The sequence below is a fragment of the Sapajus apella genome, unplaced genomic scaffold (genome assembly GCF_009761245.1).
Source record: "Sapajus apella isolate SASKATOON/1434 unplaced genomic scaffold, GSC_monkey_1.0 scaffold2, whole genome shotgun sequence".
Classification (NCBI taxonomy): Eukaryota; Metazoa; Chordata; class Mammalia; order Primates; family Cebidae; genus Sapajus; species Sapajus apella.
In genome coordinates, this window is record NW_022436942.1 from 16495198 (window position 1) to 16639376 (window position 144179).

The following is a 144179-nucleotide window of genomic DNA, read 5'->3' on the forward strand; positions in this document are numbered from 1 at the left end:
AATTCAAGCACCTTGCTTCCTCTATGCATTATTCATTGCAAATCAATAAACATCTGCCATAGCCACCCAAATGCAGGTGCCAGGCCCCCAGTGAACATAATGGACCAGAATTTAGATATTCACTTTTTCTAATATTTGATGAAATTCATGATGACCATGCTTCTGGCAGCAACCTTTTGTTTAATGCATGTATACTGTGTAACGCCATATTTTATTACGTTTTGTTTCCACAGAAATGTTTCTTCTATGTTGTTTGAAGCAAAAATAAAATTAGAAATATTTTTGATATGAACATTAATGAGCGATAATGTAATTTTTTATGGAATTGTTTTAGTTCCATTCTACTCATAAAGGTAGAGAATTGAATTCAAATATGTTTTCTAAACATTGAGAAGCTGACTCTATTATATACGAAGTATAAATTTATAGAGTGAAGCCTAAGAGTGACACTACCACATTGTTCACGTAAGGTTTTATTCATAAACTTTATACATACATAAATCACATACATGCAATGCATACATTTTAATAAGAATAGTGTAATATTCAGTTAGAATTTTTTTTCTACAGATTTTCACTGAAAAGAGTTAGCTATTAACTTTTCTTTTGATGAGACGTCAAAAATAGATCTATGCAATTTCCACAAGTTAACATAAATGCCTACAATGAAAGTGTCACATTAGAGCTTTTAAAGTTGACACTATCTCTTGTTAGTTTAAGTAAATAAGGTTAACAGAATCAAGGATTCTGTTGCATAATCCCAATTCTGACCTTGCTGAAAGAAAGGCAAAGCTTTCCTTTCAGAGGAACAGTGATTCAATTTCCTTTTTCTGAAATCCAAAGAACTATTTCAACTGAGTATAAAAACTAGAATATAATCTTGCAATCATCCAAAGAAACTAACAATGTGCATGTTATCCAGAAATTTGAAACAATAATTTGTCCTAATAATCACATTATATACTGACTACCAAGAAATGGGCTGTGCCAAGTTAAGATGAAAACTTCATGTTTCTAACTTACAGAAGGAAAACATAAAATTTCGGGCAGGTGATAATGGATAATTTTTTCCTAAGGATCTTATCCAACTTAGCAATGTCTGTTAAACAATAAATATATTCTGTTATTTATATATTTTTACATAAATGTATAAAAATACTACCAAGGGACTGTGTTAAGTAAAAAAACTTCTCTTCCTGGGTCCACAAGGGGCGTGGTTTCAAAGGCAGGAGCTTCCCAGTGCCAAGCCTCTATCCATGCCCCCTTCTGGAACATAAGGTTCTTTGTCTAACCTTCCCGCAGGCTAGGTGGAATACCCTGGTGAGCGTCTTTGCTCAAAAAGCTCTCCAAGCTCTGGGAGGCGGGGGCCCTGCTGGGGACCAACTAGCCAGTCTGGTATCAAAGTCAAAGATCAAGCACTCCAGAGGAAGTGTGAAAGAACTCCTCTCATTGGACAAGAACATGAATGGGGAGGGAATAACTTCAGGGTTAAAACCTCAATGCTCCTTACCTACAGGGATTCCTTCCTTGGATTCCCGCCCATAGCAGCGGGGGAGCTGTCTGTCTCTCTCACTCTCTCCATCTTTTTTTCTCTCTCTGCCTAATAAATCGCTCTCTGCTAACTCTTTGGAACCACAATATTTATTCGAACAGTAAGCTCACCGCACCTCCAGGGCCCTTTTCTCCATTCTTGGGGTAAAAGAGGCCAAGGACCTCGGAATCATAATGGGGAGGGAGCTGAGTATGCAGCCTCGACCCAGATACACTACATATATTCTATCAGACATAAAATATTTATTGAAGGTATGTGTTATTATACACTTCTAATATTTTTATATGTCTTTATTTGAAAAGTAACTTAAACAATTATTTTATATACTCTGGTGATGCCCTCATTTGTATTACTTTCTATTCTTTCTGTCTTCGTCCATTTTGTACTGCCATAACAGAATACTTGAGGCTGGATACTTTATTGCCAGTGATGTATTGGCTTAGATTTATGGAGGCTGAGAATTTCAGTATCAAGGTGCTAGCATCTGTCAAGGACTTTTTGGTTGAGTCATCACATGGCAGGTGGTGAGAGGGTAAGAGAATGGGAATAGGCCAATCTCATTCTTTTATAGTGAAATTTATCCCACCTATGAAGGCAAAGTTTTAATGTCCTCATCACCTTGTAAAGGTCTCACTTCTTAATATCATTACAATGACAATTAAATTTCGCCATGTGTTTTGGAGGAGACAATCATTCAAACTGTCTACTGGGACTGATTTATAATAATAGAAATAATAGCATTAACGGTTAACATTTATTCAGTGTTTTCCACTTGCCATACTCTGCGTTAGGCACTCTACATTCCTAATATTATTTTCTCTTTCATTGTAAGGAAAATAATATCTCGATCTAGACAGCTGTAATTTAAACCCAGGCAGTTCTGGGACTTAATCATTATTTTATTAGCATGTTTGCCACAAATTCATGTTTAGTGCCATGCAGGGAAGCCAATAATAATGAAAGGGAATCTTGAGGTTTTTCCTAATACCTCTCTAAAGAATCACTTTCCCAGAAAACTGTATTTTTTAATAACTCAGAATAAAGGATGTCTTGAAGTCCCTTTATTGAGCCTCCTTTTCAACAAAATAACAGGCTTGCTTAATTAGGTAATCACAAGGGTCTCCGGGCTATTACTTTTAATCCTCCCACAACCAATGCTACAGTCCAGAATTTCATTTTTATTTGGATTACTCTATTAGCTTTACTTTGTTTTTCCTTTTGCATCTCTCTCTCTGACCTATTCCCACTACAACTCTGCTTAATTTTCAATGTATGAATTATAAAGCCCTACATGTCACTCTGTAACTTAAAAGTTTTTCCCAACACTTCGCTGTTTAGCATAGTTGAAAACTGACCAGCTGGACAGGTGTGACTCTTAGGCTGTTTCATCTAGTTAAGAAAATATTTGAATTCATATATTTCATGGCTGGGCATGTCTTCTCTAGTTCTATGGAACTAAATTTACCCAGTATTTTTTGCTTTTTAGATTATATACGTATGCTATTTGCTGGACTTATACAGGTAGATTTTGTGACTTTTTAATTAATTAGATAAAATTAAATATTCTTAGCTAAGCTTTCATTGTCCAGGAAGTAGTATGGAATTTGAAGTCATCTGGCCTGGGTTCAAATCTTAATGTTAGCATTTACCATGTTTCTACAACAAGTCTGTTGTAACAATACTGAACTTTAGTTAAGTAACTGAATCGTTTTGCTCCTCAATCCCTCATCAAATAAGTGTGATAATGATATATTGTACTACAATGTAATAATATCATTGAGATTTTGCAACCAAAGATCTTAACATAGCTCTTGGTTCATAGTGTTTATTAGACAGTAATTATAATTATTTATTTTTATATTTTCCAAATTTCAAAGAAGTCAAATTGATCTCTACCCCCTCATTAATATACCCCCTCATTAAATATAAAGACAACACCAGAATGATGTTCCTGACACACAGGGACATTTTTATGCCTATGTTCATTCTAATGTCTGCATGTGGAATTGCCTTTTCTTCCTGGCTTTCTCTTCATTCTCTCAGGCTCAAATCACATATCTTTTCCTACCTGTGGCTTTTCCTTACCCTTTCAGTGAGAATGATTTGTCTTGTACTTTCAGAATACTTTTTGCACACCTTTAATATGATATTTGTCGCTTTAAAATTCAATTAATTATGTATAGTAATAACTAAGATTTGTTGGACAATTATTACGTGACCGGGTAATATGCTAAGTATTTTACATGAATTACTTTATTTGAAGTTTCAAAATAATCCTCAATGTTATCTATTGTTATCCTCACTTCTCAGATTCATACATTTAATTCAATCAAATTTTATTGTATATGACAGAAAGAAGTAATTTTTTGAAATGCATAGTATTTGTAAGTTGCTAAGCTAGGATTTAACTCAGGACTATACTATATTAGAAAATCATTCAATTACTGTAAGTTAAGAGTAGTAAGGACCACATTCTCCCTTAAAACTCTAGAGCAGGGATCAAGTCTTACTCATCATTGTTTAAACCTAAGCATCTAAATGAGCCTCTGATCAAAGTAGGTGCTTAAATATGTGGTCAATATGTATGTCACTTCATTTATTTGTCCTTAGAGAAGATGTAGTACCTAAAAATTGCTAATAAAAGAAAGCATATGGAGCCTCTTTAGTATCCCTGGAAGAAACTTGCTAGAAGACCACCATGAGATACATGGTTGTTCACAGAGAGATCTAAGGATCAGCTCTGAGTAATCTTAGGCTACAACAGAAATACTTTGGATGCCAAAAGCAAGATGTCAGGAGGAATAGTCATGAGGATGTACTATCACAACTTATAGGACACATGAAATAAAAACATTTAGACACATTAGAATTAGCAGAGCTCATAAAGGCAGTCAACTGCAATACCAGCTCTTACTGTAAAATCAGCCATAACAAGCATCGTGTCTTGAATCAATAACCATTTATTTTATTCTCTTTCATCCATAAATCAACTGGATTGTTTGAATAATCTGTGTTGAGCTCTCCTAATCTTGGCTGGGCTAACTCATGCATATATGGTCAGCTGTAGAGTGGAATGGGCTGGCTAAGACAGCGTTGGCTAAAATGGCTTACAAAGGTACAAAATCAGCTCTCAAAAAACTGACCAGATAGTAGAATAAATGATATTTATAAAAGCAACTCTAATTAAATACATTATATGACACATAGCTCAGAAAATATACATGATGCTACTGGAGCCAGAAGAAATATTTTCATTATAATAACAAGATGATTTCATGGGCGTCACATCACTTCTGTGGTTAAAGAAAGGCTAGGGGTTTGACAAATGGGCATTTTAGCAAATAGAATGACAACTGTAAATGTACTGAGGCAACAAGGCACAAGATATGTCCAGGGAAGGGAAAGTTGTCCAAGCTGAGCAGAATATAGACAGATAAGGAAAAGAGCTCAGGTAGGACTGGTAAATTGAGATCTAGTTATGCTGAGTCATTTTGGATATATATAATATTCCTTATTCAGTTTTGTCCTTAGGTATTTTATATTTAATTAAGGAAGAATAAAAAGAGTGTCAGGAGGAAACAATTACTCATTTGCCAATAGAGAGACTACTCATTTGCAGAATCATGCAGAATAAATGAATAATAGTTCCATGACAAATTTCAATGTAACAGTAAAACCTTGCCTAACCATTTCCTCAGAATTTTGGATAAAAATATTTGAATCACATCTAAGACTGCTAGTGTCTTTAATAGGAACATCTAAGCACTCTTATTTTATAAAGATAGTTTTTTCTTATTAGAAACCATGGGTAATAATATTATAAATATTCCATTTACTTTTTCCTGTTCAGCTTTTCCTTACTGCTGCCAAGTGATTCGTGCATTAGAAATAAGGATTCCTCTTCTTATAGAGTGATTATTGATGTGGAGCCTGTTTTCACTAATGGAGGTGAAGGATAATTGTATGGAGGAAACTAGCAAAAACATGACCACATGTCCATGGAACACTCTCCAGAACAGAAACACGAGAAAGGGAATACTTCTGTGGACATGGCTGCTCTGCATTACTGCCCTATCGGACTTCTGAAATGGGTCCCTTTCATCAACTGTAGTTAAATGTAACAACAACAACAAAAATGGCCTGAGAATTCTAGTGTAAAAAATTCATTTCAGTCTTGTCTTACATGGAAGTTTTAGAATGAACTATTTGAGGTACCATTGAATTCAGGCAATATCTAAATATAAACATTATTATTCCAAAAATATTTTAAATGAGAAAATAGGCTCTATATTGATTTATATTTCCATGACAAATTTCATGGAGTTAGATTCAGACCTATTTCAACAAATGTCAACTGCTGAGTTTGTTGTTTGGTGTACTTCAAATATCCGTTAATTTTTAATTTTGTTAGACTGAATATTCAAAACTTGTGTATGAACTTTGTTCTTCATTTAAAGAAACAGAGAAAGATTTCATTTAGTCCTGGGATATTCTTACGTAAACATACAAAACAGAACATTAACTTATCCTTTATATTTTCATCCAACTTTTAAAAAGTGATATTTATAGAAAAGAAATTATAGAGGTCCTTCTTATCCTGTTCTGCATTTTAAGACTCTATTACAATATTTTTAAACATTCACTTAATCCAACTGACATTGTTTTGACATTTTTTGATCATTGCATTATCAATGAGCTTTGTCAGAATGACAATCAGAAATTCTGAATGTCATCAGAAAAAAAATTTTATCATTATAGCATTTCTTCCCATTCATAAACCATTGCCTAAGTATTCAAAATAGTTCCCTATATCAAGTTTTGTGATTACATTTTTCTAGGCTTTCACCATCATTAGAAATATCCATGTTTAAATTCATATAAATTGAGGTTCTGTCATTGTAGTTTTGAATATATCTTATTACTGATTTGAATAGCATAAAAAGTTGTTAAACAAAGCTATTATTATCTTTTATTCAAGTTTATCACTCTTATACAATACAATGCTGTCCCAAGCATTTCTCCATCACATACATTTATGAATTATACAACCATTTCTTAATTATGTACACGTGAGTAATGAATTCTACAAATCTCTAATGTTTAATGTTTGAAGAACCAAATAAATACTGAAATAAATCCCTTTATTTTAAACCATCTATACATTTTGACCTGTTGATACCACTAAAAATTGTATTCACATGCTTAACTCATCTGCTAAATTCAGAATAGTTTCTGTCTAGCAGAAATATATCATTTATGTGAATTAATATGCTTAATATGTTTATCAACATAATATGTTGGCATAGTATGTTAACATGTTTGTCAGATAGCTCTGGCTATCTAAGGGTCTATTGGGACAAGATCAATATCACATGATGAAAATGCTCTGGAACCTTGCAAACAATATAGTCTAACAGTTAAAAGCACAAACTCTACAATCAAACTCCTCAGATTTTCCCCCTCCCTCTGCTACTGCAAGTTTTGTACCTATGGCGTTATTGAACCTGTCTCATCTGTCCCTCAACAGATGAGGCAGAGGGGTTAAGTGTAAAAAATAAAAAAGTTGTTGCTCCCGAGAATCTAATGAATGTATGGTGTGTGTATGTGTATGTCATTCAAAAACTACAGTCGGTGACACCTAGAATATCTAGCCTCTTAAGCAACAGTTTCTATTATTATTATTCATAATTACCCTTCCTACTCACATCAACACAAATCTAAAAATTAATCAAGAACACTACTAGTTCCTACAAAGAAACTGAATCAGAACTTTAGGAAGAAATCAGAACTTTCCAAACAAATTAAGCTTTGGCATGATTATTTTAAAAAGTTCTTTTTTTAGATGAGGATTAATAATGATTGATAAAAGTGAAAGAATAATATTATCTGGGACCTGAAATCTAGTGTTAGATATTCAGAGAGCAGTATATTGAGAGGGCTTTCGACCAAGGCAGTGTTACAGCAACTGTTGTTCAAACCTCAGAAGTATGCATTATGTTTCTCTGGGACTTACATATGGAGAGGATAAGGCTTAGTATATATTTTATTCATAAGTAACACATTGGATTTTCTTTCGTGCAATAAGAATCACAAAATTGAAACTTAAACTCTCAGCTCTAATGTCACTTCCCATTTCCAAAGGAGACTGTCATTTCAAATGTATTCCTTTGCTCAGCACTGCCTCTTATTTTCACAGCAGTATTTAAAAGTTTCTCTACTCTGCTAAAAGCACGGAATCACTTTCTTCTTATCCCGGCTCAGAGATGACCCTATATCTTATTTCACATGAGAATGGTAAGCTAATAAATAAAAATTACTTCAAATTTCCAATACCACACCCTAACAGAATGATCCCTTCTCTTTTTCCCATTACATTAGATCCGCCAATATGGGATTTTCTTATTTAAAAACTATTTATTTAGTTTTTATTTAGTATTAGATAGAAATATCACGTCTCCTTCCTGGAACATCAGTACTGTCTTTTAGATTTATTTCTACTCATTGGTATTTAAGCATGTTTACATTTCTCCAATTTTAAAATTTAAGCTAAACCACATTTCTACACATCCAGAATAAATCAAGAAATCTAAAGCTGTGAGTTGACTCTGCCATTCTATCATCCGCTTAGCTTTTGATTTCTAATAAACTACCCAATATCTACTTAGTGGCCTAAAGGAACACACATTTATTATTTTCATCATTCCCTATGTTGGCTATGTAGTTCTTCTTGTCTGTGTTGGGTTATCTGTGGCTGGACTATCTAGGATGGCCTTGTCCAAATGTTTGACAATTTGCCAGCTGTTTGGTCACATGATTGGGAAGCCCAGTCAGTTTCTTTCATCTTTCATTTGTTTTACATTATTCATGAGTACTAGAACAAACCTGTGTGTTTACTTTCTGCCCTCTAGAATATTAGATAAGAGGCACTATACCATTTTATGGTTATATCAGGGGATCATAATATGATACTAGTATTTGCACAAATATAATTTAGATAGTCATATGTCACTTTGTAGCTGTTAAACTCTCAAGAAAAAGATATGACAAATTAAGAGAAAAATGTCACAAAGAAGCTGGACAAATGGTGGAAAATTACACCTAACACTGAGCCACAGAACAGCTACTACTGCACATTCAAAGACCTAGAGATAATTATGATTGAGTAACATTGCTATGACTTAAAATGACATTTTTATGGTAGAGCAATTAATGTCAGTTACAGAATGCCTTACGAAAGGCTTTGTTTTGTTCTTCTGATCAAATAAAAGCACTGTTAACATCTCAGAAATAACATTTCCAAGTTTACATGTGATGCCTAAATTATTTATTCCAAAGCACAATTCAGGAAATTCAGTCAAATGCACACAATGCTCTGAAAAGTGGAGGTCAATTAATTGTGCCTCAAAAATATTGGCTAAAGTTCAGCAGCCCAGAGAGAAGAGCTCCTTCTCTGAAAAAGAAAATAATACTCAAGAGCCTCAGGTATACATTTATATCAGAAACTAATATAAAGGAGAAAAAATGAAAATGATAAAATTTCATCCATTTTCTTCAAACTATTTTTCAAGTATTTTTCTTACAACTTCTCCTGGAGACCCACATCCCTATTGAGAATCCCTCCTTGGCAAGATTAACTCATCATAAGCTCATTCCTGTAATTAGAATCTACCTTTACCGATCCCTGCCTGAACTTCCCATTTTCTCTTAGATCAATGTTAAACTAAAAATAAAATAGACATATAATCACATTTACGAACAATGATAGATATTGTCAGATAGAAACCCAACACGTTGCACTCTGAGAGAGGGCTAGGAAACTTGAGTTGCCCAAGAGCAGAGCTCTAAGGCAAAAGCAAGATTGACAGACTAGTGTCCTTTCCATTCAATCACACATTAGCTTTGCTAATGTCACAGTCCTATAGTCACAGATATTAAGTCCTAATACTCACAGATATTATGCTCTTCCTTTCTGGACTTTTTGTCAATTTTTACTTGCACAGAACCCCTTTGAGTTCTAGCACATATTTAGCAAAAAGTGTCAGTCATATGCTACTTCATGAGGTTTTGCTTATTCCAACTACATGTAACAGTTGCAGTTACATGATGTCTATTAAACTATTCTCAATCATTATTTTAAACACATAAAATAATATGTATTTGATAGAAAATAAAATTAATTACATTGAAAGCAGCTATTAAAATATACACAATGTGATATTATAACTTATGTGATCTTAAATGAAGTAACAAAAATAAATTTAAAAAATTGGCAATGTGTGAACTCTATCGTTTAGCTTGAATTAGCACATTCTACTGTAGGATAGTCTTGATTAACCTCTTGATCAAACAATAATTAAAGATAAGGAACCCTGGAAAGCAACATAAGGAGATGTTGTCTATTTAAAGTATAATTACTGAATTACTAAGCACAGGGTTGCTCATTGTTGGCAAAGTGTTACGTGTCTGTAAACAAGAAGTCTGTGATAGTGTTGGCAATTGCAAAATGAAAATGAGAATAATTTTTTTGAGATAGTTTCAACAACTACAATACGATATGAATATATTTGGAATTTCTCTTGATAGCATGTTCATAAATACTTTTATTATGGCTGTAGTTTGTTGCCCACATTCATATAAAAGGAAATACTAAATTGCAGTTAGACCTAGGTGGAAAAAATGATGTAATTTGTTTTCCATTCCACATTCATAAGCTTCCTGAATCTGATTTAATTCTAGATGAAAGATTCAGAGTAATAGAATCCAGAAATATCCCTTAAAAGGGCCTGGATTGCACATTAGAAACATATCTTCGAAGCAGGTGATTAAGAGAACCATAAACCTGGCTGCTTTTAGAAGTCATAGGGTCATGCAGCTCACCAGAATTGGGTGATTAAATAACACTAAAGCATCATTGTTATGCTATTTTGTGAGTTAAATTGAGGTAGAGGGAGATTAAAATATAATTCCAGAGTCAACACTATATATTAAAATTCCAGTGAACATGAGAATACAATTTGTGTTTTGGACCTATTTCTTTTGTTTTAAAATTGCCCCTTCTACTTACTTATGTATGTGACAATTTCTCATCTCATTTCTCTTTGTTCACTTCATAATCATCTTCCTCCCTGCTTACAAATAATGGCTGAGCAATTTGCCAGTCACTTACACATTCTGCCATCTTTCCAACTGACTGCAATCACAGCAGCACAGATGTTCCACTGCCACATGTCCAGACACCCATTGCTCCGGTCTGAAATAGGAACTCATTGCCTGTCACCTGCACTAATACAATTATCTATTGATCTACAGGTGTATGGTCCTTAGTTTTTTCTTATTTCAAATTAGCTTACACGTTGCTCATAAAGTTTCCTAAAATACAAACAAGGTCATGTGATTTACCATAACCTAACCAAATCCTAGTCCAACATAACTTCAGGATACACAATAGTTGACTTGACTGTTATCAGATAATTTTCTCTTAGCTGGCTTGTACTGATTATGCTATAGCTGATTTCTGGCCTATGATAGATACCTTCCTACTGTCTCTGAATATCTAAAGCCTATTTCAGCTTCTTGCTCAGATATGTTTCCTCCACACAGTGATTCCTGATTCTACCAGCCTGAAGTAATTGTTTCCCTTCTTCTATAGTTGACTTCACTTTAAATACATGAGGTTGTCAGGAAAATCACTTAAAATCAGTGAAAACTGTCTAATACACAAATATGTGAATGTCTCTAAGAACTAACATAGTTTAACCTTTTGTAGTATATCTAACTTGAATCAAGCTATGACAGTTACAAATAATTAACCAATTTGCAGAAGGAAGAGGATGATGACATTCTGAATACCATTTTAATGATGTCACCTGGATCCTTTATTTCACGTCTGTTTTATAGCTGTTACATACAATGCATCGTATAAAACACTAAAGGGCAAAGACTACAGCAGCATTAGTGATCATTACTGTAGGTCAGTTTGCCCATTTACCATTCAAAGAAAACTCAACTATATCATTTTTTGTAATTACTTCTATGGATAATGCCTAAATGAATGTGTTTATACAGATGATAAATCTGCAATATAAATGAGTTAAGGACACCTGGAGAGCATTGTTAAGTGATAATTAGTGTCCAGCTTTCAGACATTATCCTTCTTTTACATATCAATGAGTTGTTAATTTATTTGTAATAAAATTAATATAACTCGCTAGATTTCATCTATAAAGAATATTGTTAACTTGCCTCAATATCTTTAGAAATATCTGTGCTCATATACATTGAAAGCATCAAGAATATTTAGCTCTAAGATTTTTAGCTCCAGCTACTGTGGTGTTTTTATTTAGAGATTAAAGACCAGCATTTTTCATCTAATACATCTTCAATATATTGACCCTTCAAGCTATTTGCAGAATAAATAATATTCTTTTTGAAAGTCGGCTTACAAGCCCGTTCTTTTTGTGTAGTGCCTTGCATTTGTGAACTTTCTTGAAGTTTTATGATATATATAATTCTAAGACTTCAAATCTCTCTATGGCCTTCAAATAAAGACCAATTATTTAGTTAGTAAATTCCAATAGCTAAAAATTACCAAAAAAAAAAAATGAGGGAAGATTTTTCTATTGCTCATTATGATTAAAAGACGACAGCTGAGGAAAAAATATTAGCTAATTGATGGATTTTCATCTCAGCTACAGTGGAGCAATCACTAAACATTTGTATCTCTCTTTAAAATGAGGATGTCAGATCAAATAACCTTTAAAATTCCTGTCAAATTAAACATTTTGCCAGGACCTTCATTATACAGAAACTATATCTGTGACTAGTCTGACAGAATTTACCAGATTCAAATAAAATGAATAATTGTACTTATGCCTTTGAAAAAAAAAAGTCTTTTACATTTTTTCTTCGAGTGCCCCTTTTGTCATTATTGTCAGTGCTATAAATATAAGCATCTCTAATATGTTATTTGCTTTCTGTATGAATTCCAAGATTGTTGCCATTTGACCAAATTAGTTTTGATTGCTTTTCACTGATATTCCCAGTATAGCAAATTTTTATTTTTTAAATTTTCTTATAGCACTGGAACCATAATATAAAGGAATATCCTTTATTTATCACCTCTCCTGCATTGAGCAGTCACTGAGCTTTGGCAACTGCAACTTGCTAATAACTGCAGGCCCCAGTTACCTTGCCTGAGAAGTGTCCAAGAGGAAAAGGTAAATTGGCTCCCAGTAGAGAAACTTGGGAAGTCTACCATCAACACAATTTTGTTCAGATCTCAAATAAAACAATAGCACTTAACAAACTGATATCAGATTTTATGTCTTTCCAGAAATCATGTAATATTTCCTTGTTTGTCCATGCTTTTAGAGAGCTCCCTTGTTGATAATGTTTTTGTGTTGCTACTAAGCCTAATTTGGCTTTTAGCAGAGCCTTTGAATTTTTTATAAAAAAGTCATTTACAAAGGCCTGTAGATAAATTAGCACCACAATGCAGCTAAATTGTATAATCACCCCAATTGATTTTCTGTTAGCCTTCAAGATGTATAGATACCTCGTGGCATCTCTGTCAAAGGAAGGCAGTGAGAAGCAAAGTTCTTTAATTTCCAGAAAACAGGGGAAAGCATATTAAGAGATTAAAAAACTAATAATTATCCAAATAAAATTCCTGTTTATAGATGCTCAAAAATGTGATATCACTTTTCTCTGGCTTTTCCACACATGTGAAGGCTAGCACACAAACGCAAACACACATGCAATACACAACAGGCATACACAGACACACTCACACACACTGATTTCTTAAGAGAATACTTAACCTTATAAAATTCTAATAGAAATAGTGGTCATAGCTGACCCTGATTTGTTTGCTTTTGATTTACCGAGGTGAAAACTAATTTAAATGTTAGCTACTTTAGTAGATTTATTCCAGTATTTGGTTATTTTGCTATCTTTCCCCATTTATACTTCTAAGTATGAATAGAATATTAGAAGATTAATATACCATTATAGAATTGTTCCTAAATGGAGCCAAAGTACACAGTGATTTCTTCATTTTATACCTTGATCCAAACACATGGGCAATTTTATACTATATACTCTAAGATTGTAGCTCTGGAATAATATGGCTAGTCATTGGAAATGATCACATTTGAAACCTCTTGAGAATAAAGGAAAATTAAATTCATTGTCTCTGTAATATACAGAAAATTATATTAGTAGCATGACTAATACTGGCTTTTCTTTGGCACTCACTGTATCAAATGATGCCAGATTTAAAACTACTTTACATCTAGCTTCTAGACTACTTTTAAGTCATAGAATCACTTTTCTTCAAACTAATATGAAACTATTTATGAAATAAATGTGACATTTGTTCAGAAAACAATAAAACAGAAGTAGATGGAAATAAACTAAAAATAAACTTCATCAAAGTTTTAAATATATTATCTGTACTATCAAATTCCTCTTACTGTTAATCACTTACTAGTCTAGAAATGGCAAACATAGTGGAAATACTAAAACTTGGGAGTCCCATCACCTTAGGTTTGCTTTAACTTTTCTTATAAGCATATTTGACTTTCAGAGTCCTTTTATCTATAAAAATGATAAGGATGCCCATCTTTTAGGATTATTATAAGAATTCGTGTGATAAATTATTTAGCATAGCTTGACACAAATATAAATGACACCATTTTCTTGTTGATTTGCTCCTAAACAAGCAAAGCCTGTGTAGTTGACTGTGCTGTGCTCCTTATATCCCCATCAGGACTAAATAATTTATTCTCCCACCTATTAGAAGTGTTCATGATTGATAACTCCAACTTTTAGCCTTCAGCTGAAGCAAGACATCTCACCTGAGGTTAAATCCCTTTTTTCATGATAGCCAACATTCAGTGATTGATTGATAAAAAGTTTGTAAGAGTCTAGCCACTTCACGCCAACTCCTGTAACTCTCAAGAGCTTTCTCAGCTTCATTCTTTGCATGCAGTCATCGGAGTTCTTCATCTAACGGTAGGATAACCTGTCTTTCCCCTTTTTTCTTCCTATTTCCCCCTTCCTTTTCCCCACAAGCCGTTGATATAAGAGTATTATCTGAAAAATACTCCTGTATCTATTTTTAATGTCACCATCTACTTTCCAAGATACATGGAACCTAAGTCTTGCTGCAAAGTCTACTTTTAAAATTTTATGTTGGATTTTTTTGGAGTAGAGTTTTCAAGAGTTGTTTTTTTTTTTTTCTTCTATAATTTTACTTTTAACCTTTAGATATTATTGTTGTTAAGAAGTATCTCTTGAAAGCAGCATATTTCTGGGTTTTGTTTTTATTCAATCTGACAGTCATTTCTCCACCAGTGTATTTAATATATGCATAATTATAGATATATTTTATTTGACAATTATCTTTTGCCATTTGATTTTTTATTTGGTTTTACCAGCTGTTTGTTTTTTTTCATTTTATTCTTTCTTTTGGGCTAAGTATTATTATTCATTTTCTCACTTTAGGAACTTGTCAAACTGTTTTCCTATTTTTACATTCTTGTTTCTTGAGCAATATAATTTTTTTTACCACATCCTTTACAATGTTGGGTGCTTAAAACATCTTAAATACAGTCCTCTCCCATTTTTGTGAACATATTGCTATATATTTTAATTCTACATATTTTTAAACATCAAAATTTGTTATTATCGATGTTTTATGCATCAATATTCATTTGTCTTTAAAACACAGTTATTGTTTCTTTGCTGTTTATTCCTGCCTGCATTTACATGTTTTCATATGGGACCAATTTTTATCTGCCTAAATAACTACTTTATTAAGTGTCCTCTCTTAACTAGTCTTCTCAGTTTTTATTTGTTTGTAAAGCTCTCTTTGAAGTTTTCTTTTTTGTACACTTTTTTGGTTATAGAATTAAAAATTGACAGTTATTTACTTTCCATCCTTAAGATAGTCCATTTCATTCTATTTTGAGTTCTTTCATTTCTACTGAAAAATCAGTTACCAGTTTTATTCTCATTACTTCAAAGATAGTCTTTTTTCCTCCTCTGACTGTGTTTAAGGTTTTTCTCTACATTATGATTTTCAGCAATTTTACTCTCATGTAACTCAATGTGGTATTCTCCAAATTTATCTTGATTGGGGTTCTTACTCCTTTACTTCTTCTTAAATATATGCCTTTAAATTGATTTTTTAAAATTCTCATACATTATCTCTTCAAATATTGCTTCTGCTTCACATACTTTTCTTCTCTATCTGGGAATCTGGTAACATGTGTTTGATTTACTCTTTGAAAGGTTCTATATGCATCCTATATGCTTTTCTCTATTTTCCATCTTTTTTCTTCTCACAACCCTCAATATTGCCATCTCTTAAAAGATTAATTATATCTATATTAACACCGTTTTTCTGTTAACTTCAATACAAAGATCTCCTGTGCATCTGTTTAAGTTGTATGGTTTCCTTGGTTATTTAAGTCAGTTCATGTTTTTGTGTTTTGTTTTTGATTTGCATGCCAAATTTTTATTTTATTCAGGGCTGAATATTATAAGCTATAAAGACAACTTAAGACTGTGTGTATTGCCTTTCTTCATAGATTACTTCTGCTTTTAAAGAAGAGCTAGCAAAAAGGCACATCCCCTTAATTCATTTAACATTTAATTAATTTGAAGCTCAGTTTCAATACTGTTCCATTTAGAGTCCACCCTTTTTTTTAAGAGTGTAGTCTTAAAGACCAAAACTTAAAGCTTAGAGTGTTATTCATTCTCTTTCACCTTCACAGGTCTTGAACTATAATTTTTGTCTTCCTTTCCATTTATCATCTAAATTTTCTATTTAACTTCTTTGTTTCTCAGGCTCTGTAATACAGTTTGATCAATGCAAATTTCATGAGAGGAAAGGAGGAACACAATGTCAAACTCATTTCTAGGCAAGTATGTTGGCCCTACAAATTTTGGCTGTGTTGGTATTTTTCCAATGCCTTCAAAGATGTTTTCTTTTGTTTATCTTCATGTTTCATTGAAAGTGTCTAGGTGTACCCAGAAGGAGGGATAGGGTATACAATCTCACTACCATAGTCAGAAATAAGTGTTTCAAAGACATTCACTTTACTTTCCCTACTACCTAGTAAAGTGCTATCTGTTTTTAGGAGTTATGCAATCAATATTTGTCAAATGACTTAAGGCAAGAAAGAGTAATAATTTAGTTTTGTTGTTGCTTCAGTTGTTTGGAATATAGTGACGAAATACAAGACTAGTATAATAATTAGATGCGGTAATTTAAAGGATTATGTATTTGGCCATTGTTGTGAGAGAAAGGGAAAACTCTTTTGGTAAGACTCTCTTCCTCTAAAGACCCTAAGGGAGAATCTGTTTCCTGCCTCTTCCAGTTTCCGGTGACTGCATGGCTATTATTCAGCTCACTGCAAACATTGTTCCAGAATGAACATATAAGCAGATATGAGAATGAAACTGTCTCCTTTCAAGCCTGAAGTTAGATTTTGTTAATGTGAAACAAAACCTGTTTTCAATAAAATTTTAATTTGGAAAATATAACTACTTTAAAGTTATATATTAAATTTTAGACCTTCATAACTCAATAAACAAAAATTTTCTAAACCAATGCAGGAAGTTTCAAATTATCTATGGTAAGAGATCCACTGAAATCACAAAACAGATGAATGGATTTTAAAATAAAAGAGTATGAAAGTTTAAGCACCACATTACAAACAACCTTTACTACAAACTACCATCTATTAAGCTTTAGCATAGTATCAAATTAAAAGATCTGCAATTATCTTAAGAAGCTAACAAAATGGTCCTTCTTTTTCCAACTATTTCTCCATACGAGGCAACATTTTCTTCATTAAAATCGAGTGAAATAAAATTGTATTCGTTTCCTGTGGCTGCTGTTACAAATTACTACAAATTTAGTGGCTTAAAACTAAAGAGATATATTTTCTCAAAGTTCTGGATGTCAAAAAACAATATCACGGAGTCAAAATCAAGGTGTTGATAAGGCCCTGTTCTCTCTAAAGATTCTAAGGAAGCACCTGTTTCCTGCCTCTTCCGGTTTCTGGTGACTATAGACATCTCTTTGCTTGTAGCTGCCTCATTCCAGTCTCTGTCTTTGCAATCACACTGCCTTCTCTTCCATGTCAAACCTCCCTCAGCCTCTGTTTTATAACAATACTTGCGATTACATTCAGGGTTCACTCAGATAACTCTGGATAATTTTCTCATGTCAAGATCTTTAACTTAATGACATTTGTAAGGATAATCCTTCTTTATGAGGTAACATTCATAGCTTCCAGATATTAGGACCTAGTATCTTTGCATGGCCACTATTCAGCTCATTGAAAGCATTAGCCCAGAATGAACACATAAGCAGGTATGAGAATGTGGCTGTCTCTTTTCAAGCCGTAAATTAAAGAAATTTTTTATAATGCAAAACAAAAATCTGTTTTCAATAAAATTTTAATTCAGAAATTGTAACTATTTTAAATTAAAGTAGGCTATTGAGGTCAACATGTAATGGGCTTACTATTTTTAATATTGTTATTTTGCATAAACTTAAAAATAAATATTTTTAAATGTCTTAGTATCAATAGATACCATCCACATAAACAAAGGTGTTAGGATTTTCAATTTTTAAGGATGCAAAGGAAACACATATAAAACTGTGAAAGAATAAATATCTTTTAGTTTTAAGTCACCAAGTTTGTGGTAATTTGTCATAGCAAACATAGGAAACTAATAAATAGTGTATTCCTGGGAGGCAGGTAATATGCCTTTTACCGCCTTTTAATATGTGCCTTACAGTGTCTGGAGTTCAAAATATTAGACCATTATCACTTACTACATGGTTCCATTTCATATATAATGTTATAATAGGAACACTAAGTCAAAAGTTCTGAATATCCTTGGAAGCAAATTCCTTGATTAGCTTTTACAGTCTCTCCAACGATATTGTGGAATTTCCATTTGGTGAAATCTTCCCGTATTACCTACTAAGCTTTATCAATCTCGAAGTTATCTAGTTATATGCTTCTTAACTGCTGCCTGCCTTTTGAATCACATCTTTAATACCCTACCAAGGGAGGAAACAACACCCTCCAAAGGCTACCAGTAATATCCTTGAAATGACTTCTTCTTTCAAAGGAGTCATTAGAGTCTGTAAATATGAGACACTTCTCTTTCAAATACATGTCCCTGGGCTGCAAAATTGGTTCTACAAATTATTGTGACATTGTAGAGATGTCCTTTGTGTTATACAGGACTTTTTGGGGGGAGTTATGCATCTGTATTTAGGGTGACTAAACTGTCACTTAACAGAGTGCTGGCTTAGTTCATTTGTGACTAACACAGTTAGGCTGGGAATAACTCAGTCTTTGGAGTAGGTGGACCTTAGATCAAATCCCATCAATCGTAAGGAAATCACTCAACTACATACATCAGTTGTATTCACTTATGAAAAGCTGTCATTACTACACCACGACATCACTTTTATTTGTTAATTCCCTTCTTCCTGTTCCATATACCTGTCTATTTCTTAGCCCACCAATGTTTGTTTTGCTTAATACTTTAGTATTAAAAAAAAAAACTCCTGCTCAGTATTATTAAAATAAGTTAGTATTTCTGACCAAATTGACAGTCTGGATTGAGGCCAAAATAAAAATCAGGTGCACTTTGTTGTCCTGTAAGTGAAAAATCTCTTTAACCTCTTGGTTTTCATGTTCGGTGCACTTATTGATTACCCTGCCCATGGCTCCTGGTTTGCCGCTTCAGTTTCTCCATAACAATTTACCTTTGAATGATGAATATAAAGCATTTGTTTAGGCCACCAATTCACATAAGTATGACCCACACTGTCCATCTCTCCTAAAGAGTTAAAAGTGTTTCCCAAAAGATGAATTAGAACGCACATATTGTCTAATACTCTACATGAGCTCTTAACCATTTGTGACCATTCTGGAGGAGAGAGTGTTTTTAATTTTACTGTTCTGGCCCTAAACCACTCTTAGCCTTTGCACTGCAGAGAGGTTACAGCTGGGACTACCAAGGAGTAGATACCAAAAAGCCTTTTTAGACCATAAATTCATTAAGAGCAGTGGTCAGTCCATGATCATCTTTATAACCATCAAGAAGTACTGTTTAGATTAAAATATATTTGGTATCTCCTTATAAGGACTTCTCAGACTTAAAGTTCTCTAACTATGGGAAAAATAAATTTAATATTATTATAAATAATATATAACAATATTAAATAATTAGTCAATGAATAAAAATTAGTTCAGCTGTATACCTTATATAGGTATTCTTCATCAAGAAGTGTCCTGAGAACTGAATATTCCTTCACTCATTTTTTTTTTAATCCAAGCTTTGGAATCTTCTGGAACTTCTGGGTCTTGTGAGGTTACTGAGTTCAAATGCCAAGTCATACATACATACAGTCATATGTGGACAGTAATGAATGTTGTTAAATTTCCCAATTTATTTTCACTTGGTAAACAGAACCTTTAATATCTTCACTGAAAAGGGTCAATTACTCAGAAATTTCAGAAGAACAAAAAGAAACAGAAATTGTAGGGGAAGGAGGGTTTTAGAGTTTTTCAAAACGCAAAATATAGGTAACAGCCAAGTTGGCATATTATTACTGCTAAAGGGGTTCTTAGATAAATAAATTAAAATAGTGATTAACATTAATACATTTAGAATATTTAAGCCTAGAAAATAAAAAGAGGATTATAAAACATTAAATCTAAAAAAATAATGGGATGACATTCTTTTCCTATCAAACCATTTCCCCACATTTGTTTACACATTCATGCATTCAGTAAACTTTATTTTGTGTAAATAAATGTAAGAAACCCGACTGTTTCTCTTAAAAAGGAGCTTCTCATGTAGTAACAGAGACTGACTATAAACATATAATTTATTCTTAAAAGTAACAAAATAATACTGTATAGAAAGTTATCTGTGAACACGGAGAAGGGAAGTATTCATACAGATGAAATATTTGAGTGAAAAGAAGGGTAGTTTTTAAACTTTAAGAATATCTGAGTGAGTGACTGGAACTTAGATAACAGGTATAAATGGCAAAGGATAACACCGCAAAAATAGTTTGATACCAGATCATGAATTTTATCATTAGAAAATGAATATTCATTGTCAGTACTTTAACCAGTTTTTAAAAGTAGTTACAGCAAGCAGACTCTAAGGTGTCCCTCATGATACCAACTTCTCAATATTCAAAACCTTATGTGATTCCCTTCCCTTTGAGTGTGGGTGAAACCAGTGGCTTGCTTCTAAAAAATAGAATATGGCAAAGAAACAGGATGTGCTTGATTGTGTGTACATGATTATGTTACATATGATTACAATGCCTGTTTTGCAAGGAGACTCTCCCTAAGTAGCTTTGTAGAACCAAGCTGTCATGTAGTGAGCTTCCCTAAGTAGCTTTGTAGAATCAAACTGTCAGGTAGTGAGCTTTCCTGAGATGGCCACATGGCAAAGAACAGAGGGCCACCTCCAGCTTCCAACCAGTAAGAAAAAGACATACTCAGGAAAATAGTCCACAGAGAGCTGAAAGCAACAAATAGCCATGAGAGCATCCACCTTTAGGTGAATCCTTCTCCAGTTGAGCCTTAAGATGAGAAACAAGCCCTGGAAAACACCTTCCTTGCACGCAGCTTTGCAGGGGACACAGATATATTGTGGCCTGACTCCTTATTCACAGTAATTGTGAGATACTAAAATGTGATGTTTTAAGCTTCTAAGTTTGTGGCAATTTGTCACACAATAAGAAGTAACTCTACAAACACATTGGCCTATTTTGATTTTTTTTACAAACACGTATGTAAAAAAAATACATACAGTAAAGCAGTATGTAGCAGTGAAGAGGATGTCATGGTGTTCAAACATTTTGAACTCATTAGCTCACCTCTCATAACTAGTGTCTGTCCTTTAGATCAGATTGAAATATTAGCTAATAAATTATTAGACCAAATAAAGTCAAATAGCATTTTAACAGGAATATGTTCACTAAGTAACTTAATGAAAAATAAAGTATTTCTAGGACTATATTTCTATGAAATGTCACTGGCTTTTGAAAAATAGTAAACACATTGTTCTTCAGTAATCATGTATGATATTAACATATACCAATGTACTTCTTAATGAGGTACATTTATGATCAATTCTTGTGTAATAAGCAAGACAAAATGCTTCTTGTTTTTATTTGAGCATTGATTAAATCAGTTGTTCTCAAGTAATGTTTGATTTATCTTTAAATCTGCGCTGGAATGCTGGCAAGAAAAGCAAGAATTTTGTGACACTGTGTGGTGAACAATACACGTTTGACAACATGCATCACGCTTCTTTTGAAATGAAAGTCACTAGATTTTTGCAGTCAGTAATCAAAGTTCAACTGCGTTTTCCTCAGGAAAAACTTTCAGTAACAATAAAAATTGTTTAGTAATAAGTTTACCAAAAATGTCTCTACTTAAATATAGTTTTTTGAAATGCATTCCAGGTATTGGTAGTAATATTCAGCTTTGAAATGCATGTAGCTCAAGGAACTAATAAAGTAGAACAAACCCAATCCAGAATTAGTAGAAGGAAAGAAATAGCAAAGATCAGAGCAGAACCAAATAGACATAAAAATACAAAGGATCAACAACAAAAAGTTGGTTTTTAGAAAACATAAACAAAATTGATACACCCTTAGCTAGATAGGCTAAAGAAAAAAAACAGAAGACCCAAATGTTGCAACTGATAACACAGAAATAAAAAGAAGCATTAAAACTATTATGAACAACTATACACCAACAAATCAGAAAACCTAGAAAAATAAATAAATACACTCCTGGACACAAATGACCCACCAATTTTGACACAAGAATAGAAAACCTGAACAGACCTAATGAGTAATGAGATTGCATCAATAATAAAAAGTCTCCCATCAAAGAAAAGTCAAGGAAAGAGTGATTTCACTGCTGAATTTTACTATGTATTCACATGGCATCACTTACTAGGATGGTTGAAGATTCAGTTTCTTTTAGACCATGGTACAAATTAATACAAAGGGTCATACTGGGTCCTTTTCTAAATTTTATTATTTTTTAAAGTTGAGAAATACGAAACTCAGTGAGATTATTGGAAATTTAGGCAAAATCTTTACAGGGAAATAGGAAAAAGAAGAAAATATGTATTTGTGGCTAAGGTTTTGTCTACTTTAATATATCCTCACAAAAGTGTCCCATAAGTTGGAAAGCATGCTCTTGACAGGTAATCAAGCAAACAAATCTGTAAGTGGTCCATCAAATGCTGCGAAGCAAATTTTAGCTAATCATTGTTGTAAGTGTGTCCTAAATTTTCTAGCTATCCTATTAATATGGTAGCCACTGGCCACATGTAGCTATTGAAATTGAGTTTAAAGCAAACAGAAACAAACAAAACACAAATTTCAGTTATTTAATCACATAAGTCACATTTCAAGTGCTCAATAATAGCCCATGTGGCTACCATCCATTTTATTGAAGAATGTGAATATATAAATTTTCATCAGTGCATAAAGCTATACTAGTAAGCATTGCTTCATAGCCACAGTCTGTGTGTAATGGCTATAAAATAGTGATATTGATTTATAAATACGTTCAGAAAGATCAAATTATTTCCCTCTAGATTGTAAGTCGGTGTGGTAGAACCTATAGCTATATGTCAATTTTTTCTTCCCCAAAAATTTTAGCTGAGTGTATAATGGTTCTGAATAAAGGCCCCATTGTTTATACTTATTTACACAGTATATAGTATGTAACACTTTATATAGGAGTGCTATATGTCAAATTCCTGGAACTTTCCCTGAAAAACAGTGAGCTCTCATCCCTGTCCCGTTTTCCTAGGCCTGTTTTTTCAATCTGCTACCTAAATGTGGATTGTATGTTCCAGATCTAACTGACATATTTAATCATAAGAACAATGCTACATACTATTGTTGATAAATCAAGAGGAGAAAAGGCTGTGTTCCTGGAGAACTCACGGAGAAGGACTACTGCTACTACGAGTCATTCTCAGGTAATATTTGATTTATCTTTAAATCTGAAAACTATGGACATCCTGACTTCCATGAAAGACACATACACTTGACTTGATTTAAGCTTTTGTATAGATAGGTTTGTAGCTGTTAAATCTACTGTTTGCATTGCCTATGACTAAACATGTAGTTCTTGTTTTTTTGGTTTTTGTTTTTTTCTTGGCTAGATGAGAAATATTTTTTGAAATGACTTTTGTGGCAGAGTTAATAGAAACAGACAAAACCCACTGGATTTTCCACCTTATATAAATTAGCTCCTCTGGGTAGCCTTTTAATACCTACCTTTTATGTATAGTAGAGTAATTCATTACAAATTCCTTTATTTAGTTTAGCCTTTGTACATGTTGTGCATTTTTCTATCACTGTGCTTATGGATGCTAAAATCTGTCTCCTCTTAATGGACTGTAAGCTTTAAGATGATAGGTCTTATATTTATTTGTCTTGTCTTGTACCACAGGGTAGCCACTAGCATGCAGGTAGGCAAGAAAGCAGGAAGGAAGAAAAGGAGAAAGTTATGTCCATATGAAATGGGAATAGGCACAAACAAATATGTTTATGCATAAACAGGAAGATTATGATGCAGCAATGTTGGGAAACAACTTTATCTACTAGAGGCAGTTCTGAAGTTAGTTTTGTCACTAGCTTTTACCTTCACGTTACTGAGGTTATCTCATATAATACACCCCAATTGTTTTGTCACATTCTGTTTTCCACAGGGGATCTCACAACTTCCTAAATATTTTTAACATTTGCATATATTAATTTCATTCTTTGTGCTCTAAGGTTTCTTTCTAAAGGTTGGAGTATGGACAGCCTCAAAAGTTATTTAGATTTACAAGAAAACAAGTCATATGCCAATGCATAAGGTTTAACGTTAAAAAAGAATAAAAACTGGTTGGGATATTGATGGCACTATTTCAAAGATGTGTGGCCTTGGGAATTTTTTTTTTTTTTGAGAAAGCTTCTTCTTGTTAATGATAAAATAAAGAAAATAATATAAATATTTTCTGTAGTTATTTAAAATGTGCACAGGACACAGAAATGACTCAATATTAGTGATGGTGATGATAATGATGATGTCATTTATTTATTATCTCTATAATATCAAGCACATTTCACAAAAATCTTTAGATACTACAGTGTCTCCTATAATGCTCTGTAGTCTGTTAATAAGGATTCTGCCAAGAATCAGCAGTAATCTTTTGAGGCCAGGGCCAACTTTTACTGGTGTCCTTTGGGAATGATGAGCTATAGTACCTTTGATTGTTAATATAGTAAATGAACACAAATGTCTCCAACCAATTAGGCTTGTTTTGCTGACAGGGACTCTCTTGAAAGCTTTTAGAGAACATTTGATTATATGTCATTCCAATACCCATATGTGTCAAATCATCTTCTAATGAATAGTGACCAGAGAGTCACTGGTCTCATTTGAGAAGGAGTTGTCTGTAACATGTTTTATCTAGTTGAGAGATGTTCGTTATTAGAAAGTTGTGTTTTCTTCAGGATTAAAGGTGTGTAAGATGAGTTTATTATTTCAGAAACCACTGGTTTATAAGCCTAAATGTAACTTCCTTGAACAATCCCTCATGAATCACCAAACTAAATGAAGACTCTGAGTTGTAATCTCCATTATGTCTTTCATTTTTTCCTTTCTAAAACTCACGCCAGTTTGCAATTATGTCACAAGATAAGGTCCCTCATGAACTGGATATGGGGCATATCCCCACTGCTTTGAGACTTAAGCTTGTAAAGAATAGAAAAATAGTTATGCAAGGAAACATAACAATATTTTGGGTGAGGCTTTGGTGGGCTTGTAACTTTCTTGTAGGAATAGAAGCAGCAGATATTCTGCTGCATTACTTCTGTGGCTTCATCAGAAGATGTGATGATGTAGTTTCCAGCTTAGCTTATTCATACATTTATAATTAGAGCTCTGAATACCCCGCAGTCACTACATTGTGAAGAAGCCAGGCATAACAGAAATACCACAAGCAGTTGCCGCAGTAGTAAGCAGCCCCAATTTTGAGTCCTCCATGTGGGGGTACAAGATATATGAGGGTATGGGCCTTCAGATGCTTCTAGCCCACAGCTGTTTGAATCAGCATCAGCCCTCTAACGTTGACATCTGAGGATCCAGATATTGTAGAGCACAATCAAGCTGTCCCCACTATATTCTTTATCAATTTATGAACCTTCAAATTTGTGAACATAATGTGTTTGTTGTTTTAAGTTACTAAATTTGATGATAATTTGTTACATAGCCATAGTAACTGGAATGAGGAGGAGAATGGAGATATCACACATATATTTGAAAATTTGAACAATGAACTACTTCTATAGAAATTTAAGAATCAAATGAGGTGGACTCTCAATAGAGAGTCTAGTTACATACAATAAGAATTGTATAATGAGTACTTACTATATCCTAAGCATTATGCTAATGCCTTTACATGCATAATCTCATATAATCATCATCATAACGCTATGCATTGTGTATTATAATTATTTCAATCTTTTAAAAAAATGAATGCAAAAGCTCAGATAGGCAAAGTAACTTGTTATGCGTCACAGACACAACAAGGCCTCAGAAGGCTTTGAAGCTTGGAATAGGCCTTCAAAATTGCCCCAAGTGTGAACAAGGAGCAGGGGCCAGCCTTTTGTCTATGCCAAACAATCATTGAATGCAGGCTACTTCAAACAATCTTTTTCATTTGTATAAATTTCAGAAACAAGATATACTATTCCATGATGATAGAAATCAGGAGAGTGCTTTCTACTAGTGGACATTTTGGCTGAAAAGGGAAATGAAGTGTGCTTCTAGGGGAACTTATACTGATGTCTTAGTATGTTCAAGCTCCTGTAACTAACTACCATAAACAAATGGCTTACCAACAACAGAAATTTATGTCTTACAGTTCTCAGGGCTGGGAAGTCCAAGATTAAGGACTGATAAATCCCATGTCTGCTGGGGGCCTGATTGCTTGTTCATAGAAAGCAATTTTCTTTCTGTGTTTTCACATAGCACAAGGGGAAAGGAATGAGGTCTCTCCTTTTTTTTTTTTTTTTTTTTTTCTTGATATGGAGTCTCACGCTGTTGCAAGGCTGAAATGCAGTCTTGCAGATCTCAGCTCACTGCAAACTCCACCTCCCAGGTTCAAACAATTCTCCTGCTTCAGCCTCCTGAGTAGCTGGGATTATAGACATGTGCCACCACATAGAGCTAATTTTTTATATATTTTTTTTTTTGCATTTTTAGTAGAGACAAGGTTTCACCATGGTGGTCAGTTTAGTCTTGAACTCCTGAACTTGTGATACAGCCGCCCTGGCCTCCCAAAGTTCTGTAATTACAGGCATTAGCCACTTCGCCCAGCCTGGGGCCTCTTTTATAAAGGCAATAATCTCATTCACTATGGCTCTGCTCTCATGACCTAATCACCTTCCAGAGTCTCCAGAATCACACTGAGGATTAGGTTTCTTTCTCCCAATTTACAGGTAGGGGGCATATAAATACAAATCTATAACAATTGGCTTGTTTATTGAACTGGTTTGGGGTTCCAAGAAAGTGTTTTCTTTTGGATATTTATTAATCTATAGATTTATCATGCATAAAATTATTAAAATAGATTTTGTATCCCCAAATTTTAAAAATCTGCTATGCAAATCCTGATTATGCATGGAGACAAAATTTATTCCAAGAATTCAAGGTGCTTTAAAATTTGAAAATAAATTTACATTATTCACCAAACTAGCAAAATGAAGGAAGAAGCCCCATATGATCATTTCAAGAAATCTAGAAAAAATATTTTGATGAACGCTATTACTGAAAAAAAAATGACAAATATTAATTTCTTAATAAGAACTTTTGGGCCACATCTTATGTATACTTCTTTAATGGCCTTTCATCTCTGTTTGTCTTCACTCAAGACAGAAACATCCCAAGAGAAAATCTCTTTGGCCTTATTCTATTTATGTTCACACTCCTCTAACAAGGATAAGAGAGTAACTCTGTCTCCCACAGTACAAAAAGTAGGACTAAACATGAGTCAGGAAAAATTAAGAGATAATCACATCAATGTTTAAGTATGTATTTGAACAAATCAGTGTACAGGTTCAAAGGCACAGATATCTAAAACTAAATATTTATATTCTGAACTATACATGATTCACTGTAATTGGGAAGAAGGATGAAAATGAAAAAAATTATTAGGTATAAAATAGTAAATATAGAAAAGAACCATTCTGGAATGACTTCAGTCCATGTAAGTAATATGCTCTTTCTTAATGAAAGCACACAGTAGCTAATATCCACTCCTTTCTAACTTCTTCTGTGGTTTGCCACATGATCTAATGTGTACTTTAGTTAAGAAAGCATACTGACATCTATGAGGAGAATGGACATGAGGAAAGTGAACCTTGAGCACAGACTTGATGGTAATAATTCAGAAGAGAAATAAAGGGGATGAATTAACTGCAAATGAAATAAAGAAAAAGAAACAAATTTAGTTGCAATTTATAAGGTACCATCCATAGGCTTAGTAGCTAGCTGAGTACACTGACATGAAGTTAAAAAAGAATGAAGTATCAAGGTCAATGATAGAACTGAGGGTAAGGCTAATTATCAATAGAGAGGACATAAGAGGATTGGTAAATGGGAAAAGGCAAAGATACTGACTTAATTTGATCTATTTTGACTTTAAGTTACCTGCTGAAGGTCCTGCATGGTAGGCATGTAGATATGTAGACCAGTATCATTAAGGCATAGACCTGTTCTAGGTAGGTGTTGAGTATATGACAAATACTTGGTGAACCAAATAAAGAAATATTGAATGAACAATAAATAGTTTTAATTAATGAAAGCTTATCAAAATAAAAAATACTTTACACCCCACAATAAATTCATAAATACATGTGGCCTATATACATTTTCTTGTATTATCATTTCTGACATTATCTCTTTTTCACTAGAAACACCATACATATTTTTATTTTAGCTGAAATAATACATGACAGGTTTTATATCATATTTAAATAACATGCATCATATCAGGAATATGCATTACATACTTCTCGCCTTTCTGACATCTACGTAACTTTTTCCTCACTCAAGGCACTAGAATTTTACAACATTCTTTTGTACTCCATTGAAACACTGTAATAGATACTTTATTCTTTTCTTCTTCATTATTTAACATTTTAGCTATCAATAATATTGAGATATAATGATAAGCAGAAAACTTAATGCCATTCTAATTCACTGTGGAAGAAGATCTTTAAACACTCGATGATTGATGCACCATAAGGAGAAATGCACAGCAGGTTTTATATTTCCTCGATATGGGAGGGCAATTGAATCTTGCTACATTTACACGCACAATCCTGATTTTATCTTCCAACGTTGTTGTTGTGGTTAAAGACTGCTCATGCATGAGATTATGATAGTATATGTGTCTTTTGTGGGTATAGAAATGCTGAGGGAAAATATACTGAACATAAATAACTTTCCAAGTAAAATGAAGCTTAGTTCTATTAGTAGTACATTTGAAGTGCTGACCCATTGAGATCTTTGTCAGACGCACTACAAGCGTGATGATCTTTAAAAGCAGAGGATACTGCTTCTACACTTACTTTTTGTTTTTATGCCTTGATTTCTAATTTTGAGTACCATATTTTATACCACGTTTTGATAAAATTTTACTTTTAAAATTATTCTCACATGCTTTCTGTCAATCATTGAAAACTCAGCAGTCATGATGTTTTCTCAAATAAGCTGCATAGTTTTTCTACTGCCTTTAATCTGTTTGCGGCTAGTAAAATATGTATCAAAGCTTTTTATGGGTTACATTTTATATAAAAATCAATAAAGCTCAAAATGAAGCCATATGAGTAGAATTCAAGGCTTTAGTTGAAGAGTCTTGCAATAAAATATTTTATTACTAATTTTTTTTCTCTTCATGTTTGTTTTAATCATGTAATTTGTTCTGTGGGACTGATATTTGTGGAACTCATAATTCTCTTAAAATGTGCTGTTTCTCTAACAAAATCAAAATACTCACATAGGAATAACTATTTTCAAAGTGTTATGAGACTACAATTATAAGGGTTTTATTCTACCCACTAAATGAGAGGTAAAATAATCCAGTAAAACCAGTACCTTCTTTGGAATCAAAAATGTACATTTAAACTACAGAACAAATATTTACTAACTATATTAACTTATGAAATTTAATTAGCTTGTGAACCTCAATCACTTACGTATAAAATGAGGGCACAATCTCTTATGTCACATTGTAAGAGTAAAGTGAAACATCATAATAGCAAGCTCTACCATAGGGCTTATGTGTCAGAGCAGGTTCTAAGTTCTTTATGCATATTAACTTATGTCTATAGTATATATAGATATGATTTCTAGGATAGAATTCGGTACATCTACTCACGGGAAAACCTATTACCTTAATAATGAAATTTTATTATATTTTGAGCATGCAAATGCCATGAGAGGAAAAATATCAATGCTGTTTGGAAAATGAAATACCAAAGCTAATAGTTCTATTATTTTTAATACAAGGATAGTGTGTAACGTGTACTTCTTGTTATTCATAATCCTTAGGTAACATGAAAACTTGGCATTATATAGATATATATTGAATTGCACTTTAGGTTCTGGGGTACATGTAAAGAACATGCAGGACTGTTGCATAGGCACATACATGACAATGTGGTTTCTGCCTCCATCCCTCCATCACTTATTTCTGGCATTTCTCCCCATGTTATCCCTCTCCAACTCCCTAACCCCCACTGTCTCTCCCCTAGTCCCCCCTCAACAGACCTCAGTGTATGATGCTCCCCTTCCTGTGTCCATGTGTTCTCATTGTTCAATACCCACCTATGACTGAGAACATGTGGTGCTTGATTTTCTGTTCTTGTGTCAGTTTGCTGAGAATGATGGTTTCCAAGTTCATCCACGTCCCTACAAAGGACATGAACTCATCGTTTTTTTATGGCTGCATAATATTCCATGGTGTATATGTGCCACATTTTCCCTGTCCAGTCTATCATCAATGGGCACTTGGGTTGTAAAGCTCATATAGAAAACCTAATAGCTCCAGGCTGATTCAGAATTCCCAGTATTACACAAAAAAGACTAACACAGAATGAAGCCTCAAGTAATTTTCAGGCAAATATCTTAAAGATGTTTAAAACTCACCCTGTGTATAGTCTTAAGTAGCCAGTGTATAGCTGCAACATCAAAAATAAACAAAAATCCTGGTGTGCAATTAACAGGATTATAAATAATGTCTGGAAAAAGAAAAGTTTCTTTCCAGATTTCAGGGAGAGACCAGTGAAGATAACAGCACAACCATAAGAAGTTCAGAAGATTATAAATTTTTTTGAAAAATGAATTCAAAGAATACATGTGAAACTTGGAAATTATCACACCTAGTGATTTTAAAACAGGATTTAGTTATTAAAATGCCATAATTGTAGCGATTAGAAATCATCTTTTATTCTTCTATTCCTGAGGAATTTTAAGATCCATCTAAAGCAATAAAAATTGTTCTAATATCATTTTTGTACGGCTTGTACCGTATTATTTATTATTAGGGATTTATATCTGCCCTTGGCTTCTTTCTGAGAATTTCTTTGAACACTAGCTGAGCAATTATCTTCTCTAGCAGTGGGAAACAAACGATAGGATTGAGAAGTATAACTCAAATTAACTACTTTTTAACCAGTTTTAAGCACTTTTAACAATTCCTACCGCTAAATGTCCTGGGCTTCCAATTAATGCTGTGAATCAGCGCTGTCTAGCAGATATTAACAGAGACTTCCTTAGACTAATGGAAATACAATGTTCACAGAAGTTCCCACATGCTCAGAATCTTATTGCTAAGTAGCTTTAACAAAACACAGACTAAGGGGCAGTTTTCTTAGTCTATTTCCAAAAGGGATCAGAAGCACCAAATCTTAGGACTAGGCACTCAAGATTACAGGCCAACATGATGTGCCAGAGTTGTATAACCCAAAGGAAAGATACTGCCATGAGAAGGATGCACGATCCATTCTTTGCACCGGAGGTAGTCGGTGATTACGTACATTTTATGTGCACAGCAACCTCTTTGCAAAATGTCTTATTATGTCCAACACATTAGAGATCATTAATTAGCATGAAAACAATAATCTCTGAAAATAATGAGAAAAAAACTGTGTGCTAGGTCGAATCAGAGTTAGATTTTTTGGCAAGAACTTTAACTAGCACAGTGTAACATGAAGAAAAACAAGCCCACATGCTATGGTTTGCTATGCTATCCTTATTCTACCTGATAGAATAAGGCTCAGTCTTTTGGTGGAAATACGTCAACATCTTGACCAAGTCTCAGTGAAGAAGAATGAAGCATAAAGTCTAGATAAGAGAAAGCAAAAGGAAAACAGTTCTGTAGAGGCAGGACCTCCTTGAAATGGTGAGGTGGGTGACTTTAGGTGTTAGAGAGAGAGCCACGTCTGAATAAACCTTGCCTAACTTGGACAGAACTTGTCTATCTGGCATATAAGTTCCAGGTTTTTGAACTTCAGTTTCATCTTCTGTAAAATATTTCTGTAAAATACACATGCTCTCTTAATATCTTCATGTGAGACAAAGAGAGAGTGCATGAGAAATAATAAGAAAATTAGATGAAACACTAGTTATCGAACTATGGGTCAGAAGTAAAATATCCATGTTTTACTGAGACTTATTAATGTCCGAGCACAGCTAAGTACCAGTACAATGAACTCTGTAACAAAACGAAATGCTGCTTACCTGAGTTTTCTGTTTCTAATGCATCAAGACTGTGTACAAAATATGATTGAATTTCCAATCTTTTATTAGTCCACAAACAAATTTTATGTTTATCTCAATTCATTCTAAAATATGGAAGATCATCACTATTTTTATATTATTTTCTGACATTTTTTAAAACAGTGCTAATGGGCTAGGCATGGTGGCTCACGACTGTAGTTGCAGTATTTTGGGAGGGAGAGGCAGGTGGATCCCTTAGCTCAGGAAACCAGCCTGGGCAATGTGGGGAAACCCGATCTCTATGGAAAAGCAAAAAGAAAAAAAAAATTGCTGGGCATGCGCCCTATACTTGGGAGGCTGAGGTTGGAAAATTGCTTGAGCCAGGAGGCAGAGGTTGCAGTGCTCTGCATCTGCAGTCCATGATTGTGTAACTGTCTCAAAAAAGAAAGGGGAAGAAAAAGAAAAAAGACTAACGGTAAAATATCAACAATTGTTAGACAAATTAAGCAAAAAATCAACAATTATTAAATTAAATTAACCAAGAAATTAATGTGGCAACTTAATTAGCAAAGGATCTACAATTATTGGAAGATACTTACTACCTCTTTATTTAAAAAATAAAACTAAATAGAGATGAATAAACAGCTCTGAAACTGCCAATTAAATCTCTAAAATTATGATAAAATAGAGATTTCCCTCCCCTTGTGTATTTAAGTCTACTGTACACGTGTAAGAGAAAGAGAACAATTAGGCTTGACCTCTTTATTGAGGTGCAGTGGCCTGCTTGTCATCTGTAATGCCCCAGATTTACAGTTTATCAGCTGAATCAATTAGCTAATACAATAGAATTTATTGTGAACCTCAGTTTTATTTTCTTACATGCCTTCTTGAAAGGAATACTCTTTTACATAAACAAATCCCTTTCATGAGCAAATACCAAAATGTATACATTTGCTTTTTACACTGGGGGGAAAAGGTTCATACACAGCACACCATTATTTATTTGTGCTTGGTGTTTTGTTTGCCACAAAGCAACAATCATAAATAACAGCAGGTAGAGGACAGAGGCTCAGCCTTTAATAATATTATTTGGGGAATATATCACCTAGCATTGAAAATGTCATATAAAATTCATATCCATAGCTGTTTATAGAGGGAAGAAGAAACCGTTGTACTTTGCAATGATAGCACAATTCCCCAAAACATTGAGAAAAATGCCGCATGTTCTTTTTTTTTTTTTTTTTTTCACACTTTTTTTTGGCATCCGGAGCTATGTTTCAGGGCTATATTGATTTTCATTCTAGCTGTGGTTGATTAATGTTTCAGGAAGTAGTCAGGTGCATTAGTGTAGAGCTGAATAAAAATATCAGTGTACTTTCTCAAGTCAAAGTAGGGTAGGGGGATGCAGCAAAAACCAACCCACCTACTGATTTTATCTGGCAATGTGTCCATGCAATCAAATGAATCTCTAAAACTGACAGCCACACAGACTGGTTAACAGGAAGCTTGACACACTTTTCTATTGTTGCTTTTGTTATTAACAACCTGTCAGCAACTTCTGGCAACCAATAAAATGTTAGTGTTTTGTGCGACTATTAGTGATCTTTTATTTTTTTAAAGATCTAATCTCTAAGTTAAGTGTATTCACCTTATAAATTTCCTTCCCAGAATTCTTTAGTAACTGATTTTCCTTGATAAGGATTTCTCACTCATTATAGGAAAACTGCAAATGCAATAGTTAAGGAATGATTTCACCGTAGTAACATTTTTCATCCTGACCCTATTCCCTGGTTGAGAAATTGCTCATCAGTTTAATGTTTTCTATTTTCTCCTTTGCCAACTGCATTTTTCTATTTTAATAGCTCATTTCCACCATCCACAATTCTCTTTTTCATATCAGGTTGGCTTTTTCATTATATGCCTGTTACATGATGCTTACAGATTTCTCTGAAACTATTAAAATGTCCAACATATTGCCATTCAGATAAACAATCACACCTCATTATTATGACTTGCAAACTCTCATTAATTTTTGAGAAGGAAATACATTACATAGAAACAACAGATAACAATTTAGACCTATTGATTATTATGGGTTTGAAAACATCACATTTTATATAAGGAAAGATTAATGATACAAAGAATAAAAATGCATTTAGTAAAACAGTAATTCAATCCAGTTATAATCAAAAGTTGTTTTAGCACTTTGGAAGAAATCAAAACTTTTTTGTAATCTTCGGCAGTTCTCACATTTGCTAAAATTATACAGCTTACAGAGAACATGATTAAAAATCCAACTTAAAGATGCCTTGAATAGTGCCAGAGAATAATAAACTTTAAAAGGTCCAGTAGCCAAATAATAATGAATGAAATATATATATACATGTAATAAATGGAGGATGTCCCTATCTTCAAGGTTAAATGCATATGCTTACCCAACGCTTCTTCAGTTCTTTGAAACAATATCACGTTACTTTATACCAACTAATCACCACTTTGATTAACTGCTTTTTTTCCCTAAAATTATTGAATAACAGTCATTTCTTAATGCTGACAAAAATAATAATATGGTTTCTTATTCACCTCATTCATATCCAGCCTTAAAAGAATATTCCCTTTTATGTGAAGTCAATTTATTTTCTCTGAAACACCTCTTCTGGAGCCCTCAAGTTTCAATCTAGACTAATTGCTTTCTTGACATGTTCCAAAACTTGCACTTTACTGGAATCTCAGTCTTTCTCTTTTTATTTTAATTGTTTTATTGTGGTTATTAAGTATCTTCCTCTAAAGGGGATTTAAGGGAAAAAAGTGTGTGTTCTAGAATGGGTAAAAATATGTTTATTTTGACTTCATATGTTTATTTTTACTCTATGGGAATACAATAAATAAAATTATTAAATACTTATATTGAAGAGGTTTGAGTGTCATGTCTTCTGTTTAATTTGTTTTTGGTGTTCTGGATATTCTCTTATTTTTTAAATTGAGAATTTAGACTCACGTCAAGTTGTAAGAAATAAAGCAAAATAACACCTTGTATGTACACTTTACCTAGTGGCCCTGATAGTAATTTTTTTTTTTTTTTGAGACAGAGTCTAGCTCAGCCACCAGACTGGAATGCAATAGCATGATCTAAGCTCACTGCAACCTCTGCCTCCCATGTTCAAGCGATTCTCCTACCTCAGCCTCCTGAGTAGCTGGGACTACAGGGGTCTGCCACCATTCCCAGCTAATTTTTTGTAGTTTAGTAGAGACGGGGTTTCACTGCGTTAGCTAGGATGGCCTCCATCTCCTGACCTTGTGATCTGCCTGCCTCAGCCTCCCAAAGTGTTGGGATTACAGGTGTGAGCCACTGCACCCAGCCCTGATGGTAATAATTTTATGAAACTAAAGCACTATATAGTATCACAATCAGGAAATGAACATTGACAGCATTCACCAGTCTTATTCAAATTTTTCCAGTTTTGATTGTGTGTGTGATATGTGTGTATCTGCATGCATATTACATTCTATGACATCGTATCACCTATGTAGGGTCTCGTCTCCACCACCACAGTCAAGATATTGGGTAGTCCCATCACCACAAATATTCGTTCTATTGACATTTAATTATCTCTCCCCCAATTCCTCACCACTAGTAATGTCACCTTCATTTTGAAAATATTATTCTTTCAAACATTTTATTATATAAGTAGAATCATACACCATGTAAGCTTTTAGAAATGGATTTTTTTTTATTCAGCATAATTTCCTGAAGATTTACCCAAGTCGTTTGTATATGCTAGTTAGTAACCCAGGGTGTGTATGTAGTACAGTTTGTCTAACCATTCACTTGTTGAAGAATATCTGAACTGATTCCAGTTGTTTACTACTACAAATAAAGCTGCTTTTAATAGCTGCATACAGATTTTTGTATGTGTGAACACAGCTTCTTATTTCTCTGGGATAAATGCCCAGGCATGCAAATCCTGAGTCATATAGTAGCTGTATGTTTAGTTTTTTTCAGATTCTATCAAATTGTTTTCAAGAGTGACTATATTATTTTAAATTCTACAGCAACATACGAGCAATCCATTGTTTCTGCATCTTTCTCAGCATTTGGTGGTGTCATCATTTTTTACTTTAGTCATTCCAAAAGATGCAAAGAGTCTCATCCTGTTTTTAATTTGTATTTTTATAATGAATTAATGCACTAAGCATCTTTTTCACATGCAACTTGATGTCAGTACATCCTATACAGTGATAGGTCCGTTCATGTCTTTCGCTCATTTTTATGTTGGATTTCTTCTAGTGTTTAGTTTTGAGATTTTTTTTGTATTCTAGATACTGGTCCTGTGTCAGATTTATGGGTTATAACTACATTTTCCTACTCCTTGGATTTTCTGTTTATTCTCTTCACATGGGCATTCACAGATTAATTGTTCTTTTAAATTTCATAAGTCCCATTTTTTAAAATCAAGTTTTCCTTTTAACAGATGATGCTTTCATTTTAACATCTAAGAACTCTTTGGCTAGCCCCATATCACAAAGATTTTCTATTATTTTAAACAAGATCTAGAGTGTTATGTTTTACAGTTGAATCTGTGTTCCATTTCAAGTTAATTTTTGTATAAGGTGTAAAGTTTAAGTTGAAGTTTATTCATTTACCTATTCTTCCAGCTATGTTTGTTGAAAAGCCTAGCTATCGTCAATCAAATTGTTTCTTTCTACCACTGTCAAAAATCAATTTGTTACATTACATAGTTCTATTTTTGAGTCTGTAGTCTGCTTAATTGATCTATGTGACTATCTTTCACCAATAACACACTGTCTTAGTCACTACATGTGTATATATACATTTATATATACATCTATATATAAAGCTGTAATATTATGTAGAATAATTCCTGCCTCTCACTTTATTCTTCATCACAAGGTTGTTTATGCTGAGATCTGTGCCTCTCCATACAAATTTTAGAATATATCTACAAAAACATAACTCAGATTTTTATAGGAATTGTATTAAACGTATAAGCCAATGAGGGGAGAACTGACACCTTTAATGAAAATTCTTCAATACCATTTATCTCTGCATTCATTTGAGTCATCTTTATTTCATCAGAATTTTGTAATTTTTTACATGTTTGTACATGTTTATATCTTATACAATGTTCAATTACATTAATTTAAAAAAAGAAAATCTGCAAAAATATCTACAATTCTCATAAACTTGAAATAAAATCCTAAGCTCTCCACTGATTGAATGAATCCCCTTGTGGTGAAGGGGACCCCATAATAACCTTAAAACTGAGTTCCTCACCATGACAGGATAGGAGGTCAGACATGCCTTATCTAAATCTCTGTTTTGTGGTTTAGATGCAACTTAATGTTAAAATGTTAAGTGGTATTCTAAGACTAACAGACAGACTCTTTGAGGCACTACTATACCAAACTATAAACGAGACCTAAGGCTTTGTCAGGGAAGGGTTAAGTGACACATTCCTAATCTTAAAGAATGAACTATGTTCTAACTGCCACAAAGTTTTTCTTTTAAGCTAGTGTCTAAACAAGCACTGTCCTAAAGATAAGCCATATTCAAACAATTGCAACTCATCCAGCTCACAGATACTAACTGATGCCCTGTCCTACCAGTCATAACTATAGATTGGATTGGAAAAGAAACTGATTTCAGTAACTCTCTCACCGTAAGAAGACCACTGTCTGGACTGATTCTGGTGGGTTTATAGAGGTTGCACACTTACCTGCCTTTGGGTCCTGAAAAGACCTTTTGACATATAGAACCTAATTGGAATACATTTAAATGTTAAGTTTCCCCCTCAAAGAGAACATAAATTGTGTGTCACATGCATGTTTGTTCAACAGACATGTGTCAGGACCATCTTTTTGAATATTCATAGCTCCTCCTGTAACCCGTTGAATATGAAAAATAGTCTCCTCTCCTTTTCTAAATTTGTAAGTTTTTTTTTTTAAGTTAACAATACCCAATTATTTATTTTTATTTGTAGTTATTGTGAATAGTATTACATTTTTAATATCTGTTTTCACCTGCTCATTTGCTGGTATATTAAAATGAAATTGATATTTATTTGCTAATCTTGTATCCTGCAGCCTTATTATATTCATTTATCAGTGATAGCTGTTTTTTGTAGACTCTAAGATTTTTCATGTAGATAATCATTTATCTATAAAGATATTTTAGTCATATATAAATTGGTATGACTTTTTTTCTTATCATGAAAACTTTTAAAACTGTGTTGACTAAGAGCAGTGAGAGAAAACATCCTTGCCCTTTTCCTTACTTTTGGGGAAAACATACTCATTCACCTTTAAGTATGAGAATTGAAGATTTTGTTGTAGATTCTCTTTTTCAAATTGAAGTAATTTCCCTATATTCCTAACTAGCTTAGAATTTTATCACGAATGATGTTGGCTTTTACCAAACTGCTTCTATAACAAACCATAAACTTTTGGCTTAAAAAAATATAAACATATTATCTGTCAGTTCTAAAATTATGAAGTCCTAAAACAATGTGTTGGCAGGGCTGAGTTCTTTCTGGAGGCTCTGAAAAATTAAGTGTCCCTGTTCCTTTTCTAGGTTTCAGAGGTCTCCTGCATTCCTTAGCTCATGGTCTCCTCCAACATCTTCACAACATGTGGTGCAGCATCTTCAAATGTCTCTCTGTCCCTTGTCCACCTCTGCTTCTATCATCACTTCTCATGTTCTCACTCTGATCTTCCTGCTTCCATCATATAAGAACTTGTGTGATTACACTAGGTCTAGTCCAATAATCCAGAATAATCTCTTCATCTCAGAATCCTTAATCACAACTGCAAAATCTCTTTTGTCATTTTTTTTTATACTTTAAGTTCTGGGGTACATGTGCAGAACGTGCAGGTTAGTTACATAGGTATACACGTGCCTTGGTGGTTTGTTGCATCCGTCACCCCATTATCTATATTAGGTATTTCTCCTAATGCTATCCCTCCCCTGTCCTCCAACTCCTTGCTATCCCTCCCTTAGCCCCCTACCCACTGACAGGCCCTGGTGTGTGATGTTCCCCTCCCTGTGTCCATGTGTTCTCATTATTCAACAAAACCCTTTTGTCATTTAAGATAACTTATTCACAATTTTAGAAATTAGGACCTGGACATTTTCAGAGGGCATTATTTTGTCTACAGAATCATGTAATTTTCTTTAGCTTAATGATATGGTGAATTACATTAATTGATTTTCAAACATTGAACCAGTTTGACACACCTGGGGGAAATCTCACTTTGTCACGATGTATAATTAATTTTATACACAGATTCTATTTGCTTTTGAATGACTATGGTATACTTTATGAATTTCTGTCCTACAATAATTTGTATTAATTATTTCCAATTTACTTATTTTAGGTGTGAGTCACAGTTGGCCAGAGCCTAACCCAGAAGTTCAGGCTGAAAGGAAGTAACCAACCCTGGACAGAGCATCCTTCCCTAGTAGGGTGCATTCACACACAGCCCCACACTTACTCACAGTAGCACAATGTAGATACCCCAATTAACCTAATATGCCCAGCTTTAGAATGTAAAAGGACACAGGAGTACATGGCAAAAATCCACACAGCCCTCGGGAAAATGTTCAAAATCCATACAGACAGTGGCTCCAGTCAGAATCTAGTTCTTTTTTTCTCATTTCTCATCTACGTTACAATAAAACAACATTGAACAAAATGATGTTGTTCAAGGACCTGCTGTATCTGTATAATTTTCAAAACGGTTGCTTTTGAAATACATAAATATGTGGCTTATAAGTGTGTATTGATATTAATATTTTACCCATTTAGGTGAAATGTGAACATGCCCTTCTCATTTCAGGTCTGTTATCTTTCCCACTTTTAAATATCACTGTCTTGGATGGGTGCAGTGGCTCACATCTATAATTCCAGCACTTTTCGAGGCACAGGTGGGTGGATCACCTGAGGTCAGGAGAATGAAACCAGACTAGCCAACATGGTGAAACACCTGTCTACTAAAAATAAAAAAATAGCTGGGCATGGTAGTGTATGTCTGTAGTCCCAGATACTTGGGAGGCCGAGGCAGGAGAATCGATTGAACCTGGGAGGTGGACATTACAGTGAGCCAAGTTTGAGCTACGTACTCCATTCTGGACAACAGAGCAAGACTCTATCTAAAAACAAACAAACAAAAATTGTCTTGCATATCAGAAAGTGGCATAATTTTTGTTTCAATCAGAAGATGTAACTTGTAAATCCTAGGAGAAGGATAGCAATGGTACATACCCTTATTTCTGCTCTTCATGTTGTTCCTTTCCTTAATCCGATGCTCTAAATATCCTTATCAAATAATTTCAACAACTATTTTATCTCAGCATAGTTGTCAGTTGTCTTTTCCATTCAAAATGTGATTTTCTTGGTTTTTAGTATTGAGGTAGGTCAACAGGACTTGTTTTCTGATTAGAACCTCACTGATCAAAACAGGAGGTAGCAAAGAAACCTGCTGAAACCAGCAGATGACAAGGAAAGCAACATCTAGTTGCCCTCACTGCTTATTAGCAGACAGTCCTACCAGCACCATGACAGTTTGCAAGTACCATGGCCACAAGGCAGAAATCACCTTACATGGTTCTGAGGACTCCCACACCCTTTTTCTAGAATATTCTGAATAATTGTCCCTTTGTTAGCATATAATAAAGAGTGGGTATAAATATAGTTAGCCAGCAATCACTGGGTCTGCTGCTCTGAACTGCTGCCATTGCTGGGCTGCTGGGCTATGGAGGAGCCACCTTGCTTTCCACTGCTACTCTGAGCCACTCTGCCTATGGGACAGCCCTGCTCTGTGGGTGGCCGTTCTGCTGTTCACTGCTACTCTAGGCCACTCTGCCTATGAGACAGCCTTGCTCTGTGGACAAGTTGTTCTGCTGTCCACTGCTACTCTGGATAGCCCTGCCTGGGATGAGTAGGAGAAACAAGTCTATAGCACCTTCTCCAGATTTTTAATTTTATCTTCCTTTGGTGCTTGGAAATTTTACTAGCACATGTCTTGGTGATAGTTTAAAAATTTGCCTTCCTCTACATTGGGTGGACATCTTCAACCTGAAGACCCATGTTCATTTTCAGCACTGAATATTTTTGGTTTTTTTTTTTTTTTGGTCATTTCTTTAACTTTCTCCTATACAGCTTATCTTTTCTCTCATACTGAAACTTATTGATGGAATATTGGCCAATCTGTATTGATTGCTTATAAGTTTCTAATTTTCTTTTTCCTCTGAGGCTTACTGTATCTTTTTATCATTATTTTTCTAAGAATGTTACTCTTGTATTCAAGCCCTTGTATAAACTCTTTCAATTCAGCAACCAGATATTTAACCTCTAAGAATATTCTTTGTTTCCATTTTTTAAAACATCATTATATTGTTTCTGTAAGCCGATGGTAATATCTTTTGATAAAGTTGTGAAAACTAACTATAGGTTTTGTTCTTATTTTCTGTTCCCTGAATTATCCTAAATCTTCCCATGAATGAATATTTGTTCATTTTCTTTTCTGTCTTTTATTTTTACTTAGTTGCTGTTTTGAGTCTCCTCTGCTGAACATGTAATACACATCTATTTACTATCAAGCTTGCCTATTGTTAATTTGACATGTGAGAGGAGAAAATTTCTTTTATTTACAGTGAGTTTAGGTGTGCTGTTTATTGCTGTGGTTCCTCAAATGCAACAATAATAACAAAGAAACTCCCCACAGGTTTGCTTAATTCTTCGGCAAAGACCTCTACCATTTTTTATCCTGGGCCTAAACACTAGACAGTATGATATTTTTCACTTGTGTAGTATACCAAAAGATACAGCTGTTTCTCTATTAAACTTCAACTAACTGCCTTATTTTCAACACCCTTCCTCATCTTAGCCCTGCAACAAACTGGTAAAGAGAAGCCCTGAGCCTTTCCTGGGTTCCACCAGGGATTCCGCATTTGTGACGTACTGGGATCTTCTTGTGTGCCTCATCCATTAGCATTCTAACAGTGTCCTGCTACAGAATTTATTTTATAATCTCTCATCCACTTATAAAGACCTCTTTCTTCTCTTTGCCATTGTTTCCCTATTTCTATTATTTCTATGGGGCATTGGGCCTGCTGTTGGGAAACAATATTTAAATGCTCATTCTAAGTCTTCCATCTTAAGCTGCAAACCTGTACACAACATTTAAGTGCTAAATTGCGTTTCTTTTAAGATACATTTACCAGCACAGAAAAAAATCTCTTGAGCATTATATTTACCAAAAAATTTCAAGAAAAGACAGCAGAAATCTTGTCTTTTATATTCTTCTCATGACAACAAAATTACAGCAATAATTTCCCCTAAAGAATTAAAAAGGGACAATAGCCATGGAGTCTCTGTAGTTCCTCTAAGTGTAATGTTTTTAGAAGACTCCTTTTGATGACTTTAATATGAAATAAAATTTTCTGAGTTTCTGAATATTGCTGATTTTATTGTGTTGATATCATTGCAGTCTTATTGTGCTGATTTTCCTGATTCTATTGTGGCTACATAATTAATTGTTATTTTAAAAACTTGAAACATGTAAAAGAATGTCACATTAAATAATTCAAATGTGTTTGAATACCATGCCTGTATCTATATGTGATGCATTGTGTATAAGAAAATGATAACATCAATTATGTGTGTATATGTATAGCATATGTGTGTAAGCTTGTGTTTGTAAATAGATATCATTTAGCTCGACTCCAGAATGATTCTTCTCTTTGATCTGTTATTGACTAAGAGTTTCACTTGGGCCAGGCTTTTTATTTCCCTAGGTTTTAATTCTCCACCTGAGAAAGCAGGGCTCATGTTAGATAAACGTATATTTTCCCTAGGATTTTACATGTATGATTTTTTGTTTTGGCTTATATATGCAACTTTTGGAATATCCCCAGTGAAGTTGAAGAATTTCTACTTTCGGTGATCAATCATATCTGCTAATTTTTTTTTTTTTTTTTTTTAGATGAAGTCTCACTCTGTCACCCAGGCTGTAGTACAGTGGTTCAATCTCAGCTCACCTCAACCTCCACCTCCCAGGTCCAAGCGATTCTCCTGCCTCAGCCTCCCAAGTAGCTGGGACCACAGGCTGGTGCCACCACACACAGCTAATCTTTTGTATTTTTAGTAGAGGCCGAGTTTCACAGTGTTAGGATAGTCTGGATCTCCTGACCTTGTGATCCTCCCACCTTGGCCTCCCAACATGCTGGGATTACAGATATGAGCCCCCTGCCTGGCCCAATTTTTGAATATCAATACTTTTTTTAGTTACTGAACTATTTAATTCAATAAATTCTATTGAATCTCTATTTCTGTGAAACCACTGAATTTATTTTACCAATCAAGCTAAAACTATTTTAGACACCATCTGAATATACACATCAAATACACTGGGAACCACATATATTAAGAATGTGCATGCATGTGCTGAAATTACTGTGAAATTTGCATACAAAGAAAAGATAAAGTTAATGTATTTATAGATTAGTGCAAAAGTAATTGTGACTTTTGCCATTACTTTTAATAGGAAAAAAACAGCAGTTACTTTTGCACCAACCTAACATTTGTCAGGATCACTTGTAATAGATACTTCAAGGTACCTACTAATGTCCAACCTCTGTATATGTTTTTTTCTAACTGAACATTTTTTTCTAATTTTTTCCAGAATGATGATGCACAAAATAAGAATTATTTAATGTTCTAAATTTCCATGCAGTTAAATTTGTATAACAGATCTATATCTGGCCAATATGTATATAAGCTTTAGTCTGAGTGGCACTTTCAAAAAGCCATTGATATCCGAAGAAATTATATCAAACTTAGGTGGTTTTCTTCTTTTGCCATTCACTTTCTTTCTGCATGATAATTATACCTGCTACCTATAGATACAGCAACCATCTTTCTAGCATAAGGTAACAAGCTATAGAGTAAGGATACTGGAAAAGCAAAGTAAAACCACTTTTGGAAATTGATTGAATCATGGAAATGTTCACACCAGCTCTGCAATTCTTATGCTTAAGGCTTTCTGTTACATGAGAAAAGTTTCTATTTGGACAAGTCACTATATGTTCAACTCTGCTATGTGAAGCTGACCATTTTATTTTTAGTTTCTCCATTTTTCCAATAAATAAACACGTGCTGATTTAATAGCATATGAATAGTATAACAATATTAAAATTATCTGTGCATTATTGTAAATGAGGGCAGTCAGATTGTGTGTGTGTGTGTGTATGTGTATATACATACATATGCTATGCAAATTTAAATAAGATATTTTAAATCTTCTCAGAGAGGTGACATGCACTTGCTAGAAGATATGATTTCTAAATATAATTAACAGCATCACTGAATTAGAGTAATTCACAGACAGCTTTAGAAAAAAGAAAACTAACCATCTAATTACCATATAGCTTGACCTGAGGGAATAAGGAGAAGTTTTTTAGGTGCTCCAAATATGAAAGGATATTTAAAGCAGAAAGATCAATGTATCCAAATATATAGAAAAATAGAATGGCCTACTGTGTTTAAGGCATGTGACAAAAATCAAATAGAATTGCCTACTGTGTTTAAGGCATGTGACACAACTGACTTTCCTAGTAAGCTATGAGGACTGGTGATTTTGTAAATCAAATTAATCTGTAACATTTAGCACTGTGTGTAGTACATAACATGCACCTCAAAAATATTTATTAAATCAATGAGTAGATAAATTCATAAAAAATTACATATGGTTTAGAAGTGATAGAAGAGAAAAAGACAGGGGATATATTTATCCTTGTTTACTGATTAAATTTTTTTACCTGGTTGTAACCCTCAAAACCAGACTCTTACTATTTAAAATAAAAATATTATCTTAAAAAGGCAATGTTTCTGTGAAAGAAAAACCATTATGCCTATATACATTCAGTATTAATGAATGGGTATAATATTTAAGAGTTTACTAAATATTTAATATATACCATGTCAGACATTATAGAATTTGAAAAACAAATGCTAGGTAATAGCTGTATGCTTCTGAAAATTAATCAAGGGTTCTGCATTTTATGAATTTTTGTAATTTGGTATATAAAGATATATAAGTTTAAAACACATTTCCAGAAGACGTTGCTTCATAAAATTATATTTAAGAAATGCATGTGACTAGTACCAGGTCAGATAAATTATTTAAAACAAATAATTTAGAAATTTAAACTTTCTTAATTTATATAAATATTTCATGCAAGATAACATACATTCTTAAAAATTAAATCTATCTGTCTAGCCAATCTCCCTTTCCTTCTGAAATATAGCTTACTTTTACATAAAGCCATAAAAATTACATTCTTCCAATTTCAGTTGGTAATCAACTGTGACATTAAATGGTATAAATCTTTGTTCAATTCATTTCCTGCTTCTTCAAAGAAAATGAAAATAAAATACATCTAAAATGGAGATTATAGTAAGCCCAAGAAATTCTAACTTTGTTGCTAAGTTCTTGAAAGTTTCTATCAGTATTTAAACTTTTCTTGCCATTTATCTGTAGCAGTAAAAGAAAACTTGCTTTGTTCTTGAAAAAAAATGACAGTTTAAATTTTAACTTTTTTATTATTTCAAATCAATTTGAAAGGCATCATTCAAACATAGTCCTGTGTTTTTTGGAGCAAACCTCAGGCAATGCATTGAGCATTACAGCCTAACGTGAAGGTAATGGGGAAACGGGAGTGGACGTGTCTGAGCCAGGGATTCTCCTGAGATGGCCTAGCTCTGTTGCACTGGGCACATTCCTAAACCTCTCTATGCCTAATATTTTTCTTACCCATGACAGGTCAGACATTATAATATCTACGACTTGGAAGAGATAATCTGTAGACTAATGGCTTCATTTAAAGAGTATTTTTGAATCAGAAGCAATTTTGAAATCATAAATTTGGAGGCAGATTTTTATGAAGAAAAATTACAAAAGTAGATAAAAAGGTATAATTAAATCCTTAATACCTGTATCAAATGTTCAGCAATTATCAAAATTTCTCTTCTTCTACTCATTATTAAAATGTCTATACTAAAAATGTAAGAGAAATCTCAGAATTTAAATAATTTCATGTTTATGTATGTCATTTAACATATGTTTTTAAAGTGGGCATTTTATTACCAAACCACTATATTTACATCATGCATGCATATATTTGCATCACCAACCACTACCACCAATATCAAGAAATATTTAAAATAATCAGGTATCCAGTTTATATTAAAATGCACATATTATCTCAAGCAGGTTCCTTTTAGAATTCAAAATAAGATTTGAATGAAATTTATTGATTACTTTTAGTTATTATAATCTTTTAAGCCTATTTCTACTAAGACTTTCCCTCCCTTTTTTATGCCATTTATTTGCTGAAGAAATACAGTGTTTTAATAGAGACATATAGTTTTGTGTCTTATTAGAATATTTCTCTCTTGAAATGTAGTTGCCTATTTTAAATCTAATTTTCCAAGCCTAAAAAGTTTTTAAATGCCGATGATACTAGCAACATGAATTCTTATGCATCTAGCTTGGAAATGCTCACTAGGATATTAGCTGACCTGATGCCCAAAGACTTCTCCAATTCCACCCCATCATGTCTGTATCTCATTATTTTTTAAACATTCAGGAAAGGGGTTGCAGCAATGGAAAAAAACAAATTCTCGGAAATTTAAATATATATATATATTTTCTTATTATTTAATTCTAGCCTTCTAAACAGAGAACTCTACCATCAAGCTCAGAGGTAGTTCTGACTACCTGTACATGCTACGGAGGAAAGACTGACAAGCACACTCTGAGGAGTCAAGACAGTGCATTATTCCACGATGTACTAGGACTTGGGTGAAGAGTGGAGTTGAATGGCTCTGCTGTTGACTGTGTTTTGCAGTTTATCATATAAACCTCAGGGAAGACATACTCATGCCTCTAGTTTCACAGGGTCTTTATGAAGACAGAATTTATTTCACCTTTGCTCTATCCCTCTCTTCATTGGGTATTAAAACTATTTCTCTAACCCAAGTGGGAAAGCATACCCTATGCCATCTCTTCCATCCTCTTCTATTTTCTTATCCCCATTAATGGCCTCTACCAAGAAATGGAAGAAGCAAGCGTTCCTTTTTCTTATCTAAAAAAGACCCCATACATGTGAAAACCTCAGGGATCATTGATCTTTTTAGCAATCAGAATATCGTTTGGGCTCCACTGGAAAACCCAATAATGATCATTTGATTATTTTCGGTGAACAAGAAGAAACACATGTAATGAAAAATAAAGCAAAAATACATTCATAATTTGGACTGGCAAAACTGGCATTTCAAACTAGTGGGGAAAAATTGGTCATCACCTTTTAAAAAATAGTGATAAGAATAAACCACTCTTTACATTAGTATTAACTTCATATATCAAATATTTGCATATAAGAATAAAACTATGTTTTAATTACAACAAAATATTTTAAAATTCAACTATAAAACATTTTAAAAGTTCTACAAAAATACATGCTAGGTTGGAAAACATATTTCTACTCATTTTTACAGAGAAAGAGTCATTTTTCATAATATAGGAAGAGCTACTATACAACAATGAGAAAAAATTCATAATGATAGAAGAAAGATCACAAGCTACAGTGAGATTTCTCAGGGGAGGAAAAGCAAAGAAATCTTAAAGGACAAAAAGTGTTCATTCCACTCAAAATATCTATTAAGATTATATATTTTTCTATTTTCAATTGATAAAGATGAAAAAGTGAGTACACAGTGGGTTGGCAAAGCCTGGGCAAAACAGGCTTTTGTTTACATTATTGGGGTATGAGAAATAGCAAAACCTGGAAAGAGTCTAAATGTCTATCAATAGGAAAATGGTTAAATAAATCATGGTGCATCGATATAATAAAAATGTATATAGTTGGTTAAAAAATATAAGGAAGCTTCTCATGTGATGATTTTTCAGATATATTGTGATGTAAAAAAAAAAGCCATCCAGCAGTGTGCATAGCATGCTACCAACTATGTAAAAAAGGAGGGTGTGTGTATGTGATTAGATGCACATTTGTTTATATAAAAAAACTTTATGTATAAAGTAGCCACAGAAAGTGAGAATATAAGTTGCACTCAAGGAAAGAAAGTGTATTGTAGATCAGGTATTTTAAATAATATATTTTTCACTGTTGTCCTTTTACATCTTTTGACTTTTGAACTATGTTAATATATGACATCCATAAAAATGACTAAATAAACACTTTAAAGTTTCAAAAATACAACGTGTGGAAAATGGAATGTACTAGCAGTCAGAATTTTTTAAAATCATATTAGAAATTTTTATTTATTCAAGCAAGTATATTCATTTACTGTTCTGCTTCCCTCTTCCACATTCACAAAACATTATGATTACGTGGGTCTCACTCAAATAAAATGGGATAATGTCCGGATTTTAAGGTTAGCTTGATTAGCTACAACCCTAGTTCTCTCTTTTCATATAACAACATTTATACAGGTTCCAGGAATGATGTTGTAGATATCTTGATAAGGCCAACATTCTACCCTCTACAACAGGCAACTTTTGGGAAAAGCCTCCACTTTCCTCATTTATTCTATGGAGATATAACAACCTCAAAAGAAATTTATCCTTTAGCCTTTCCTGCTACGCTTAAGTATGAATTGTGCTATTAAATGATGTTTGATTAAGAGTCAAAAAGGTACAGCTACCAACACAAGATAGGTCTGTCATCTTCCAGCCTTGTGACCTTGAGACATTTCCTTCAAATTTCCTAACTTTGATTTCCTACCTTTTAATATGCCAATAAAAATATGGGCTTTGTGATGGTCTTCTGAGAAGTAAGGGAAATAATGACTATGAAGCTCAAAAGACACAGTGGTGAGACTATTTTAACAACATAAATTAATATTTAATGTTGAATAAAAAAACTGGTAGAAAACATATATTACCATTTAAAAAAAATTAAACGTCAAAACTTTCATGTTTAGAAAGATACATATATGTGGCAAAACTATACAAAAATCTAAAAAATCTAGAAAATATAAATTTGAAACTTAGAATTATGATTGCTGCTGGGGTTACATGGAAGAGAGAGATACAGAGAAGCACATAAGCATTTTCATGTTTTGAAAATATTCTAAATCTTAAGTCAGAGGTAAATTCAGAAAGGATAAAATTATAATTTTATTATTATAGTTTCAAACATATAAACAGGTTATCAACATCTATTTCTTTTCCTTTGTTTACCAAATGTTATATAATGAACATATCATTAGTAATTTTCCCATAATTGAAAAGGATAACAAAAATAGTCTTGAAGAAAAATGCCCACTTATTATGAAAAATAATCACTGTATTATCTTCCAACACATAAATTGATCTATTCATTATTTAAATATAATGAGAATAAGCTCCTATGATACAATAAAAGTAGGAAATTAAATAATATCAAATATTCTTAGAGAAATATTGATTCCATCCATTTAAATATTGTCAATTAACATTTGTCGTTAAATTATCAATACTCCTCTTGATCCTAATTTCCTCTCTTGAATTGGATCCTACAGTCCAGCTCATTCCCTGTAAATTTTACTGGGCTTACCCCACAGTAAATCCTGGCAAGTTAACTTAGCATACACTTCAAATGAGGAAAAGAAAAATGAACCTAAAGAAAATTGACCCGCATCCTGCAATTGACTTTGAAACAACCAGAGAGCATTTAAAAATCAAGTTTAGGACTATTTACCGTAGTAGAAACCTAGAAAGAAAATGCTTTTTACACTAAAAGGGAACAAAAAAAAATAAAAATAAAAAGCTGGCTCCAAGGAAACATACAGATTAAAAGCTTCTTATCAATAAAAAAAATCTAATTACTATTGTCAGGATTGTCTTTTATGTAGCACCTCAGCACTCAACAGAGGATACCATCTGGGCTGATTTCAATTAGATGGTGAAGATAACCTAGCATAAATGTCAGCAATAAAAGCTGCTTTCTCAAATCTTTTAGATTCAACACTCTGGTATAAATTTATTCAGAGTTACTAAGGAAACCATTGAAGTTTATTTGTTAATCCTTGAAAAGTTTAGTCCTGAAATCCACAAAGTCTGTTCTGTAATCTGATTCATATTACACATCCTTAATTGAACCACAATTATGTTTTTTGATGCTGTGATGAAATAAGAATGATTTAACTCTCTACGATGATTGAAGGAGCATGAGTCTTTAGTGCCTCAATTCTTTTTTATAAGGTTCTTGGTTTGCCAGTGAACTGAAGTCTACAAGCCTACATCAAAGCAGTTAAATAGATATGCTCTCCACAGTGAAATGTGCTGGGGATGTACTAGTTGGCCTTGTTAAGTCTTCCTCCAGTGTAAAAATACTGTGAGATAATTCTACCATATGAAGTTCACCAATTTTATTACCAATAAAAATACCCTCTTTATGGGATTATTCCATCTCCTTTCCTTCTGGAATAAATCAGTTATTGATTTGAAAGTATGCCATTGATACTTTGTAAAATCAAGTTGGGATCAAAATAGGATTTGTGTATATGTGGAAAAGCCAAATATCCTTAGCATAACATTCTAATTTAATTCATATGCACAGAAAAGAGAAAGAGATTTCTCCCCTATAAATTCATTTGGGAAAGACCTATCTGACTCCCCTGTCCTGACCTATCCTACCACTGACAGAGCTTCTAAGCTTCATAAAGGGGAGAAAGAGATATCTCTTTCTCCCCTTTAAACTCATTTGGTAAAGACCTATTTTCAAACTTTGACTTTCTTATTTTTCTGTAGGAAAAAAAAATGTCCACTCTTCTCTTCTTATAAAGTTTTTCAAAAAAGATGAACTTTTCCCAAAATAAATTATTTTCTCTTTGAGCATCTGTCATTGAATTTGATGATGCTCATTAAATTGTGTTCATCAAGAATAATCCAAACATGAATTCTGAAAAAGATCCCCATAGAGAACTGTTTCCTACCATTCATAAACTGTAAGTGCAATAACCTGCCTGACTCTCTTGGCTTTCTTTATACTTATTCAGCTATTTCCTTTACACTCTGCCTTCAGGTTGAGCTTCATTATGACTTCGGATTAACTGTGTTCAATCAATACATGCAAGGAGATCTTTTCAATACTAAGCAGACTTAAGCAAAAATAAACATAAGTCATGCCTTAATGTCAGAAGCATGCCCTGTTCCTACATTGTACACCAAAGACTCCCACATTACCAGTCCTCCTCACTAAAGTTCTACCTTGATCTCACATATGCAGCATGGGCCTCACTCCCTGTTCCATATATTCCTGGAATTGCATGTCCTCGTCATTCTGTGTGTAATTCCTGTTTGCGCAGCTGCTTTGTATTTGCTGTGCTGTTTTACTGCTGGGACGTCTACTTGTTCCTTTTTTTAAACCAGAACACACCTACTGCTATGAATCAGTATGGAACAGGTATGAATCACTAAATCATCTGTCATACCTCTGTGAATATCAGTAGGTAAACTGAATTTAATATATAGCTGACTCTAGTAAGCATCACTATTTTCCTAACATCTGACTCTCCTGACCTGACCTATCCTACCACTGACAGAGCTTCTAAGCACATTTCTGAAAATTATTGATTTTTTTATATTGAATTTTTCAGATAATTGACTAATATATAAGTCTATTGATGAAAACATCATTGTTATGAACAACTACTGTGGATTAAGGGATAACTTTTATCCAACATTTATTCAGAAATACTTAAATGTTCACATCTAAACTGAACGCTGTGTTATGGGGGAAAGAGTTGGTGATTAATGGTGACAGCTAGAAAATCTCTAGAATACAGACTGTAATCAACAAGTTGCCCTTTCTGTCTTTGCTCAGAACTAATTTAGGTTTATGAGTAGCATTAAAAGGTGTTATGCTAGTTTCAGCACAATGGTTTAGGCAGATAAATCTAAGTTCAAATTCAACCATCACCACTTCCATGTATCTACCTGTATCTGTCTGTATTTTGATTAATGTTAAATTTTCAATGCTGCTCATGCTAATCACACTCAAGAAAATCTAGTTTATACCCTTTATTTCACAATTGAGAAAAGTTTAATAACCTGACCAAGGTCATAGGGCCTAGCTAATTAGTGGCAATCCACAGCTCTATCTGCCCTCCACAAATCTATGGTGATAGAGTGATAAACTGCCACATTAATCTATCAAGAGAATAATGAAATCTTTTCTCTGTTTTGATGAGTTTTACATACATTTGCCTTACTAATAATTATTTACCATAAAAGAGGTTTCTTAGTATTTTCACTATTTTTGGGTAACATTTAATTTTTATACAGCAGTTTGGCTTTTAAAAAGTCTTGTATTCCCTCTACACATATAGGCCAGGTAAAAATTATGCAAAAATTTTAAACATATGAAAATAACTGTTATATATTATTCTCATTCAATAGATTAACAGATTGAGACTTGACAAAGTAAAGTGATTCATTTCAAATTACATAGAAAGTTTCAAAGTTACAGAAAAGTGGAATATAATGAATCTGAGTGTACCAAGTATCTTGATCCAACAATTATTAAATTTAAGCTAATCTTTGTCATGTTATATCATTTTCATTTTCCCAAATTATTCTGCAGTGCATTTCAGAACTCCATTTATTTGCCAGTGTGTATACTTTACTACTGAGTTGATCATTCTTTCCAGGCTTTTCTGTATTGAAAGTTTAAAGATATATAATTTTGTTAAGATATAGTGTGACTTCACAGCTCTTCCAATTTCAAATGAGCATTTAAGGGTGTTTTACTTAACTGGTATATGATTTTGGTTATATTTGATATTCTAGTTTTCAATGATTTAAACTACTTTCTGGCTCTTTTAAGAATATCCTTAGTGATTACTTATCTTGTCTTTGTTACAGAGCTCAGAATTGGGATTCTTACTGTTGTAAAATTCTTCCTACCACTGCATGTACTTAAGAAATACATCATCCTGATACCAAAATCTGGCAGAGGCACAACAAAAAAGAAAATGTCAGGCTAATCTCCCTGATAAACATCAATATGAAAATCCTCAATGAAATACTGGCAAACCAAATCCAGTAGCACATCAAAAAGCTTATTTACCATGATCAAGTCAGCTTCATCTCTGGGAGGCAAGGCTGGTTCAACATATGCAAATCAGTGAATCTAATCCATCACATAAAAAGAACCAATAACAAAAACCACATGATTATCTCAGTAGATGCCAAAAAGGCCTTCAACAATATTCAACACTCGTTCATGCTAAAAACTCTCAAAAAGCTCAGTGTTGATAGACCGTATCTCAAAATACTAAGATCTATTTATTACAAACCAACAGCCAATATCATACTGAATGGGCAAAAGCTGGAAGCATTCCCTTTGAAAACTGGCATAAGACAAACATGCTCTCTCTTACCACTCCTCTTCAACATAGTATTGGAAGTTCTAGCCAGGGCAATTAGGCAAGAGAAAGAAACAAAGTGTACTCAAATAGGAAGACAGGAAGTCAAACTGTCTCTGTTTGCAGATGATATGACTGTATATTTAGAAAACCGCATTATCTCAGCCCAAAATCTGAAACTGATAAGCAACTTCAGCAAATTCTCAGGATACAAAATCAATGTGCAAAAAATCACAAGCATTTCTATACACCAATAATAGACAAACAGAGAGCCAAATCATGAGTGAACTCTCATTCACAATTGCTACAAAGAGAATAACATACCTAGGAATACAAAGGATATGAAGGACCTCTTCAAGGACAACAACACACCACTGGTCAAGGAAATAAGCGAGGACACAAACAAATTGAGAAACATTCTGTGCTCGTGGATAGGCAGAATCAAAACCAGGAAAATGTCTGTACTGCACAGAGTAATTTATAGATTCAATGTCATTCCTATCAAACTACCATTGACTTTCTTTACAGAACTATAAAAAACTACTTTAAATTTCACATGGAACCAAAAAGGAGCCCTACAGCCACGACAATCCTAAGCAAAATGAACAAAGCTGGAGTCATCAAATATACTCCACGGAGGCATTTCCAGTAAGAAGCAGACATCTTGGCAATAGTTCTTTGGACACTTTTTACTGGCAGCCCTGCCTATCAGGCTCTGTGTAGGCAGGGTTGTTCATGGAAACAGCTTCAGAGGATGTGGTGTATATATCCACATATATGCCAATGGACATACACACCATTGATATGTCTATGTGTATGTTTGTGTGCATATATATATAGACCAGTGGAACAGAACAGAGGCCTTGGAGGCAATGCCACACATCTACCACCATCTGATCTTTGGCAAACCTGACAAAAATAAGCAACGGGGAAAGGATTCCCTTCTTAATAAATGGTGTTGGGAAAACTGGCTAGCCATATGCAGAAAACTGAAACTGGACCCCTTCCTTACATCTTATATAAAGATTAACTCAAGGTGGATTAAAGACTTAAACATTAAGACCTAAGACCAGAAAAACCCTAGAAGAAAACTGAGGCAATACCATTCAGGATATAGGCATGGGCAAAGACTTCATGACTAAAACACCAAAAGCAATGGCAACAAAAGCCAAAATTGACAAATGTGATCTAATTAAACTAAAGAGCTTCTGCAAAGCAAAATAAACTATCATGAGAGTGAACAGACAACCTACAGAATGAGAGAAATATTTTGCAATCTATCCATCTGACAAAGGGGTAATATCCAGAATCTACAAGAAACTTAAACAAATTTACAAGAAAAATCAAACCACCCCATCAAAACGTGGGTGAAGGATATGAACAGACACTTCTCAAAAGAAGATATTTATGTGGTCAACAAGCATATGAAAAAAAATCTCATCATCACTTGTCATTAGAGAAATGCAAATCAAAACCACGATGAGATACTATCTCACGCCAGTTAGAGTGGCAATCATTAAAAAGTCAGGAAACAACAGATGATGGAGAGGATGTGGAGAAATAGGAACGCTTTTACACTGTTGGTGGGAATGTAAATTAGTTCAACCATTGTGGAAGACAGTGTGGCAATTCTTCAAGAATAACCAGATACGCCGTTGGACTCCATAATCCCATTACTCGATATATACCCAAAAGATTATAAATCATTCTAGTATAAAGAATATGCACACATATGTTTACTGTAGCACTATTCACGATAGCAAAAACTTGGAACCATCCCAAATGCCCATCAATGATAGATTAGATTTAAAAATGTGACACATATACATTATGAAATATTATGAATCCATAAAAAAGAGTTAGTTCATATCCTTTGCAGGGACATGGATGAAGCTGGAAATCACTATTCTCAGCAAACTAACACAGGAACAGAAAACCAAACACCACATGTTCTCACTCATAAGTGGGAGTTGAACAATAAGAACACATGGACGCAGGGAGGGGACATCACACCCCTATCAGGGGGTGGTGTCTTGGGGAGTGATAGCATTAGGAGAAATGCCTAATGTAGATGACTGGTTGATGGGCGCAGCAAACTACCATGGCACACGTATGCCTATGTAACAAACCTGCACGTTCTTAACATGTATCCAGGAACTTAAAGTATAATTAAAAAAAAAAAAAAGGAATACAACAAAAAGGAATACAACAAAATCTTATATGCTCACAAGGGAATAGCAGAAAAATTCCCCATGTTACACCTGATAGCGTTTATGATACATTCTAGTAAATCTTAATAGATGAATTAGAGCCTGGGTCAAGTCATGCAAAATACTTTCCCTGTGGATTTACTAAAAATCCTTCTTTGAGCCATTCTTAACTATTACAGTTAGGATTCAAGAATAGAGGGAAGTATTGTCCAAAACATCTTAGCTGTACTTTGTCTCTCAGTTATTACATCTCCCATATGAAATAGCTTTTCCCAGTATAGTTTACCTGGGTTTGTAGCCACAGTCATATGCAGATTAAAAAACACTTATTTATTTACAAAACGGTGTGGCTAAAATAATAATATCTGTCCTTTTACTATTCTTCATTCTATAAAGAATATATTTATGTAAAGAAGAGAAGAGAGTAAAAAAAGGGCACATGGTTTCCTAGAAAGCATAGAATATTAAATGTAGAAGAGATGTAAGTGATTATTATGGTTCAGTGTTTCTGATACCTGGTTATACGTGAATCACCTGGGAAGCTTAATAAATACAACTGTGCTTGGGCTGTACTTTCACAGACTCAGATGTAATTTATTTGGAGTAAGGTGTGGCTTTTTCTTTTTAGAGCCCTTTGGGTAAATCTAATGGGCAGTCAGTCTTGAGAGCCAACGATGCACTCTGAGCTCCTCATAAGATAACTGAAGCCCAAGGAAGTATAATGTGAAGCACACATCGCTGGTTAATGCCAGAGTTCGTACCCACGTGTATCATATATCTGTATGACATGTGACTTCTTGGTGTGTTTTTAAATTCTTTGCTTGGTAAATCATATTTTTCCTCTTGTATCACTGTTCATGTATTGTCACCATGTGTATTAGGTACCCATGCATTGAGTCAGGAGACATTTCCAGTAAGAAGCAGACATCTTGGCAATAGTTCTTTGGATGCTTTTTACTGGCAGCCCTGTGTATCAGGCTCTGTGTAGGCAGGGTTGTTCATGGAAACAGCTTCAGAGGATAACCAGCTACTCCTAATCAGGTTGTTTTCTCCACTGCTAAAAAGACTTTGTATTTCCAAGTCTTCACTACATCTCCTGGAACTATATTAGTTCCAGTTAAATTACTGCATATAATAATATCCAAAGGAAATGACAATCTGTAAGAAATTCAGGGATTCTCAGCAGGGATTTTCACAGCTTCCAAAAGAAATAAAATAGCACAAACTTTCTCATTTATTGTAGTATTTTTTCCTCTTTATTTTTCTATTCATTCCTGTTGTACTTGAATATTTTAATACTGGACTGTTACAAAGTGCAGGGTATATAGTTATCATCTTGCTAAACTGAAATACACATATTGCAAATACTGGAATACTTTTCGCTAAGAAGTCGCTTAATTTCAACAAACCCTCACCTTGAGAGTTTTCTAGAATTATCCGGAGAATTATTGACATATTATCTCTGAGAAAAACCCACAGTTTAAATCCATGACTATAATTTTTATTTAGTCATACAATTGAAGTAAATAATTGCAATGTCTCTTTTGTAAAATCAGAAATGATATTTCCATGAGTTACTCAATCAAATTTAACAAAACAAAATACAAATATCATGTCTAATTCCTTTAAGGAAAACTATGATTTGAGATCATCTTGTACAATAGCCAAGAGAAAAATTGTTTACTAAAACCAAGCTTATCCTTTTCACTAAATCTAATGGGTAAATTTCACCTTTCCAGATATCACTCTATTCTAGGGCCATGGTTCTTATAAATTCTGTGTACCTTTGAATCTCCTTAAGATTTCATTTAAAAGCTTATTTTAATTCAGTAGTTTTAGGGAGAGTCCTGAGATTTTGCATTTCTAGTAAGCTCCAAAATATTCCCTGCACTGCTTGTATACAGCATCTTCAGAAACCTAGGACCCTCTTGAGTAAGAAGTTCCTAGGGTACTGAGAAAAGGCCACAAATCAAAGAAATTCTTTTTTTTTTTTTTTTTTTTTTACCATGAAGAGATTATATTCCATTTTTTCACCTTGTTTTTTATGAATACCCTCTCAACCCACCTTTACTTACATGGAACTAGCAGTACTTCTATTTACAAAGCCCAAGATACTATATAAATGATACCTGTAAGAAGTGGTAAAACTAGAATAACAATTTAATAGCTATGAAAAGACAAAAAACAGTCTACAATTACCTCCTCTCCTTCACCTGTATGTTAGAATCACCCCTATATTATAATTATCTATGAATTTGCTAACTGAATACAAAAGATTTATTTCAATGTTTTTATAGATATTTACTTCAGTGTGAATTGCTTTTAAAAAGAAAAGCTCAGACCATATCTACACATACAAGTAGATTGTAATGAATTAATCTGCACCATTTTTATAAACAAGTGAAAGTATTTGGCACCATTCTTTCAATATTATAAAACAGTGTCTCTCTAAAACCACATCTACTTTTCTGAATCAGCACTATTTTAATGCATTCAATTCTTAAGGGTATTTCAAGAAACATATCTTGGGTCAGGGCAAGGGGAAATGAATGATCCATCTGATCTAGGCTATTTTCCTCTCTTTTTCTCTCTCTCTTCTCACACAATTAAAGTTTCATTTTACTTTAATTACATCTTGCCCGAAATAACTCTTCAGCATTTTGAGAAATGAACAATTTTGGAAATCCCTGAAATTCCCTATGGAAAAAAAAAAAAAAAAAACTGTTGCAAATCTATCATGTTAAAGGACCTAGCTAATGTGAAAGCATTTCTAGTGAGGGATCTATTAACAGTAAACATCTTCCAATGGCCTCATAAAACACATGGTTGTCATACTGAAGTCCCGGGAAGAAAAACAACTGAATTCATATGCCAAGACCTTTATATAACACATAAATTTTTCAAAAGTAATTAAATTTTACATTTTTTATGAATAAAAAGAAAATTATACTTGAGATTATGGTTAAACTACATTTAGTAGGATCTAATTAGAGTAATGATCATCTATAAATGTAAAACTAGAAACTGACTATTAAATTAACAAGACTATTTTTCTGAGAAAGTAATACTATGAGATTTGATGCAAACCAGTATAATTTGGGACAATAAACCCTGAAGAAAGTGGCTTTCTAAAATAATATTAAATATCTTCTGGTTTACATGAAAAAAATATTATGAATGTAGTTACTACATTGGTCAAATCCAAAGAAGGGTGAGGAATAAGAAAATTTATTCACATATTTTAACCTCTGAAAATATCTGTGAAGTTTTTATAATGCCACACACCTCACTTGACTAACATACAAACTCATTACTAAAAGAGTTTCAAGTCTTAGGCTATTCTATAGCAACAAAGTTTGTGATTTATAACTCAATGATTATAACCACCAATTAAAAAGTGATCAATACATATCAATAACTGATGTATTAGTCTATCTCCATATGTGAGAATATAATCCTTATTTTAAAAACAAATTTCTTAGATCCATGAAGATTCATAACTAAGTATTCTAAAATGAGCAAATCTTTCTCTTTGTTTTCTCTGAATAGTAGAATGCTATCTTCTTCTCTATTCTTAATGAGATACATATTATTTTGCACCAGGTGGGGATTTGAAACACCAAACACAAGGTAAATGATCAGAGACAGAAATTACTTTCCTTAGTATAAATCTTCATTTTGAATGAATATCAAGGGTTTTGCACTTAAGAACAGTGGAAAAGTGTATTCTAACAGAAAATATGAAGAATGAGTTCATTTTCTTTAAAATATTTGACACTTGAGGGAGACTCAGAATTAATATCTTTTCTCATAAAAAATTGAATGAAAATGATAAAATACAATGAGAGATCGTAAACATAGAAGACTTTTATATTTTGATTGCCACTGCACTTTTCGGTATTGATTATTTTTCAGTATTTTATGTCAAAGAGAACTGTCAAATATTACAGCAGCACAAATGCACAATAAGGAAATAACACTATATATTTATTTCCAAGTAAGCAACATGAATGAGAGGAGATACTTAAATGTCTTGGTAAAGATTCTCATAGAAACACAACGCTAAAAACTATAAACCATAAAAAAACTGAGAAATGTCTAATGTAGAAATATTAAAACTAGTGTGGTTATCCATAGTACCAATGTAAATGAGAATTTTAAGAAATATATCTTTGAGCAAATACCATTGTATATTTAAAATGTGTTCCATGCATAATAGTAAAACACTTATAAGTACACTATTAAATTTACTAAAATTATAATAACTGGCTGGTCTCCATTTATTATTTGAAGTATAAAATGAAATAAATGGATGAACTGGGTATGTTACTGTCATGAGTTTGTTTAATAAATTTGCTGCTTTAGTATACATCTCTCAGCCTCACATAAATTTCCTGAAACTTTGCTGTTCTTGGTCACCTTTGGCCTAGTTAAAACTTTCCCACCTTGTGAGGTTGTTTGTGATATTGTCCCCTTATTTCTTATCTCACTGACCCAAACCCAACATACCCCAAAGCTGCTGGACATGATAAAACCTAAGGATTGACACAAGAGTCATGTAAATAAGATCTCTTCTTCAGTAGTGTTTTCTTTAAACTCTCCAATCCACCAACCCCTGTGGGAAAACCTAAGGGATAACGCCTACAGATGGCAATAAAAGATTAATCTCACAGGTTTTTTTCTTTTCTTTTTCACTCCCCACCTGCTGGTTGAGCTCCCTGCCACCTCTAAGTTTCCAATGGCCTCTGGTCAGCAGCCCTAACCTATTCGGGACCTGTAAGTAATACATTTCTTCTGTTTCATGCATTTTGATTTCCATTCTTCATTGTCTCACCTGACACACACGCTTGAACTTAACTTTCCTCCTGGTCAGGGCTGGGCTAGAACTTAATGGCCACTCTCAAAACCAACTTTAAAATAAATTATAGGAAATTCAACTCAAAGCCTTTACTCTGTTCATGGATATTCATCACAGGCCTGCTATACACAAGAGAATTGAAACTGTAAGATAAGGAGAGATTTTTTTAAGCTAAAGCACTAACATTATGCCTCTAAATTAGTATTTTCTCTTACAAAATAATCTTCTTGCTTTTCTAAAATACTTTAATTAGTCTATTAAAATTGTCTTCTCTACCAGAAAAAGAATTCAATGAATGAGCTGAAGAACAGAAAAATTTTACCCTTTGAGATACAATTCTATTTTATGATAAAACCAGATATTATTATGATAATACTAAGCTCAGAGTATTATTATTGAGGGCCAAAAATAATATACAGCTGAAAAGATTAAGAATATTTTAAAATGTGAGCCAGAGGCTAGTTCTGAAAACACTTTCAGTTAGTATCAATATTTTGATCAGTGGAAGTGTTATAGGAATATTAAGTTGCTTCTCAAATGCTTTTCTTATTTGGAAATCACCTATGTGGCTCTAAATATTCTCAACATTGCTTTTTAAAAATTCTCAATCCAGCCTATCATATGGGCATTTTGGGGGAGGGACAGCACAGGGTGGAAGGACTGGGGAGGGAAACATTAGGAAGAAGCACCTAATGTAGATGACGGGGGGACGGATGCAGCAAACCACCATGGCATGTGTATACCTATGTAACAAACCTGCATGATCTGCACATGTACCCCAGAACTTAAAGTATAATTTTAAAAAGTAGGAATCCTTTGTATTCATTAAAATATCATGGAAATAGGTGAATACAGAATAATCAACATTTCAATGTTTTTGTAATTTATATAATTTTAATGTAAATTATGTAAAAAAATAAAGAAAATCAACGGAGCTAGACAGTAATGCAGCCTTCCATGTCTACAAATATTACTGCCAAGAATAATACCAAACAACAAAAGAAAAAGATAAGTTTACATGAACATGCCCTCAAAATGGCTTAAAGAAAATTTCTAATTAATGACAAATTTCTAATTAACTGTAAAAAACACCCAATCCCTACACATGAACTTATGTTTCCACCTCAACTTGATGCTGCTACAAGTCTTTCTTTGTTCCATCAAGTGAAATCCAAAAAGTAACAAAAACAAAATATAAACAGTAATACAAAAGAATCAAACAAACAAAAGCAAAAAAGCAGAAGAGGAAAATGAGTAAAGGGACCCCAGTTTCATTAGGAAGTGCTATCAGGAAGATTAAGGCTAAAAATACTAAAAATGTATCCATGCAGATTAGAATATAGACCACAGGGAGTAAACCTCAAAGTACATTTGATTTCAGCCTGGCCTACGTGGTGAAATGCCATCTCTATTAAAAATAAAAAAATTCACTGGGCGTGGTGGCATGTGTGTGTAATCCCAACTACTTGGGAGGCTAAGGTAGGAGAATCCCTTGAACCTACGAGGCAGAGGTTGTAGTGAGCCAAGATCTCACCATTGCACTCCAGCCTGGGTCACAAGAGTGAAACTCCATCTCAAAAAAAAGGACATTTGATTCAAAAGGGGCAAGTATACTTTAAAGACAAAGGGCAAAATTTAATGAGGCAGGGAAAATTTAAAAGCAAGACATTTTAATTCATAAATCCTAGCTGGCAACTGCTGGGACAGAGAGCACACAGAATAAGAGAGAATCACCCTTTGGCATTGAGGTAATTAAAGAAACAAGAAGAAATGAGAAAAATTTTAGACTCTGCAAGATAGCAAACAAATTGATTACAGTATGTTAACACCAACTACATTACCACCAAAACCAACTAACCAACCAAAATAAAGCCACCAAAGTACCTGTGGTACTTATACTGATGGAATACCTATATTGACAGGTGAGGGCAACATTAAACTAGGGTTCTTATAAAATACATCAAAATGATAACCATGAACAACAGGAAGTCAAACTTACACAAAGTAACTGCAGGAATTCAAGAAATAACATTTCATACAGTTGGGGAACTTCACAATTTCAATTAAGGAAAATTCTCCAGTTCCTCCTCAAAAAATCAATGAAGCAGGAAAACTGTAAGTCAGCAGTCCAAAAAACATTAAATACACTTGAACAAGCATTTAATTATAAAATCACTTTGATTCAGAAACTTACAAATTACAAGCAGAAATGGACAAAAATCATAGAAAGAAAATTATTTGAATGAATTTAGTAAAAAAAGTAAAAAAATCTCAAATATAAATGATAAACTAGGAGAAGCTTAAAGTAGAAAAGACTGAAATAATTTAATAAAGGCATTTTAAAAAGAAAGGAAAATAGCAAAAAGGAACAAATAACAAAGAAAAGTAAAAAATGATAAGAAAGAAAGGAATAGAAATGTTAGAATGATATTGGAAGTAATGAAAATGCAAGGAAGAATAATATTGCAGTATCAGAGTCCCTGAAGAAGTAAAATAAAACAATTTAATACAGCTATTATCTAAAACTATAATCTAAGAAAACTTTCTAGAAATAGACAGGGGCTAAATCTAACACTAAAAAGCCTCAATGGATACCTAAAAAAAAAATCGACTTCAAGTAATCAACTCTTGAGACATAATCTAGAAAAACTTTTAGATTTCAAATAAAATAATATATCTTCTAAGCCTGAAGGTAAAAAGTTTAACTGATTAACAAAGGCAAAAGAATTAGAATGGCTTACATCTTTTCAAATAGGCTTACAGGACTTCTTGCTTCAGCACAACATATACAAGTCTTAGAAGTAAATACTCCAGGCCTTACAACTAAAAAAAAAAAAAAAAAAAACTGAACAAATTGAAAATCAGTGACTTCTTAAATCCAATGGAGAAGTGAAGTTACAGAACAAAGTAAAGTACCAGATGTGAAAGATGAAAGACGGGCAAATCTAGGAAGACATAGGTGAGATCTACTTGGAGCAGAAGCTGATGAAGCTATAAATTTATAGGAACACTTCAATGAATTAATGATGACTGAGTGTGGATTAGTGGGAAAATGAGAAATTTCCATGGGTCACAGTCATAGCAAAACCTCCATATTTTTTGTGGGTTTTTTTTGTAAAGAAACTCCATCAGGTTCTCATTGTGAAGATCCAAGAAATATCCTCCCAGCTCTAACCATCATACCAACAAAAATCCAGTATAATAATAGTGAGTTACAGCTGAAAGAGTTGCAAGAGAAAGTCCATCTCTGAAGAAGAGTACTTTGAGAAACCCAAAAACAAAACAAAAACCTTACAGTAAGATGAACTCTCTGACACCTAGAGCTACAGCAAACATTAAATATATCTCAAATACTATCCTCATACCTAACACTAAAGGTCTATTTTCAGATAAACCAAGAAAGGGCACTAGGATTATCCATCTGCTAACACATTACAGTTGGAGACAATACTCTGAAATTTGATTAGCTTAATATGGACACCGAGAGCCTAGAGGCAATAGCATCCTGACATCAATGAATATATCTCATATTCAGATCTTGGTTTCTGATATCAATCATTTTCTCATAAAAGAATCCAAGGCTCCTTGGTAAAATAAGTGATTCTATCACTAGAGCACCATTATACAAGATGAGCCTGGAGCATCTCATAGCAGCAGAAAGCAAGAAAGTTCTCAAAGCAAAGTTACAATCAAAAACATCTCACAATGATGTATGTCACAGTCATACAGGAGCCAACTGAAAGAGTTCTCAATGGCTAAAGCTAGAATAATTTGAGGAACAAAATGAATAACATTGGACTACAACCCAAAGTATAAAATCCATGTCTATGAGTCTATACCAATATACATAAATAAGACTAAATAAATAATTAGGGAAAAATAGACAAAGTTTCTATGCAGAAAAATTTCAAATAATTTATGTAAATAATTCCCCCCATGGGGTACAGCATAACTGCCCACTCCTTAAATACAGACTGCACATAGTGAATTCCTTCCGAGTCCAATAAGGGTAAGAAAAACACTAATAAGGGCCGGGCGCAGTGGCTCACGCCTGTAATCCCAGCACTTTGGGAGGCCGAGGCGGGTGGATCACGAGGTCAAGAGATCGAGACCATCCTGGTAAACATGGTGAAACCCCGTCTCTACTAAAAACACAAAACATTGGCTGGGCATGGTGGCGCGTGCCTGTAATCCCAGCTACTCAGGAGGCTGAGGCAGGAGAATTGCCTGAACCCAGGAGGCGGAGGTCGCGGTGAGCCGAGATCGCGCCATTGCACTCCAGCCTGGGTAACAAGAGCGAAACTCTGACTCAAAAAACAAAAAAAAAAGAAAAAGAAAAACACTAATAAGTTTATCCTAGATAAACATGACATCTACCTTAGACAGATGCTCAAGCTTTACATCAACATGAATACATCATGTTGATAACAGGTAATCTTGATAGGATGTTATGTAGCTGACACTCTACCTCCGTGGTCTTTCTCTCCAAAACATCTAACTTCAGCCCAGTATGGAGGAAACATCAGAAAAATCCCAACTTAAAGCTTTCGATACTTCAAAATAGGGAAAGTAATGAGAAATTGCCCCAGTCAAGAAGAGCCAGGTAAATGACTGCTAAATGGAGTGTGGCATCCTGGATGGTATCCAGGAATAGTGGAAGGACAGTAGACAAAACCTAAGGAACTTGAAAAACATGTTGACTTTAGTTAATAAAAATTTCAACCTTGTTAATGTTAGATATTAATAAAAGTAGAAAATGTGTGTGGAGAACATGAGACTTCTCTGCACATCACAATTTTTCTGTTCTAAAATAAAAAGCTTATTTTAAAAACAAAGTATAAAGAAGAAGATAATATTTTCTTTAAATACACTGAGTGAAAGAAAGTATAAAGCAAGGATTTCTACCTGAGCTCTTCTTTAATTCTTACGATTGCATATAAAAGGTTTTGAACAAAAGCTAGAAAGCCATGTACCCATAATCCTTTCTTGAGGGATCTCCTTACGTAAGTGCTGGCAAATTCTTTGATCAAAGCATTCATTGTCAAATATTTCAGCCTTTCAAGAGCATAAGGTCTCTGTTGCAGCTACTCAGCTCTGTCATTGCAGTGTCAAAGTAGTCACAGACAATACACAAATAAATCCAAGAGACTCTGTTCTAATAAAACTATATTCATAAATATGTTTGCAATGAGAATTTCATATAATTTTTACATATTATGAAATATTAATATATTTTGAATTCTTTAAACCATATACAATGTTAAAAAAACAAATTATTCTTGTTTGTGGATCACACAAAATGAACTGGTTGGCTGGATTGACTCAAGAACTAATTTTTCAACTATTACAATTATGCTAGAGGATGAGTTTTATCTAATAAAAAATGATGACTGGGAAACTTTAGCAAAAGATCTAATAGTGAGTATTATAAAATATATAAATGTGTATCTAAGATTAAAGGTACTATCTCATTTGATAGAGAAACATTCCATATATTTCCATTTACATCAGGAATAAGTAAAGATGACCCCATCTCAGTTACTATTCCAGAATGTAATACCCTTGTTTGCCATTCGAAGAAAAAAACTTTAAAGAAGAAATAAAATTACATTTTCAGGTCAATGATAAATATCCCACAGGATAATAATTCAATAATCTAGCAAAATATAAAACTAATATACCAACAAAACTCAATAGGCTTCATCCACACAAACTGTGACCAGTTAGAGAACACAATGAGAGAGAAAACGTCATTTGCAATGCTGAAAAAAAAAAAGAAAATTTAAAACTTAGGAATAAACTAACAAATATATGCCAAAAAAAGAAAATTTAAAACAGCCTCGAAAGACACAAAAGTAGGCTAGAGCAAGTGGAAAGGCATTCCCCTTTCTTATATGGGATGACTCAGCATTATAAAAATGTCAGTTTCCCATAATTTACAAAGGTAATGTTAACCTAATAAAGACATCAACAAAATTTTCCCTAGATTAGACAAGTTGATACTGAAATATAAATGAAAAAGTAAGTGTAATTAATAACCAGAAGAACACAATAGGGTAACTACTCCATCCAAACATTGATAAATATTATAAAGTCACTATAATGAAGACAATGTGGCATTGGCATATAAATAGACAAGGAGAATCTAAATTAATTATAAAGCCTGCAATTAAAACAACATACAGGTAGAAATTTAGTATATGATAAAATTCATCAAGTCACTGGGGAAAAGCTACATGTTTTAATAGTAGTAAAAGACAACTGGGTATTATTTGGAAAGGGTTAAATTGGGTTTGTATCTCATACACTCAGCTAAAATAAGTTCAAAGTAGGAATCTGCTGGTTAAAAAATATAACATTAGAAAAAAATGGGTGAATTTCTCTTTAATCTTGGGATAGGGAAAGTTTTTTTTGTTTGTTTTTTCGTGTTTTTTTTTTAACCTGTAGCTTAAATATAATTTGAAACATTTGACAAGTATATATGTGTATTTGTCTGTATGTGTGTATAGTGCATAGTAAAAAACAGCATAAAAAATTAAAAACACAACTGACAATTTGTGATAAACATTTGCAATATATCTCAGACAGAGCTATATGCCTTGCATGTTAAGAACTCTTAAAACTTGAATGACAAAAAACTAAAAACTGCAGTTAAAAGTAGAGGAAGTCTGAATAGACAATTTGGAAAAGAAATAAAAATGGCCCTCAGACCAAAGAAAATATCTTTAAACCTATTCATAATGAGAAAAATGAAATTGAAATAACACCAAGGTATCTTTTCTTATATATCAACTTAGTAAAGACAAAACAAATTCTCCTTGTAAAGCTCTGGGAAACAGGCAGTGTACATAAATTTATAAACTGGTGTGATATATAAACTGGTAAAACTCTCTGAGCAGAAATTAGTCAAGATTAACAAAACTACATATGCACTTTCTCTTTGACTCAGCATTCTAACTTGTAGGACTCTATACTGGCAATACAGCTCCATCTATATGAAAATAGATATACACAAAGTTATTGATTCCAGCATTCCTTGTAATTGCAAAGCATCAGAAATACCCTGGTTGATCATGTATTAACATGTGGCTAAAAAAAATGTTGGCATATCCTTAAAATGGAGTACTAAGAGTCTGTTAGAGAGAGAGAAGGAGTGAAAAGAGAGAGAAGGTAACATCTACTGACTTAAATATGGAGTGTTTACCAGGCTACACTATTGTTATGTGCTGAATTTTGTCACATCAAAATTCATATGTTGAAATGGTAACCTCAGTACCTTAGAATGTGACTGTTTTTGGAAATACGGTCTCTAAAGAGGTAATTAAGTGAAAACGAAACCATTGGTTTAGGCCCTAATCCAATATGACTAATGCTTTCATAAAGAAGGGGAGAACAGACATGCACACACACACATACACAAGGAAGACCATTCGAAGAGATGAGGAAATGTTAGCTGTCCACAAGCCAGGAGTAGAAGCCTCAGAAGAAACCACCCCTGCTGATAGCTTGATTTTAGACTTCTAGCCTTTAGAATTATAAGACAATAAATTTCTGTTTTTTAAGCTCCCAGTCGGTGGAAATTAGTTATGGCAGCTCTGACAAACGAACACAACTGTTTATTTTTTTAATTAACTTAATTTTAAAAAAACTAAAAACGTTTTTAAATTTAATTTAAAAAAAACAAAAACCAAAGTACAAAAGCACAATAAACTATCCTTCCTGAGAGAAAGAAGAGCACATGAGAAAATACACATTTATCTTTTCATCCCTGCAAAAGACATGCAGAAACAATAAGCTGGACAAGAAAAGGATTGCTTAACCACAGGTGTTAAGGGGAAAGAATGGAAGAAGAGTGGAATGGGAATAAGGTAGTGGGGATTAGGGAGAAGTACCTCTCTCTTAGTATAGATTTTTATGTAACCATCATGCTTACCACCATAGTGGTGTTTCAGAAACCCTCAAAATAAATATAACAAATCAGAATGGGGCTGGCAAATGGAATAAAAACAAAAACAAAAGAACCTAACTGTATTACAAATGAATAACATAACTACATTGAGGAGGAAAATAACTAATATTTTACTTTGCAAAAAAGTATCTTTATTAGATACTGCTATGGAGCTAAAGACAAAGGGCCTGTACAGAAATACTGAAGTACAGTTAGCAAATTATTTTTGGCATAGATATAGTTTAGCAATTCTGAAATTCCAATATGTATATACAGAATTGAGAATACATGAAGATGTATTGTATATATTGAACTTGATTTTTCACATTTTGAGAAATGCTCCAAATAAGGCAAAGAAGCAAGCTAGAATAAACTTTGCCTTAGTTAATGAGAATCAATGATATTAATATGAACTCATTTTTTTCAATATGTGGACAAATACAGAAATAAATATAGGGGTGTGTATATGGATGAATTAATATGGATACATATATTTGCTAGTTCTGTCAACTGAGAAAGCCTAGAAGCAATGCTACTCCAGCAGAATTGAGCACTTGTAGAAACCACATTTGGGTTTCTAATCACCATTCTGCAATAAAAATAACCAGGTCTCATAACTGTAAGCATCTTTCCATGAATCTTACTTGCAGCAATTAAATTATGATTATTTAAAAGATTATTTTCTAGTTTCCTCTTTCATTTTAATTAGAATTTGTTTTTTTTTTTTTTTTTTTTTTTTTTTTGCAAAAATGCATTCTCATTCCATTCATGAGAAGATAAATGAATCCAAAATGAGGGACATTCTACCAAACAACTAACCAGCAGTCTTCAAAAGTGCAAATGTCACGAAAGACAAGGAAAGGCAGAACATATCACAGGTTGTAGAAGAGTAAAGAGACATAAAATCTAAATGTAACATGTGATCTTGAATTGGATTCAGGAACATGAAAAAAAGCATTAGTAGACAAACTGGTAGAACTGGAATAAGGTCCATAGTTTAGTTAATAATATTGTACTAATCTCACTTTTGGGGTTTTGATAATTTCATTAACATTATATGAGATGCTTATATTAGGGGAAGCTCATAAAATGTACACATAAATTCTCTATACTATATTTGTAAGCTTTATTTGTCTGAAATTATTTCAAGAAAAAAATTAATATATATCAATTAGTATATGAGGATAGTGATTTAAGGTAACAGACCACCTTTCACATAAACTGAGAAAATCATTAAAAGTCTTCACTAGAAAAGAAGAAGGTAAAGAATTCAGGCTACAGGCTAGCTGCCGTGGCTTACACCTGTAATCCCAGCACTCTGGGAAGCTGCGTCAGGTGGATCAGGAGGTCAGGAGATTGTCACCATCCTGGCTGATGGAGTGAAACCCTGTCTATACTAAAAATACAAAAAATTAGTCGGGCGTGGTGGCACAAGCCTGGTGTCACAGCTACTCGAGAGGCTGAAGCATGAGAATCCCTTGAACCTGGGAGGTGCAGGCTGCAGTGAGCCGAGATCACACCACTGCACTCCAGCCTGGGTGACAGAGCAAGACTCCATCTCGACAACAACAACAACAAAAAAACCAAACAAACACAAAAGAATCCATGCTATATACTGTATGAGGAAAGTATAATTTCACTGTGAAAACAGTTAAAAGGCACAATGTAGTTATTCTTTTTTCCAGTTTTACTGAAGTACACTTTACAAATAAAAATGTTATATATTTAAGGTGTACAACATGATGTTTGGATATACACACCTTATGAAGTGAAAATCACAATCATGCTAATTAAGATATCATTACTTCACATAGTTATGATTTTTGTGTGTGTAGAAAAACACTTAAGATCAACTCTTTTAAAAAATTTCAGTTATACAATATAGTATTAATAGCAGTCATCATGTTCAACTTTAGGTCTCCAGAACTTATTCCTCCTATATTACTGAACATTTGTATTGTCTGACCAAAATCTCCCATTTTTTCACAACCCCCAGCCCTTGGCATCCAGCTACCTTTCTACTCTCTGCTCTCATGAGTTCAACTTTTTAATATTCCACATATAAGTGAGATCATGCAATAAAGTCATGCATTGTGTAAGGATAGGGATATGTTCTGAAAAATTCACTGTTAGGTGATTTTGTCATGCAAATATCACAGAGTGTACTTACACAAACCTAAATAGTACAGGCTATTACACATTTACCTCTATTGCTCCAGGCTACAACCTGTACAGCATGTTACTGCGGAAGACGGTGTGGCAATTCCTCAAGGATCTAGAACTAGAAATACCATTTGACCCAGTAATACCATTACTGGGTATATACCCCAAGGATTATATGGCATTCTATTATAAAAACACATGTACAAGTATGTTTATTGTGGCACTATTTACAATAGCAAAGACTTGGAACCAACCAAAATGTCCATCAATGATAGGCTGGATAAAGAAAATGTGGCACATATTCACCATGGAATACTATGCAGCCATCAAAAAGGATGAGTTTACATCCTTTGCAGTGACATGGATGAAGCTGGAAACCATCATTCTCAGCAAACTGACACAAGAACAGAAAACCAAACATTGCATGTTCTCACCCATAAGTGAGAGTTGAACAATGAGAACACATGGACACAGGCAGGGGAACATCACAAACCAGGGCCTCCTGAGGAGTGAGAGATTAGAAGGGATGGCATTATGAGAAATACTGAATGTATATGATGGGTTGATGGATGTAGCAAACACCATGGTATGTGTATACCTATGTAACAAACCTGTACCTCCTGCACATATATCCCAGAACTTAAAGTATAATTAAAAAAAAAAAAAAAAAAGAGTTTAACCTTGAATTGCAATAATCCTCATGTGTCAAGGGTAGGACCAGGTGGAGTTAATTGAATCATAGGGGTGGTTCCCCCATGCTGTTCTCATACTAGTGAGTTCTGATGAGATCTGATGGTTTTTTAAGAGGCTTTCCGTTTCACTCTGCACTCATTCTCTCTCCTGCCACCCTATGAAGAACTGCCTTCTGCCATGATTGTAAGTTTCCTGAGGTCTCCCCAGACATGTAGAACTGTGAGTTAAACATCTTTTCTTTATAAATTACCCAGTTCTGAGTATTTCTTCACAACAGTGTAAGAACAAACTAATACACTAGGCATAGTTCTCCTTGCACATTTATCATCTACCTGAACTACCAAAAAGTACCAGACTGGTTCAAATAATAAAATCTTGCTTAAAATTTCAGTGACCTAATTTCATGAAATGGAATTTTGTTCCAACTGCTATCAGCAAAATGTCTTCAGTTGATTTACAAAATAGTAATATAGCAAATATAACTGTTATCAGGAAGGCTCTAGGACATTCTTCATCTTGTCATTTGTACTCAGTGAAGATAGAAATAGACATAAATTTAGGGTGAATATGGAAAAACATGCAATTTCTAGACGAAGCCAAGTTTGAAGCATTTCATTTAAATCAAGTTTGACTTTCTTTAGGGTGGTTAACAAAGATACAAAATTTTCTTCAAAATTCAAAGGAAAAATTTAATTCTTATTTTATGCCAACTGATTTTTGCCATTTTGAAATTTACACAAGTAATTCTCATTGTAGAAAAATACAGCAAACCTAGGATAACAACAAAAGGAAAAAAGGCACTTATTTCTCACATCTAAGAGATGGTGTTAAAATTTGATATATATGCAACTAGAATAATCTAAAAATATATTGTGTAAATATTAAACAGGGTTTTATTGGCTATAAGTTGTTCTCTTTATGGGTTATTACTATAAACAGTCTTTCAACAAACTTTCTTTACATACTTATTTGTCTACTGCATGGTTATTATCTTATGATAGATTCACAAAATAGAAAACTTGGGTCAGATGGAAAACATATTGTAAGGGTTTGATGCAAATTTGTGCTTCTTAAAAATACTTAATGCATTTTTCTGTCCCAACATATTTATCATAAAAATCTCAAACTTTTTAAAAATTTAGTAAAAGTATTTGCCAAGATTTTCCCAATAATGTGTCTGGAAGAAATGTTTTATATACATATCTAAGCATATAGTTGTTAAAACTATTATTAGACACATTATTCTCATCAGTAGGAAACTATGAAAATAATGTATGTCATAAAAGGGGAAAATTACAATGAAAATAACAGATTGAATAACTTATGTGAGATAGAAATAAAAATAAATGTGTTTGTATATATTACCCTATTTCATTTAATCCTCACAATTACTACATAAAAAAACACATTACAATCTCTTTTTCTCTTCTAGAAGAGGACAATGTAACACAGTGATTTTAAACAAAGACCTTTGTTGACTTAACTAATGATTAATAGAGCAAAACGTGAACTTACATTTGTATGACTCATCTCCCCACCACTCCGGCTTCTGGTTCCTTTGTATTAATTCCACAAATTTAAATTTAAAACAATTATTTCACTCTAGTAATAAAATGTTTAGAAATCTTTTTATATAAGAAAATTGGAACTTGAGACCTATAAAGTAATATATTTCATAACAATAATAAAAGTCCTCCCAGATGTCTAAAGCCTATTCTAAGTTAAACAGAATGACGAAGATAGCATTTTTTAATATATTGTAAACAATGTCGAATGGTATACTCTACAAGTAAAAAAAAATAAATGAACAGCTGGTTAAAGAATTTGGGAAAGTTGGAGTTACACAGGATAATCAAATTTCTCTTAAGCATGTCTTAAATTAACTTTAGGCTGCTATAACAGAATAGGTTGCTTATAAACAGAAATTTCTTTCTCACAGGTCTAGAAAGTCCAAACCAAGGTGCTGATAGATTTGGTGCCTGATGAGAGATTCCTTCTGGTTTCACAGATGTCCCACTTTTCCTTGTATCCCCGTATGGCAGAAAAAGAGAGCTTTCTGAAATCTTTTTTATAAAGACACTAATCCCATTCACGAGGATGGACCTAATCACCTACCAAAGGACTCACCTCCTAATACTCTCATAACGGAGGTTAGGATTTCAATATACAAAGTTTTAAAAAACTCAAACTTTCAGTCTATAGCAGAGCAAGACCTTATAAGGCTTTTGAATTACCAGTATGCTTTGAAGATTTCAAAGTGAAAGATATAATATGCAGAATTTCATGAATGTGTCTTTTTAAGGAGGGTTGCAAAACCAATGCTCCAAGAAATACACTTTGCAAAAAGTTTTAGTTGTGAATGAGGTTTACCTAAAATTACCAGGTCAAATTTTCAATCCAGAAAAGTGCAAAGTCCTTTATGATTATTAACACAATACTAAATTCCAATGATCAACATGAGAAGCACAGAAGCTCATGCTAGAAACTCTGTCTGATGTTGCCATACTGCTTACCTTTCTCTAGATGCACAAAGAATAATTAGCCTCTACTCAGGATGCATCTATCTGCTTCTACTCATTCTATGTTGCTCTATTAATTTGTTTTAGGATTGATAAATCCAATAATATATTTGTTTACCCCCTGCTGTTCTCTCTCCTGCCTTTACCTTCACCTTAATCCAAAACTCCCTTTGTTTCTGCTCCCTTGGTTCCCACCTTATCATCTCCATCCACTTGTTACGTCACTTCTGAAATATACTAAATTACGGTGTTTTCACCTTATCAAATCAACGCACCAAATTTAGTATAGTCTGAAATATACTAAATTTCTATGTGTTTTCACCTTTCCAAATCAACACACCCTTCTGATTCAATTTTTAAGAAATCTCATGTAACATAAGAAAGCTTAATAGCATCTTATCAAAGTCACCCCAAATGAAAACCATTCAATGTTAAAATAATTCTCTTTTAACATATACTATTACTTTTGTAAATGTGTATTGTCTTTCCAGGCCTTGAAACAATGATACTAGGAAAAAGGGTGAATGCCACAGGTGCTGCTTACTTTACCTACATGGGCTGATAGCATCAAGAGGTGCTTACGATTTCCATTTTTCGGAGAACTAAGAATAATTTCCACACACTGTTCTTGACCAAAAGGCATTATGGATTACCACAAGAGCAGTTTTAGAAGCGTCTGGATGCACGCTCTCCTTGCCTCAGGTTACGGACAAGGCCCACAGCTAATTAAGTGAACAGTGAGTTAGGAGTCTAAGGCAAGGAAAGCCAAAGTACAGGTTGTGGGGTGAATAAAAAGACACATGGCTCCTTTAAACGATAGGAAAAGCACTAAAATTGTACAGTATATCTCTCTGATTAGAGCACTAGATACATGGTAATTTATATCTCTTTCAATGAGTAGACAGACAGTCCACTATGTGGAACTAAATTTGTGAGGCATGGAAAACATCTCATTAAGATCAATGGGATTTGAAAAGAAATCTGCCCCTATATTCTTTGAGTAGATTTTGGCCGCATATGAAGCACATATGTAGAAATCCTGTAGACAGTAACATTAAAATTGTATAATGTGATCTTTTAAAAATCTGGCTTTGCTGCACTCCCTCATAAAGTTTAGCAAAGGTTTGTTTTTTCTTTCATCTTATTTACACCATCTTAAAAATACCCTTTAAACGCTTTTTAAGTTGTAAATATTAGATCCAAGCACAGATAGTTTACTCCAATTTATATACGTTCGGAGTTTAATATGCAGACACTCTGCCTTTAAGTGCTATTTGTTTCCCTTTTACATGAACAGATATTTTCTCCACAAAATGAAAATGGAATATTTAGTTCAGTAAAATACTACAAGCAAGATTTTATGAACAGATTCAAATTGTGTTTATTTAATGTGAGTACTTAATTTTGTGAAAATGGCATAGGTAAAATGGGCTGTTGAAACCTTGAAATAAAAAGCTTGCTTTGTTGTATTCAGCTTTGTTTAATTTGGAGAAAAAAAAGTTTGCTTATTTTTTTTTTTTTAGAAAAAAAAGGACAGCATGGTTTCTTCATTCGGAAAGCTTTATCAGTGTTTAGTTAAATTAGACATTATCTTTTATACATAAATCAGAAATAACTATATAAGTTATCTATAAAGCTACATATTCTCCCACGCAATTAACATTAATGTTAAATGTTTTAAGGTAGGAAATGTCAGAGTAAATCACATAATATGAAATACATTTGAAAAATTTTCTTGATTAGAAGAGAGATAAAGAAACAAACCACCTGTATCAGTCCATTTTCATGATGCTAATAAAGACATACTCAAGACTGAGCAATTTACAAAAGAAGGAGATTTATTGGACTTATATTTCCATGTGACCCCTCTGACATGCCCTGGAGACATTTACCCATCATCTTGGGGATTATCATTTAGCTTCTCCTTATGCAAATTTCTGCAGCTGGCTTGAATTTCTCCTTAGAAAATGGGATTTTCTTTCGTATTGCATTGTCAGGTTGCAAATTTTATAAATTTTATGCTCTTCTTCCCTTATAAAACTGAATATCTTTAATAGCACCCAAGTCAAATCTTTTTTTTATAACAGGTTTATCGAGATATAATCTACGTACCATGCAATCCAGCCCATAAAGTGAATAAATCAGTGGTTTTTTAGCTCATTCATGAAGTTGTACAATCACTATCATCATCATTTTTTTTTAAATTTATTTATTTTACTTTAGGTGCATACTGTATCTGGCATTTCTCCCCAAGTTATCCCTCCCCACTCTCCCCTCCCTCCACACCCCCCGCTGTCTCTCCCTACCCCCCTCAACTGCCCCCAGTGTGTGATGCTCCTCTCCCTGAGTCCACGTTCTTGTTCTCGTTGTTCAACACCCACCTATGAGTGAGAATATACAGTGTTTCGCTTTCTGTTCTTGTGTCAGTTTGCTGAGAATGGTTTCCAGATGTTCATTGCAGCCAAGTCAAATCATGAATGCTTTACTGCTTAGAAATTTCTTCTGCAAGATACCCTAAATCATCTCTCTCAAGTTCAAAGTATTACAAATCTCTAGGGCAGGGGCAAAACGCCACCAATCTCTTTGATAAAACATAACAAGAGTCACCTCTGTTCCAGTTGCCAACAAGTTTCTCGTTTTCATCAGAGACCACTTCAGCCTGGATTTTATTGTCCATGTCGATGTCAGCATTTTAGGCAAAGCCATTCAATAAATCTCTAGGCAGTTCCAAACTTTTCCATAATTTCCTGTCTTCTTCTGAGTCTTCCAAACTGCCCCAACCTCTGCCTGTTACCCAGTTCTAATGTTGCTTCCACATTTTTGGGTATCTTTTCAGCAATGCCCCACTCTACTGGTACCAATTTACTGTATTAGTCTGTTTGTATGTTGTTGATAAAGACATAGCCGAGACTGAGCAATTTAAAAAAGAAAGAGGTTTATTGGGCTTATAATTCCACATGACTAGGGAGGCATCACAATCATGGCGTAAGGTGAAAGACACATCTCACATGGCAGCAGACAAGAGAAGAGAGCTTATGTAGAGAAACTCCTGTTTTTAAAGCCATCAATCTCATGAGACTCATTCATTATCATGAGAACAGCACAGAAAAGACCCGCCCCCATAATTCAATCTCCTCCAACCTGGTTCTTCTCACTATATATGGGAATTGTGAGAGTGACAATTCAAGGTTGTGATTTGGGTGGAGACACAGCCCAACCAAATCACCACCTATACTGAGAGAAAAACAAAATTGAATTTTAAAAAAAAAAAAAAAACCTGCACAATAAGAGCTATTGGCAATAAACTCAAATTTAGGACTTAAAAACCTGTTATTAAAGCTAAATAAATGCTCCTCTATATGATAAAATTATTTCAAAGACTAATCTATATGAAGTAAGACCAAAAAAGTGGCCAAAAATTAAACACAGAAGTAAAAATTTTTTATTATACTTCAAAAATATAATCATGCTAGTAAAAACACATAAAATAGAAAATAGAGAAATTACCATTACAAAAAGGAAAAATAATGCATTAATAAGTTTAATTACATTATTTTTAAATAAAGGAAACATATATATACTTAAACCATCAGACTAACAGTAGTATTACATTTCTGTATTCAAGCCTTCAGTTTGCAAAATTGTCAATGGCTTTATCAAAGTTGATCTGTGAGTATTCATTTTCAAAGACTGTACATGCAAATTTTTCAATCTGCCTTCATGCATAGTTGATCCAAGAACAATTTATGTGCTTTACTTTTGAAAACATTTTTCCTTAAATAAAAGTTATATAAAAAATATAAATAAAGAATATATTTGGTTTAAATAAAAATCCCACTCTAAATACAATCCAGAGTTTCTTTTTACATTCAAGTGATCACATAGAAGGATTGCAGAAATTTAAGTTCTGCTTCTTTGTGTTTTAAATTGCTGTGCTATCACAGTTTATTCCAAATTACCATTTAAATACAAGATGTTTAAATGGTAATTTGTTACCATTTTAAATGGTGAAATGGTATCACATTGTTTGGAGACACATACTGTGTCCAAAGTAAACTTAAATCAATCTGAAATTATTCTTCATGTAGATGCCTTGGATTGAGTGTATATGACTATATAACTGGGAATTTTCTGAATTAACTTAGATGTCTAATACAATGATCATTAAAGGATTAGCAATAAAATTTTTCTAATTTGAAATATATACAGTATTGAATCCAGTATTCAAACACAAATCTACCTATCAAATCTATAAAATGCAAAGCTATATGAAGGACATATATACAAGGTTGAAGATGTGAAAAAGCATAAAATATTTTGAAAAACATAAGTAACAATTCAAAGTTATAGATATCTAGGAATTATTGAAAGGCTATGGTATGAGAAGGGGCTAGAATAGCAAATTGGATCCATACTACAAAGAGGACTGGAAATACTTGGAGGCTTATTAAAGGTCCTTAATTAGGCAAGGTGGTAGACTTGTGTTTACAAGGTATCCTGGCAGAAGAATGGAAATAGATTGCAACAGAAAGAGTAGAAATGGAAAAGTTGTTAATATGCTTTTACAACAGCCTACTGAAGACCTGATAAAAACGTCAGACCATGGTGATGATGGAGAGAAGATGGTGAGAGGTTTTAGTGAGGTAAGCCATCAGGGAGAGGAAAGTGTTTATTCTCTTGTTCTGCGTAAATACTTACGGGTGTGCCTCATATCATCTCCGTGCCATTATCAAGAAATATAAAAACATGAGTGAGAGACAATACGGCTTTTTCTATCTAAAAGCTGATGGCCAATATGACAGTGCTTTGACACAGTCCTGGAATGTGGATAACAAAGACCTATATAGGGATTTTCAGCAGCCAGAACCCTAGGAAGCTTAATATAATTTTTAAAATATAATTTAAAAACTTCATAACTAAGTTTATAGTTTAAAATTTATCTCTTCAATCATTATCTCACATAACAGTTTTGAAGGATTTACTACTTTTACCTATATTTCTTAACTAATACTTAAAATATTCCCTCTTGCCTTCTAGAAAATCACTTCCCTGTTTTTTCACCTATCTATTGTTTATTATTCCTTTCTCAGTAATAGACTCAACACTTTTTTGCTTTCACTTCCTATACCAGATCCCTATCCTAGATGGTCTGCTCTTCTTTATCTGTCTGCTTTCATGGTGACCACCCAAACGTTCACAGTCTCGATGTATACCTATATAAATCATTACGCAAGTCTCTTTCTAACTTAGAAATATATGTTGAAGTCTGATTTCCTATTTAAATCACCTGCTTGTAAATTCTAAAAGTCATTAGCTATGCACTCATGAACTCACCATTTTTTCTTCTAGACCTGTTTCTTTATCCCATGTATGCAATATCTAGATTATATTCTAACACTAATATGCCTCTTTTATAAGCAAAATATAGAGGGTTGTATTTAGCAAATAATTTTTGATATCACCCTAAAAACATGATCCATAAAAAAATGATAAACGTCACTTTAAATCAATATTTAAAACTTTGCTCCTAGAGAACCATTATTAAGAGAATTAAAGGATAAACCACAGTTTGGGAGAAAATAACTGCATATCTCACATGTGATAAATGGCCTCTTTTCCTCAAAATATGTGAAGAGCTCTTAAAATTCACAATGAGAAAATTACCAGTTTTTTTAAAAAAATAAGAAAATAATATCTATAAAGACAATTCACTGAAAGAAGGTCTGTGGTGGGGGAGGAACAGTGCGGGGTAGGGAGTTGATGAGGGATAACATGGGGAGAAATGCCAGATATAGGTGTTGGGGATGGAGGCAGCAAACTACATTGCCATGTATGTACCTATGCAACAATCCTGCATGTTCTTTACATGTTCCCCAGAACCTAAAATGCAATTCATATATATATATATATACATATATATATATATATAATTTGTTTAAAAAAAGATGTTCAACATCATTAGTCACTATGGAAATGCAAATTAAAAATACAGCAAGATACTACTGTAAGTATATTAGAATGGCTAAAAGAAAAAATACTAATAGATGCTGAGGAGGCTGAACAATTGGAACTCATCCATTTCTGGTGGTAGTACACAATAATATAACTATTTTAGAAGCCTATTTAGCAGTAAAATTTATTACCAAATTACCATAAGACCGAGCAATCTCATCTTAGGCGTTTACCCAAATGGATTGCGAAGTTATTTTCTCCACTTCTTTCCCCAAACCAAAATCTATTATCTGTCTATCTGCATAATTTTATGGTAGTCATTCATATCAACAAAATGAGGCAAATTTAGATTTTCCTCAATAGGTGAACAGATAGACAAACTATACTATAACCATACAGTTGCATACTTCTCAGCAATAAAAGGGATGCACTATTTATTCATGCAAAAACTTGGATGAAACTCAGTTGCTTTTTAAGTGAGAGAAGCTAGTTCCACAAGTTTTAATACTATAGTATTTTTTTTACAAAAGAGAAATAGACACAGAAAACTGAGACCATGTAATTCAGGGGAAATATATTCAAAAGTCTTCAAGGGATGCTAATCTACTAATACAAGTAGAAATCAGGTACTGAGCTGATAGTATTATAACCCAATTCTTGTAAGTGTCATCCTCTTTCAAAATACGATCTAGACATTAACAACAACAAAGGTATGTTTAATAAAACAACTCCCATACACAAATATGGCCTCAGTTTGACTCCTAATCTAGCCTAGAGAAGAAAAATCTTACTCATAACTCATCTACTGGAGGGATACTAACTTCAGAACATGGTTTGTCATTTCCAATCAGGTCAATATATAAACAAAATTATGAGAATGTTTGTGGAAAAACATTTCTCTAAAACACTAGTACCAGGTTTGGTTATCAAAGGGTATTATAAAGCATTTCCCCTGAAACTATTATAGCCATTTTAATACATAGTTTCTAAACCAAACTCAGAAATCTCTACATGTTCATTTTAGCCTTCTGTGAATCTGACGATTGTGATGGTCTACTATGCATACTCAGTTGTTTAACCTAAATCAATTCTAATATTGAATTTCTTTAAATATGCAACATCCAAGTCAGCATGAAAATCAATAGCACTGGCTCCTCATTGTCACCTGCCAAGAAAACATTTATGAAATACAGCCCAACTCTCATTCTCTCCTTCATTTACAGTCACTAGTATTCTGCACATAACATTCACCCCAACACTCTGAATAAATGTGTGCTATTCAAGTGATAATTTTTCAAGTGTGAGATCAGTTTGGATTTGAAAATTAAAGAAATGTGCGATCCTTCTGAAAATAAAATGAGAGCAAAGCTTTCTATTTTCTGTTCATCTACAAAATGATCATGCATTGGGGTAATTCAGGTAAAAGAGCGTCATTCATAAAATCTAGATTTCATGCAAACTACAGAACATTTTTAATGCATTGCATCAAAATATCAAAGTAACAAGTAATAGGCTAGATTTCTGAGAGTACTTGATTTTCAGGGAGGGTAGCCTGGATACACAGAATGATTATGCGAACATTGTAGCAATACACTGTTAATTCTATGTTTGTCCTCTCTTCAATGTGAATGGTGAAGGAATGGTGAATGTATTCACCATGCAGTGATCAGACTCTTTGCATAGGACTGAAATAACATCATCAACGGTGCATGTTATTTAAGTGTTCAAATTATTGATTCTTTGAATAATAACTATCAAGATAATAGATAGACCTTAGTTTTAAAGCTATACATTGTATGAATATCTTAAAGATCATATGAATTATTTTTTTCCTCAATAAACTTTCTGTTTTTCATTTAAATCCTTAGTGTATTTATTTTTACTCTGGGTATTCAAAGGAAACAACAAACATAAAATGAAAATAATTATAGTTGGTGGCATTGCAGTGAGTTTCTATTATCAGGAAGTAAGTTCTTTCACAAAGAAAATTCGATGATATTCAATAAAATATGACACAATTCCTATATTAACTTTAATGAAGCTCTCCTGGAGCTAGATGCTTAGAGAGTTTTAAAAGCAGGTACCTTGGGTGCCAGCTGGTGTTTTTTCAGCTCATTCAGATTTAGCAAAGAACACTTATGCAGCTTTATTAACACACACAATTTAGCAGAGTAACAGTCAGGCTTCTCTATTTCATGGGTTGGTTGCTTACTGGTAATATCATTCCTGAGAGAATTCAGGACTTTTAATTATGCTGCAAATAGTTGCAGTATTGAGCCACAAAATGGAAATTAAACTGAAGACATTTTATTTGTGAGCTGGTTAATTAAATAGCAGACAAAAGCAAGCTAGGCTATATAAAACCTCAGCAGATTTGGTTTGCCAACCATGTGTAAAAATATTTTTTTCTTTTTAATTTCAATTAGTAGCCCACTGCACTGAACTGAAACTGAGTCAAAAATGGGTTTTGAACTTCTGTGTAGTCACATAACATGAACTAAACACTCATCAGATATTCACAACCCTCAGTAAATCCACTCTACCTTTTCAAGTTTATATTAAATGGATAAATCATAACTTGAAAAGTACAGCTCATTGCTAGCTTACAATATATCTAAAACAATATAAAAAGAGGAAGGTGGTTACATGAAGCAATACAATTTTACAGAGTTGATGGAAAAGCTACTTTCCAGTATTAGGCAATAATAATAAATTCTTAAAATCTGATAATTAACAATATAGTTCTGAATAATCTCATATATCTTTAAAGAAAATTGTTAAACCTCTGCTGTATACCATGAGTCATACTACATGCTGTGGATAAGATTTAATTTATTTTCTTAAGGTTATTTTCCAAATAAAAATCTGACCTGACTTAATATCTTTCAGTGACCTCTCACGGAGATAATAATTAAAATCTTTAACACAGTTTAAAAGGCGCTGGAAGATCCTGGCTCTACCCATATACAGGGGCTTTCTTACATCACTTTCCTGTTCTCAGGTCTGGCCACATGGCCTTACATTTCCTCAAATGTGCGAGGCTCTTTCTTGTCTCAGAGCCTTTGATGAATCTGTTCCTTTTCCACTGAAAACTCCCTGCTCCCACTTCAACTTGCTTTCCTGTATACTTTCTTTATACTTGACCACAAATGACACTTTCTTTAGGAAACCTTCACTGACCACCCGCAGATCAAAATCCCATTAACTCTTTCTAATAAGGGACTATGTAATATTGTTGCTGTTGAGCAGGTAATTGGGTATATGAATAATGCTCTGAAAATAAGTTCAAGGTGGAAAGGTAAATCGGGAGTGAGAATTATCTAATTTATTTAAATGCAGATGAATTCGTGTTTAAATGAAATATCAAGCTCACAAGCTAAATGATAGCATCACATAGTAGTGAGTATTCAGTTTGTCAATCTTTTTCTTCTAACTGACCAGTTTAGTATATTTCTGTTAATTATTTAGATCTGCTTCAGTAATACAATTTATTATATCAGCTTATTCTGCTTTTTTATGTTTCCTTTAAGCCTTCCTTACTTAAAAAACAGTACTTCTGTATGTATCCTAAAAGAGCTTCACCACATTATTAAATGCTTGATACCTTCCCAGCTTCATTATTAATATTACATAGATTTATAGGACTAGGTTATAGAAGAGGATATATAGGTGATAAAATTAACTAGGTAAATGATAGATTGATAATAGATGAATTTAAGTAAATAGAGATATATGTTTAAGATAGTGACGAGCGTTTGTAAGATACCTGCTCAGATTTTCTTCAGATATCTCCTTAATACATGTCTACTGATATTTTATATACTTTATACAGAGCTCCATTCACAGTGGTTTTCATGTAACAAAGTTTCTGAATATATAACTAATTACTCTTATATAACTAAGAATATATTTCATGCCATCTATTTAAATGACAATTTGCTGCATATAAAATTCTAAGTTTTTTTTTTTTCAAACTCTGGAAATATAATTTTATCTTCTTTCACACAGTGTTTATAAGTTATTGTCGATCTCCTTTCTTTGTTTCCCTTTAAAATTTTATTTTAGATCCGAAGGTACATATGCAGGTTTGTTACATGGGTAAACTGCAAGTTACTGGGGTTTGATGTACAAATTATATTATCACCCAGTTGGCACAGTGTCAGACAGGCAGTCTTTCAGTTCTCACGTTCCTCCCACCCTCCACCCTCAAGTAGACCCCGGTGTCTATGGTTTCCTTCTTGGTGTCTGTCTGTACTCAATGTTTAGCTCCTATGTATAAGTGAGAATATATAGTATTGGTTTCTTGTTTCTGCATTGGCTTGTTTAGAAAAATGGCCTCCAGCTGCATCCCTGTTGCTGTGAAGGACGTGATTTTGCTCTTTTTCATAGCTGCATAGTATTATATGGAACCTGTCTACCACGTCTCCCTTGTCCAGTCAACCATTATTGGGCATCTAGATTGATTCTATGTCTTTGCTCTTGTGAATTGTGGTGCAATGAACATATGCATTCATGTGTCTTTAAGGTAAAATAATTTATTTTCCTTTCAGAATATACCTAGTAATAAAATTGCTATGTCAAATAGCCGTTCCGTTTCAAAATTTTTGAGAAGCCTCCAAAGTGCTTTCCATAGTGGCTGAAATAATTTTTCCTCCCGCCAGCAGCGTATAAGTGTTCCTTTTCCTCTGCAACCTCATCAGCATCTGTTATTTTTTAAATTTTAATAATAGTCATTCTAACTTGTGTGAGATGGTAACTCATTGTGGTTTTGATTTGCATTTCTCTAATAATTAGTGATGTTGAGCATTTTTTTCATATGCTTATTGGTCATATGTATGTCTTCTTTTGGAAACTGTCTGTTCTTGTTCTTGCCCACTTTTTAATGGTATTATTTGGTTTTGCTTTTTAAGTTCCTTTTAAATTCTGGATATAAGACCTTTGTTGGATGCAGAGTTCACAAATATTTTCTCCCATTTCATAGGTTGTCTGTTTACTATGTGGTTGGTTTCAATTTCTGGGCAGAAGTTCTTTAGTCTAATTAGATCACTTTTGTCAAATTTTGTTTTGTTGCAAGTGTGTTTGGAGTCTTCAGAATGAAACCTTTGCCTGGACTTGTGTCAAGAATTTTTTTCCTGTTTTTTTTTTTTTTTGAGGGTTTTTATAGTTTTAGGCTTTATATTTAAATATTTAATCTATAGTTTTCAGCTTTATGTTTAAGTATAATATAAATATAAACTTGATTTTTGTATGTGGTGAAAAGAATGGGTACAGTTTTAATCTGTATATAGTCTGCATATGGCTATCCCAGAACCATTGATTGAATAGGGAATCCTTTCACCATTACATTTTTTTTTTGACTTTTGAAAAATCAGATGGTTGTAGGTGTGTGGCTTTATTTATAGGTTCTCTAACCTGTTCCATTGGTCTATGTGTTTGTTTTTGTACCAGTTTTATGCTGTTTGGGTACTGTACTTTTGTAGTACAGCTTGAAGTCTGGTGTGATACCTTGGCATTGTTCTTTTTGCTTTGCATTGCTTTGGCTATTTGGGCTCTTTCTTGGCTCCATATGAATTGTTGAACACGTTTGTCCAATTCTGTAAAGAATGTCACTGGTAGTTTGTCAGGAATAGCATTGAATCTGTAAATCACTTTCAGCAGTATGGCGATTATAACAACATTCATTCTTCTTCTCCATGACCATGGAATGTTTTACGATTTGTCTGTGTTGTCTCTGATTTCTTTCAGTATTGTTTTGTAATTCTCATTGTAGAAAACTTTCACCTTCCCGGTTAGCTGTGTTCCTGGGTATTTTATTCTTTTTTTTGTGGCTATAGTGAATATGATTGATATGGTTTGGCTGTGTACCCATACAAATCTTGAATTGTAGCTCCTATAATTCCCACATGTTGTGAGGGGAACCCAGTGGGAGATATCGGAATGATGGGGGTGACTCTCATGATATCTTGGGATCTGGGATCTGGGGTCTGATGGTTTCATAAGAGGTTTTCCCTTTCACTTGGCTCTCTAATTCTCCCTTGTCTGCCACCACGTAAGACATGTCTTTCACCTTCCTCTATGGTTGTGAGGCCTCCCCAGCTATGTGGTGCTGAGTCCATTAAACCTCTTTTACTTTGTAAGTTAACCAGGCTTATGTATGTCTTTATTAGCAGTGTGAATATGAACTAATATAGTAAATTGGTACCAGTAGTGGGGCACTTCTATAAAGATATTTGAAAATGTGGAAGCACTTTGGAAGTGGGTAAAAAGCAGAGGTTGGAACAGTCTGGAAGACAAAGAAGAAGACAGGAAAATGTGGGAAAGTTTGGAACTTCCTAGAGACTTGGAGGGCTCAAAGACAAGATGACCTGGGTAACTTTGGAACTTCCGATAATTATATAGGCAATGAAATCCAGTCTGAGATGGTCTCAAATGGCGATGAGGAAGTTGTTGGAAACTGGAGTAAAGGTCACTCTTGCTATCCAAAGAGACTGGTGGTATTTCGCCCCTGCCCTAGAGATCTATGGAACTTTGAACTTGAGTCAGATAACTTAGGGTATCTGGCCAAAAAAAAAAATTTCTAAGCAGCAATGCATTCAAGAGGTGACCAAGCATAAAAGTTTGGAAAATTTGCAGCCTGATGATGTGATAGGAAAGACAAACCTTTTTTTCTGGGGAGAAATTCAAGCTCACTGCAGAAATCTGCATAAGGAATGAGGATCCAAATGATAATCACCAAGATAATATGGAAAAATAACTCCAGGACATGTCAGAGACCTTTTTGGCAGCCTTTCCCATCACAAGCTTGGAGGCCTAAGAGACAAACATGGTTTCCTGTGCCCAGGGCCCCCCTGCTGTGTGCAGCCGAGTGACCTAGTGCTCTGTTCCAGCTGCTCCAGCCACGGCTGAAAGGGGCAAAAGCAGAGTTAAGACTGTGGCTTCAGAGGGTGCAAGCCCTAAGCCTTGGAAGCTTTTATGTGGTGCTGAGCCTGTGGGTGCACAGAAGTCAAGCATTGAGGTTTGGGAACCTCCACCTAGATTTCAGAGCATGTTTAGAAAACGCCTGGATTTCCAGGCAAAAGTTTATTGCAAGGGCAGAGCTCTCATGGAGAACCTCTGCTATGGGAGTGCAGAAGGGAAATGCGGGGTCAGAGCCCCCCCACAGAGTCCATACTGGGGTGCTGCCTAGTAGAACCGTGAGAAGAGGGCTAACATTCTCCAGACTCCAGACGGTAGATCCAATGACAACTTGCACCGTACACCTGGAAAAGCTGCAGACACTCAGTGCCAGCCCATGATATCAGCCAGGTGGGAGACTGTACCCTGCAGAGCCGCAGAAGCAAAGCTGCCCAAGACCATGGGAATCCACCTCTTGTTTCAATGTGACCTGGATGTGAGACATGAAGTCAAAGGAGATCACTCTGGAACTTTAAGATTTGATTGCCCCATTGAATTTCAGACTTGCATGCGGTGTGTAGTTCCTTTGTTTTGGCCAATTTCTCCCATTTGAAATGGCTATCTTTACATAATGCCTGTACATAATGCCTGTACATTATATCTAGGAAGTAACTAACTTGCTTTTGATTTTACAGGCTCATAGGCAGAAGGAACTTGCCATTTCTCATATGAGATGTTGGACTGTGGACTTTTGAGTTAATGCTGAGATGAGTTAAGACTTTGGGGGACTGTTGGGAAGGCTTGATTGGTTTCAAAATGTGAAGACGTGATATTTGGGAGAGGCCAGGGGCAGAATGAAATGGTATGGCTGTATCCACCTCTGAAATCTTATCTTGAATTTTAGCTCCCATAAATCCTACATGTTGTGGGAAGGACTTGGTTGGAAATAACAGAATCAGGAGGCAGCTTTCCCATACTGTTCTCATGGTAGTTAATAAGTCTTATGAGATCCTATGGCTTTAGAAGAGATTTCCACTTTCACTGGGTTCTCTCATTCTTTCTTGTCTGCCACCATGTAAGACTTGCCTTTTACCCTCCATCATGATTGTGAGGCTTCCACAGGTACACAAAACTATGAGTCCATTAGACGTCTTTTACTTTATAAATTATCCAGTCTGGGGTATGTCTTCATCAGCAGTGTGAAAATAGACTGATAGAAGGATTGAATTACTTATTTGGCTCTCAGCTTGTTCATTATTGGTACACAACTGATATTTGTAGATTGATTTCGTTTCCTGAAACTTTGCTGAAGTCATTTATAAGATCTAGAAGACTTTGGGTAGAGAGTACAGGGTGTGTAGGTATAGAATCATGTCTTCCCTGAAGATAGATATTTTGCCTTCCGCTCTTCCTTTTTGAATGCCTTTTGTTTATTTCTTTTGAATGATAGCTGTGGCTAGCATTTCCAGAACTATATTAAACAGGAGTGGTAAGAGTTGTCATCTTGTCTTGCTCCAGTTCTCAAGGGAAATGTTGCCAGCTTTTGCCCTTTCAGTATGATACCGCCATCTCCTTTATCTTGCTTTTTCTGCCTCTCATCTTCTTTTTCTCATCACAGTCTTTTCTGTTTGTCTTGATACATTACATTTTCTCACATGTCTAGAACTGTGTTTTTTAAATCTCTCTTTTTTTGCAATTCATAAGCCCTTTCAATATCAAGATATTTTAACATTTTCTTTTTACAATTTTCAATACATTTATGTCCATTGTTTTTTCAAGTGTTTTTTCTCTTCACTTTTATCTTTCAATTATTCTGAAATTCCTATTACCCACACGTTATGTTTCCGCTTTTATTCTTCAACTCCTTGTATTTTCTTATTCTTGGGATGTTGCTGCTATAGTTTGGATATGGTTTGTTTGACCGCTCCAAATCTCATGCTGGAATTTAATCTCCAGTATGCCAGTGTTGGGATGGGGCCCACTGGCAGGTGTTTGGGTTTGGGGGAATATCCCTTGTGAATGACTTGGTGCCATTATCACAGTAATGAGTGAATGCTCACCCTATTACTATCCTTGAGAGGTGGTTGTTAAAAAAAAAGCTGACATCTCCCCTCCTCTCTCCTGTTTCCTCTCTCATCATGTGATCTCTGCACACACTGACTCCCGGCCTTTCACCATGAATGGAAGAAGTTTGTGTCCCTCGCCAGATATAGATGCCCAATTTTGAACTTTCCCAGACTTCAGAATCATGAGCCAAATAAATCTCTTTCCTTTATAAATAACCATCCCTCAGGTATTCCTTTATAGCAACACAGACAAATGTCTTCTTTCTTCTATGAGGCTTCTTTAAAAAAAAAAAAGGAAAGAAAAGAAAGAAAGAAAGAAAAAGAATGAAGGAGAGGAAGAAAGAGGAAGAGGAAGAGGGAGAGAGAACAGAAGTATTGCTTTATTGCCCAGGCTAAAATGCAGTCTAAAAATGGGTATTGAAAAGCTCTTTTATGCCAATAATTGTGCTTAATAATCTAGACAGGAAGAGATGAGGGAAGAAAATAACAAACAAGCAGCCAACCAATATTTCATTTAAACCTGTGAAATGCTATACAATTACTGAGGAATGATTTACTTCACTTTTAGAGTGGGTGTGATGTGGTACTGATAAGAGTGTATGTTTTGTGTACAAAATGCCAGCTAGCATCATATGGCAGTATTGAACTCACACATATTATTATTAATCTTAAATTTAAATTGACTAAATCCCCCAATCAAAAGCCACAGCCAAAATCCATCGATACACTGCATCCAGACCCATCTCACATGCAAGGATACACAAAGACTCAAAACAAAGGGATGGAGAAAAATTTACTAACCAAATGGAGAGCAAAAATAAATAAATAAATAAAAAGCAGGAGTTGCAATTCTCGCCTCTGATAAAATAGACTTTAAAGCAACAAAGATCGAAAGAGCCAAAGAAGGACATTACATAATGGTAAAAGGATCAATGCAACAAGAAGAGCTAATGATCTTAAATATATATGCACCCAACACAGGAGCACCCATATACATAAGACTTATAAAAAGACTTAGACTCCCACACAATAATAGTGGGAGACTTTAACATCAATATTAGACTTGAACTCAGATTCGGAACTTCTATGAGGCTTCTGATTCTGATTTTATTTTCTAATTAATCCCTCAGCTGTATCTATTCTATCTATTTAAATCTGTGTTTCAATTAGCCTATACTTCCATATCTAGTATTATTACTGACTTTTTAATGTTTTCATGACAATATACTTTCTTATATAAGTTATGATTATGAAGCAAATACATTCTACAACTTTTAAGGTTGAGATATATGTACATATATATATATATATACAAACTTTTTTTTGAGATGGAGTTTCAAGCTTGTTGCCCAGGCTGGAGTGCATTGGCAATCTCAGCTCACAGCAACCTCCACCTCCTGGGTTCAAGCAGTTCTCCTGCCTCAGCCTCCTGAGTAGCTGGGATTACAGGCATGTACCACCATGCTGGACTAATTTTTGTAGTTTTAGTTGAGATGGGGTTTTACCATATTGGCCAGGTTGGCCTCAAACTCCTGGCATCGTAATCTGCCTGCCTCAGCCTCCAAAAGTGCTGAGATTACTGGCATGAGCCACTGCGCCCAGCCAATATTGATATTCCTGCTCCTGATACAATGTGTGTAATACAGTGCATTTTCTATTATCTGTGAAAATAAAGGTGGTCTTCAAATTTCTTGTTAGTTTGGTTTATGGCCTCATTTTTTTCTGGAACAGATTTCTTTGTCAAATAATTTGTATGGGAAAAGGCAAGGCTTACTTCTGGTTATTCTCTTTGGGTTTAAGGAATAGTTGCAGATGAGCTTCAGAGTCCTGTCTTAGTGAAAAGATTCAGCAGTCGCATTGTTTAGTATTGTTTTTAAGCGCTTTGAATTTTAGAAGGCTGGAAAATGGGGAGAAAACATCAAATGGAACTGTTGAGGAGAAAGGAGTAGAAAAGAAGAGAATCAAAGAGATGATAGTGTTCTGACAGAAGAAAATGTTTAGAGAAGGTAGAGCCAATCACAAAAATCTAGAACAATGGTTGGGCACGGTGGCTCACACCTGTAATCCCAGCACTTTGGGAGGCTGAGTTGGGCAGATTCGAGACCAACCTGACCAACATGGTGAAACCTCATATCTGCCAAAAATACAAAATTAGTCAGGCATGGTGGTGTGAGCCTGTAATCCCAGCTACTCAGGAAGCTGAGGCAGGAGAATCACTTGAATCCGGGAGTTGGCAGTTGCAGTGAGCTGAGATCATGCCACTGCACTCCAGCCTGGGCGACGGAGTTAGACTCTGTCTCAAAACAAAACAAGTGGAACAATAACTAGATAGGGAGGGGGATACAAATACATCATTTGTAAATCTGGGGAAATTAAATATTACACTCTGTGTGCCAATATAAAAGTTTTTCTCTAGAATAATGAGTTTGTCATTGCAAAATAATGAGACAGTCATTGTAAATTTAATAAACTCAATAAAATTAATAATTTTAATTTTTAGTTACAATATATTATCTAACAAATCAGTATTTAAAATGCAGTGTTTCTTTTCAGAAAAAACTATATTTTTCGACTTCAAAACATACATTTCATAACAAAATGTTAAGCTAGCTCAATACATAGTTTTACATTCCCTTTAGACTATAAAGGAATCTTATTAACTGTCCACATAAGTTTTGCAAATGTTAATATAGTCGGGTTTCTTATTTTAGCACGGCTTCTGACTTACATAGTTTATAAAAAGTTGTTTGAGTAATTGAGAAGGCAAATCAGAAAATGTATCATGGCTTATTTAATTGCTATTCAACTATAATGCATGATGATAGACGCCTGTTTTGATTGTAGCTTAGCATGCCCTTAGGAAATAATGTGTTTGTACATATTCATTGTTATAACTGACCTGTTACAACAACTGGCTAGCAGTAATGCCAAAACAAGGATTCATTATAAATAGACCAATTTATTTTAATAAGAGTTTAATTGTGACCCCATAATCACTCAATTTTACAGGCCAGTTAAAAATATCAAATAATTCTCCCACTACTTTGGTTTTTATAAATACTGACTGTGAACAATTTTGCCCTCTCTGTCCCTATCCCATAATTCATTGTGATGTCTATATCTAAATCCTTAGGTTGATGAGCATGGCTTATAGGTAAGTGGGTGGTTTGCATGTCTTCAGAATGGCTCTGAAAGTATATATTGACAGAAGCACTAATTAGTGAAGCGTATTTCAAAGTAAGTAATTTGGTGTAGAGAACTTCACCAGGAGGCTTGTTCATGAAACTAGACACATAATTGCTAATATAGATCACCAGGTATTGCTGTTGTCTTCTCAAAATCACATGGGCAATTCTAATCAATTCTGAACTGATGTGGGTTGCATCTTTTCCTTTGAAATGAATAAGAAAACTTTACTGAGCCAATTTCAGGCTATCAAATAACAGAAAAAAGGGGAAGGATTGCAATCTGATAAAGCTAAACTCTGACTTTGGATTCAGAAAGACTTTAGTTCACAACTCATTTCTGGTAACTGTTAGCTGTGTCAGAGGAAAATTCTGTATCTTCTCTGAGACTGTTTATTTTATAAAATATAATTGTAATAATTAAAAAAATGTGATTTGTCAACAGTCCAGAAAAATAAAGAGGTGTAAGGCAGGATATCTAGTACAAACCTTTTCACTCAAGAAATACTAGTATTTTTTTTAAGTTATTATTAAGTCTACAAATGATGGCTTGAATGAAATACAGACAAGGTAGAATTTGTAAATATGTACTGATCATTTATATTTATTGTCCTTCTCTTTCTTTCTTTTTTCTCTCTCTCACTTATACTTTGTCCTTCTATTCTGCAGAGATCTGCAAACATTACTACATTTGCAGAATTCTCTACATTTTTTTATATCTAGTGCTATATAACAAGCAATCACAAAATGCAGTGATTACGCAGCAATTTATTATGATCTCTCACGTCCATGAATCTTGTGGGCTTCCAGGATTCATTTGATTAGTTCCTGCTTATGGTCCCTCAAGGGGTTGAAGTCATATGTCAGGTGAGAACTGAAGACCCTTAAAATTTGAGTGGCCATGGTATCTAAGATGACTCACTCACATGGTTGAGAGTTGAGACTGTCTGTTAACTGAAAGTTCAACTGAGGCTGTCAACCAGAGTCCACACATGGCCTCTCATGCTCATCACTGTGTAGGGGTTGAGTTTTAAATTAAGTATCTCAAGAGTAAATGTCCCAAAATGCCCATGTGGCAGCATTAAGAATTTTTCTGACCTTGCCTCCACCACATCCTGTTGGTCAAGAGTGAGTTACAAAGCCAACCAGATTTGAGAGGAAGATGCCACAAAAGCATAGACAAATGCAGAAAGGAGATGGCATTTTTTCAGATTGGATGCCACAAGCCTATTACTCATTTTGGGGGAAATAATGCCAAGAAGCAGCAGAACGTGCCAAATACTTATTTTCCTGGTATATCTTTCTTCAAGAGCATAGACATATGCTCTGGATTCAGCCAAACACATATAGCTGCCCTAATCATGAAAGAAGTTGCTAAGGAAGTCATTTCTGTCAGCGCTGCAACAGTGGCAGTATCACTTTGTTTCCACAGGCAGTAGTGCCTGAATTAGCACATAAGTGACATCAGCAGCTTGCATCAGTGACAGTGGGATCCTACAGAGAACAAATCAGAATGGTCAGGGCTAGGGCACTAGTTGTGACATCTAGTCCTCAACTTTGAAGAGCAGATCTACTTGTTTGTTTCCTGCTATTGGATGTGACTCTGTCTTCACATTTTTGAGACTCATCCATTGATCCCTTCAATGATTCCTTTGCTGTCAGTGATCTTTCAATATGCGATTTTTGCTTACTTTAGTCAGGTATAATTGTATTGCTTATATCTCAGTATTCTGATTCATACAAACATAATTATATTTAATGATTTTTTTAATGTGAGAAAACTCCCCTAGGCCTCACACTAAATACAGGCCTAATATAATCTGATCATATTGAACAATCTCTATGGAATAAAACATACATACTTACATTATTATAACATTTAAGGTCTTAATGTTATTATAATTAATCATTTTATACTTTACCTTGAATATTTATTTTATTCCAGTTTCTGAAGATAAATATCATGCACCAAAAATTTGATCTTACAGCAAGTACACAGCCCTCTAGGTGCATATATTCTAATACAGAAATAAACTTGAAAAATTTTAAAATGGTGCTCTGCAAGCTATTTATATAACGGTTAACTTTCGCTTTTTCCAGTTTTGCCTTCACAATTTTTGCTTTTATTTTTTATTGTTAAACATATTTCAGAAGAATCCGAAGAGGAAAACATAAGGCAGAGCAACTGTAAAGTCATGTTTCAATAGAACTGAGTCTTCTAACCTATCTGCTAAAAATAAGAAAGCTAAGTAGTTATGGGACTTGTATTATTAAAAGGAAGGCGTGAGGGGCCATCCTCACCAAGGCATAAGCAATGGAATTATACTAAGCAATTATATTAATAACAGTTATAATAACAACAATTATGAGTAATGAAATTATACAAAGTGAAGCAAAGGACATGCCCTAAAATAAGCTCCTCTTAAAATATTTTAGCATATCATTTACTGATTATACATCATATTTTCTTACAGTAACAGATGTTATAACCAACATGACCTAGCAGAGTATTGCTAGCAAAGGCATATTACAATGTTAACTCTCATTCTGATAGTCAAAGAAAAATTTCCATCAATATAAGATCAGCCTGGAAGATATACATAGATGCAAAATTAAAAAGGGAAAAGCGATTAACAAACACAACCTGGGTCCCCAGTCATTGCAGTTAATTCAAACAAACATCAGACTAGCACTGAATATGCCTCATGTCTGATTACAATACAGTGCCAAAGTTTTCTGACCTACTCTTGCCTGGCTCTTCTTTCAATAAAGAGATGATTTAGATTCTCTGTTTAACATACTTTATATCAGATGAGTGTATGCGTGTGTGTGTGTGTACATGTAAGAGAAAGGGAGAGGTATGAGAGTTAAGAGTACAAAATATTATGAAGCACTAAAATAATGCAAACTCTAGTTTTATCAATCCCTTTCCATTTTTAGCAGCATAGTCATTTACCGAAGCATGCATATCAAAACACTGATTGAAGTTCCAATGATGGCATAATATTTTCCAAAGAAAAAAAAATTAGTGAAAGTATGGTTTTCTCCAGCAGGACAGCTCATTAAGTTTTATAAAGGAATTTCTTTGTTTTGGTGAGACACCTAAAAATTCATTAATGAGAGAATAGATATCACAAAATACAATATTAATATTTTAATTGAACCTATGCCTGACTTCTGAAAAATTAGTTACATTCTGATATTTTCCCATATTGATTCATGTCAATATCCCTTAGGGGACCACAACTATGTTATAAACATCCTCTATGTCCTCTATCACTTTCCTCCTAGCACTTTCCTCAGTATTAGGCATAAAATATAATTAGTGAGCAATTACAGTGGTCATGCCAATATCACTATGAATCACATTTAAGAGCAGTTAATTAAGGCTACTTTATCAAGTCACGATCAGGGTGGAGATACCTCATGATTCCCACACCAATGATGTTTAAAAAGTTACTAATGCTCATTAAATATCATTAAAATAATGATATTATTTATTTATAAAATAATGATAATATCATTATTTTAATGAATTTTCTACCATTTTCTAGAAATATTTCAAAAGAACAGAAATGATCAAAACAATGTATTATTCTAAACATATTTGGCAAACCCCAAATATTTTATACACATATTGTGCATATGCATAAAATGGGCCAGATGTTTTCCTCAGTTAATTCTATAAAACATCCTCAATGTCAAAGAATTACTGTGAATCCTCATTTTATTTATAAAGAGATTCAGTCACCAGCAATTAAGTAACTTGTCAGTGGTTACACACTTTGTGAGTCATAGGGCCAAGATTTGAAACTGGTGATCTGGCTCCAAAGCCCACCTCTCTGAGCTTCAAAGTCTTGTCTTTATGGACATCACTGTATGTATCAACTCTCCTAACAAGGTCTCAGAATGTATTTCTGAGGATTTACTAACTTGAGATTGTTTTTATTTTCATTCATCATTAAAGGTTTTTCAACTATTTAAAATTCCGAGCACTGAGGAGTGCTTTAGAGATTGAAACAGGAATTATACATAGGAAATGGAGCAAAATAGCATATTAAGAAACAAAAGCTTATTTTGAGTTGAGATGTTGTAAATCAGTAGACTAAGGTTGATAATTGTATTTCTATACTTGAGATTCTCTGATTACAACACTATGATTTTTACAGAAAGTCAAGTGGGCACTTAATATGAGAGGGTGGTCCCTGAAGTTTTGCTATTTATTATGTTTTCTCTCAGAGAGAAATATTACCTTTCATGACTCTAAGAAAATAAAATGTGAATATTTAGGATATTCCATGCTAATACCATTTGGTCATTAGCATTTCTCAGTTTATTTGACCCATGCCCACAATTTAACTGAAACATAAAATGAGAAATCTTGCTGTTGCATAAACCAAAATATAATTTATTTGTCTTTCAACTCAGGAGACTTCTGTCTGGTCATAAGGTAATTTTAAAAGTACATAAATTATGATTAAGATCAGGTAGAATGTCATTTTCTTTCTATTTTTAAATTTATTCACTATTTTAAAAACAAACAAAATTATTCTTCAGTTTTCAAAGTTATTTTTATTTTTACTTTGATGCTTTCATTGCCCTTTCTCAGTTGCTCTGTAATTTATGGAAGCTACCCAATTTAATTTTCTCTTGGGAATAATCTGTAAATATTTGAAAGTGCTATTAATGCTACTGTAACTTATTAAAATACCAGTTTACCTAGTTACAAGTGACATGCCCTCAAGATCATTTGCACAGAAATCTCATCTTCACTTAAAATTTGTCAGTCATGTTCATTCAGCTATTTAACATTTATTGATTGATTAGTTTTCTATTCTCAGGTCAGGTAAGAGTGAACACAAAGACAAAGCTCTTATTTCAGTAGAATTGTATTCTAGAAGAGGGAGACAAAAATACACAATTAAATAGATATAATGATAATTAAATTAATATAATATGCATTGACATACATGTTATGTCAAGAAATTAACAAATCAGGCAATATAGAGAGATAGGATGATGATGCTACTCTAGTACATGTAGAGCCAGGAACCGTCTCAAATATGATGGCATTTAGGCAGATTTTTTTTCTTTTTTTTTTGAGATGGGGTCTCACTCTGTCACCCACAGTGCAGTGGTGTAATCTCGGCTCACGGCAACCTCTGCCTCCCGGGTTCAAGTGATTCTTCTGCCTCAGTCTCCCGAGTAGCTGGGACCACAGGCACACACCACCATGCCCGACTAATTTTTGTATTTTTAGTAGAGACAGTGCTTCACCATATTGGCTGGTCTCAAACTCCTGACCTCAGACTCCCAAAGTGCTGGGATTACACATGTGAGCCACCGTGCCTGGCCCATTTAGGTAGATTTAAATGAAATAAGGATATTGGCTCTCTGGCAGGCCAGTAAGTGTGGGACAGGAAGATTAAGTTTCATGATAGGGGAAACCTAGGGTGTCCAATTATAGGGCAGAGACCTGGGAGGTTGAGGGAGGTGTTGTAAAAAATAAGCAGAGTGATTTGAAATTTCTATGACTTTCATATAAATATTATGAAAAGCAATCTTTCCAGTGACAGGTAAGAGGTTAACTTTGCAGTCATGGAATCTCTAAATTGGCAGCTGATATCTCTTCCCATCAAAAAAACATCTAAAACAGCACAAATATCTCATTATTACAATATTGCAATATCACACATGGACATCATAATTAAACTATAACAAGCAACAAAAGGACCAAATTATAATATATGGGCACTTTTGATGTCTATATGGCTCTCAGACAAAGATAGGATATGAATGAATATTCCAACCTCATTCCACTACAGTAAGATATTATTAACTGATCATGATACTTCATTTTCCTCCCCTTCAAAGACCACCATTCACACACAAAGTCATCTTTTGATAACACCTTTTCTTTGAAGCATGTATGAATGCAGGTTAAGACTTAGGCACTGGTAACTGTAAATAATTTTTTTTAAATAAAATATCATCTTAATATTAGATTCCATGAAAATAATAATAGCAAGACTTTAATATGATCTAAACATACTTTTAAACATCCTACTAGAAACCACTTCATTTAATTTGTATAATAATTCTATAAAATTGTATTGAAATCCCATTTTTATGTCCATTTTACAGATGAGGTAACTGAGGTAGAGATTACTATTTAGCAAGGTGACACAGATGATGATTAATACAGTTGAAAAGTGAACCTGAGCTAATGGGCTCCAGAATCCATGCCTTAACTGCTACACCACATAAAACTTGGTAAAAGCAACAAAGCAAACAAAATATGTGAAATACAACATAACACAATATCAGAATTTTTAAAATTCACTTATAATTTTGCCAGCCCAACATTTCATCCATTTCATTTCTTTCATGTGCACTTTCTATCTATGCTCATGAATATACATTTTTAAATAATTCTAACTGGAGGGCTCTACAATTTTCTATTATATTTCAAAGGTCATTTAAAATGTCAGTGTTGGGATCATTTATAAAGTAATTGTTTCAATATCTCTGTAATATCATGCTGAGTGGACATGCCACTCAGTCATTTGGGATGATTCCAGAGTTGCAAATTCATTTTTTTTTTTTTGCATGAAGATATCTTTACTTTTTCAGAACATTACCTTGAGAAATCATTCTAGAAAATGAGGTTGGAGTGGTTTAAAGATACAAACACATGTATGACTCTTGATACATGTACTGCTTATACGGTATTTTATTTGCCTGGTATCTATCGTATGAAAATTGATGATAATTAGTAACTTCATCTTGTCTAATCATTCTGATAATAGATTCTGTTATGCTAAGGCTTAGTCCCAGAAGCTGGGCCTGTTTATGAGTATTTTGCCGTAGGAAAATAATAGAGTACAGGTGGTAACATACGAAGTCAAGATTTAGGAGTAAAATATTAAGCACTTGGAAAAAAAGAGAAATTCTGAACTAACAATTTGGTATCTCTCTTCTATTTATGTCATTCTAGAAAATGTTGTAACTTTCCCTATTAGTGGATTAGATACTGTGTTGTCAAGACAGCTAGATAAAAATTAAACAACAACGCAATTCAATAATCAAAATATTTTCAACAACATAATTTTTCTAGGAATGATTAACATGATCACTAGCAGGGAGGGCTTTATGTGTTTCCAGAATTATTGCATATCACTCAGACTAAACATAACAGTCTGTGTATGCATTATGCTAGAGCATAAATGTGATAAAATGTGTGCCTTTCCAGAATGTCAAAGAAAGTTATTGGTCTTTCCATCATTTTTGATATTTAATGTTTAGTGATTCATACTATTTTTCATATAATATTATTGTACATGTTAAAAATTAAGAGTGGTGCTGTCAGGAAACTTCATGAGGTATTTAACATATAAGCTAATATTTTCCATAAATATTTCCATGCATACACATTCACATCTTATCTCAAAGGAAAGCCTATGGAAAAACTTGATTTAGGCATTCTGAAAAAGATACTTACTCAGAGAAAGAAAAAAAAATGACTAACAAACAGCAGTCATGTAATACACTGAAACTAATGGCTTTACTGTTAAAAGGAGCTACCAATAACATTGCATAAAAAGATGATCTTCATTAATGTAACAGCACCCTCTATGTTCAAGAGTCTACAGTAGAGAGAAGAGTAATAATCGAATAGTTATCAAAACCTGTTTTTTCCACATCAGGTTTTATACCTAAGGGTGAAATTTTCTTATTTATCAGTCAATTTTATTGCCCACCTTCATAAAGACAAAAAAATATAATTAAGATTTTATAAGAAAAAATGGGGGAGGATTCAAGATGGCCGTTTAGGAACAGCTCAGGATTGCAGCTCCCAGTGAAAGTGCAGAGGGTGAGTGGACACCGCATTTTATTGCCCACAGACTAGGAAATTCCTAGGCAGAGGAGCTTAACAGGTCACCAGCGCAGCTGTTTTGGCCAGCGAGGCTGTGCCGGCCGGCACCGCTGCTTTGCCCCGCGCAGCTGCTTTATCGGCGCCCCGGAGCAGCAGTTCTCCGTACAAAATACACCGGTCCGGGTGCCCTTTTGGCTGGTCATGAGAGCCACGGGAAGTCGCCCATTCATCTGTTTAAAAAGGGGACTGAGCAGAGAACCAGGACAGTAGATTCCAGAGCAAAAAAAAAAAAAAAAAAAAAAAAAAAGCACCACAAACCTCAGTGCTGCTGTTTAAGCCAGCCCAGTGAGTGGCCGCAGGGGAAAACAAACAGACCCTGGTGCCTCTTCAACAGGCGACTGGAACACCAACTTAAAAAAGGCTCTGAGGCAGGGAGCCAGGTGATCAGGCTCGGCTGGTCGCACCCCCACAAAAGAACAGCAACCAGAAACTCTGGATTGAGAGTTTCACAGCAAGTGCAGCTGAGCCCAGGACGGTCCAGCTCTGTGGGGGAGGGGCATCCGCCATTACCGAGGCAGCCCACCACTACGGAGGTAGTCGGCCAATGCTGAGGCAGCCCGCCATTGCCAAGGCAACCCGTCACTGCAGAGAGACTCTGCCTCAACAGAGGCAGGCCACCATCGCCAAGGCAGTTCTAACTACACCCATATAAACAGGACTGCAGGGAAGTTCACTCGCCAGCTTGGCAGGGCCCACAGCAGCTCAGCAAAGCCTCTGCAGGCAGACAGCGACTAGGCTGCCTCCTTGCTGGGCAGGGCAGCTCTGCAGGAAAAAAAAAAAACAGAAGGCAGTAGCATAACTGAAACTCATAAAGCCCTGAATACCTGGGACAGAGCACCTGGGAACAAAAAGCAGTTTATGAGTTCCGCTGCAGCAGACCTAAACGTACCTGCCCAGCAGCTCTGAATGAAGAACAACAGAGTTCACAGCTCACCATTTAAAGAAGAGACCAACTCCTCAAGCAGCTCCCTGACCCCTATATATCCAAAGAGCCACCTCATAAAGGAGAGATCAGATTGACACTAGGCGGGTATCCTTCAGGGACAAAGATAGCAGAAGAAGAAAACTGATAACAACCCTTACTGTGCAGCAGCTGCTGCAGGTGAACCCCAGGCAAGCAGGGCCTGGAGTGAACCTCAGCAGACCTACAGCAGAGGGGCCAGACTGTCAGAAGGAAAACCAAGAAACAGAAATAACCACATCATCAACAAACAGAACGTCAATCTGAAAGATTTGAGACCCAATCTGAAAGCCAGCAACTACAAAGTCGACAGGTGGATAAATCCTTAAAGATGGGAAGAAACCAGCGCAAAAAGGATAAAAACACCCGAAACCAGAACACCTCTCCTCCTAAAAGGGATCACAGCTCCTCACCAGCAAGGGAACAAGGTTGGAGGGAGAACCAGTGTGATGAAATGACACAATCAGACTTCAGAAGGTGGGTAGTAAGAAACTTCTGTGAACTTAAACAACATGTTCTAACCAAATGCAAAGAAACTAAGAACCTTGAAAAAAGATTTGATGAAATGCTAATGAGAGTGGACAAAATAGAAAGGAATATAAGTGAATTGATGGAGCTGAAAAACGTAACACGAGAACTTCGTGAAGCATGCACAAGTATCAACAGCCGAATTGACCAAGCAGAATAAAGCATATCAGAGGTCGAAGATCAATTCAATGAAATAAAATGGGAAGGCAAGACTGGAGAAAAAAGGGTAAAAAGGAATGAAGAAAATCTCCAAGAAAGGTGGGACTATGTGAAAAGACCTAATCTACGTTTAATAGGTGTACCTGAATGTGACGAAGAGAATGAATCCAAGCTGGAAAATATTCTTCAGGATATTATCCGGGAAAACTTCCCCAACCTAGCAAGTTGGGCAAACATTCAAGTCCGGGAAATACAGAGAACACCACAAAGATATTCGTCAAGAAGAGCAACCCCAAGGCACATAATCGTCAGATTCACCAGGGTTGAAATGAAGGAGAAAATACTAAGGGCAGCCAGAGAGAAAGGTCGGGTTACCCACAAAGGGAAGCCCATCAGACTCACATCAGATCTCTCAGCAGAAACCCTAAAAGCCAGAAGAGTGGGGGCCAATATTCAACATCCTTAAAGAAAAGAACTTTCAACCCAGAATCTCCTATCCAGCCAAACTAAGCTTCATAAGTGAAGGAAAAATAAAATCCTTTGGGAACATGCAAGTACTCAGAGATTTCGTCACCACCAGGCCAGCTCTACAAGAGCTCCTGAAAGAGGCTCTACACATATAAAGGAACAACAAGTACCAGCTCAACTAAAGGGCAAAACACCCAGCTAGCACCAAAATGGCAGTATCAAATTTTCACATAACAATATTAACCCTAAATGTAAATGGACTAAATGCCCCAATCAAAAGACACAGACTGGCAAATTGGATAAAAAGCCAAAAGCCTTCGGTGTGCTGTATCCAGGAAACCCATCTCACATGCAAGGATACACAAAGGCTCAAAATAAAGGGATGGAGGAAGATTTACCAAGCAAATGGAGAGCAAAAAAAAAGCAGGAGTTGAGACAAAGAAGGACATTACATAACGGTAAAAGGATCAATGCAACAAGAAGAGCTAACGATCCTAAATATATACACACCCAATACAGGAGCACCCAGATACATAAGGCAAGTTCTTAATGACTTACAAAGAGACTTAGGCTCCCACACAATAATAGTGGGAGACTTTAACACCCCATTGTCAACATTAGACAGATCAACCAGACAGAAAATTAACAAGGATATCCAGGACTTGAACTCAGACCTGGACCAAGTAAACCTAATAGACATTTACAGAACTCTCCACCCCAAATCCACAGAATATACATTCTTCTCAGCACCACATCACACCTACTCTAAAATTGACCACATAATTGGGAGTAAATCACTCCTCAGCAAATGCAAAAGAACGGAAATCGTAACAAACAGTCTCTCAGACCACAGTGCAATCAAGTTAGAACTCAGAATTCAAAAACTAACTCAGAACCGCACAGCTTCATGGAAACTGAACAACTTGCTCTTGAATGTTGACTGGATAAACAATGAAATGAAGGCAGAAATAAAGATGTTCTTCGAAACCAACGAGAATGAAGACACAACATACCAGAATCTCTGGGACACATTTAAAGCAGTCTCTAGAGGAAAATATGCACATAAACTATGCACATAAACTAGTAAACCTGGAAGAAATTTATTAATTCCTGGACACTTGCCTCCTCCCAATCCTAAACTAGGAAGAAGCCGAAACCCTGAACAGACCCATAACAAGGTTTGAAGTTGAGGCAGCAATTAAGAGCTTACCACCCAAAAAAAGCCCAGGTCCAGACTGGTTCACAGCCGAATACTACCAGACATACAAAGAGGAGCTGGTACCATTCCTTCTGAAACTATTCCAAACAATACAAAAAGAGGGAATTCTTCCCAAATCATTTTATAAGACCAACATCATCCTGATTCCAAAACCCAGCAGAGACTCAACAAGAAAAAACTTCAGGCCAATATCCATGATGAACATAGATGCAAAAATCTTCAATAAAATACTGACAAGCCAATTGCAACAGCACATCAAAAAGCTTATCCACCATGATCAAGTAGGCTTCATCCCGGGGATGCAAGGCTGGTTCAACATACGCAAGCCTATAAACATAATTCACCACATAAACAGAACCAAAGACAAAAACCACATGATTATCTCAATTGATGCCGAGAAGGCCTTTTACAAAATTCAACAGCCCTTTATGCTAAAAACCCTCAATAAGCTAGGTATTGATGGAACGTATCTGAAAATAATAAAAGCTATTTACGACAAACCAACAGCCAATATCATACTGAATGGGCAAAAACTGGAAGCATTCCCCTTGAAATGTGGCACCAGACAAGAATTCCCTCTCTTACCACTGCTATTCAATATAGTGTTAGAAGTTCTAGCCAGAGCAATCAGGCAAGAAAAAGGAATAAAGGGCATTCAAATAGGAAAGGAGGAAGTCAAATTGTCTTTATTTGCAAACGACATGATTGTATATCTAGAAGACACCATTGTCTCAGCCCCAAATCTCCTGAAACTGATAAGCAAGTTCAGCAAAGTCTCAGGATACAAAATCAATGTGCAAAAATCACAAGCATTCCTATACACCAATAACAGACTTAAAGAGAGCCAAATCAAGAACAAACTTCCATTCACGATTGCCACAAAGAGAATAAAATACCTAGGAATACAACTAACAAAGAACGTAAAGGACCTCTTCAAGGAGAACTACAAGCCACTGCTCAATGTAATACGAGAGGACACAAACAGATGGAGAAACATTCCATGATCATGGTTAGGAAGAATCAATATCATGAAAATGGCCATACTGCCCAAAGTAATTTACAGATTCAATGCTATCCCCATCAAGCTACCAATGACCTTCTTCGCAGAACTGGAAAAAATCACCTTAAACTTCATATGGAACAAAAGGAGAGCCCGCATAGCCAAGTCAATTCTAAGCAAAAAGAACAAAGCGGGAGGCATCACACTACTGGACTTCAAACTATACTACAAGGCTACAGTAATCAAAACAGCATGGTACTCATACCAAAACAGAGATATAGACCAATGGAACAAAACAGAGGTCTTGGAGGCAACACAACATATCTACAACCATCTGATCTTTGACAAACCAGACAAAAACAAGCAATGGGGAAAGGATTTCCTGTTCAATAAATGGTGTTGGGAAAGCTGGCTAGCCATGTGCAGAAAGCAGAAACTGGACCCCTTCCTGACACCTTACACTAAAATTAACTCCAGATAGATTAAAGACTTAAACATAAGACCTAACACCATAAAAACCCTAGAAGAAAATCTAGGCAAAACCATTCAGGACATAAGTGTAGAAAAGGACTTTATGACCAAAACACCAAAAGCATTGACAACAAAAGCCAAAATAGACAAATGGGACCTAATCAAGCTCCACAGCTTCTGCACAGCAAAAGAAACAGTATTAGAGTGAATTGGCAACAAACAGAATGGGAAAAAATTTTTGCAGTTTACTCATCTGACAAAGGGCTAATATCCAGAATTTACAAAGAACTAAAACAGATTTACAAGAGAAAAACTAACAAGCCCATTCAAAAGTGGGCAAAGGATATGAACAGACACTTTACAAAAGAAGACATACACGAGGCCAACAAACATATGAAAAAATGCTCATCATCACTGGTCATCAGAGAAATGCAAATCAAAACAACATTGAGATACCATCTCACGCCAGTTAGAATGGCAATCATTAAAAAATCTGGAGACAACAGATGCTGGAGAGGATGTGGAGAAAAAGGAACACTTTTGCACTGTTGGTGGGAGTGTAAATTAGTTCAACCATTGTGGAAGACAGTGTGGTGATTCCTCAAGGACCTAGAAATAGAAATTCCTGGATTTGACCCAGCAATCCCATTACTGGGTATATATCCAAAGGATTACAAATCGTTCTACTATAAGGACACGTGCACACAAATGTTCAGTGCAGCACTGTTTACAATAGGAAAGACCTGGAACCAACCCCAATGCCCATCGACGATAGACTGGTTAGGGAAAATGTGGCACATATACACCATGGAATATTATGCAGCCATCAAAAACGATGAGTTTGGGTCCTTTGTAGGGACATGGATGAACCTGGAAATCATCATTCTCAGCAAACTGACAGAAGAGCAGAAGATCAAACACCACATGTTCTCACTCATAGGCGGGTGTTGAACAATGAGAACACATGGACACAGGGAGGGGAACACTACACACTGGGGTCAGTTGGGGGGAAATAAAGGAGGGATGGTGGGGGGTGGGGAGCTGGGGAGAGATAGCAAGGGGAGAAATGCCAGATGTAGGTGATGGGGAGGAAGGCAGCAACTCACACTGCCACGTGTGTACCTATGCAACAATTTTGCATGTTCTTCACGTGTACCCCAAAACCTAAAATGCAATAAAATAAATAAATGGGGGGAAAAAAAAGAAAAAATGAAGTAAAATTTTAAACCCACAGTTGTCAATTTCATTGGAGAAATGCCATTGACCTATCATGTTTGGATATTAAAATCAGAAATGATTTTTTGAGCCAAAAAATAATGCATTTTAATAGTCATGATTAATATTTAAATGTCTACTAAGTAGCAGAAAATTATTAGACTTTGACATAAACCACAGGTACCAACTACAGGTTTCATTCATAATGCACCTCTTTACAAATTACAAGGAAAGCCTGGCTGAATTATACAGAAAACTTTTACTAGAAAAATATTTCACTAGAAAGCTTTTTATCATAGAATTAATACCAGAGGAGGATATAAAAGTATTGTCCAGGTAAAAACAAAATAAAACAACAATAAAAAATCCTCTTTTTTCCTCTCTACCCTTTAGTATCTATAATGTGTTCATGAATTTTCCAATATAAAGCTTTGGAATATTCCACTAACTTTTCCCTCAATCTGTTAAAGGCACAGAAAAATTACCGTAGTAAAGTCCAGGTTTTTTGAGGGTTTACTTAAATAGGAATAGTTCTAAATGCTTATTTCTTTTTATTAGTAATTTAAAATGCTTATTCATTTAAGATACCTACAGTTTATGTTAATTGTGTTCATACTGCAACTATAAACATTTAAGAATGCTGAATTATCTAAGATAAAATAAAATGCAAAAAAAAAATGAATGATTCTTGTTTGTTTATTTATTTATTTAGAGACAGGTTCTCTCTCTGTTGCCCAGGATGGAGTACAGTGATCATAATTAACTGCAGCCTTGAACTACCATGATCAAGTGATCCTCCCCCTACAGTCTCCTGAGTAGCTGGGACTACAAGTAAGCACCACCATGCCCAGCTTTTACTAGTGTTGTTATTACTATTATTATTATTACATATAGACACAGAGTCTTGCTATGTTGCTCAAGCTGGTCTCAAATTTCTAGATTCAAGCAATCCTCCTGCCACAACCTTGCCAAGTGCTGGGTTTACAGACTTAAGCTAATGTACCCATCCAAAATGGATGTTGTGATTAAGGATTTTTATTCTAAACTTTACATTTATGCAACTGTGGTGCTAAGTACATTGCGAACACTAAGAAAAGAAAGATGGAAATGGAAGAGTTCACTAAATTAGAAATGGGAGCAGCCTTAGGATGTTTCAAATGAATTAAAAGTTTCTGTCATATGCTTTAATTTTTTACACAAGTTCAAGACTATTAGAAGACTATGACAATTTGAAGAAATAATTCCCCACATTGTTCTCAAAAACTGTCAAACTTATTCTACATGATTTATAATACAATGTTACTGAATCTTGAATGTATAATACTTGAGATGAAAAAACAGCCAAACTAAAACAAATAAATTTAACAGAAGAAAAGTTAAACACAAACATGTCCAAGTTTACCCCAGTGACTTCTATCAAATAGGAAAACAGGATGTCTTATGGCTAATAAGAAATTAACCACTGAGATGTTAAAACTTTTCAGAGATGTAAGAAAAGAATCTGTCAGATCCAAAATACAGTCACAATTCAAATCTCCAATTATCATCTTTTTTAAGAAAATCAGGGGCTTTAAAGTAGGTGTTATAAATAGAGGACCTATGGTTTTATTTAAAGGGTGTGGTAAATGAATAAACTGCTTTGCAAATAATAATTATATTCTATCCTTAATATTTAGAAAAGTATTAAATTATTGAAGACATTTATTTTTCTAAAACCAAAAATATAATTTTAAAAACATAAACTCTATAAAATAATTTTAAATACTAAGAAAAATTAAAAGGGGGTGAATTTATTTACTTTTTAATTTCAAGGGTAGAGAAGAAAATTGAAACAACATATATTTGAACATTTTTGTTTAAGATACTCTGAGGGAAGCCAACACTTACATATCAAATATAGAGCAAATTTGTCTGTACAAGAACCAACTGCCCAGAACAAAAGATAAATGCACAAATAGCTACTGCAGTGGTAGTACAGTCAATTTGGGCAGAGATGACGTAAATATTTGAGTAGATTAGTAGATCTTTGTAGGAAAGAGAGGTTGACTAACTACTCATTACCATGTAATGTACTATTTAATTGAACTTGACTGTATCCCTATAATGCTGAAAAGAGAAGTCTGAAAAATCAAGGTATTCATTATCCAAATAATAATATTTATTTGTGAATTTTAAACATCAGAATTCATCAATTCGACACCAATTAGTGCATTAAACAGATATAGGTCATTCTTAAAAATCAAGAAGGCTTGAAATCAATGACTTCTCAAATGTAGTGATTTTAAAGTCAAGGTTAAATTGCTAGTCAAGTACTGAAAATACAGTGACAAGCATAGACAGCACCCTTGACCTTGTCCTTCCTTTACAAAAAGAAGTTGGATCTAAATGCCTCCCTCCATCCAATATATCCTCTTGTCTGTCACCAATGGTATCCTTATTGCTAGATCCTGAGACCCTAGCTCAGACAATCATCTCCATTTGCTTCCTACTCCAGCTCCTTCTATCTGGTCTTTCTTTGCTACAATTTATTATTTATGTTACACCAAAATGACATTTCAAAACCATCAATCCAGGTAATAAGCTCCATGAGGGAAAGGCCCCTGACAATGAGAAATTCACAGCTGTCTGTAACTTTTCATCAATGTACCAGCACCTGGTACATAGTACACAGAGTAAACCTTCAATGCATATGGTTGAATGAGTGAATGAACAATAAATCACCTATTTACTGCATTCCCTTCAGTGGCACACATAAATTTCAACTTTGTTAATGTGACCTCTCTCTCTCCATACCCTCCCTTACCCCCACAATGTACTCTATTATCCCACAATGCTACGGCTCTTCCAGTTTCTGCAATAATAATAAAAAAAAAAAATCAATAACAAAGCAAAAATACAAGCTCTCCATTTTAGTTACTGTATTTCATTCTGGAATATTCCTATCTCTCTGCTGTCTTTCTTCCTCTAAATGGCCCTTCTTAAGCTTAACACCTACTCATCCTACAGTCTTAGCTCCCCATCAATATATCACCTTGAATCCTCCTCTCAAAGCTCCCAAAAATGAAAGACAAACCTTTCCTGTTTGATTTAGCCTAGAGCCTAATGCCGGTCACATAGTGTACTCTAAATAAATGTATATAGAAAGAAAAAAAAAGAAAAGAAAAAGAGGGAGGACAGAAAGAAGGAAGGAAGGAAAATAAATGTCAGTTCATTGATAATTAGTTAGAAGTTTATTCATTACTTTTGCAATCAAAGTTGCTTTAGCATATGTTTTACAAAAGACTCCTGCCCTCATAATTCACATAACCTAGTTTTTCTTAACAGATTCCAAGATAAAATTTTTGTCTAGGAAAGTAATAATCATATATTGTTCATATTCAACAAACTTTTACAAACACTGTACAGATATTCAAATATGTATGTTCACTGATATATATTCATAGTAATTATAGATGCATTTAGTCAACAAAAGAATCACTGATTGACAGTCTGATATAATGGGACAAACATGGAACTTCAGATATGTAGCCACCTGTGCTGAAATCTTAGACCTAAACAATTCAAGTTTTCTGACCTTGAGCTAGTTTCTGAAGATCTCTGTGTATCACTTTCCTCACGTAGAAAATACAGATAAAAGCACATTTTAGGGTTTAGAAACAATGTACAGTACAAGAAAGATTGAAGTTGTTCAAAAGTAAGTATTATTTCAAAGTCCTTGTGTTGAAATCTATATCGTCAAATGTTTCTATTTTAGTAGAAAGGATATTACAAAACAAAAGAAATTACCACTCAAAAATATCATAGTAGATATCTTTATATGCCTGTTGTTTTCCTATAAGATAATTAAGACTTAACTGTGACTAATTACCATAGAGAGAGGTTTCCTGCCTCTATTGAAAATCAATTTGTGTCACATAAGGTACATTAAAACATGCATTACATTAGGTATTCAGTGTCTGGTAATCAATTCATTAAAATGATTTAAACACTTGTAAGTAGATCTTTGGTGCCTTTTATAATGTTAGTAAAGTTTTATCAGAAATTGTAGAAAACTTTTAGATCGATTCTTTAAAGTTTAAACTCTTCATCTTTTACCCAACTGAATTGAATTTAGAGTTAAATATCTATGGTTTGTGTATAGGATTAAACAGTATCACACTATTCATGGTGTTTAGCTAAGTAGATTAATTGGAATTATTTCTAAAATGCTTCTTAAATATCAAGTCCAATTCTAGGGACTAAGGGGTTAATAGTAAAGAAAAAGGAAAAAAATTCCCTATCGACATAACATTTTAACACAGTACCAACTTATTACCTCAGTTTCATAGCTCAGAAGTCAGACCGGTTTTTGCCGAGGTCTCTGCTTACCTTCTCACAAGAATGACACCAAATTGCTAACAGGGCTAGGCTCTTACCTGGAGTGTCTGGAGAAAAATTTGCTTCCAAGTTCATTCAGGCAGTTAGAAGAATTCATTTCCTTGCAGTTGCAGACTGACATCCTCATTTTCTGGTTGGCTGTCAACCAAAGGTCATTCTCACCTCCTTGTGGTTATTCCTTATACATGACCCATTCTATTTTCAAAGCCAGCAGTGACACATCAAAGTCTTCTCATGCTTCAGATATCTCTGACTTTCTTTTTGCTGTCAACGAGAGGAAACTCTTTTTAAAAGACTCATCTGATTGAGTCAATCCCATTCAGATGCATAATATCTGTTTTTTTTTCTCTTTTTTTATTATACTTTAAGTTCTGGGGTACATGTGCAGATAATGCAGGAATGTTACATAGTCATACACATGCCATCATGGTTTGTGGCATCCACCCTCCCCCCGTTACCTACATTATGTACTTCTCCTAATGTTATCCCACCCCAATCCCCCCATCCCTGCTATCCCTCCCCACCCGCCAATAGGCCCCAGTGTGTGATGATCCCTTCCCTGTGTCCATGTGTTCTCATTGATCAACATCCACTTATGACTGAGAACATGAGGTATTTGGTTTTCTCTTCTTGTGTAAGTTTGCTGAGAATGATGGTTTCCAGCTTCATCCATGCTCCCTCAAAGGACGTGAACTCATCCTTTTTATGGCTGCATAGTATTCCACGATGTATATGTGCCACATTTTCTTTACCAAGTTTGTCATTGATGGGCATTTGGGTTGGTTCCAAGTTTTTGCTATTGTAAACAGTGCCGCAATGAGCATACATGTGCCTTTGTCTTTATAATAGAATGATTTATAATCCTTTGCATATATGCCCAGTAATGTGATTGCTGGGTCAAATGGTATTTCTAGGTCTAGATCCTTGAAGAATTGCCACACCATCTTCCACAATGGTTGAACTAATTTGCACTCCCACCAACAGTGTATTAAAGTCAACTGACTTGGGACTTCTATTACATTTGTAAAATCCCTTCACACAGGTATCTAGATTCATGTTTGGTTGGGTATCCCACAGTCATAAATCTTGGGAATAGGTATCTTTAGAATTGTGCCTACCACAAGATACCAATACTTAAATAAATGAAACATATATTATGTCAGATAATGGATATGAAAAGAATAAAACAAATAGAATACAAGAAATGCTTATGTAAAGATGACAAGTTAAAAGGAACGTTCAGTATCCCCCTATAATTTAAAGCAGAAGGTACTGGCATAAAGGTGCAAATGTCAAATGGGAAGAAAAAGGGAGGGATCTTGGCAGGAGCATCTAGTGTTTGATCACTCCACTCTTAACTCCTGTCAGTGGTTACTGGTAGACCAAATGGGAGGGGCATCTTACAAAAAATATAAACTAAGCTGTACCAGTTGAAGAAAAATACAAATAGAAGCTGTACCCATCTATCCTCAAGGGCATTTTCTTTTCACCAGCCTGAATGTAGTTGTTATTATTCCAATACATGCTCTTACTCCGAGTCTTGAAACAGAAACTATATTTTCAAAACTGTATTAGGATTCACAAAACAGATAAATTGTACCAAAGCATGACACACACGACAAACTACCTAAGCTCAAACCCTTTTAATGTGTTTATTCAGACCCTATGTTCTAAGTAAACGCACAGATCGACTGATCTAACAGTAACTCCAGGACACATATATTTAAAAGATAAGACCACTGATCTTCTAGCAGCTTCTTAATTTACAAAATTATATAAATCCCTGTGAAGACCATATCTTATGACTAATTCCAGTATCCAAAATGCTATAAATGACCTTTTTTGACTCTCCATTTTGAGAATCTTTATGGTTCTCCATCGTTTCCATTTTCCTTTCCTGTAGCAAGTTAATAAACCTAACACCAGAGTGTCCCTAATGGTCTTAGGCTGGTAAAGCTTAACAATCAGAATCCTCAGTAAGATTTGCCAAGTTCCTCATAGACACTGACAAGGATCTCAATTCTGTAATTGCATAACTGAGACACGTGACATTGCCCCCTCCTCATGACCACTCTGCCCATGACTATGTAGTTAAGTTTTACACTTAATCTGAGTTCCAACTATTTCACAGGGTCCTCAATATTAGGCTTACTTCTTTATCCCGAGAAAAGAACGCCCAAGACTTCTTGGTCACTTGATCGAATATGTACATAATTTCTTTTGCGAGGATTTTTCAAATCATTCCTTTGCCACTAACCATCTTTTCTGCCTGTCAATTGTCTATGAGGAGCAGTCTGAAAAGCTTTAGCAAATGTGCATGTGTAAACAGTCGGATAGTAAATGTTTTAGGCTCTGTGGACAAGACCATTTCTGCTGTAACTACTCAACTCTGTTGTAGCATGAAAACGTCCATAAATACATGAATGAATGAATAAGTTTGTGTTACAATAAAACTTTATTTACACAAATAGGTCTTAGTCTGGATTTAGCCTCCATTACTGTAGCTTGCTAACATTTGGTTTATAAAATGAAGTTTATCAAAGTATACTACAAGGCTACAGTAATCAAAACATCATGGTACTCATACCAAAACAGAGATATAGACCAATGGAACAGAACAGAGGCCTCAGAGGCAATGCCAGTCTTCTACAACCATCTGATCTTTGACAAACCTGACAAAAACAAGCAATGGGGAAAGGATTCCCTGTTTAATAAATGGTGTTGGGAAAACTGGCAAGCCATGTGCAGAAAGAAGAAACTAGACCCCTTCCTGACACCTTACACTAAAATTAACTCCAGATGGATTAAGGACGTAAACATAAGACCTAACACCATAAAAACCCTCAACGAAAATCTAGGCAAAACCATTCAGGACATAGGCATAGGCAAGGACTTCATGACTAAAACACCAAAAGCATTGGCAACAAAAGCCAAAATAGACAAATGGGATCTAATTAAACTCTAGAGCTTCTGTACAACAAAATAAATAATCATTAGAGTGAACCAGAAACCAACAGAGTGGGACAAAATTTTTGCAATCTACCCACCTGACAAAGGGTTAATATCCAGAATCTACAAAGAACTAAGACAGATTTACAAGAAAAAAATAAACCCATTCAAAAGTGGGCGAAGGATATGAACAGACACTTTTCAAAAGAAGACATCTATGAGGCCAATAAACATATGAAAAAATGCTCATCATCACTGGTCATTACAGAAATGCAAATTAAAACCACTTTGAGATACCATCTCACACCAGGTAGAATGGTGATTATTAAAAAATCTGGAGACAACAGATGCTAGAGAGGATGTGGAGAAACAGGAACACTTTTACATTATTGGGGGGAGAGTAGATTAGTTCAACCATTGTGGAAGACAGTGTTGTGATTCCTCAAGGACCTAGAAATAGAAATTCCATTTGACCCAGCAATCCCATTACTGTATATACAAAGGATTATAAATCGTTCTACTATAAAGACACATGCACACCTATGTTCACTGTGGCACTGTTTAAAATAGCAAAGACCTGGAACCAACCCAAGTGCCCAACCATGATAGACTAGATGAGGAAAATGTGGTACATATACACCATGGAATACTATGCAGCCATAAAAACTGATGAATTCGTGTCCTTTGTAGTGACATGGATGAATCTGGAAACCATCATTCTAACACGAGAACAGAAAATCAAACACCACATGTTCTCACTCATAGGCAGGTGTTGAACAATGAGAACACATGGACACAGGGAGGGAAGCATCACACACTGGGGTCTGTTGTGGGGGAATAGGGGAGGGACAGCAGGGGGTAGGGAGGTTGGGGAGGGATAACATGGGGAGAAATGCCAGATATAGGTGATGGGGAGGAAAGCAGCAAACCACATTGCCATGTATGTACCTATGTAATAATCCTGCATGTTCTGCACATGTACCCCAGAACCTAAAGTGCAATGAAATAAATATATATATATATATATATATATATGTGTGTGTGTGTGTGTGTGTGTGTGTGTGTGTGTTTAAAATATGTTTAAAATACATATATATATATGTTTAAAATAAAAATAATAAATAGAAAAATGAAGTTTAAAGGTGACTCAGGAGAATAGGGTCTGGAGGCAGGGAATCTACGGCCCATTCCTATTGACTTCCAATAACTGAATTAAAAGGAAAACACCACGTCTCCACCAACAACTAACAAAAGGATCAGAGGTTACTCTCTTTGCAACCCCCACCCCTTTTTCTGTATTATAGATGAAGATGAAAGTACCTCTGATAGGTCTCTCCTGCAACCAATCAGATTGGATGCAGGCAAAGTCTTCATGTGTAACTTTGTATTAATGATTTTACTTCAGCCTCTGACTGGTCACCTTCCACAACCAATCAGACTATTGCAGGCCACTATTTCATTTACATACGATGTAAACTAAGTAACCAATGGGAAATCTCTACAGTACATTAAAACCCCAGAAAAATTCTGTAACCAGTGCTCTTAAGCCACTTGCCTCAGTTTGCTCCCACTCTTTGGAGTGTACTTTTGTTTAAAAAAATTGTGCTGTTTCTTATCACTGTGTTTTGTCTAATTCTTTGTCCAAAATGCCAAGAACCCAGGCACTCTCCACGGATCATAAGGAGATGGAGACAGATAAAAAGTGGGATAAATTGGCCTCCATGCTGGAACAGCAGTTGACTGCCTCAAAATTTCATGTTCTATCATGTTCTTTGGACAAATTTTATGCCAGTTCACCTTTTCAAAACCTTATAAGAATATTTCTTAGTATTGCCTCTTTGTGTTCTTATGAAACGTTTTATTTAATTCCATGTGCCAGAGCTGGAGGTTTCTTTTGAGCTACAAATTGGCCACAGCTAGTCTAGGGTCATATTCTAGAGACACATGTTTACATGGGTATAATCCTTACTGATAATTGCAGTTCTCATGGAGTCTTTTAAATCTGTGTTCCCTCCAGACTGAAAACGTGTTTCTTGTCTCATATTGTAATCTTAAATCATATGTAATTCTCCTTAACTGGTATAATTTCACCAAGGGCAATTTGGAATTGCAGTGACATTTAGAAGGACTTTTGATATGAATAAGGTTGTTCATTTGAGAGGCTCCATAAAACAAGAATTTAATGACTCAGATTATAAGGCCTCATATAATCTATTGAAATTTATGTATTTATATAAATGTAAAATGAAAATTAAAAGAAATTTTTAAAAAATGTTTAACCCCCAACACTTTAAATACTTTTACTCTTCAAAGGATTCTTTCCTTCCCATATTCCAAATAGCTTAAAAAATATTTTTTTGTTTTAAAATTCAGTGAACTAAGCTAAAGGCTCAAGTCCTGGTTGGCACTCAATTTTTAAATGTAACTTTAAAAGTCTTTTAAAATTTGACAGAGTTTTAGAATTTATTTTTTAAAGTTCATTTAATATTTCTGAAGAATAGATAATAAAGCTCTTTTTAAAAATTTGGTGTGACTAATACTGATTTTAAAACAACTATGTCTTCTAATTTTATCACAGAGTAAACAGTATTCTACTTTCTATAAGGCTAGGGATTATTTTATCATGATTTAAACTCTAAGTTTTCTATATTGAACTCTAAATTATCTATAGTGATTGGGGCCCAGAAATTTGAATTTTAGTAAGCATCATACTGATCCAGACTATGCATGTACTGCATTATACTTGGACAAACACTGGGCCCCTATAATAAGATGCTCCTTATTTTACACATACAGCAGTGATCTAATCTCTTGAGAAAGATCCCAGTATATAGAGATAGTCTGCTTTTTCCCCAAATTTCTACATACAGCCTTCAAGGATAGGCATATGTAGAAGAAAGTATTTTGTAGATTTCCAGAGAAATTAAACAAATCAAGTTAAAAAGGTATCAGTAGAATCTTAGCAAATATTAATCAAGAAGACCAAGATGATACATGAATTTTATAAACCAGTTACTTAACCATTTATAAAGTGTTAGTATCAGAAATGTTGAACTTTGTCTATGACAGTAAAGTACTGAATGAAATCAGGGAGGGTTTTCTGGAAAGGGGTGTGTGTTGCAGGGGTTGGAGGGTAGAATTAAAAGAAGCATAAACAAATTTTCACAGGTGATGGAAATGTAAATCATAAGAGAGGTTAATATACCATATACACATTTGTCTAAAATCATTTAACTTACACTTAAGATCTATACATTTCAATCTAAGTTTTACCTTAATAAAGCCAATTAATCTATCAATAGACAAACACTGTGACATAATGCTCTACTTTTTGCCCCATCCTTAAACCACGTCTCAACTCTGGTTAGGTTTCTTGTCATTTTCTGTTTCTGTAACCACTGAAAAGATATCGTTAGGCATGTAGCAGTTCTGGAAACTCTCTGCTTTTATCTATTCTAGATGAACTTCTCCAAATCACCACAACACATCACTACTACGTACCAGTTTTGAAAATGCTATTAAAGCAACAGTAATGCATTGAGAAGTTGGAACAGATATTTGTGCATTCTTTTATCCAGCTTATGTTTATTGAGACACTGTGTAAGAAGCAGGAAAATACAAAACGGCTTTTACACCAAGGGGCTCAGTTTAGCCAGTGAATGTGATTGTTTGACAGTGGGCAGGAGTTTTTGTCGCTTCTGCTATTTTGAGATAGAGAGTAAGTACTGTGTATACAAATTAGTTTCTCTCCAGAAAATACATCTCGTCAGTTATACTATAGAAACCAACCTGAGGAAACTCAACAGAGGAAAACCAACAAGGTGCTGTAAAGCATGACTTGACTCATAGTAAGAAAATGTACTTAATATACAGAGAAATATAAATTTGCTATTGAATTATATTCAACCTAACAGTTTAAAGGTCAGTTTTTCATTCTAACATTTAACTTCTTTACATCTTCACCTTGCCACATATTAAGTGTAGAATAAAAACTGAGTCTATATTATTCATTTGAGATCACATTAAATGGAAGATAATTTAAAAAACCAAATAATACAAAGTTGCTGAACTGATAGGAATTTTAAGCCAAGAAACTCCAAGAAATCATATTTTAAAATAATTTTTGTTTAATTACTATCAGAAGAAAAGCATTTTTATTTACAATGTCTAAACTACAACAAAATAGAGTAGGTGGCAACACATGGAAAAAGTATTTAACTCCATTAACTTTATTCAAGCTCCCCTCTTATAAGCACTGCTGACTACCTAAGTCTAGTGATTTCGTAAATAATGCCAATCAACAGCAATGTCCTTTTAAAGTAAGAGAATGCAGATTTATTAACGTTGTATTTATTCTTAATGAATGAAAATCTATTTTCAATAAGAATAATTTATGTGTACAAATAAAAATTAAAAGTATGACCAGAATCCAGACATGCAAATAAACAGGCATGCCATATCAGAAGTTTTAGATTTAGTTTATGAATGAAATAACCTTATAAATTGATTATTAGAGGCCAAGACAAAGAGCTTGAAAATATGAGAATAAAATTTCAACAAGTTTCTTATGTTATATATAACAACACATTTCAAATGATAAGCAAACATGATATCCACCACAGAGAGAAACACACAAAAGATGATGAAAGTAAAGAAGCATAAATAAGAGTAAATAAATCTGTAAAAAAAAAAAAAAAAAAAAAAAAAAAAAACCACCCTGCTGACACAGAAACTATAAAGATAGATTGGTTAATGAGAAGAAACTTACAAACATTAAATTTGAGATAACAATTGTGCTAATATAAAATATAAATGACATAAAATGGGTAAGTAATAAACATAACAAAAAGGAAAAGGGAAAATAATACATAAGAAACACCTCACCACATGCATTACATTCACACACACACACATTAATCAAGAAAGGGCTGTTTAAGAATGATCATTAAGGCCAGATGCGGTCGTTCACCGCTATAATCCCTGCACTTTGGGAGGCTGAGGCAGGTGAATCACCTGAGGTCAGGAGTTTGAGACCAGCCTGGCCAAGAGGGTGAAACCCAGTCTCTACTAAAAATACAAAAATTAGCTGGGTGTGGTGGCACACTCCTGTAATACCAGCCGCTCAGGAGGCTGAGACAGGAGAATCACTTGAACCTGGGAGGCAGAGTTTGCAGTTAACCGAGATCACACCAGTACACTTCAGCCTAGGGGACAAAGCAAGACTCAAATCCCCCCAAAAAATTAAAAATGAGCATTAAGAGGAATATTCTCTCTATGATTTACAAGGACCCATAATGATACTTTATTTAGTTACCTACCTACCTACCTAAAAATTGCTAAAAAGTAACCTGGGGTGTTATTCTGATTTTTGTGTCCTTCAATGTAGTTTCAGTATTTCAGGTAAATTTTAGTGATTTTTAAGAAAAAAAAGTTCAATAGAAACAAAGGTATTAAACATTTTTAACAAACGGATTAACTTGATTAGTGATGCATATAACTTTTTAACATTCGAGAGATAGAAGAAATATTGCATTATATCTTTCTGTAGAAATATCTGACATCCAGGAAATAAGTCCTTCTTTTTATCATGATTCAAGAGAAACCATGGTAGATGATAAGAAAGTATGCCAAACAGAATGTGAATTTGAGAAACAGATTATTATAGTGGAAAGAACATCAGCCTAGACTTTAGAACACTAGGAATCCCATCTCTGTAATGTACTTACTGAGGCACCCAGGTTTAACTGCTACCCTTCTCTAAACTTCTATTCCTGTCTCTTTAAAAAGATGACTAATACTAAGGACATAAAGTAGTGATACAAATTTTAAAAGGCAGTATTTATATTTGCTTATTTTCTAGTCCTCTAATTTTGAAATACAAATTTATCTCTCTTGAATTTACAGCTCTCACTGAATAGCATCTATTCTATTCACTTATTAACAATCAACATTTCCCATATTAGAAATTAGTGCTGATCCTCTGAAATTTGGAGCAGTTAGTTGCAATACATGGTTCAAAGTAATGAGGAGAGTGACTTTCATAATCAAATTTCCAGGTTATAATAATATTCATCCTGATATCCAATAATGCAATTTCTATAAAATAGGAAATATTGAGGTTTAGTAAAAGATAGGAAACATAAAAAGATTAGGGCAGTGGAGTACTGGTAAATATTTAGTAGCTGGCTCTATAGTAAAATCTTGGATTTATAGCGTTTGTCAAGCTGTATAATGTAACTAATTCCATCATACCCCATTCCAAGGTACCAATGTGACATGATCTTGGAAACAGGTGTGCAGCAGTATACTATTTACAGCATTTTCAGCATACAGGTACAAAAGATAAAAATGACCTTATGAACATAGATAATAGTAAGACATGGCAAAATAAGTAGAAAATTATAATTTTTATGTTTTATTACTAGTAATTTTAACATCATTTATTTAACTTAATGTTCATATAATTTATTTTCAAATAATGTCTATTTCACAACCAACTCATAAAAATGTAAAAAAAAAATTACGATTGGCTATTGCTAGTCAGTATGAACCTGTTGCAGAATACCCCGAGTCAAGTAAAAAGTAACAGGAAGAGGGTACCATGATAGTCTAACCAGTTATAATGATGCCACAGTTTATTCACCAACTCTAGTGGTGACTTTGGCCACCAGTGAATCAATATTAGCATGAAACTAGGAGATGGTAACATACAACTATTCAAGGATACAGAGGTATGGCCATGTCTGGAAAAGATGTTATAATCCACAGAAAGCAAGACAGAAGCAGAAAAAAAGAAGTCTGTTTTTTCCTTCTCAGACTTCAATTGTGTCAGGCAGGTTTGTAAACACTAACCTCAGCATGTAAGGCTTTTTCTTATTTAAAAAATATATTTCTGGTTTAACACCTCTATTTCTCAATGTCTTCTAAGTGATACATTTTGAGCTATCATAATTTTCACCAAAAATTTCAAAAGATACAATCTGAACAAATGCCGCCATTTCAGTTTTGGTTTTTATTTTTTAAAATACATCCCTGAAAAGACTGAAACTCTAACAAATTAACCTTTAAAATTTTCTTAAATATCAATAGAAAAAGCCATGGCTACCAAAGAACATGCTGTTGGAACCAATAAACCAGTTCAGCAAAGTAGCAGGACGAAAGTCAACACACAAAAAAAATTAGTTGGATTTCTATAAATTAACAATAAAAATTTGAAAAAAAAAATTAAGAGAACAATTTTGTTTATTACAGCATTACAAAGAATAAAACACTCAGGAATTAACCAAGGAGGTGAAGGACTTAAACAATAAAATCTGCTAAAGATTTCTGAAAGAAATTAAAGAAGACATAAATAAATGAAAAGACACACTATGATCATGGATTGGAAGATTTATTATTGTTAAGATGTTAATACTACCCAAAGTTATCTACTGATGTAATACAATCTCTATCAAAATATGATGTTTTATTGTAGAAATAGAAAAATTCACCCATTCATATGGTATCTCAGTGAATCCCAAATAGATAACACAATCCTGAAAAAGAATAACAAAACTGGGGACACACACTTCTTGATTTTAAAATATACTGCAAAGTTACAGCAACCAAAAACTCCCTCTATTTCCATAATGCATTTTTTTGGCAAGAAATCTCTGCATGTCACCCACAATTAAGGAATAGGAATTTTTTCTCCTCCTCCCTGAGGTTGACATATAAAAATTATTTGGAATTTTCTGTACCAGAGATTTTTCTATTTCTAAATTTATTGATTTAGCTACTTACATTGATATAAATATAAATATACTGACATAAATATGTAATTGTACATATTTATTTTATATTTTGAGTTATAATTTGATAATATTTTCTTCATGTTTTTATACAAATAGTTACAGCTTTGGCCATCAATAGCTCAGAATTTCTTACAGAGGGCTTCTGTGTTCCTTTTACATACCATAATCAATGTATTTGTGTTTGTGCATGTGTGTATGTGTAGGCATTTTCTTACTTTCTGGCATTCAAAATTATATTATATACTTCCTACCTGATTGCTAGAATCAAACAGTTCTCAAAGGCTCGTAGTTTCCTTTAACTGGAGAATGGTATCAGAGACCAATATCTGGATGCTAATTGTGCTTGTCGCTACTAAGGTATCATTGGTTTTAGACCTCTTAACAGACAGAGCAAGGAAATATATATGTTTATACAAAACTATGTGTGTGTGTGTGTGTGTATATATATATATATACTTTTATAGGTAACTATCAGTAGCTTATGCTCAACATGTGCTCACACTATGTCTCTAGCTCTATCCAATATTAAGCAGATCAGTCTAGCCTCCTCCACTTGCTTGTGAGTAACTGCTCATTATAACAAAAGCAACCTAGATCCCACCATGCAATATCCATGTACTTAACTGTTGAATTGTAGTACACATGTGTAGCAGTAGCAGAGTTGTTAACCCAACATGCCACAAGAAACATCTTTGTTAACTAGAGTACAATTCGTAAATACTTTTGATTTTACTCTTACAGACGCCACTTATTTCCCAAGTCACTTAGGCTGGCAACTTGCCAGATACCTCTTTCAGTGAAGTTGTTTCACACATTTGTAATACAATTAGATTATTCTGGCACTTTTTCATTCCATTCTGAGGTCTCTCGACCTCCTAAATGATTTTATTTAATTGTATATATTGAGTCCAAAGCAAACAGGAGAGCCAAAAACAAGTACACAAGAAGAATATAAAGCCCCTGGTACCTAAAGCTACAGCAAACATCCACTGTTCAATTGTTAGCCAGATTAATGACAAAAAAAAGTCATGTTAAAATCCTATTTACCTCAGTTTTTATTCCTTAATCCAGAGGCATGCTGAAAGAGGGGGGAAAAGTCTGAAAAGGCAAACTAGCATCAGAACCAGATTCATATATGATGCAGATGCTGGGATTATCGGATAGGAATTTAAAATAACTAGGATTAAGATGTTAAATTCTCTAAAAGAAAAAGTAGAACAATATTCCAAGAGAGATCAGTAAGAGAAATAAAAATTCTAAGAAAAAAATCTAAGAAAAGTTCTAGAAATCAGAACACATAAACAGAAAGGAAGAATTTCTTTTGTGGTCACATCCATAGAATTGACAAGCATAAAAACAAGTGAACATGTTCTTCAGAAATGTCAGAAACTGAAATGCAAAAAGACAATAATAATAATAATAACAATAAACAGAACAGAGCATCTCATAATTGTGGAACAATTAAATAACTTTTAGCATATGTGTAATTGGAATATAAGATGGAGAAGAATGATAAACCAGACTGAGTAAAAGTAACTGAGAATTTTCCAAAATTAGTGACAGATTCCAAACTGTAGATTCAGGAAATCAAAGAATATCAAGCAGGGCAAATATCCTCAACTCTACATTATATCATATTATATTCATCTGCATAAAATAAAGACAAGGAAAAAAATCTTGAAAGGATCCAGAAGCAAGCAAATAAACAATGTACCTGCAGAGGAAAAGGGATGATAATCACAGCAGACATCTAAGCAGAAATTCCAAGTAGGAAGAGAGTGCAATAAAATATCCAGAGTTTTGAATCAAAACAATATCAACCTAGATTTGTATATCCAGCAAAACTATTCTTCCACATAAAAGTTAAACAAAGACTAGGGCAAGCAAAAATAGAATTCATTGCCAGCACACATGTTGTATGTAAAGAGAAGTTTCTCAGAGAAGAGGTAAATGATAGGTCAGAAACCTGAATCTACTTAAAGAAAGGATGTCTGAGAGTAAAAACTAAAGATAAAATATGTTATTTACTTATTGTTAGTTGATCTAAAACAAAATTGTATCAAGTAATAAGCACAACAACGTATTCCATGATTATAGTTTATGGATATGTGAAGTGAATGATAGCAATAACACGTAGTATGAAAGGGACGAATTTGGAATACTTTGTTATAAGATAATTACACTACAGGTAAAGTGATAAGTTTTATTTGAGAGTGAACTGAGATTAATTATAATGTAGAATGAAAAATCTATGGAAATTCACCTACAAAATAAGCGAAGTTTATATGCTGAGAGGAGAGAAAATGGAATCATATAAAGTGCTCAATTAAAGCTAGAGAAGGCAGCTAAAGAGGAGGATAAAAGTGACAAAAACAAGTTTACTGAATAGAGAACATATGCAAACATAATAGATATAAATCCACCTATGTCAATAACCATTTTAAAAGTAAACGGTATAAATGCACAATTTGAAAGCAATAGTATCAGAATGGATTAAAACTGATACAATCTATGTTGTTTACAAGGTCACTTTAAAAACAAAGAGTCAGGCATGTTAAAAGCATAAGAACACAGAGAGATATAACATGTAACACTAATCAAAAGAAAGCTGAAAATCTGTGATAAGCTTCAGGAGAAAGAAAATTATTCCAGGTGCATATGTAATGATAATGAAGTCAGTCTCTCACAAGACATTACAACCCTAAATAAGTATGTACTTAACAACAAAGTGTAAAAATAGGAAAGGCAAACTCTAATAGAACAGAAGTGAAAAACAGGTACGTCTATTATACTTGGAGACTTCTACATTTCTTTATTAATATCCTATGATAAAATCCTCACATGAACTTCTCATTCAAGCATCACTAAAACCTTATTTTTCCCCATTTTACAAAGAAAAAAATTGATTTTTAAATTGCCCAAGGTAACCAACATCTGGGGTTGTAATTCATATAAAAGTTTTCTATGATGCTATTTTCTTTTGCCCCTATTTGTGTTGAAGCATCCCACAAGTGCTCAGTCCAAATTGATGTCTTACCATCGAGAATAATTAGTACTATTATTTTAAATGTTCACTTTTTGTACTTATGCAGCCCATTATAACAATATAAATCAGCCTTTCCTGAGTATTTGATATGTATTCAGATATTATTTTAAGCTTTTGACGTGGACTCTATCATTCACGCAACAACAAATATATGACGAAAATGGTTTTAAAAAACTCATTTTACAAATGTTGAAACTGAAGCATTAAATTATTAATTTAGAAATATATAGGAGTAGATTTCAAAAACACAATCCACCTCCAGAACATGTTACTACAATGCTATATTCTTGGTGGGCATTTCAAAAAATTATTGCTTATATTCCCTTTGAAGAGTCAGTATTTGTTCTGATGCTGCTATGAAGAAATATCCAAGACTGGGTAATTTATAAAGAAAACAAGTTTAATTGACTCACAGTTCTGCAGGGCTAGGAAAGTCTCAAGAAACTTACAATCATGGCAGAAGGCATAGGGGAAGAAACAGGCCTTCTTCACAGGGTGGCAGGAAGGAGAAGTGTTGAGCAAAGGGGGAAAAGCCCCTTATAAAACTATCAGGTCTCATGAGAACTCACTATCATGAAAAAATTGTGAGTAAACACCCCCATGATTCAATTACCTCCTACATGGGCCTTCCCACAACCTGCGGGGATTATGAGAACTAAAATTCAAGATGAGATTTGAGTGACAACACAGCCAAACCATATCAGGGTCCTACAAACAAGTTTTGCATTGGTCTATGTATCTCTGTATGTGGTAACAATATAGTTCACTCTTCTTTCTTGTTTCATCTTTCTGCCTTAAACTTTTAGGTGTAGGTTGAATGTGCTTGAATCTCTGTACAATAAACATAAGGAATCTCTGATGAAGTAACCAAAGGAAAAGGCTTGTCACTCAAAAATGAAAGAACACTGAAAAGGTCATGGTATTTTATTTCCTTGCTCGAAATCAAGAAATCAAAGTTTTGATAGATCCTCACAGCATAGAGTTTAATAAGTAGAAAAAATAATACAGTGCATATCCCTGTTATTTCTGACATTTAATAATCAGTCAGAAATGACAAGTTAACCCTTAGCATTCTCAATTTAGTTCCTTTCCTTAGTGTGTTTTGCTTGGAAACAATTGCTAGATAAAAATTTGTTCCCTGCTATCATTTCATATATTAGTAAAAAGGGATGTGTAAATAAATACATACACAAACACATACACAGACATATATACACACACATATATAAATATATTACATGGAACAATTGATTTCTCCCTTTATGTTTTCAGGTACTCTTGTGAGTTTCTGCTCTTCCTCATCCATTTAATTCCTTAAATCAGTGCATTTTTCTTTCCTCCCTCTCTTCCTTACTTTCTTCCCTCCTTTCTCTCCCTTTTTACCCCCCCTTCTCTTATTTCCCCCTCCTCCTCCTATTTCTCTTCCTCTCTTTCTCCCACTGTCCCTCCTACCCTTCCTCTTTTACCAAATAAATATTTTTTTCAAGCACTCCAATATACTTAATAAATAAAAAAAATTGCTGTTAATTAGTATGTGGTCCTGGAGCTTTCTCCTGAAGTTTTTCTCTACCCCCTGCACTTTGCACAGGTTTTGGACTACACGGTAATAATTTAGAAACCACTACTCTGGTTGATTGACAAAAGCCATCAGTGGACGATCTACATTAATATTATTATCATAAATGTAAGCATTTATGAGGCATTCATATTTTGTTATCTAGGGTATTAGAAATCTAGTAGAAAAAGACATTTTTCAAAATGCCTGTTCTACCTGAAGCTGTAGACTAACAGAGGAGATGCCCTGGCAATTAGTCAATCTACTTCCCCACCTGATGAATGGATTCTATATGCAAGCCACTTTAGACTCAGGTCATTTCAGCTTAAAAAGTGAAAATTTTGTCAAAAATAAAAAATTATATATATATATATATTCTTTATAGCATCAGGAATTTTTATAAAAATTATATATGGCTTTACAAATACAAGACATTACTACTCTATCATGAATACAAATATGGATAAGATATAATTTTTGGCCAGGCACGGTGGCTCACGTCTATAATCCCAGCACTTTGGAAGGGCAAGTCGGGCAGATCATGAGGTCAGGAGATCAAGACCAGCCTGGCCAATAAGGTAAAACTCTGTCTCTACTAATAATATAAAAATTAGCCAGGTGCTGTGGCATGCACCTGTAGTCCTAGCAACTTGGGAGGCTGAGGCAGAAGAATCACTTGAACCCGGGAGGTGGAGGTTGCAGTGAGCCGAGATTGTACCACTGCACTATAGCCTGAGCAACAGAGTGAGACTCTGTCTCAAAGAAAAAAAAAAAAAAATATATATATATATATACACACACATATATACATATATATATAATTCTTATAGTCTGAAAGCTTTTGTTTTTGTTGGAGTAAATGAAAATGCAAAGGACAAGTGGGATATTATTTATGTCATGTCAGAATAAAAGTCATTTGAAGAGTTCAGAAAACATGTTTCACATCTAATTGAGAAAAATCAGAAAAAGTATTATAAAACTGACATAGGCATTAGATGTTGAGAATGGTTCTTCTAGAAACTGAAATAACAGAAAGTGATAGGCATTATTTGAGTAAGGGTATAAAGATGAGGATTGGTAAGATCTTTTAATAGTAATGGATCCAATATGTCCAAAATTGAAGAACATTAAGAAACTTCTGTCTTTTGGTAGATGAAACTTAGTGAAGTAGTAACAATTTTTTCTGTTTTTTGTCTACATAACTGATGTTAATTTTACTTTTAAAGTTTCATGAAGCATCAGCAGCTAATTTCTCTTTAAATGTGTCTGAGAAACATTTAATAGAATAAAGATAAGAGTTTTAACTCAACAGCTGTCAGATCAAATCATTACTGTAATAACCTTGCAAACTCTTTTAACTGAAAATTTATTCTTTTAATCATGTCTTCAAAAGTTAAAATTGAGCTTATAGAGACAATACTAACTTTTGCTTAAAATACATTTAAAGATTTTTTAAAGCCATGTGTAATGGCAAAATTTATTAATAGAAAGAGTTGCATATTTCCAGTGGCAGAGTTAAAATGCAATGGAGACAATGTATTCATTCTACAAATATGTTCTGAGTCTGTAGAATGCAGTATGAATTGTATTATATCCTAGTATTAAAAGCTAGAAATAAAGAAGGCAATCTTTATATCAAGTAGCTCAAAGAAAATAAACTGAAAGTCATGATAAGGGCTTTATAGTAATATTAACAGTGTGATATATAAGGGCATAAATAGGAATAATTAGTTTTTCCAAGGCTAATAAAATCTAATATTTATTGGCATCATGTAAAGACACTGTGCTTTTCAGATGAGGGACAATTATATTGGGCCTTATAATAACTTTACTTCAAATGACAATAAGAAATGAAACTATATGCAGAGTATATTGGTAACTATTCTCACCTACCATTATCTGCCATATTTTCTCCTATTCTACAAAGAGAGACCCATGAGGGAAAATACACTCCTATGTTTATAAGAAAGTCCACATAACTACAATGACCTCTTTCACAGAAATGCTGGTTATCTTTATTTAAGCGTGTGACAGCCTTAAAACATTTGTATAATTTGCTCCAATTTTAACACAATTATTAGGAAATATTTACTGTGCACAATGAACACACTGTGCACAACTGATGTAGAGATGCTGTATAAACCATAGTCCATGGCTAACATTGTGATTTGCAGGCATGCTCACAACAAGAAAACAAGCAAGAATACAATATCCTATAACAAAGATAAACATATTCAATGATATGTTCTAAGATAAAGGATAATTTATTCCAAATGAGGATTTAGGAAAATTTTCATGGAAAAGCAGGCCATTGAAGAAAACTTCTACAGGAGATAGGCTATGCACACAGCATGAGGTAAGACACAGATACTAAGATCTTATTAAAAGAAATCCATCAATGATGTCTGCAAGATGTCGAGTAGGAAATACCAGCCTTGATCCCTTCACAAAGTACAGCAATTAGACAGCTAGTCAGGACCAAAGATAGCCTTGAGAGAATTCAAGGCTCCAATTAAGAAACTGCAACAATTCAATGGAGCAAAAAATGGAGAATAATCACACAGAAATGATCACTGAGGACAATGATTTACCTGAGGTGTCTGGGGATGGTTAGGGACAAAATACAAAGGAAGACGTTATCAATGTAAGCCACACAGTGGGTGTCACTGAGATCCTCAGAGGCCTGCTCGGCAGAGGGCAGATATCACTAGCACTAACCTTCCTATCAGAAAGGGAGAAGGTGCTTATGATCCCATCAAGAAAGAGCCACTATTATGTTAAGCTAGGACCGTAAACACCCTCTCAACCCTGTATGTGCCCACAATGTTAGAACTCTGGCCACTCCATACATGTCTGTGCTCTACATGTTGGCATCATAGCTGGAGAGCACACATCAATGTCTCAGGCATAGGAGACACTACTGCTGTAGGGTAGCCCTAGCCTAGGTCCTGAAGCCATGGTCAGTTTACATGCCCATGCTGTTGATCCCAGGTCCCATTACTCCATGAACACCTGTGCCTCAAATATCAGTGCCACAACCACAGCGAGATAGCCCACGCTCCAGATTCCAGAACCACTGTCACTCCACAAATGTTTGCCCTATGGACCCTACTAATTCTACAGCCACATCACACAAACTTGAACCTCGAAAGCTAGAGCCACCACCCCAGTAGACAGTTCTATGTTCTGCCTCTGAGAGCTACTGTTGCTCTGCTCAGGTTCGCACTCTCAAAAGACCCCAGGTCCATGGCCACTACAATAGCACCAACACCTTAAACACAGAAGCTAAGGCCACAACTTCTCATGGAATAGAAAGATTAGGAGAACCCCAGTAGTCTTTGCCACTGAGACACCAACAGCCCTTGCCACCACTGTGAATATCCACATCCTTGGCCACTAAAAATTCCGGTAATCTTTACCAATCAGCTGGCAGAGGTGCACAGAGACTGTTACTACACCCTCATTGGAGGTGAAATCGCTGCACCCCACCAAACCAGCACCCTTACATATAATCACAGGTAAAACTCTTTTCTCACTGAAACCAGATCACAAAGTCTGAAAGAGGTGATGCTCCAAACATGCATACATCAACGTAAGCAGTAAGAAACATGTAGGGAAAAAAAAAAAAAACAAAACGCAACATCACCAAAAGAACACAGTAATTTTTGAGTAACCAACCACAAAGAAATGGAAATCTACAAATTGACTAACAAAAAATTTAAAATAATTATTTTAAGGAAACGCAGCTACAAGAGAGCACAGAAAGGTAAAATGAAGGTCAGAAAAACAGTACATAAGCAAAATGAGAAGTTAAACAACAAAGACATAGAAATTATTTTTAAAGAACCAAGCAGAACTAAGGAAGCTGAAGAGTACAATAAGTTAGATGAAAAATGCAAACGAGACCATCAGCAGTGAACTGGGTACAACAGAAGAAAGAATCTGTAAACTCAGAGACAGTTCATTTGAAAATATCCTACCAGTGGAAAAGACAAGAAGAATGAAAAGGAGTGAAGAAGTCCAATGGAGTTAATAGGAAACCAAAAAGAGAGCTAATTTTCATTCTCAATGTTTCAGAAGGAGAACAGGGAGAGAAAGAGACAGAAAGCTTATTCTAAAAGGCTATGTGAGATAATAAATTTGCTAATTTTCATGACTATAGTAACCATTTCACTGTTTACATTGTTATATATCTTAAATACACACAATTTAAAATGAAATAAAATCCCTCATTAGTCTCATAACAAAGCTAATAAAGAGAGAAAACAAGAATAAATGGCTGAAACTTCCAAAATCTGGGGAAAATATTAATATCCAAGTACGAGAAGCTCAAAATTAGGTTTAATCCAAAAGACCTTACCAAGATATATTTAATTAAACTGTCAAATGTCAAAGGCAAAGAATTTTGAAAGTAACAACAGCAACAAAAGTTACCTCTGCTAGGGGACCTTTGTAAGGCTATCAGCTGATTTCTCAGCAATAAATTTCCATGGTCGGAAAAAATTGGGGAAAATATTTACAGTATTTAAAGAAACACAGAGAAAAAAATCTACCAAACAAAAATACTTCATTTTCAGCAAAGCCATCCTTCAGAAATGGAAGACAGAAAAATATTTTCTTAGAGAAATAAAAGCTGAGGAAATGAATCACCATTAGACATGCCTTACAAGAAATGTCAAAGGGAGTCCTTCAAGTTGACACAAAAGATTAGAAATTAGTAACGTAAAAACATATGAAAGTATAAACCTTACTGGAAGGAGTGAGTATATACAGGATCTGGGATATTTTAATACTGTGATGGTGATAAATAAGTCACTTATATGAGCAGTATAAATGTTAATAAAATAATAATAGCTACCATAATTTTAATCAATACACCATATAAAAATTTGTAAAGAATGACATCAAAAGCATAATTTTTTCAGGGAGAGTAAAAGAGTAGAGCTTCTCTATGAAACCAAAGTCAAGTTGTTATCAACTTAAAGCAGATTATTATAAATATAAAATATTATATGCAAGCCTCATGGTAAACATAAGGCACAAGCCTATAGTAGATATACAAAAGATGAAGAGAAAGGAACCAAAGTGTATCTTTACATAAAATCATCAGCACACACACACACACACACACACACACACACACACACACAGCAAGAGGGGAAGAAAGGAACACAAGATATAAAAGTCATCCAGAAAACAATTAACAAATTGAAAATGGTGCATCCTTACCTATTAATAAATGCTTTGAATAAAAATGAATTAAATTCGGTCAAAAGTTGTAGAGTGATTGAACGGGTTAAAAAACAAAAACAAAACAAAAATTAACAAGGCCCCAACATGTACTGCTTATTGAGACTAACTTCCACTTTAAAGATGCACATAGACTGAAAATGAAGGGATGGAAAAAGTATTTCATGAGAATGGAAGCCAAAAAGGAGCAGTGGTCACTATATCACAACAAAATGAACTTTAAGCCAAAAACTGTGAAAAGAGACAAATAATGTCATAAATTATAGTAAAAGGGTTAATTAATCAAGAAGAAATAATAATCATAAATCTGTGTGCATCTAATATCAGACCACCTAGAGATATAAAGTAAACACAAATAGATATGGAAGATTTGGATAGTAATACAAATAGAAAAAGAAAGGTCAATACTAGACTTTCAATAGTAAATAGATCATTCAGAGATACAACCAACAAAATTAAATACAACTGGACACTTTAGACCAAATGAACCTAACAGATATATTTGTATACAACATTCCATAAAACAGCAAAGGGTATACATTCTTCTCAAACACAGAGAGAATATTCTCCAGGATGGATCATATATCAGGCCACAAAATATGTCTTAACAAATTTACAGAGATTAAAATTACATTGCATATCTTTTCTGAGCTGAGTGGTATGAAACTAGAACACAGTAACAGGAGGAAAACAGAAAAATTCACAAATATGTGGAAATTTAACAGCACACTTCTGAACAACCAATAGGTCCAAATCAAACAAAAAAGAAACCAAAAGGGAATTCAATAAATATCTCAAGACAAGTGAACACTAAATACCAAACTTATGAAAGGGAGCAAAGGCAGTTCTTCAAGGGAAGTTTATAGCAATAATCAACAATATTTAAAAAATAAGTTCTCAAAAAACCTAACATTAAACGTCAAGGGACTAGAAAAAGAAATATATTCTCATATATTTTACATATTTTCATATATATATTCATATGAAAAGGTAAATTATTTTTACATCAAGTATCATATAGCCTTTAATATTAATTTGATGAAAATGAATTTTATTTTTTAGCTTGAAATCTAGAAAAGTTTTAGGTAAATAAGAATGTCTATTAATTGTATAAAGAAACCATCTAGCTTTCTAAAGAATATATCCACATCATCTGCAAACAAGGATAATTTGACTTCCTTTCCAATTTGGGCGTCCTTTATTTCTTTCTCTTGTCAAATAGGTCTACCTAGGACTTCCAGTACTATAATGAATAAAAGTGGTGAATGTAGGCATCCTTGTTTTACTCCAGATATTAGAGGGAAGGCTTTTAGTTTTTCCCCATTTAGCATGGTATTAGCTGTGACTTTGTTGTATACAACCTTTATCACGTCGATGTATGTTCTTTCTGTACACAGGTTGTTGAGAGTTTTTATTTGTTAGTGATGTTGAAAGTTATTGAATACTTTCTCGGCATCTATTGAAATGATCATATATGGTTGTCATTCTTCATTTTGTTGACGAGATGTATCACGTTTATTGATTGGTGTATCTTGAATCATGCTTGCATTCCTGGTATGAATCCCACTTGATCATGATGAATAATCTTTTTAATGTATTGTTGAATTGGTTTTAATAGGATTTTAATGAGAATATTTGCATCTGTGTTATTCAGAAATATTCATTTGTTTGTTGTTTTGTATCACAGTAATGCTGGCCTTGCTGAATAAATTTGAAAGTATTCCTTTCTCAATTTTTCTAAATAGTTTGAGTAAAATTGGTATTAGTTCTTTTTGAAATATTTGGTAGAATTTGACAGTGAAGCTATCAGATGTTGGGCTATTTTTTTGTTGGGAGACTTTTATTATTGCTTCCACCTTGTTACTTATTATTGATTTATTCAGGTTTTCTGTTTCTTTATGGCTTAATTTTGGTAGGTTATATGTATCTAGGTTATATTTATCAATTTCTTCTAGGTTTTCTAATTTATTGGCATATATTTGTTTATAATAGTTTCTAATCCTTAATGACCTTTTGAATTTCTGTGATATCTGTGGTAATGTCTCCTTTTTCATCTCTGATTTTATTTATTTGGGTCTTCTTTCTTTTTTCCTTAATCAGGCTAAATTTTTTTTTTTTCTGTTTTCCTTATCTTAAAAAAAAAACAAAACAAAACAAAAAAAAACTTTCTCTTTCCTGTTCTTTTGTGTTTTGTCTCCATTTGATTTATTTCTGCTCTGATTTTTATTATTTCTTTTCTTCAGCTAATTTTGGGTTTGAATTGCTTTTGCTTTTCAAATTATTTAAGATGTATCAGTAAGTTATTTATTTGGAGTCTTTCCACTTTTTTATGTAAGCATTTATTGTTGTAAACGTCCTTCTTAGTGCTAGTTTTGGCAATAAAATCTTATATTTAGAAAACCCTAAAGATTTCACACACCAAAAAAATTTAGAACTGATAAAGAAATTCAATAATGCTGCAGAATATACAAGCAACATAAAAAACAGTTCTAAATATTGAATGCAGAAAAATTGAAAGAAATCCCCCTAAAAACTGGAACAAGACAAGGATGGCTACTTTCACCACTTCTCTTCAACATAGTACTGGAAGTCCTAGATAGAAGAATCAGGCAAAAGAAAAAACTAAAGGACATTTAAATCGGAAAATAGGAAGTTAATCTATCTCTGTTGATGGTAAGATCTTATACCTTGAATACCCTAAAGATTCCTCCAAAAGACCCCTAGATCTTATAAATGAAGTCAATAACGTCTCAGGTTACAAAATCAATGTACACAAATCCATAGCACTGCTGTACGCAATGACCAAACTGAAAATCCAATCAAGAACTCAATTCCTTTTACAATAGCTACAAAATATATATGTGTGTGTATATATACTGTATATATACACATACTGGATATGTGTATATATATATATATATATATATACACACACACACACACACGTATATATATGGTAGGTGTGTATATATATATGTACATGTATATATGTGTGTATATATACATATATATGGTATATGTATACATATATACACACACACACATATACCGTATATGTATATATATACACATATATGGTATATGTGTATATATACACACACATACACATATATATTTATATATATATATGCACATACGTATATGTATATATATTTATGTATGTATATACACATATGTATATTTTCATGATATTGCTTCTTCTAATATATGAGCATGGGATGTATCTTCATTTGTTTGTGTCATATGTTATTTCTTTCATCACTGTTCTTTAGTTCTCCTTGTAGAGATCTTTAACCTCCTTCATTAAATATAGTCATACACACACACACACACACACACACACACCATATATATGTGTATATATATAAATATACCATATATATGGATATATATACACACTACACATATATGTGTGTATATATATACATATATGTGTAGTGTGTATATATATCTACACACACACACACACATATATATATACACACACACACATACTGGATATGTATATATATACACATATACTGGATGTGTGTGTGTGTATATATATATATATGACTATATATTTAATGAAAGAGGTTAAAGATCTCTACAAGGAGAACTAAAGAACAGTGATGAAAGAAATAATATATGACACAAACAAATGAAGATACATCCCATGCTCATATATTAGAAGAAACAATATCATGAAAATGATCATACTGCCTAAAGGAATCTAACTATTTAATGCAATTCTTATTAAAATACCAACATCATTTTTCAAAGAATTAGAAAAAGCAATCCTAAAATTCATATGGAACCAAAAAAGACCCCGAATAGCCAAAGCAATCCTAAACAAAAAGAGTAAATCTGCAGGTATCACATTACCCAATTTTAAATTATGCTACAAGACTATAGTAACCAAAACAGTATGGTACTGGCATAAGAATAAATACATAAACAAATGAAACAGAATAGAGAACCCAAAAATAAAGCCAAACACTTACAACCAGCATATCTTTGACAAAGCATAGAAAAACATAAATTGGGAAAAGACACACTATTCAATAGATGGTGCTGGGGAAATTGGATAGCCACATGTAGAAGAATGAAAATGCATCTCTATCTCTTACCATATATAAAAATTAACTCAAGATGGATTAAATAATTAAATCTAAAACCTGAAATTATAAAAATTCTAGAAGAAAACCTAAGAAAAACGCTTCTGGAAATCGACCTGGACAAATAATTTGTGATTAAGATCCCAAAAGCAAATGGAACAAAAATAAAAATAAATAAATGGGATCTATTTAAAAGCCTTCTGTACAGAAAAATATCATCAGAGTAAACAGACAACCTTCAGAATATGAGAAAATATTTGCAAATTGTGTAGGCAACAAAGGACTAATAACCAGAATCTACAAGAAATGCAAACATATCAGCAAAACAAAAATAATTCTACTAAAAAAAAATGCCAAAGGACATGGATAGACATTTCTGAAAGAAGATATACTAATGGCCAACAAACATGGAAAAACATGTTCAACATTACTAATCATGAGGGAAATGAAAATGAAACCCACAATGAGGTATCACTTTACCATAGCCAGAGTGACCGCTATTAAAAAGTCAGAAAACAACAGACGTTGGCATAGATGTGGTGAAAAGGAATATTTGTGCACCACTGATAGGAATGCAAATTATTATGACCTCTACTGAAAACACTAAGGAGATTTTCAAAGAACTAAAAGTATATTTATCATTTGATCCAGCAATCCCACTACTGGGTATTTACCGCAAAGAAAAAAAAGTCATTATGTCAAAAAGACACCTGTATGTGTAGGTTTATTGCAACACAAATAACAATAGCAAAGATATGGAATCAACCTTAGTGCCCATCAATGAGTGGATAAAGAAACTGTAATATACATACATGCCATGTAGTACTACTTGGCCATAAAAAAAATAATAATAATGTATTCTGCAGCATCTTGGATGGAACTGGAGGCCATTATTCTAAGTAAAGTAACTCAAGAATCAAAAACTAAATACTGCAGTCCTCACTTAAAACCGGGAGCTAAACTATGGGTCTGCCATAGTATACATAGTGGTATAATAAACATTGGAGACTCAGAACAGGATAGGGAAGAGGAGGATGAGGGATGAAAAGCTACCTATTGGGTACAAAATACATCACTTGGGTGACTGGTGCACTAAAATCCTTTACTAATGAACAATTCACCCACGTTAATGGAAACAAAAAAGCAATACTTGCCCTTCAACAGCTATTGAAAGAAAGAAATTTTAAATGGACAAAATATCTGAATAGGCATGTCTGACAAGAAGATATACAAATGGCCACCATATATATGAGATAATGCTCAGTAGTATCAGTAATCATCAGAGAAACATAAATCAAACCTGCAATGATATATCAACTCACCCCAGTTAGAATGGCTTATATCCAAAGACAGGCAATGAAAAATGCTGGCAAGAATGCAGAGAAAGGGGAGCCTTCGTTCATTGTTGGTAGGAACGTAAATTAGGAAAACCACTATTAAAAACAGTATGATAGTTTCTCAAGAATACAAAAATAGAACTATAATATGGTTCAGTATTCCTACTACTGGATTGGAAGTAAACCAGTATATCAAAGAAATATCTGCAGTCTCAAGTTTATTGCACCACTATTCACAATGACCAAGATGCGGAAACAACCTAAGTGTCCATCAGCAGATGAATAAAGAAAATGTGGCACAAATGCACAATGGAATATTATTAGTCATAAAAGAAAAATAAAATTCTGGCATTTCCGATAACATGGATATAAGCCAGGCACAGAAAGACAAATACTGAATGTTCTCATTCGTATGTGGGAGCTAAAAATTTCATCTTATGGAGGTAGAAAGTAAAGTGATTGCCATAGAGGTTTGCAAAAGTAGTGTGAAGTGGGGGGAGTAAAGAGGGATTGGTTAATGTGCAGGCAATTCACTTAGGTAGGAGGAATAAGATCTAGTGTACAGTGGCAGGACAGAGTGACTACATGTGAGAACAATTTGTTGTATATTTCAAAATAACTAGAGGAATGAATCTGGAATGTTTCCAATGCAGACAAATAATAATAGTTTGAGGCCATAGATATCCCTATCACCCTGCTTTAATCATTTCACACTGTATGCTTGTACCAAAATATCACAAGTATCTTGCAAATGTATATAAAACTATTATGAACCCATAAGAATTAAAAATTAAAATAAAAAGTACCCACAAATAATAAGAAAAAGAACAAATATTTGTTTTTTAACTCAATAAATGATGTCATTGCCTGAACAATAAAAAAAAATTCAAGTCAAAAATCCATGAAAATAATTTTAATGTATAATTTTTTGAGTCATCTTAAAATGTTGTTAGAAAGTAGAATGCAATTGAATTAATCTTGTTTAAATTGTTTTCATAGAGTTAAGTACTGTATTTTTTCTACATATTTTTGATTGAGATTGAAATATTTTGAGTTAAATGAGAGAAATTTTGAACAGTAAATAAAGTTTTATCAGTGAAAACGACCATATATTCTAACCACTTCTTCCTGAGATTGAGGTTGTTAAAATCTCTTGCAGTGGATTGTAGTGGGAAGAAAAATAGACCCATGTAATTAAAAAGTCAATCAATCTGAGAGAAGAAAAAGACAGGACAAACAGTACTACTAGTGCACTAAGTAGGAAAAGAATGATTACTTTGGGCTGGAGACCTCATCTAATCCACACGGGTAGACAGACTTTACCCTGAAAGCGCCGCAGTGAATAAATGCAGCGATTATCTTTAATATTAGGAAAATAAGTCAGTTTGGGCATGGGTGCCATCTGGCTGTGCATCATATTGAAGGGAGAGATGCCATATTGCTTCCCATTTTGAAGAACTCTTGTAGTCTGAGCAGCAGTTCACACTAGAGCAGGAGGAAATGGCCTTAACTGGAAGCCTGGCCCCAGACTTCATCCTGTGTGAGTATAGTTCTAACTGATGTTGCAATGTAAGAACATGGGCAACAGTGATGCTGCAAGCAAATTTCTTAAATTTGTATGCAGTTGGCTGTAGCAAAAGAAGTTCAATGACTGTTTGAAGAGGCGGCTCATATCATAGCAAGCTGCTTCTAGAAAAAAATAGAGGATTCCTCTTAGTTCCTCTGAATTCCTTTTTCATCATGGTGAGGCAAAAAACAACTGAGCTGTATTTTGGGACACTATTAAGCACCCATACATTCCTGGATATAGTAGAGAATGGGATATTAAAACTGTAAAGTCACATTCATTGCTATACTTTGAAATTCCTTGGGTGAGAAAATAGGCATTATTTTCATTTTGATCTGTGAATTAATACATCTTAAGTTACTATTAAAGCATGATTTTGACTTTATAACCAACATTGTACATTGTACTTTCCCCATTATTAAAAACAAATTTTCTTTGACTTATTTTTTTCTGTTTTTTTTTTCTTCTTTTTTGCTTTTGATTTCCCATGGGTACTAGTTGATTAGCAATTAACTGCTGAATGCAAATTATTCTAAAGATAGACATGCAAGTTATGCTTATTTCCAAGGGTCAGAAATTTACAAATAGATGTAATTATTGGAGAAGCACCATATTTGTATTCAGTACCATAATTGGAAAGATAAAAATGCTTCCAAACTTCTTTGCTTAAACACTAAGCAAAAACAATCAACCATTTTAATAATGTAGAAACAGAGACCTACAAACTGTTTCCCGTCTTCTAAACATATTTTTTTGAGGTCTGTAAAAGAGCAATAGCCCTATTCATTGTTGTTAAATATCTTAACAGTCATCTAATAAGATCAAACAGTTTTTTAGTAATGTGGGAATCTGTGATTGTTAAAATGCTCAAAAATTACTATGGTTTTTGCCTTGAATATTTTGAGAACACTGACTTTTTTTCTCTGTGTTCTATTATAACGAAAAGAATGAAATTTGATGTACAATGTTTCTGGTTTAGAAACTCTAAAGAAGCAGGATAAACACCCCAATCAAGTTCAGTATACATGTCAAGAGTAATGATGCCACATACGCACCAAGAGGGTATAAAAAGTATTGTTACTGACATAATAAGTCTTTCTAGGGAAAGCAGGATGGGATGGCTTCCCAGGCCAGTCTGAGCTCATCTTTCATGGTGATTATGTAGTAAGGCTGGAAACAGATTTTACGTATTCCAGCTGTGGCTTGCATGATTTAATTTCCACTGATGCCAAAGAAGAGAACACCCAGGCTTTCTCACAGTGTTGCCTAGGTGTGAATCAGAAGGTTAAAGGAGAATGGTGGGGCTGAAAAGCTCTCAGTCATCAAAAATCACAAATGGAATTAGACTCATTATTGCAATTAATCCCAGTGTTGTTTGGCTGAAACATTCCAGGCTTTATTCAACTGAATTTGAACTTGCTTTAGTAAGTCATTGTTGTGCTTTATGATATCTGCAACTCAATGCTAAAAATGGAGAGCCCAACATTATTTATTTTGAAAACTGAAATGAGTTACCTGGTCTCTACCAATAGTATCCAGAACTCAGAAAGGGATATGGAGTATATCGATAAGGCCTTTTATAGTGGCTTTAGTATGGGTGAGGCATATGTGACCTTGAGCCAAGAGCTTCCCAGGATTCTTCACTACAAAGTGGGCAATATTGCATAAAACATAAGTTCAACGAATTGTGCTAGACCTTGGGTTCCCTCCTTGATCAAGGATGTTCTCAATAAGAGATGAAAAGCAGCATGTCTCCAGTAAGCTCCATCACACACGATAGTGTTGCGGCCACTGTAAATTATATAAAATATCTTCACTTTTATATTTATTCAGCTGACTTCAAGAGGCTCTTTAGGTGAGGTATAGGGGTGAGAGAGATAGGAAACTTCTACAACACCGTGGAATCTGACAACACACTTGCAATAGGGGAGGCCACTCCCCCTGCAGCTGGGATATGCCAGAGGACCCAGATTTAGCTCAATCCTGCAGGTATATTTTTCATTTAAGTGAGGAGACCTTGACTATACCAAGTTTTCGGAATGCTGCTTTCATGGCTGTAGGCATAATAAGCAGCTGGGTACGAAGGATGATAGACTCAGAGCCTGTGTGGGTCCGGCATGCAACCAGTAACTGGTGTTCTAATGGTACGCACTACGAGGAGTGCAAATGCTCAGGAAGGGAAGTTTTGTGCTCTAGCAGCTCATGGGAAATTTATGGACATCCTGGTTGTTTTGATTTAGAGACTATAGACGGTATGGGAGGAAGTAGCTGCAGCCTCTACACTGGCTGAATATCTCAGAGACATGAAGGGGAATGTCTGTTGTATTGCAACTCAAATGGATTCTAGAACTATTATCAAAAGGGAACACATTCAGTGTGGGCTGATTTGTAAGTAACGGGATAACTATGTTAAAGTAAACTTTATAAATGACAAAGTTGTTGCCTTTGAAATACAAACTAAGCCTAAAAGATGTTTGACTTGTGTCAAGAAACAGCATTGACGTGTTCAGTATTGAGCATGTTTCTTGACAGTGTCAGTGATAAAGAAGCCCTTGACTAATCAAATAATTTTCAGGAATTTAGCCAACGTGGTAGGTCCTTGGTTCAATGGCCCGCCCCCTTTTGTAAAGCTCCTTTGTGAGTTTTTATATACCCTGAGTAGATCAAGTGAATCTCATTGAAGAAAGATTCATCAATGCAATGTCATACTTACATACCTGGAGAAAGTTGGATAGAATTGAGATCCTTCCTCCAATGGTTATGTGAGATAGCTGGACTGTTGAAGCACTCTATGGGTAGCCAGATCAAAGTGCATTATGTTCCTCTGACCTTGAAGGCAAACTTCAGCTGTGAGCCTATTGAAATAAGCTCTGAACATACATAGGAAGCAAATATGTAACTGCAAAGTGCTTATTAAAGTCTAATTGAATGAAGTCAGTCATTTCAATAATATTGGATATGAGTGCCTTAACGAGTAAATCCACATCACTAAGGGCGACGAAATCTACAATAAGTCTCCATTCATTATTTCCAAGTGTAAAATCTGGCCAAATTATGCTGTCATGGGAAAATTACAAGGAAAATCGCCCCTTTTCAAAAAAGGTTTTATATAATGAGTTTCAGTCCTTGAAGATCTGTTTTCATTTATACTGAACTATATTTAACTATTTTAACTGGAGTGAAGGGGCAGGAGAAGGTCCATTACAAATCTCACTTGTCAAGCCAATTATAAGCCCCAAAGACTTAGTGTAATTTTAACATATTACTTGTTGAACTGGAATGTCCATGCCTGATATGGGATATTTTAGGGCGGTAAGTGCTATGGCTTAAGCAAGGCAGTAGTTCCAATAGCTAAAGTGACACTGTTCTATATTTAGAAATTACCAAACGAGTACAGGGGATACATTATTTAAATTTAGTAGAATCCCAGATATAACTGTAACTTGAGTGAGCCCTTGTATTAAAGCAATTAAAGTTTGCCAATTGATGCATTTCAGAAGATGTTAAATTCAGAATTTACATTGCGGAGGCACAATGGCTAACCAGTACTCTTTTATCCTTTTTTTTTTTTTTTTTTGTAAAAACTGTTTTAGCAAATTTTGGATTTCCAAATAAGTAAAATTATGGACCTCTATTTTACATATTTGTATTTTTCCTCTATATCCAAAAGGAAGCTCTTCCTCCACTTCTTCTTTGGATACTGTCTCCACTCCAGAGGTGTATCCTGTTTGACTTGCCTATTTTTGTAAGTTTCTTCCTTTAGAGATCCTTAAATGAATATTGTCATGGTTAGGGACTTCGCTTATGCTGGTGGATGCTCTATATGTGTTAAGTAATTAGGTTCAAATCAGGTTTGAATTACCCTGTGGTTGTGCCAGAGTGGCACATGGGCATTTTTCCCGGGAACCCAATGGATCAGGATCTTTTACCTGCAGCCACAAAGACACAGTCAGTAGCAAGAGCAGAAGCATTTTGCAGCATTTTAGTAAGTCACCTGCTTTTAGCAGTGTGATCTCTTGATGCCATATGATAACTATTCTTCCTCCATACAGCCAGCCAATGGGCCATATATCGCAAGGAATATCAGTTTTTTCTCTGAGTACACTATAGAGTGGGCCCTAGGCCTCTGTTTAGACATACAGCCAGCAGTCACAAGGTAAGAGTCATTGCCTTGAGTCCAACATCAGTTGTAGCTTGCACTAGAATTGAGACACATGACTCAAGCTAAGATATAGAGATAGGTCTGGGGAAAGACAGGTGACCCAGGGTCACTTTAAGAAAGGCCCAGTCCCATACTTCTGTCCTTAAATGGCAACTATTAAAACTTCTGACTTATATTTATACATCTATAAAAGGCTCAGTAGGATTTAACAGCCACAGTACAGAGAAGTACAGCTTTAGGGCATGCTTACCAGCAGGCAGCAAAACCACTTAGCAGGCCAAAGCAAGAGAGAATAATGATGCCTAGTCGTGGTGATCACTGCCTGGACAAACTGCTCAGAGTGCCAATTGTAACTAATTCAGAAATAAGGTGAAAAGCCCCCTGAGCATTGGTTCCGGATGAGACTAATGATGCTGCACACATAGACACAAAGAAAGTATACAAAAGTTCATTCCTCACACATCGAGGCTTTCTGGCAGGAGCACAGTAACTTCCCATGACAATCTAAAAAGAGACTGGCTCTGTTTTTGTGGTAGTTAGGGGATTTGACTGAGGTGAGGGTTCTTATGCATGAAGCAGGGTTTTAATGCTTTCAACTTCTCACCAGGATGAAAAGAGAGAGAACAAAGATTTCTTATCAACTTTGTCCAGATATGGAGCAGAAGGTAGAGGGGGAGAAATGAAGCTTGAATGTTACCAGGAATCAAATATTAGGAAGGAATCATCCTTTATTAGAGTCCAAATGCTTCCTCTAGTCTCTGTTTATTATTCAATTACTTTGTGAAACAAAAGTATAACGATATTAAATAGCTTTTGAGAATAAAATGGGTAAAATAAATATATGCTTATATAATATTAATACTAACATAGAAGAAGACCAAATTTAAAATTGAGGAACATTAAAAAATGAATGTAGGGAACATTACATGGCACTGTAACTAAGTTAGAATTTTATGTGAGGGACAGCAAAATAATTTGGTCAATAATACAAAATGATATACACAGGTAATTAAAGTTTCAGCTCCTTTATAAATAATTATTTTATGGGGGTGTAGCAAACTGTATATGATATTACCTTTCAATAATCATGTAATCATATTTAATTTGGAATAGCCTAATTCATCTGCTTAAATTATCAAGCATTAAAATTGAATTTAAATAATTTAGTATTGAGTATGCACAAACTTTAAGGCAGAAAAAGAGTAGCTATTTATTTCACCACCAAGAAATTAAAGCTGGCTGAATTTCTAAATACCCTGAAAATTCTGCATTGATCAAAATGTTAATATTCAAGATAGAAGCAGAAATGTATTTTTAATATCCCTAAGATTTAGAAGTTTCATAAGCAGCCCAATAGTCCTTCTAAATATCTCAGATGTCCATGTTCATGCTTTGTACTGAATAGTTTAAATAATGTGACCTTTCCTAACTTTGCTACCAACAACCTTATAATTTAAATGCCATTTACTGAAGATTATATTCTCTTAAGGAATGCATTACAGATTTCCCTCTTTTTTTCAGATGAAAGTGTCAAAGTTGATTAAATATTTTTATACCAAAATCTGCTAGAGGACACACTGGACACAGTGAAAGGAAAATCTGATATATAGCCTAAATTCTATAATATCTTTTTAACTGATACACTAACTTTTACATATAATTTTAAAATAAATGAACTTTGGCAATATTCACTAGTTTTTTTTTTGCGATTTTCTTCATCAAATACTG